The following is a 144,179-nucleotide window of genomic DNA, read 5'->3' as shown; positions in this document are numbered from 1 at the left end:
TTACACAATTCTGTGGTGATCAACATGTTGTTAAGACAGTTTCTGTTTTACACTCGTGGAGCAGAAGTGAGGGAAAATGAAGGAGCAGAACTGTGTGCCAAAAATAACTATAATACTCTTCAAACATACATGATATGAAATACGTCATCATCATCCATGTCATTAAGATCTTGAGGGAAATTGCAAATCTTCAAGCAAGTGCTAAATGCTGTTTCCTATTTTCCTCTATAAGTTAATTATAAGAATTCTCTGAGCGTGGTAAATGTTAATCCCATTTGCGTAAGGTAATTGGCTTCTGTTTCACAGAATCACAGAGCACTGGCATTGGAAGGAACCTCCAAGGCCAGCCAAAGCAGGTGGCCCAGGCGTGTGTCCACTCAGGTTTTTAATACCTCCATGGTGAACAATTCCCTAGATAGACCCAGCCATTAATTCAAGCAAACTTCAAAAGTAAGACACCTGACAGGAAGTATAGTGAATTGCCACAAGAGAGAAAGCTGCTGTGCACAGAAAAAAAATGAATACCCTATTGTCATCCATAAGAACAAGGGCAGGTGAGTACATAAGAAATTAATTTCCTTCTGTCTGTGAAGAAGTCTGCCAGAGAGATACACATAGGTTGCTCTGAAAGTAATACCTCCTGTTTAATTCCAAGGAAAAAAACAGATACAAAGAACACAAAAACACTACTAGATAGAACAAATTCTCAAATACTACCCACTATTTGTCACTGCAGACACCACCATCAGCTATGCATTTCCACCAGCATTCTGTGCTTGTAGCAGTATGCATGACCATCCAGAAAGTGACTTATCTTCCACATCACCACATTGCCACTGCTCAAAACACACTACCACCACCTCACAGTGCACATCTTCTGTTTGCTTTCCATCCATGCTCAGCAAGCCTCAATGGGTGTTGATGGGTGCCATTTTCTCCACATGAAGATATTTAATTCCACACCCTCTCCTGCCATCTGCCACACGGCAACAAAATGTAACGGGATATTGGTGGGAAGGTTCAACCTCTATTGCCATACCACCAGCATCAGAATCAGGCCCTAAGGTTTATTAGCAATATTTTCAAAACTCTACGAATAAAATCTAGAAGTCCATAGTCAGCTTGTAAAATTGATGCTCTGTAGGATCTATGATGACTGCACTGAACACTATGGACTTTTTGCAGTAATACACGCAACAAAATTTGAATTCTTTTACTCAAAACAAAAAGCCTTGAAAACTCTACAGGAATTGTTGACAATATGGGCCTCATAACACACAGCAGGGCATTCCTGGCTGCATCCTGATGCGTGGAGATGGTGCACAAATCCCTTCCTGCAAAACTGTAATCCAGTCTTTGGAAATTTCTTTTTATAGATTTTAAGTTTACTTTCCCATCTTAAAATTCTTAACAAACATATCAGATAGATTTCCACATTTGAAAATTTCTGAGAGCTGCCATTAAAATGATCTTTCTTCAGCAGAACTACTCTTTGGTTCAAAATTGGCAGCCTTCAGGGAAATCCATCCTCCTCAGCACAGAAGGATTTCAGTGAGAACTGATGTATCAATGCAAGTTCTCCAGGTGAGGAATTTCCAGCACTGCATGGAGTTTTGGTGATTTGTGGTGGATAATTTTTTTTAGAAAGTGGAAATGAAGAGATTTTAAAACATCCTTGTGGCAATAGAAGACAAGTCTGCTACCGTGCAGAAGTTCACCTGCTTTTCCAGCCAGAAGCCAACTTCTAACAGCACAATAATACTGAGGAAGAGAATAACACTATATGGCTGCAAATTAAATATAGCACTATATCATAAAAATGAAAAAGGCAGATTGGTGCCAAATGCACTTGTAATGGGTATCTAATTTTACCTGATTTGTCTACATATGATTTACTGCTAACACAATTACCATTTGTTACCTAAGGCATCCTGACTTACCTGATCATCTGGCAGGTTCCAGTACCGGAGGTACTGGAACACAACACAAGTTATTCTTGCTTTGTATTCATGTATGAAATACACACACACCAATCAATCTGGCTTTGCAAGAGCTGCTGCAAGAGGCAAAGCAGACCCAAAGCTGTCACACTGATATTCACTTACGTGAAAAATTAGCATAAATATACTAATAATATATATATTGTTTATAGTATCATGGATAATGAATAAATTGTATCATTTCCATGCTGATCCTTCACCTCTAGGATGTTTTTATTCCTTACTTCAGGCAGCCATGAGTTCATTTTCCCTGTAGTCTCTCAGCCCCAGAAGACTTGCATGAGCTGTTAGCATACAAGAACTCATTATCATCCTTTAAACAGTCTGTAACTCCTATAGTTACCCTTGCTCCTGTCTGTAATTAAGACTTTTCCAGAACACTTGCAGAGACACTGTGGGGTAAGGGCACTGCGTACTGCTTCCACTAAGGCCAGAGCTGCTCTGTTTTTTTATTGAGTCATTGTGTAGAGAATAAGTAACACAATATGCTTGGAGAAGTTATCACCGCTGCCTTCCCATACTTGTTAAAAACATAGACTTGCAAAAACATTTGGTTTCAGCATTATTTCAGAAAATCCACTATATTTTTGTATGCAGCATTTCTGAGACACATGCAATCTCCATTCCACACAGAGCAGTAAGAAATGCAATGCCTCACTGCACCTGGAAGTGATCTCTCGTTCTGTTCCAACAGTTGTACTGTGTCCAGCTAAACTGGTAATTACAATTGTTAGTACTGTCATGCTTTCTTAAGATCCTATTTTGGTAGAAGGCAATCATAAAACAGTATTAAACATGCTATCATTAATTGTGCTTATTCTTTAGCCAACTGTGCTGTCACCCAATTGATTTGTTTGAAAAAGCTTGAGGACCTTTGACAAGCAAAGTGTCATATGCTCAGACAATGTGGGCACTCAGTACCAAAAGAAATAATGCCAAATATATGCTTGCAAAATGGTATGAATCATGATTACTGAAATCTGTGTGATGGAAAACATTTAGTACTCTTTTAACCATTTTGATATTATTTTCCATTGTAACACTGAACTACTCATGGTTTTGACAGAGGGCCTTCTTTCTCATTTCCCTTCCTGAGTTCTTTCTTTTCAAGTAGAAGGCATCACATCATGGGTGCCTTCTGTCCAGCTGGAAGATATTCTTCAGACATGATGAGATTCTATCTGAGACCCGTTCGAGATGACAGATGAGAACATCTGACAGCCTGTACATTTTGAAAGTCTAATAATACTGTGGTCTTCAGCCAGCTCATAGCTTCACAGCCTATGCCACAAGCTTTTTTACTCATACAATCTAAGTACCTGTGTTTGTAACTCTGAGCATGCCCTCACAAAAGCCTTGCTCAGACACACCGCTTCCATCACATTATTTGTAACATCATATTGTATTAGCTATAGGAATATGGAATCATAATTTTGTGTTTTCTGTTAAAATAAAACACAAGTAGACTTCACTCCTAAGAAAATGCTCAAATGAAGAACTGAAGATAAGTCTGTAACATGCGCTCATAGAGCAGAAAGCCAACTGTATCCTGGGCAGCACCAAAAGAAGCATAGCCATCAAGGTGAGGGAGGTGACACTCCCCCTCCGCTCAATAAGTGAGATTCAAATTCTGATCAGGGTAGCTTATCAGTGCTGTAACTATAACGCAATAGAAAGCGTAGCAATAGTGAAATTGCAAAGTCCTAAGCTACAGCAAATGAGAACAAGCCCAGTAGCAGCAGCCACAAAGAAACAAAATCTGCTTACCTTTGAAAGGCCTCAGATAAACAAAGATCTCCAAGCAAGATATTCTTGCCTCCCCTACCAATCCTTAAATGAAGTCTGGGAAGAGGTGAATTCTGGCTCCAGCCCTTCTGGTCACTCAGGTACATTACATACAGCTGAGCTCCCCAGGACTGGCTCAGCCTACCTACCAGGTGCTTAATCACTGTTTCTGGCCATAACTCAGCATATCCACTACAAGTGCTTATTTTATTTTATGTAAGTTGCTCCAAAAGTAATGCCTTCTATTTATTTCCATGGAAGCTACAAAGATTGCAATAACACTAATTGATAGAGCATTTTCTCAGTTACAAAGCGCTATTTTCCAATGTAGTCACCACCATCAGCCATGCATTTCTTGTCAGCAATAAACAAGAGCTTGCATGCTGCGTTCATTACAATCTGTGCTAGCAGAGGTGACCCACTATTTCACAGCTGCTATGACAATGCTGTTGCTAGTAAAACTTTGCCCATGCTGTCCAACTTTCACTGTGCTGACAGCTGCTGTTTGCTATCCATAAACATTCAGCAAGTGTCAATGAATGTTGCTGGGTGCCAATTTTTTCCACATGGAGGAATTCAATTCCATACCTTTGCTGTGTATGGATATGCATGTCAGATGCCATTTTGTCAGACTGTCCCCCTGCTGCCATCTTCCCCACAGCAACATGCAATAGGATATTGGTGGGAAGATTCAACATCTACTTCCGTACCACCAGCATCCTCTTCTGAGGTCATGGGCCAGCATAATGACATAGGAAGATCACTTTCAGAATAGCTCTAACACATCTACTTCTACATCATTTCCATCTCAATCAACTACATATGTGTTTATCTCTCTACACATACACATGAGTATACTTCTACTATGTAGTTTCCAAAAACAGCTGTGGTACTACGGTGCTATGCTCAGACATTCCAAGAGGTCTAGGGAATGTGATCAAGCAGAAAAAAGTGGGTTAACTAACTTCTTAATCATTTTCATATCTGAACTGATAAGGTTTAGAAGCTCAAAAAAACAAAAAGAAAGTATTGGGATAGGAAGAAACATTATTTGGGATGATTTTACATAGACAAAATCTAAAAATACAAAGTAAAACAAAGCCAAGATATCAGGGTTACTTCTCTTATTTTTCTGATAAAGGCAGAGGGTTCATATATTCATAGTTAATGGCCAAGATCTAGTTTTCTGTGTCATCCATATAGTCTCTAGCCCTGCAGTGTGCCCTAGCACAGCTCTGGCAGTCACTCACCAGTGATTCCGGGAGGTGAATACCACTTTTGAATCATCGACAGACACGACTTCCTGCACTACCTTCCTCTGTTCTCCCAGCCATGTCCTGGCCCAGCCCTTCCCTCCTTGGCTAACCACCTGCTCTGGCTGTCGGCCACCTCATTCCCTGAAAAATGCTATTTACTTTTACATGATGCAGGCAGCTGTCAGTCTCTTCGTGAATTTAAACAGACTCCTTAATACCTAAAATCATCTGGTAATGTGCAAAACAATTTGAGGAAATCAATCATAATGAGAAAAAATACTTACCACTTAGGGGAAGGTACATGAGTAACTTCACAACTATAAACAAAGAACTAAGAAAGAGTTAATAGGATAAGCCAATCATTTATTAAATGTTACATGCAGAGTTTTACTCTACATCTTTAGCAAGAATTCCAGTTATTCAGTTGCCTGGCAGAGTCCAGATAAAGTGTATGTTATTTTGTACTATGAATATGTTAGAAATTAGCTGTTAGGTTTTAGAACTCACAAAACAATCCATTTGAAAGAAAGCCTGGCAACATGAATGCAATTTGTGGGGGAAATAAAAAAGTTGTGTTACTTTTTTAAACTATTATCGTGTTGGCTTTTCTTTGAAGTCAGATAGTCATAAATGACTTGGCTGAAAATATAAATAGTATTTGTATTGCAAGTTTGGATACAGAATGCCACCCATGGATCAAAGATTACACTCACACAGCTTTACAAGCATAAATATTAAGTTACATTATGGACAGAGAAGCCAATCTACTCACATGTATGCAATCCATATTTTGTAGATATCTAACAGTAATTATATGAGGGGCTTTTTTTGTTTTGTTTTGGGTTTGTTTGTTTGTTTTTTAATGAAACTTTAATAATATAGCTAAAAGGCTTTGACTGCAAAGAGTATAGACACTTAGTTCTGGCTATTGTTCAGAGACAGGACATCACAGGCCTTGCACATACACTGTAGTCCTGCATAGGACAAACATACCATTGTCCTGGAAGATGTCTGGCTTCTAGTAAGCTTCGTGCATATGGGCAGATTGTGCTGTCCACTGCAGGAATGCAGCTGAGCTGGAAGTAAATATGGGATGGCACTTTGACTTGCATTCCTGTAATAATTAGAGGGAGCTTAAACTTACCCTTACAAAGTATCCATGAATTAGCTGAAATGCATTTGTACTGAATATTGAATTCTAACCACATATTCTTCCAATGTGGAAACATACGCTATAAGTGGCAATGATTGATGAAACCTAGAGACACACAAATACAAAAAAGTAAAGGGAGACGGTGTCCCAAAGACCAGACTGTGATGACTGGAAAAGAAGTATTTAAAAAAAGGATACGGGATTCCCTTTCACATATAGTATGGATTCTTGAAGTTCTCCCAAGCTGTCCAACTGGCTGAACATTAAAGAAGACTGGGTGGAAGCTTAGTCTCTGCAGAGTTTGCCTCGGGTATTGTTTACTTCTATCTGTGGGAGCTAAAGCCACAGCAGACACAGACACAACAGTGTCCAGCTCACTGGCGCCCATCAAATGGAATGTAATACAAAGGTGTGTACTACTGCTTGTCAGTTTTAGATTTGAATAAACCACATGATATGTGATGGCAGCGCAGAGTCTGTGTATATTTAATATATAGAGGGAGCATTACTACCAGAACCAAAACTCCTTCTGGAATTGGCAGGAAAAGAGTGTAAAATGATTCACCTAAAACCCCAAACTCACTGATTTTTTTTTTTTTTTTTTTTTTTGGCTACAGTTCTCAAAGCTAAAGGAAACATTTTTTCCAGTCATTTATATATTCAAACATTTTCTTGAAGAAAAAGCCCTCAAAATTTCTCAATATATATAAAAACTACAACATTCCTTTGCTTTGGGTTTAACCAAGTGACATGTCTACGCTCAATGGACCTGCAAAATGAGGTGGAAGGCTTGTAAGAAATGTAAAAAAGAACTTTCAGGCAACTTTTCTTGTGATAATTCAGTAATTCTGTTCAATAGAACTGTTAAACCTAGACAGAAATGGAGACTACAGACTTAGATGCTTCAGAACAGAATGACATAGTTTCAGGAAAAAAACATTCGATCATACTCTGAATTTCTTGGAAGATAAAGGTATGATAGATCAATACAGAACAGGAGTCACTGTGACATCAATTAGTCAACATCATTTATCTGCATTTATTCACCTATATTATAACCCGTCTTCTCTCCTAAAAGTATTTATTAGTTATAGTTAGTAAAAACTAACGGAATACTTCATCTATAGCATGAATTACCACCCACATCATTACTGGTTCTTGTTTCATGTCTTGGCAACCATTTATTTATTAAGCATAAAATATAATTCTGACTCCTTTAAGTTAACTAGTATCAATTTATCCATCTTACCTTTGTGAAGGTCATAACCAAGTTACTGTCACTACCAGCCATTGTTCTAGTTGTTTGTTTTTCTTTTTATCTTTTGGCTCCCAGGCAGGAAGAGTGATTCTTCAAAAAGACATTCATACCATGGCTTTAGTTTACTTTCAGCCCATCTTACTGCTTACCCAGGTAGCTCTTAGCTTTCTTTGCTGGATCTGTAAGTAGCATTAAGTCTTGTTTCATGGTAATGTGAGCTGCAGTATTTAAGGGGTGATGGTAGTAGAAAAAATGGCTTTTTGTCACAGATACACAACAAGGTTGAAACAGAAGTACAAAATAGCAGGTCAGTGACTTTCCTATAATGGTATCTAAGTCCCATGAACATAAAAGTCTTGTTTTGGTGCATGATCTCTTCACATGCTACCTCATAGAAGGGATAAGCCAGCATAGTTATTTACAGATGATTTAACTAGACTCATGCAGCGTGTTCTCCTCTCTGAATCCTTAGTTACATAGTAGCCATGGGAAAAAAAACAAAAACAAAAACATCCAATATGCAGCGTACCATAGAATGGTCCCAACTTCCTTTGAGTCTGAACTTAACTGCCTCTTTCAAATGTGCAAGGGGTAGTAAAGCAGTATGTTTATTGAAGTGAACAAGGAATATTATAAAGGCCTTCAGGGTACACAAAGGCCTTGGTTTTCAGATACACACTTCAGTAATTTTGAATGTACAGCCTAGCTTATGCATTGCTTAGTGTGAAGCAGAAAATTAGATGTTTACCCATGTATAAAAGCAAACACTCTTGCCTGCTTGTATCCACTGCAAACACTGGGATGTGCACACAAACATGATATGGAGCTCAAAGCTTTGCTTAAACATTACCAAAAGATAGCATTTTAATCAGTAGTTAAATGTGCCATTCTATCAGTAAAAATATATTAAATAAGTAGTGAATAAGGAAGAAAATGTCTTATGAACACAGTAAATTCCTGAGTTTTTAAAGCACATTGTATGAACATCTCAAATGCTCAAACACAAACAACTTCCACATTATTTCTAGGAAAGTGACAGCCACCTAGTTACTCATAGCCAAATAAATAAAACTCTATATCTTTTGTCTTCGTTACCAACAGAACAAATTACTGCTCCTCTGAGCTCTGTCAGCCTGGTGCACTGCTCCAGATTCAGTGGTATGAGCTTTGCAAGAGTAACCACACTCTTTACTGAGGCCAATCTTGCAATAGCACTGCACATCTATGAGATTCAGTGTGCCTTCCATTACCATGATTTTAATTGGCAGTCTAAATTACACAATTCCTCACAGAACCATACCCAAACAAGTGTTTGCAATATAAAACATAGGAAAGCAATTTGCCTCCAAAGCATTAGTAAAAATTGCTAAGCAATCCATTGCAGCAAAAGTCACAGAACTTCAGCACATGTTGGAAGGATCAAGCCAACAACAATGTACCTTTTAAATCAAAGCAATGGATTCCCAGGGAATGGTGTACACGTGTAAGAAGACTCATCACTTAAACCTGTCATCTCCTCAGACATGGCTGAGTCTATGGATTAGGTGATTCAGGCTGTATCTTGTTAAATAATATTATTTTGTGTGGCTACTGGACTTACAGAACTGCTGAGTCAAAGCTGTAATATAATGGATAAAATGATTCAGGGAAAGTATGATTTTCATAAACTGCTGACATACACTGCAAATAGACCAATTTTTTTGGCTGTTTTTATTGCTTCTTCTAGCCATTGGCTGGGAATCAAGGCAGTGTTGCTCCAACAGTAGCCACACTGTCCAGCACATGCCTGATGGGCTACTGTCATTCTTCCACTTCTGATTCAACTGCTCCACTAAAGAAAGGATGCACAAATGTAAGGACTGTGAAGAGTGCTGCTTAACTTGGTAATAAAGGCTGAAGAGAGGAATTTCACCAGCTCCTCTTTCTTTTCTGCTCTGTATTTGAAAGCTGGTACTATAATCAGTGCATTGAATTTGTTCTTGTATCAAGCACCCAGGGGAAAAAAATGGGAGAAAATACCTGGGTACACAGCGAAAGAATATATGCTGTCAACTTTAAAATTTGAAAATGAAGAGTTTGTCCAAAAAAACCATGAGACCAGCATGGAAATTATATGTTTGGTTTCCTTGCATTTTATGCCATATTTTTGGGTTTCTTTTTCAGACAACCTCCCTTGTCTTGTCTCCCAAACATGCCCAGCTCAAAGATGAATAATATTCATTAAACAGAGCTTAAGACAAGAAGTCATTTGATGGACTTCTGTCTGCTTCAGCATCTGGGCAAGCAAGTGTAGAAGAGCTCCAAGAGAAGATAAGGGAAACTGAGGCTTGTTTCAGGGGTACTTATGCTCCAAGAGGTAATCCTATTTGTCTTCTAGTAAGATATTTCATGCTTATAATCCACTTCCTTATTCAATGGCATAGAGCTCTGTATGTCCTAGTGTACAGTACTGTCCTTCAGTTCTTGGAAGCAAAGGCTTTCATGCAATGTCATTATTCTATTACCTAGAAAGAAAGCCAGTATTATGAGACTGCAGGTAAAACTGAGAGTAAGAAACAGTGTGATACTGATGGGAATTAACCTGCATTGGTATTCAGCCTGGGACAGAGCAAATCCATTAGTGCTACACCCAGACAGTCATAATAGCATATGAGAACTGTGGTCCCTAGGGATGCATACAAAAGGGACATTTCTTCAAGATGCAACTGGTATGTGCAGATTTTTTCCTGCTCCATAGATGTGGTCCTTTAAAACTAGCATACATGGGTAGGTCTTGACCTTTCTAGGATCAGTGGCAATGGCCAAAGCAGTGCAGAAGCCAAGTCCGCACCCACTCCCTGACCTCTTCACACATCTGTTCTGAGGAGCAGCCCAGGTCCAAGGCCTGTTTAACATGCACAGCACTACAAGAAGATTTTCTAATTTTTCTCCTCCTGCAGTCCAAGTCACAAGCGAGTCCCGGGATTTGTCTTATTAGAAAGCTGAACTTATTGCTGACATTCCTTCTATTTTAAAATGTTATTTCAAGTACTTCTCAGCAAACAAGTTTCCTCAAAGTACAAAAGTGATATACTGCATAGCAGAAAAGAATTAAAACATTAGCAAAGGCTCCTTCATGTGACTGCCGCATAATCCGATCCATCAGCACGGCCTGATAAGCAGAGCTGTGATCACAAATTTTAGACCCATTCATTTTAAAGATTAAGCATTTTATTCCTTTGTGTTGAGCTCCATGAAGAGATAGTACATTAGTTTTCTTTGCATCTTTGCTGCTGCTGTAACCTCATTATTCCTTGAATTATCTTGGCAGTTAGTCATTTTTTAGGTTTAGTTGGTGCCATCTTGTCTGTAAGGCACTACGGTTGAAAGTACAATACAAAGAAAGGTCAGAGCACAAAAGGAAGCTAGTCTGTCTCTTCTAGCATTTGTAGGACTCCTTTCATTTCATAATTGTTCATTTTCTACTACCGGCTTTCTGTTCTTGGCAACTGAGTGATATCATCCTGCCCATGCAGCTCATGTGAATGTCTAGTGAACGCTAGAAAAGTTCCTTTCTTCCTTCACGCTGCCTGTTTTTAGCATTTCCACTGGAGCTCTGTAATTGGGGTGAGGTAACACACCCTCATGACTCAAAACAGCTAATCTCCAGCAGCACAATAACCAAGAAGCCTTGTGTATGCTGTCTTGTCACTAGAAGTTGATATTCAGCATCAAACTGTGAGAGGATTTAAGCAAAAGACTTTTCCCTCCTCCCCCACTCCGTCTCTCCTTAGAAAATAAACGTCTGATTCATGCAAAAATAATGTATGAACAATTTGCAGTGCATTAAAAAGAATGTGCTTGTTATTTTGAGACAGTTCTGCCTTCTTCTGCTTGAATTCATACTGCTCTACTTCAGATAACTTAGGGGTGAGCCAAAAATACTGGGCAGTATTTGCCAAAATATAGAAGCTAAAATTACACAAATGTTGGATAAAAATGGGAAAAATGCAGTTTCTAATAGACCTTAGAGCAACTGTGAGAACAGAAGCAACATTCCTACAGTGACTGCTTTCCAGTGGCAAGTATCATTTCTATACATGCAGTAATTGCCATTAAATGTTATGCTATCACTTGCCAGCAGTGTCTACAGAGTGGTATCAGCATGACCGCAGCATTCCTCTGCACTTAAAATAGACATTAGCTGCATAGATCCATTCTTATGGTCTAAGGGTGGGTAACAATTACCAGCCTTGCACAGTCATTCAGTGTGAGGTGGCTTCTTTGCTCCACATCCAATGCAGCAGGGAGCAGATGGCTGCACTTCCTCTGCTCCAGCACTTCGTATTCCTTCTCTTTTTGCAGCTCTGCTACTCATCGTATGGAAAATACCATTGGTCCATTAGTGAAATTCTTATTCAAATGGTTCTCAACTTATAAATGGGGGTTATAAGAAAGAAGGTGACAGTTTCTTCAGCAGGATTCTGCTCTGATAGGACAAGGGGAAAGGGTTTCAAACTAAAAGAGTGGAGATTTAGATTGGATATAATGAAGAAGGTTATTATGGTCAAGGAGGTAAGGCATTGGAGAGAAAGTGGATGCCCATCCCTGGGGGTATCCAAGGTCAGGCTTTGATAGGACTCTGAGCACCCTGATCTGCTGTAGGTGTCCCTGTTCACTGCAGGGGAGCTGGACTAGATGATCTTTAAGTGACCTTTCCAACTCAAATGATTCTGTGATTCTATGATTCTATACGCTTAAGTTTAAACAGGCTTAAAGACCATTTCTGAATTCTGATGTTTTCTAAATTAGGAGCCCCACTAACTGCTCATCTCACATAATGAGATTTAACTTATTAACTTAATGAGATTTAACTTATTCTAAATCACTTCCCAGGAATTAGTTAAATTCTGATTACATGCATTACCAACTTCCTCAAAATCCTTTTGAACAGATTGCTTTCTTCTCTTCCTGTAGGGGGTTTTAGTTCATTGAAGTACCCTTCATATATTTTTAAACATTCGAGGTCTCAGTTCACTTCTGAATTCAAATGGGTGAAATGAAGTTGACTTTCAGACAATTCTAAAAGTGACAATTTTCTCTATCACATAAATTGCCATATTTCCTGTTATTTATTTTACAGTACTGCTATTTCACTCATACAATTCTTCTTTTCCCACAAAATTTTCCATCTGGTGTATAATTTCCTAATCCTTCTGTAAGCCCATGTATTTTGTTTCACATCTTAAAGAAACTTAAGAGTGTCAATCTGCAGTATACTGTCTTAGAGACAGATGATCTGAAATTTTCTTCTCAGTAAAGAAATCACTGGCGTACAGTCTGCCTGCAGACATACCACCTGAGAATAAAGAGGGCTCTACAGTTTAAGTTACCCACACCACACCATAATCATCATCATAAGCAAGAAGTCCTTACAGCTGAAAATTGTCTTTTTTACATGTAGAACTGGAAAGCGTGGGTATCCTTGCACAGGGTTAAGAACAGAAGCAAATAATGACCTGATAGAGGGAAAAAAAAAAAAAAAAAGTCTTTTTTTTGTTTTTTTTTCTAGGTGAAAAAAAGCATAAATTTTGTGTTTTTCTGTTTTATCCCAGAGGAACATCAGAGTCTATATAGTCACGGACCATGTGAGAAAAAAAGCAGAGGTATGGTATAGATATAATTCATATGACAGCATTGTATCACTGGCAAAACAAAATGGTAGTCACCTATTTTTGTTAGGACAGCATTTCCAGCAGCCTTACGATGCAGGTCTTGTTTCAGTCTGAGACAACTTCGCAATTCAATTTGTTCTGCACGTAGTAGGAGACTATAGGAAATATCTTTTTTTCTCTCCTCTTCAAAAATATTTCCAGATCAATTTCTTTTTCTTCCATTAGAATATACCTTTTATTTTGCCACTAATCTTCAAGACCCTTATGTCACTGTGGGGAGTATTTGCTTGGAAAACTCTTTAAGGGGTAGCAAATTTATTAGCCTGATACTATAAAACTGAGAGAACTGAGCTAACAGTGATCCACACATTCTCTGTTGAGGCTGCAACTCATTGAAATAGCTGAAGAAATGAAGAGAAAAGGCCAGAGGGTCAGGATTAGAGATGAAATTTGTTCTTGAAAGGGCTTCTTGCCTCCACTGCCTCCTGGCATATTATTATGGGAGCTGTGATTGAAGTGCTGAGTGCCACAACAGTGATATATTTGCACTTCAGCAAATAATATTAGATACATATGGTGCCCTGTAGTTTGAAACTTTACCAAAAGACTTTGGAAATCTTGAGCAACTTTTCCTCAGAAGATACTCCAGACCAGTTTCAGCATACCAATTTCAATCGGTATTCCAGGAGCCTGCTACTCACACATTTTTGTTTGGTGGACCTTGGAGACACTCAAGGTAAACTTAATTGAATTATCTCAGGTATCAGGAGTGGTCTAGCCAGAAAAGCACGCTATACAGCACAGTCTAATTGACTTTTCCAGCAAGTATTAACTTCTCCTCACGGTTTGTTATCTGGCACTAAAACACATCTTACAACAGCATTTTAAAGATGTCGTAGCATTTTGCTCACTCAGAAACTTGAAAATACCTTACAGCCTTCAGCAGCTTATTTAAAGACAGTGGTATGCAAAAGAAAAAAGGAATAAAATGACAAGTTTCAGAGGACTCAAGGTCACCTTCACATTCACATTCTTGTTGTTAAGCAACTTCAGCAAAATATATTGGTGAGGGGGAATTGTGAAGAATTCCAGATTATTTTATTTAGAAAACAATTAACTGAGATTTCAGGTTGTGTTTGTTTGTTGGTTGGTAATTTTCATTTATTTATTCAATTAAATATTAAGAAGCTCAAAATTCATTAGAATACTTAATTTCAAGATACATGACCCAAAACACATACCTTTTTCCTGTATATATACATTTTTTCTGATTTATACATCACCAAAACACATCAGTAACAGTGAAATTCTATTGTGGAGTTGCACAGGTTAACCCAAAACCCTTCTCAAATCAAGCAAATTGAAGTTAGGCAAAGATGCATTAGGATCTTACTGGAGAGTGTGAGAGAAGTTCATGGGATGACTGAGCGTAGAATTCTGCAACAGGAAGGCTACTATAAGTGGAGCAATTAGGGTTTTTCACCTTAATTGGGTGAAAATGAAGAGTCTCATGCATATCTCCCTACCTTAAGGCAAGTGTTATGGGCATAATGCTTAACATAAAAATTAATGACTACAGTCACTGCTGTCTTTAACTGATCTGAAGTCAATCCAGTTGATACATGAAAAGAGCCTTCTGATCTTGCAGCAGAGAAGCTAAATTCAGGAAATCTTCCCAAATTCTGTTCTTTATGACTGGACTAGAAATATATATATTTTTATTCCTCTGAAGCTTTAAATTTTCTTCTGAAGAATACTGTTAACAGAAGGAAATCATCTGGTAAATGACTTATAACAAAGCAGCATTTGGCTTGTACTGAATTCTCAGAGATGTAGAGCTTTCACTGTAGTCAGAATGTTAATGTATGAAATTGTAATAATGATTTATTAATTAACTAAGACTGTCATCACACTTTTCTATAGCTAATTTAAGTGGCAGTCACGCTGGAGCCTGTTTTGTTTCACTTTCTCCCTTTCAGTGAAATCAAGCACAGACACTTTGTTGGCCATCCAAGATACTTTTATCTTTGCCTACAGGGACCCAGGGGGAATGGAAGCAGGAAAAGTATATGGAAACAGGATTTGTATACCTCATGACTTCAAGACTTCCCTTCAAGCCCTGCATTTTTTTTTACTCCTCCCTTTTCCTGTTCAATAAGATATCAAAGGAGAAAGACAGCAAGAAAAAAAGACAGAGAGAGGCAGGAACATCGGTTTCAACTTTTTCTAGTGTCTAAACACTCAAAACAAAAGAATGATATTTTAAGTCTTTGTGAGCCAGGATGAGAGATGGATTTTTCAAATTATAAGTGAGCCTGGTTATCATGTACTTACAGCAATCATCTCCAATCAGTAATTAAAATAAATCATGGGAAATGAGTTGCAGTACACAGGGAAGAATTGTCTCTAAAAACACCCAACAGTTTCCTTCAAAATACTTACTGTGCTTGCCAAGACAAATGGAGGAGAGAGCTTATCGTGTCACAGTTTATATTTGAAGTATATCCTTAAAATTTTCAAAAGCTCCATGGAGATTCAATAGCGACTCTAGTTCCTAGGTGGTTACTAAAGATACATGAAGGTAGTGAATCCAGAATTTCAGATAGGAGCTACTGAAACTGGTCTATCTTGAAACAAGAATGTAGCCTTTCTTTAAGCCCAAGTACTCCTTTACATTAACTCTGATAAAGTTTTGCAGAGGGCTGGAGAATAGAATATGTGGATGAGTAGGATAGACAGTGAAAGCAGAAAACCTTCAGGAGCTGTGGCGCCTGGCTATCCTGCACAAGAGGTCTTCAACTAGCCAAGGAGCAGAAGAGGCAAATCTGCACTTCAGAAGAAGGTACCCAGCTCATTTTTCTCCGCAGTCAAAATCGCATTCAAAACTCAGCCTACTTTTGATGAAAATGAGAGACTCCCTGAAGTAAATGAGATTGCCTAAGGCAATTTTAAATACATATATCATTCTTCTTTTATAACGTTTATAAATATAGTAATATTATACATTAATGAAATATCTTGAAGTATCAGAGAATGAAAGGCATTGCAATGTTTTATCCTCCTGCTGTGAGCTATCACTCTTGCTATCAGCTTCTTTCTGTTACGCAGTCTCACAGACAAAATCATAGGTGGTTAAGGCATCCCACAGATTTGTACTTTGTCCATACTCTCTTCCCACATTGTAACAATTTGTTACTTGAGTGTAAATCTGATACTTTTTACTTGAAAACAAAGCATTAAACAATCTGCAAATATGAGCTCATCAGTTTGGGCAAGGTGAAAAGGGTCGCTGATGCAGTGCACTCATTGCTGGCACTCAGATATTAGTCAAAACCTCAGGAAACCAGCTTTTAGCATGCTGTCTATTTTCCTTTTCAATAGTCTTTTTTCCATCTCTGACTCTATCACAGTTTGATATCCAGTCACTCAGTTCTTCCCTTTTCTGTGTGTATTTGTGTTATGATTCAGCCTTCTAACATGTATTGTCAAGCAGCTGTGTCTTGTAGAGAGTTTGTGGTAAACTTGAGTGAGAAGGGATTTATTTCGTCATTTCCCAAATTCTACCCTTCCCTGTCCCTAGTTCAAGTAGTTTTTTCTAAGAGCAAAGATTTGTAGATACTGTGAAAACCAAACCAAAACAAACCAAACAGCCCAAATATGAGAGAGCATTAGGCAGCAGGAATCCTCGTACTTTGGCAGGTGTAAAACCTCAGCTCTTCATTACACTTGTAGTCTGTGCAGCTCCTCCTCTCCATACTGCTCTGATCAGGCAACACAGAGCACTCAGCATGCCAGCTACTGGCAGGAGAAAGCTCATACTCTAGATCCTCACTTTTGCACTGCCCATTTTAGCCTAAAAATACTATTGCTATTCACTATCCTTTTTTTTTTTTTTTTTTCCCCAAGAGAAGGATGACATACTCACCAAAGCTAAGACTAAGAGCAGCCACAATAAACCCAAGCAGAAAAAATTTGGTAAAGCTTGTTTTAAGTTCTCTTCAAATGATCTGTTAGCACTCTTTTTTTTTTGTTTGTTTGTTTGTTTTCGTTTTCATATATCAGACAATGCAAAATGCAACAGAGTCCATTTCCAGCTATAAACTGTTCAGGCTTTTTAAAAACATCCCAAGGAGACATGCAGGTGCACAAACTTCAGGTATCTGGCCATAACTCAAAGTTCTAGTGCAAAAAAATAACTTCTTTAGTCATTGTTTCAACTGACTCTGTTTTTCCATTTAAGAAACAAAACAACAATAAACTTGAACTACAAGAAGGAAAATCCTAACTTTTTTTTTTTTTCCCCTGTCCTTCAATTTAACTTGTCTATTTCATTTCCTCCTTTTTCCAACTGAGTCTGCAGACTCATACACTTCCAGGAGATATTTTTTCTCATGGTACATCTGGGAGAAGTATAAACTCAATACTGGATTCCTATTCAACAGAACTGCTACTCTGTTCAGACTTGTTACACTCAAGTCCTTCTTCACTGGACCTCAGGCTTACCAATCAGAAGGGAGGCCACAGCTGGCTAGCCTTAGATAAACCACTTAGACAACTTTTTGACTGGCCTCCAAGTTCTTCAAGCTTAGAATAAAGAGATTGTTCTGGCAAATGGGAGAGAGAAGGATCCTCATGTCAGCAAAACTTAGCTCCTGCTAGGACTGGAAAAGTCTAAGAAGAACTGAGAGTCAGGAAAGCCTCATATGTCTTCCATGGACACCTCTCAGTAAGGAAGACTGCTAAGACAGAGCTAATGCAAGTGACCTGAGTTCTCTTACCTAACATACTGAAAGCCAATAAGCTTGGATCAGAAGCTTGCAGTGATCACCTTAATCATTCTCCAGCACCTTTAAGCACGGTGCTATAACACTAACAGTGCACCAGCCCAAAAGCATAGGTAGAAAAATTAAGAAAGAGCTGTTGTAACTGAAGGATTTAATTTTTTTACTCTTGTAGGTTGAATCCTGCAATAAAAACAAGTGATAGAAACATAGCAGTTTCCTTTGAAGTCTGTGAGATCCTGAGATGCAGCATCTCTGATTGAATATTCTATGCTTAAAGTAAATAGCTGCAAGAAGGATGGGTAAGAGGAAACTAAAGGAAGGAAGACAGAAACTTTATAGCTGACTATAAAAGTCTACAAAGAATTGATCCCAGCGCAGTCAAAACAGTATCTGAGGTAGAGTGAAGACTGCAATGAACTAGAATGGTTTTTCAAATTCAATCACAGTTTCAAGAAGAGTAAGGCGATTTTGCCTGTGTAAGTAGCAAATGGCACAAGGGATCAGGCTAGGAAAGAGATGTGGATCCCCATCTCACTCACAGTCCTGACTGGGAATGGCATGGCTTTCTGCTGAGAACTGGGAAAGCAGAAAGAGAAACAGGATTGGATGAAGCCCTAAACCTAAGAAAAACTGCAGATTATAGAAAAGACCTGTCAGAGACTGTTGTTGAGATCTTTATGGAAGCATGTTATTTCAAAGCTGCTGCATCTGCAGATGGAATAACAGGAAGGGTGGTCGCAGTGCAGCACCAGGCCACAAGATGGCAAAACCCAGAAATTGACCTCAAACCAGACCTCATCTAGAACAATGTAATAACAACATTTGAGGATTCAAACTACTAAATCTATAACTTTAATAAAACTGGCCATGCTTTTTCTACAGCTCCCTTGAATTATAACTTTAATGAAATGCCAGCCTTTTAAAACAAATCCCTGAATATGACTTCTTATGTGCCCCAACTTAATCCTGTTCTTTTTTTCTCCAAGTGAAGATCACTTCTTTGCTCTTCCAGAGATGCTAAATGCAAGCTAAGGAGAATCGCTCATTATCAGATTATGATCTAAGATATGAGAGTTCCAGGAACATTACAGAAAGTCATGGCTCCATTAATGGTTTCAGTTTAGGCCTTTGGAGACTAACGTCTACACTGCAAGCACAGCAAGCGCACATAGCATTAAGATTGTCGGTCCTGCCTCATTAAGGTGGATGCATTAGATCATCCCTTTCAGTCCTCTTCCAGTGGTTCTTTGTTAATTAGCTACTGCATTGGCAGAGTCAGCACAGAGGCTGAAAAATACCCTGACAGCTGAATTATGACTAAAATAGCAGACAGCCTAGTGTTAGACCATTTGCATAGTTACATGTATCCTGAGAACAAAGACGAGAGATTCACTAGCAGGTTTAGTCAACTCCACATTGACATGCAAAATGCTGCTCTTAATGAGTACTATCTCTTGAAGTTTCTTCCAGCCTCTTTTATTCTACGAGTCTATGAAAATTGCATTAAAAACAATGATTCCCTATTAGAACAGTGATTCCATAGAAAGCTTTCATTTGTTTAATTATGTGAGACCCTCTTAGCAGCCCCTCTGATGAGTCTCTGAAAACATTTGGGAGAGCTTCTTCAGCAAACGACAAATGCTGGTCCTTCAAGCAGGATCAAGCAGCAGCCCATTCCTGTGCCTTTGCAACCTTACCCTCATATTTGTTTCTGGGTATCATTTTGCCAAAGGCGATGTGATTCCTAAGCATCCTGCCCACATATGGGCTGGGTCTGTGTGAGAACTGTGGAGTCTAACACCCACCACATGCGAAACTGCCTTTGTCCTGTCCCAAACCTAAACCACATACAACTGGTGCACTTTAAGCATCTCACCACGTTTGTGAGCACTTAGCCTTTATTTGGTCCTCCAGTCTTTTCATACTACATGTAAATTTCAAACGTTTTCAGAGCAATGGGAGAGCTAATTAAAACATTCAGTGGTTTTACTGTCTGAGCAATGTAAATACGATGTAAAACAGAAAATTAAGGAACGTTTACACAGATGCATACTTGCTCGTTGTAACCATAAAACCTAGCTGTAGGGACCTGGCAAGAGCAGAAGTCTCTTATTCTTCAAAACAAGTTACTCAGCAAAAAAAAATTAGACACCAAGTTTCAGTGTGGAAGAGTTCTTTGTTACTCTCATCCATAATTCAATCCTTCAAAGCCACACTTACCTCCTTTTTCTCTCTCTTTTTCCTGGTTTCAATTACTGGTCACTCAGTTTACTGTTGAAATGGGTCAAAAGTTGATTTGAAACAAAATATTTGCTTCACACTCTTGAGGTCAGTCCACACACAAGCTTTTTTCCCTTTTACTCATGCAACAGTCTCTTTTGAATAGTTAGTCCCAGTCACAGTGAATAAGATCCCCTGAAATGCTGGTGACAGGCTATGCCCAGGACAGGGAAGGCATTCTGGGATATCGTATTTTCCAGTGCTGGTTGATGTTTCAGTCTGGGATTTCAAGAACACCGACTGTGTTGTTTACACTGCAAAGAAAGGAGCTTTTTCATCAGGGCTAGCTGAGTCATTCCCTGTTAGTTTTATCATTTTGCAAAGAGCGAGAGCTGATGCCTGATCTTTGTCTGACCTTTTATTCAAACTTTTTTTTTTGCTGGATTCCCAAGATGTTGTATTTAGTTTAATCATGTCTCAATGATATTCAGAAGAATCAGATGCTTTCCCGTTTGATGTTACATGATGTCATAGGCAAAAGCGGCAGAAATCCCATGAGGTTACCATCCGGTCAAAATGGTTTGGTGGAAGGATGAGACTTCATCCTAGAATTTTGTTTCTGGGTTCTGATCTATTTTCAGGCTTTGTGGTATAACTTTTTTTGGGTAGGCAGGGTGGGGGGGTTGAGGACTCTTGCTGTTTTTTCCCACAGAGATTGTAAGACAAACAGACCACAGGTCAGGTAATGTAAGCAACAGACCGCAAAAACTTTGCCAAAAATCGTAGCCACCCAATTGGCTCTGGAGGAAAAAAATTCGTTGAAGTGACACATGGTTAATAGTATTGAATTCAAAACAAGTGTTTTGACATCCAGATGTTGGAAAGTGCCATATCCTGATTAACAAAAATATTTTCTCGTCTTTCAGATCTTCCTTCCTTATTTTGATCACAATTCAAGTTCAGGAGAAATTCTTTCCCACTACTGTCTGCTGATCACATCGCTGAAGTATTTCAAAATTTTAACTTCTTTCCTATAAGGAAAAAATGGAAAGCATAACCACAAATATTTATGTTAGTGTCACTGCTTATTATTGGAAGCTTAGTTCAGTCTGCTGCAGTGCCATTACAAGAACATATCATCAGATACAGCATTCAGCTCCTCCAGGCATTTTACAACAACATCAACACACACAATCTTCATAACCTGGGAGAGAGAGTGCATCCCAAATGGAAAGGTGTGAACAACAGGCAGAAAAGTCCCTACGCAATTTCTTCTAACTGCAAGGCATTAGAAAGATACAACTGTTTTACCAATCGAAACAGGCTGTAGATGTAAAGGTTTTGGAGAACCATGCTTATGGAAAGAGAGTAAATATGGAAAAATGTCAACTCTTTCAGAATAGGTGCCACTTGTGATGCTCAGCAGCCAGGTGGATGTTCTGCTGTCTACTCTCCTCTACTATGTCAGGACCCCAAATTTTCCTGTAATATGAAAGTATGAGGAAAGGGAAGGAATTTCATGTAAAGGGAAATTTAGGTGAGCGTTCAATATTCAGCTTTCAATGCTTTCTTAGGATACAGCAGATAAATGGTGATAGTAAAATTCTCAAGTTCAGAAAAGTTTGCTGACAGTGAAGATAGTCTCCATAATTTTAAGGGAAAAGTTATCAGGGATCATGATGCCAGTCTCCTAATTAAGGGGACTATAATTGTCTAAGAGAAACAAGTTTGGGATAGAAGGCATAATAATGTTTATAGCAGCTTACTTTGATCTTTTCCTTCAGGTGTGGTAGCCTTGATCATAATATTATCTTAATAAATTTAACTGTCAACCGAGCATCCTTGTTTTCTAGAATTGGAAATAGGTTGCAAACCTTACATTTCCTCCTTTACTTTATGAGAAAGACATAAAATAATCTATATTGCAAATATTGGGTAATATCTTGCAAAGCCCTGTCCTAACCTAACATGACTGAGCAGTGTGGGAGGAGGAAGTAATGACTTCCCCCTGACCTGTGCAACTGACGTGAAGCCTGCCAAGAATCACAGCCCTTTTGCTCAAGGGAATACAGGAGCAACTCTTCAGAGAGGAGGCGGGGAGCTGGGGCCAAGGGAGGGTAGAAGTATGTCTCCACCTCCTCCTGTGCTCCATATGACAGAAGAGAGTGGCTGCACCACTTAAAAAGAAGTAGTAAATTCCTACCCACCTTCCACTCACAAGGAGTTTGTTTCTGAAGGGTGGGGTGGTGTAGCTGCTGCTTTCTGCATAGGTACAGTTTTGCTGTGCCCACCACATGGAGTAACATATCAAATGCACAGTCTAGCTCACTGAGAATAGAAAATGGTTTTCCTGCATGGGCAGAAAGGGCTGTGCTGTAAGGATGGAATTTCACAACAGAGCAAAAATAAAGCACAGTGCTGTTTCAGAATTTCTGAATTCTTATTTGAAACAGCAATAAACCCACCACCCAAAACCCAGCCTGGACAAAATATTAGCATTCTCTCCACTCTGGTTACAGCTCACATCCCTCTTAATACCTCCTGCTCTGCCATAAGCTATTTGTATAAGAAAGGCTTATGTTTGAACTGGAATTGGCACAAATAGTTACCCATTGGATATTCCTTTTCTGCAGAAATCTGATCTCTTTCAGTGCTTCACAAATCACAGAATCCACTGAGGACAGAAGCTCGTGTTTTCTTCTTCTCCAAAGAGAGTAAAAAATCGTCAGTAACCCTGACAGCTTCCTGTATTGTGGCTCTCACAGCTTATTCCAGATGAGCCAAACATTAAACTTGCCATAAAAATGTTATGATGGGAGGATGCATCTCTCACAGTACTCAGAAATTATTTAGTGAGTTTTGCCATCATCACCCTCAGGCTGTAACTATTCCCCAGCTCTTCTGAGAAGCGAAAATAATAATAAACTTAAATCCAAGCCATAATTGTGACAAATAAGAACAACAGCTACCATAAGAAACAAAAATGGCTGAAACAAGGCAAAAGAGGCCATTGAGTCTGTGTGCTTTGTGAACAGCTTGACCTCACCTAATTGGATATGGTGAAGAAGTCTGCAAGAATACACCCAAGGCTGTATGTGGCACAACAGAAGCTAGCAGAATCATAAATATTGGTAATAACCTCTAAGATCATCGAGCCCAACCATCCACCTACCACCAGTATTGCTCACAGAACCATGTTCCTCACTACCATGTCTACACATTTCTTGAACACTACCAGGGATGGCGACTCTATCACTTCCCTGGGCAACCTGTGCCAGTGCCTCACCACTCTTTCAGAGAAGTTTGTCCTAATATGCAACCTGAAACTTCTCTGGTGAAACTTGAGGCCATTACTCTCATCCCATCACTGTTACTTGGGAGAAGATGATAAACCCCAGCACATGACCTCCCTTCAGGCACTTGTAGACAGGGAAGCTTTTTCAGCAAGAGGATGTGTCTTTTCCCTGCCTCTGCTGCTTGCTCACTATGAGATGTCAGTAACTACTCAACATGATGCTTGTGCTCTGCTCCATTCTCCTCTTGATTCACCCAGTAGCACTGCATGTGAAAAGCTCTGAAGGAAAATGTGTCCTTTGTGGACCACTGTGGACAATCAGGCACTATTTTTGCCAGTGGTTGCCCACTGAGGATCTTATTCCTCTGATTTTCTTCCATCTGAGCAGCTGTTCCTCCATCGTAGTCTATTTGGTTATGTCATTGTTAGCCTGTTTGATATGGGTAAGAAACCTTGAAAATGCTTCATGTTCTTAAGAGATCTGGATTTTCTCAAAAAAAAAAAAAAAAAAGTTCTGATGTTTCTCAAGCCTCCCTCCCTTTCTCCTTCTGAAAAGGTTTTTTAAAAAGTGGAATGTTGTGGGAAATTACTCAGAATGTAATAAAAATGTACATGTAAAAAAAAAAATTTAGCTCACAGCCTCCTTGGCTGGAGTGATGTCCCAGGGCTGGATCCAGCTCAGCAATGCTCTTTGGCCTTTCTGTAGTTTTCTCTTTCCAGGATCACATCCCTCATTCAGTCTCTGCTTCCAGGACCCTCTCTCTCACCCACACACACCACATAAATACACAGACACATACAGCTCTGACATACATTTATTTCTATGGCACAGGATACCCCCAAAGCTTGTTTTCTCTTTTACAAAGTTTAGGCAGCCCCTCAGCAGAGCACCTCCCTTCTGTTCCCTGGTCTCCAGCTAGATACAAACACTCCAAAACACAGTTTATTTGTTGGATCTGCTTTAACCACTTGATCACCACACCAGCCATTTCTCCTCTACACGTATTTTATAAGAATTAACAAAACACTATAGGAAAGCACTGGTGGTTTTTTGTGGGTTTTTTTTTTTGTACTTCAATATGTTATTTTGAGTGTTCTTTTTACACAAATGCACACTTATAGCTTACCAAAATGTCACTGACAAATACAAGTTGAAAATATTTTCTAAAAACGTGGATATTAACTATGCAGAGTCTTTGAAAGTTTCTCTAAATATGCCTCTAAAGATTCAAAAAAATATATATATTTAAATGTATTGAGGGGTGTTACTCCAAAATTTTCCAAATAAAAACAGACTAAAATTTCATCGGTTTCGTAACAGTTTTAACCTTTGCATCCAGAAGTAGCTTCAGTGTTCAGAGCTATGCATTCATGAGTCATTCATTCCACCTCTTTTATACCTTCAAATGTTCCTGCCATTACTGTTTAGCAAATAGCATTCTATTTACATCTTTTATGTGAGGAAGCAGAACATTTTTGTAACTGAAAGGTCTATTGAAGGTGATAATTACTATTCAGAAAATTATTGCAGACACCAACTCGAGGCTCATGCTGAATTAAATGACTCAAGCATAGAGATGGGCTTTGTAAAGCCAAATAAAATCACAAATTGAGGAATTTATTTCATGATGGCACTCAATCCTAAGCACATAATAGTATTGCTGAAGCTGATCAGAGAATTTGCATGTTTAAATACAGACTTTAGTACCTTGCTTGGTCATGCCATAAATTAATATAGCTTAGATACATACATATTTCAGAAAACACTCAAAATACTTAAAGTATTAAATACTACAAAGTACTTAAAATAACTTCTTACCCTTTAGAAACCCTTATGCATTTCCAGTTTTCCATGCCTTAGGTCTCATTGCCACAGAAGCACACAGTACAGAGCACGTTACAGCTCTGGGGCTGCCCCAGGGTCACTTCTCCTGCAAGATGCCCTTGGAGCTGGCCAGTGTGCCCCTTCCCACCCAATGCGCTAGACCTGCTGCTCTCAGGGCACTACTGAATACCCATTCAGCTCTGCAAAAGGATTTCAGGTGGAGATTAAGTGATGCAGAGACTTCCAAAAGGACAAGTTTCACCCACTAAGTCACAGGACACATCCTGAAGTCACATGCTGCCCACAGCCCAGACCTACAGCTGAACATGGCAGCAGAAGGCAGGTCTCCCAGACTTGTAAATTTTACCATTTACATCTATTATTCAAGCTTTGAAGGCACTGTTCTGGGGAACACTTAGTCTTCTAGACACCCTTGTAATATTCTGCAAGCCTCCCATGCTGATGAGAACCAAAAAGGGGTCAACGCTTCCTCCGCACTGTGCTAGTTTTTTCCAGGTTGACAACCAACACTGACACTAGTCTGTTTTCCAGGATAGCTGTTCTTTGGATGAACAGCTCCCTAGGAACACTACAGAAGCCATCACAAAGAGAAAAATCTGTAGAATGTCTCTGCTATCCCTTCATATGATGTATTTACAGAAATATGGCGTCACACTTAGTTTCCTTCAGTCTGGTGGCATACATCTGTCTCCATGCTTCATGTGAAATGAGATAGGCAAAAATAGGGAGGAAATGGGGCTGAGGGGGGCTGGTATCACCTCCTCCTCACAACATGATGAGTGCTGTTTACAGAGACAGGCAGGTGGGGAAAATCTGCTCAGCACTAATGTGCAACTCACAGTTTAATAGAATAGCTTCTACAGTAGTAGTATCTACGCATTTCTTGAATGCTACCAGGGATAGTGACTCTATCACTTCCCTGGGCAACCTGTGCCAGTGCCTCACCGCTCTTTCAGAAAAGTTTGTCCTAAGATGCAACCTGAAACTCCTCTAGCGCAAAGTCCTAGGCTGCAGCAAGTGAGAACTTGCTCAAATGCAACAGCCAAGGACACAGAAACAAAGGAAAGAACATACTAACCTTTAGAAGAACTCAACTAGACAGGGATCTCCAGCAAGATACTCTTATCTCCACTGCCAACCCTTAAATGAGATCTGGAAAGGGTGGATCCTGGCTCCAGCCCTTCCAATCACTCAGGCACACTGCATGCACCTGAGCTCCCCTGGCTTGGCCTTGCTTTTCCACCAGGTGCTCAATCACTGGTTCAAGCTGTGACTTAGCATTTCCACTACAGCTTGTCGCTACCACAGCATAGAACTTAAAAATCAAAGTAGCAACTCTGTGCTGACAGACAAAGATCTTGGTTCTTTCAACAAATACCAACTACATCTCAGTTGCATAAAATGCTTAAAGTCTCCCGGAGAAGGGCTCAAAGTAGTGGAGAGCTGTAATTATCTTTTATAAAATTCTAAATTCAGTGTTCGGTGTTCATGTGAAGAAATGATAATAAGCAATGAAAAAAAAAAAGAGTCATTCTACAGCTGATTGTACTATGATGCCTTGAAAAAAGAAGCTTGTGGAATCACTCAAACATCTTTTTAGTTCCAGTGTGAAAATTACATCCAGATTACTTTGCTTGAACAGTAATGACACTAGAGAGACAGGCAACATTAATTGCAATTTGTGTTACAGCCTAGGAAATCAGTGAACACACCTGCCTTGCATAAATGGCAGCACTCTGCACGCTATGAAATTACCTCTAAAACAAACATCAGCAAAATTTATTGAGGTTTCTTGCGCATTTGAGAGATCTGTTCTGTGTGACGCAGAGAACTGCGCAAGGTGCATAGTACTGTAGGCTTGAACTTTATAGTGAATGGCAGACAGTCTAATGGGTAATTAAGCAAAGGGCTGTTCTAGTACTCAGCTTTAACGAGAACTGTATTCCAGGAGTGAAAGTATGGAAAAGTAGTTAGATATGATTTGCTGAGAGACTTATAAGGAACCTCAATGCACACATAAGGACGATGTTGACATGGAAGAATAGCTGACCATTTAGTCTGAGTAAACTATTACATAACAACTAAGCTATAATAAAACCCTGATTCCAAATCAAATAAGTCTCCCAGACTGCTTAAAGTGAGTCACCAACAGCTTTATAAACATACAAAATACTTGACAAGGAAGTCTCTGATAATTTTTTAGTAATTATGTCTGTGAATTGTTCTCTGTTGACATCACTATTAGAAATGGTTTCCCATAAGTTTGCACTGCCTGTTAACATCTGCTCATTAATCACTGAGGCTTTGAATATTTCTTTCATTACAAGTTTATTATGGAGTTTACACGGTCCTGAATCTGGTTGTTCAGAGAGCTGCTTAATTAGTGCAGAAACAATAGCTGGAGACAATACAGTTTTATTTTGTATGGATTTTTATGGCTTCAAAAACCTCTTTACAAGACATGATTTCACAAAGCAGTCACAGATGATGAAATATCTGTGCATCTCAGAAATTTGTGAGCAAGAGAAAAACATTTTTCACAGGCTTCAAGGACACTTTCAAGCACTGTCTGCAGTCTGAACAAAACAATAAAAGTTTTGTATGAAGTATGATTTGGAAGCAAATGCAGAACCAAAATTAGAGGTCAAGCAGTGCTTCCTTAAGACTGTCCTGCAGAGCTGATACAGTGATCAGATACAATTGGCCTAAAAGCAAACACAAAAAAGGAAGGATATAAGCAAGGTCTGATGAAAGATGTTCCTGAAGAATATGATTTTTGAGGAGAGATGAGTTACAACACTGTGTTTTAGAGGCAGGAAGGTCCTAAGTTCAATGGGAACTGAAGTATCACCACGGGCAGTTCTCTTGACCTTTGTGGTACCTCAGTCAGCTAAGCTGTAAGACTGGGTTCCATTGAAATCCAGATGTTGCCTTTGAATTAAACTACCCTGAGTAAATAAATTACCAGAAGAACTGCATATCTGAAAAATGTCCTAGCCAGAGGTTACTAAAGGATATTACTAATGACAGACAAATGAGGAACATCAGAGACTGCCATATTTGTAGATACTTCAGCCAGGGATGCTACTTTATGTAATGCTTGGAAGAAAATAAATAATGAATTTCATCATGAAGGGAAGGGAAGGGAAAAGATAGGAAGGGAAGGGGTAAGGGGAGGTAAGAGGAGGAGGGGAGAGGGAAGAGGGAAAAAAAGCCACAGTGCAAAGACAGATGCTGCTCTTAAATGAAAACTAAAATGCTTTCAGAATCAGCAAGCCAGTGATGAAAACTTTTCATTGCTTTCATAGGCTTTGAAAGTCCAAATAAAATCTTAAGCAGTCTGCCTTGCATGACATGAATCTGTGGCTGGTCAAAGGCAAATGCGAGGGAAAGAAAATATTTCAGATATCCAGTAACTTCTTGCACTACACTGCAGATGCTAGCCCACTCCCATGCAGGTGGTGAAAATGAATCAATGGAAAGAGTCCTCAAAGAATCAAATGGGAAGTAATGGTAACAGTTCCAAGACTCTGACCCCAGCCTAACTTGGCGAAGTGCAGTGAGGGTGCAAGTGGTGCCCTCTAGCAGGCAAGTTGGGTTGGTTGGGTTGTATGTTGACAGTTCTACTCAGCTCTACACTTTGTTGTCCAACTAGCACTTCAGGCTAAAAATTACAGGATGACAGCTATCTTTCTTCCAATCATGCAGAAGAGAACAAAGGATGTCTTAAGGAAGTGGGAAACAGGTGCTCTGCTTTCCCTTCATTGTCTGTAACCTGCTTGACAGAACCAAACTTAGATCATGCCACAATAGATGCACTGCTTGTCTCTTTAGCACAATTAAGTATGCAGCTGAAATAGATTCTTTAGTAAAAGAAAGAAACGCAAGCTTCTGAACAGCAACCAAGGTTTCAGAGGGAGATTTCCTGTCGGTAAGCACTTTGAACAAACAGGTTGTACCATATCGAACTACAGAGTGTGCTGATGCCCAGTAATTTGGAACTGTTGACAAAATCAGTAAAATCAGCAAAAATCTTGTTTTGCAACTCAATAGCAAAACATATGGCAGCATTATTAGAATTAGGATTTAAGCCAATTTCTTAATGTGACATCATAATTTGACTTATTGCAGCTGTACACAAAGAAGATTGAGGATCCTAATATGTACACACTCGTTTGTGGCTCTCATAATTGGATGGGGAATAGGGCTGCCTGCTGTTTACTTCCTCTAAGTTGCAGTTTTGGATGAAAGACTAGCAGCAGAGGGGAATAGATGATGATAGGTGGATGCATGACAAGAGACAGGCTATGATTAATTTCTGCCTTCACTGAGACCAAATCAGTTAGTTCTGTACCTTGCAAGAATAAGTCCTGTGGCAGCTGCTTTTATGCACTGTCTCAACTGAGGATTATATGCAATGTCATAGCATGATCATACGTAGGAACCAGATCATGGCTAAACTGCAGGAGAAAAAAATGCAATTGATGGCAATTGTATGCCTGAAGGCAATTGGCAGAACTCTGAGCCTCATGGTTACATTTTTCAAGTCATCATTCTTGCTTATATTTTTCCCTTTTTCTTTATTTCTCTCTTTTTCCTTCAACAAGAAGAGTGGCAAGAGCTCCACCTAGGAAGTGTTACTATAGTGGAGTGGGACAGACTTTGGTGTTTACACTTTCTTCTACACAAGCGGCTTTGGGTTGAAAATAGTGTCTAGAAATGAATAGGGATTTTGCCATTTTTATTAAGTGCAAAATGCTAGGAATGTTCAAAAGTAACAGTAACCAAAGTAACAGGGAATAGGAAATAAGAGAGACATTTATCCCCTTAGAAACAGCTTTATTCCCCTTCCATTTCTACAGGAGCATAGACGTTTTCTGTCTGCTTTGGCACCAAAAGCAACTTTTTCAAACATCAGGAATTTTTCTGCCTTTTAAAAGGATTGCATATATTGGATGTGAGAGCAACAAAATGGACTTCAGTTTTAAAACACTACACACTGCTACCAGCCGGACAGTGTAACAAATAAGAAACTTTCTTGAACAATAAAGGCCATATATAATACATAATTTCACTACACTCCAAAGACTTCCTTACTTTGCCGCTAGCTCTTGCTTTGTCAGATCCTCTAATCTAATGACATCAAAGCAGCTAAAATATGTAGACTAGGTTAAGATGAATGTGTGTGTCACTTACACTTTCCTGGTTAGGAAGCAAGTACATCACAGCATTAGAAGCCAGGCATTTTTATTGTGATTGTGATCAGCAAAATTGGTCACAAGGGACCAAGTTCAATGTCTGTTAACATCCATGGAGGATAAAAGTTTTTCCATTGATTTCATAGGCTTCTAATCAGACCCACTACCTCTTCTACAAAATCCATTTACTCTGATTTCAAAGAGAAGATTAGCACAAGGCAAGTGATGTACATGCTGCCATGAAGGTCATATTTATGGATCTGCTATAGCATATGCTGTGGGCAGAATGTTGTGTACCCTGATTTGACATCAGGAGAAATTTAGAGGAGAGTATTGAGTATCAGGCTTCTAAATACAGTCATTATAAGATCTTTGAAACAAATACTACTGTTGCAATTTGGGAAGCCTAAGGAATTTAATCAGCCATTTGTGATCTAATTGCCAGTATAATTTTCACTCTATCAGATGAGATTTGTAATCATTTTGGAAAAGTTTGACAGCTGATAGGCTTCTGAGTTCTCCTTACCAAAATACTTTATTTTATTAGACAACTTTCTCAATACGGTTGATAATCTGGTTTGAAATTCTTACCCTTTTTCCTAGGACACAGTGAAGTAAGTATTGAAATGACCATAGGCATGTCTCTGGAAAGCTATGACAGCTAGTAAGGGCTGAGTTATTGATAGTTACAAAAGGCCAGAAAACCCTTTCTGTTAACATCCACTATTCTAATCTTAATGGAGCAGAGTATAAATCTTTGTCTGAAATCCCATAGCACAAGGACATCATCAGGAAAATGAAAGGAAATACTTCTTCACAATGTGGAATTTGTTGCTGCAGGAAACAGCGTAGTCAAATAATGTGTCTGGATTTCTACAGGACTGCAGTAGCATTACTGGTAACAATTGTAATTTCTATTCATGGCCCCAACTCTACACAAAACAAAATTTTTGCAGGATCTGAGCTTTGATTTGCAGATTCACCATGGCAGGAACCTATGTTCGGATTTATCACTGAAAATTACACAGGGAGTGCAGAAAATGGGAAGAGATCGTGAAGCTGAGCTGGCATGAATGTTGCACTTTGCCCCAGCAAAATCTGATGTCCTCCATTAAAATATCAAGAGTTTTTACTACCTGGCTCAGATAAAAATTCTCCTCCAGGTGCAAAAATTTCAAGCGTAAAGAAGTTCAGGGGTAATGCATCTCACTGTCTTCCAGCTTTCCTACATTCAGAATAACAGAGGGACTGTGGAAAAAGCAGCGAATTGGTCCTATCATTTGGATGTGATCAGATAGCTGCACAGCCTCCAGTTACCTCCAGTGAAGGAGAAAATGGGAAAGTGCTGCCCGCGAACAGGGGAGCGCAGGAGGGGAACATCAGGAGGCTGTACAGAAATGTGATGCAACACGACCTGGGCCTGATCCAGAGCTCAGTGAAGCTGATGGAAAGACTCATAATGACTGTTGGATCCCACTCATGATGCATTGTAACCAGGCTCTGTGGGAAGCACCGAGTCCAACTTCACTATCCACAGAGCACACAGCTATCCTCCAGCTGGGCTGTCCCAAATGGTACTGAAATGATGTTTGTTATTGTTATTGTTATTGTTGAAAGAAGCATTTTCACAGCAGTGAAGGTCAGCTACAAATGATGACTCACTTGCACCACCGATCTACACAAATAGCATGTGCTAAGATTACCATCTGGTATAACAATCTACATCACAAGACTCCACATTTCCTGTTACCCAGGGTAAGTAAATTTCAAGCATGAGGGAAAATTTTAGCAAGTTTCCCCAAGTACCTTTGCAGAAAGAATAATGTGGCTTACACAGAGGGGGGAAGAGAAAGGGAAATTATGAGGTAAACGTTATTTCCCTCCCTTCTTCCCCCTCATCTCACAAGAAGAAAAACATATCAGGCTCACCATTCTCATTTCTATCGCATTTAAAAAGCTGGATCTATGTAATGAATACCTGCCTGGAAGGATGCCAGCAGCACACTGACAGCCAGCCTGTCTGGGTGCAGAGGGTGTGCATTTCCCCCTCTCCCTTTCCCTGTCTCCTTGTTATGTGTGGTGCAAGGGCAGCCTCACGTGAGGAGAGGGGCATCTCTGTGGGTTTCTCTGAGTGCCTGTGACACTGTGTGGGGTGCAGGGGTGTTGTTTATCCCCTGGAGAACTGTCCTGTCACCACCACACTTTTGTTTCCCTCTGTCCCACGTGTCTTTGGGGTGAGGCAGTGGTCCCACTGGATGCAAGGCTGAAGCTCCCTCTCAGAGCCAAGCTGTGACCCTACAGTCTCTGCAGGTGGCCAAAAGTCTCAGCTTCTCACTGAGGCCACCCCTGCAGCCCAGCCATACCCTCATATGGTGGCCACTGTCCCACACCCTCCTGGGGAACACAGGCTGGCCCTTCCTCTAAAGAGGCTTCCAAAACATGTGGCTATAGGATCTGGCAGAAGCTGAGAGAAAGACCCGAGTCTGGGAGAAAAAACGGATGAGTCTTTTCCAGACAAAATAGAGGTAAATCAAATAAATAACGCTGGGCAAGCTACCGAATGCCAGCAGCATTGTGCATGAGTGAGGTGGCTGGGAATCCCCTCCGGGATCCTGGCAAGCAGGAGCTGATGATGTCTCTCACCATGAGTCAGTGCCCTTCAACATGCACAGCTCAGAGACAGGCCTCTGCAAAGGCAGGAGAGATTTCATCTCTTGCTGGCATTTCAGCCAAAACCAAACACTCAGCAGCAGCAGGTTTCTCTCTGTTTGTCTGCCTTGTAAGGGCTGGGGTGGCCACTCCTGGAGCCTGCTCTCTGATGGGAACACTGAGAAACAGGAGGCAGCAGAGCAAGAAACGCAATAATAAAACACACAAGAGGAGGTGTCCTGCTTTATAAGTGCCAGGCACCCTTCTTGCCTGGCTTGCCCTGCCACAGCACATACTTTCCAAATTTGCCTTCCCAAAGTCTTCCTTCCTTGATTCATGTGTGTTTTAAACCACCTCAGGGGTAGCATTGCTGAAGGGCAGTTCTTCAGCCAGGATAAACTGCTGCAGTTAAACTACAGTTAAAAAGGCCACAGATGAACATCTTCTGATGAGAAAATTTCATTTTCATACTTTTAAGTGAGGAACTTTCTCTCACACAGCATTTTTTTTTTTCTCCACAGCTGTTGCTGGAATCTATTTTTGATTAGAAGTTGCAGACCTTTACATAACAACAGACAAATCTCTACAAAAACTGTTGACCAGGGCTACCAAAGAATAAGATCTCCCACTCTGCGCTGACCATCCAGTCCAAATAGCCTGCATATGCTGAGACCGCACCTCTGTGTAAGTAAGAAATCAGCCAACAGCTAAAGGAAAATTAATTGTTATATATCAAATTAGAGAAGAGCACATTCTTTTTGACACTGTGATCTAAGAAACCTTTACAGGAACTTCACTGAGTGCGATGCAAGTACGCATGAGATTGATTGAGATAAGATTCTCCTGATATAACAATATGTGCAATACATAATAGTGTTTCCTGTGATATGCAGCACCTATTGAAAATATGATGAATTACAAGATTCTTATATCCCAAAGATTGTACCATTCATAATTGAGCTGACAACTCTTTTGTTTCTTATTTTGGTTTAGCAAGGCCTGGTTAAGCCTGGTTAATTTGATGTAAATCAGATTCTCTTGAAACCACTGGACTGAACAAAAGCAGCAGAGAACCAGCTCAAAGGCTCAGTGTGAATCAGGATAGGTTGTGATATGTTACACTCATGTCTGACCTCATTGAAATGAAGTAAAAGCTTCCAAAATGCCCCATTGATTTTGCATCATTTCTTTAAAGAGTGATGCCCTGGACACACAGATTAGAAAAAAGTCAAAGCTGGCTAACTGTAGGAATATTACACACAGTTTGGAAGAGGATGGAAATTAGTACAAGTGGTGGGCATTTCTAATTGCATTTGCTTAGTTTGTAAAAACATTGCCTAAACCCACCTCTGAAACCACAGTACCAAGAATACAGATTTCATTCTCATTTCTGCAAAAATAAAACTGTGTCTTCAGCACTTTTGAGTTATTTTTAACATATGAGCCATTTTCTGGAGAATCCAAGTCTTTGATCAACTTTACAAGAAATACCTGCAACAGAAAGAAAACATTTAATGAGTCAGAGATGTCAATTACAAGCTTACAAGCGATTTTATACCCTATATAATGCATATAAACCAATATAGTTTAAAAGGCATTTTATCATGCTATAAATGTCTTACACTGTCCCTTTAAATATTTCAAGATTTTCCATTCTTTGTTTCAAAGAATGGAAGATAAACCTCTTCATATGTTGCGTGGTCTTTTGTGGCATAAAGCAAAACAAATTGTGAACAAACCAACAGAGCTGCACAGAGATTGTAAATTTCAAACAAATGAAATGCTTCTGTATTTCTTATTTCAATCAACTCTGGTTTGGATGGATAGATGCTGATTTTGGTTTTCCATTTTTTATGTTTTGCTGCTTTTTCTTATGTTCTCCCTTTCTGATCATTAAATCACTGTACTTGAGGACCCGGTCCTGCATCAGTGATATTACCATTGACTCTGGGAAAAAAAAAAAATATTCATTAGTAAAAATCTTTGAAAGATTATTTTAGAAATCTTGATTGTTAGTATCTATTTTTAGGTGCCTTATAGTGCCTTGATTTCTGGAAAATGGTGAATTCCTATTTCCTAAACTACACAACAAATGTATGGCTTGAAAGCCATGATGTCCTGTATATCTGTTTGCCTTGATAGATTTTGCACTTCAGCCTTGAAGTTCAGTGAAGCTCTCTATCAGTGTGAAAGAACCTCTGAACACTAATATAACGAGGAGTAATAAATTCATTCTATTTTAGCCTTTCAAAACTCATTTAGACTGAATTCTACTTTTTATCATTATCAGAAAAATTTAACCGGGAAACGACAGAGTATTTTCTTTATGCAACTAGACAAATATCCTGAGAAAATGTTAAAACTTCTAAATGAACTTTTGTCCTTAACCAGAGCGTGCGCTAGATCCCAACCACTTCAAAACTGCTTTCATTGTTTTGCACTCTCCAGGCCTATCTGTAACACCTTCTGCTTCCATTTTGTGAAGTTTCTTGCAAAATATATTAGCCTCAGTAAGAAATCTTCAGTTCCCACTGAGAATTACATTTCAAATTGATGCTCCGTGCTAGTAAGTAATATTTTTCCTGGGCTTCCACATATGGCAATATTTATCTTCAAAGTTTTCCTCTTTGGCTCATAGGCTGGTTTGTAAACCAGATGGTCTTGTGTGGCCTAATTGTAAGATGATTTGTTGTGTGATTCAGTAGCATTGTTTATTTGTACAGTGGTTTGATGGAATTCGTAAACTGCATAATATTGTTTTACTGTGTTTTCTTTTATGAAAGAGCCACATCTTGCTCTGGCATTTGTGGCAGCTATTATAATTAAATGTAGTTCTCAAGATACTTTGATCTCTGTTTGCTTGCTGCTTTAAACTACTAGCATAAAAACACAATATTTCTCATTTAAGCACAGAATCAGAGCTAGATTTGAAGGCTGAACGCATCAAGTTTAGTATTACAAAAGCAATAATACAATAATTAAAAACAAAAAATGTTGTTAATTGAATTGTGGAAATTTGATGGCTTTTCAGCAGTGTCAGCTGTGTGATTTATTTGGAGCAAACAATTTTAACATAAGTCTTCCATATTTTTTCTGCAGAGACGTCTTCTTTGGTTTTCAGTTCAAGAATATTTTTGCCCTACTTGTTCACTGCATATGAGTTACTTCCACTTGTGTGAGTATTCTTTAGCTGTGAACATATTTAGGCTGCCAAGTCTATAAAAAGATCTAAATGTTTTCTGGCTTTCAGTCTGTTTCCATCATGAAAGGTGCCTTCAGGGGTCTGTTTGGTTTTTGGTAGGCAGACTTCTGGAGGGGTGGATGGGACCAGTAACCAAAGAAATACTTTGTAGAACAGCATTCCAAGCTTAGGAGATAGAGAAGCTTCTTCTACTTTAAGAAACGTAGCTACAGACCAAGACACTTTCCTCAAGGTCATATGAATGCCTTCCAGTTATTGATGTTCTGTTTGGAGATATGACAGACTAAGTTCAATTCCATATTCTTTTCCAAGTGATGTCCCCATCACATACAAGAAAATCAACATCAGGCACCACAGCAACACTAGCTACTTTATTAAGCAATCTCTGACAATTTGAGTAACTATCTGAATCTCAGAAGGCAGACTGCATCAGGAAGACATGCAAAAATCAAGTTTGACACAGCTTCTGGAAGAAGATGGGGACATATTATCGACATAATATTCCCAGTGTCTCTTTTTTTTTTTTTTTCTTTCTTTCTTTTCTTTTTCTTTTTCTTTTTTTTTCTTTTTTTTTTTTTTTTTGGCAGTAGAAATCAAAGACCATTGTCTTCTGCTTCTAAAAGAGTGTGCGGATGGAAACTAACCAATAGAACAGTTGTTAGTACAAATTAGGAATTATTTTAGTGCAGATATGCTGACTGTGCAACATTTAGAAAGTAATTTATAAATTTAGAAAGTAATTTATAACCTGTTTGGAATAAAGCAAAAGAATCATAGTTTTATTTCCAACAGGAAATACAGATATAATGGTGACTCACATAGAAAGAGTCTGATTGACCTTTGATTTTTATTTGGACACTTGCTGCTTTTCATCCCTTTATACAAACACATTCTAAACAGATTTATTCTTGAAAAAGGATTGGAGAAATAGATCAAGACTCAGACAGGAGAGTACCAGTAAGTAAAGCAAGTTCATGAGGAAGCTTGAACTAGACTGCAAAGAAGTTACTCCCACGCAGTGCCTGGCCAGCCCAGAGATATGTCATCTTTTTTTTTTTTTTTTTTTTTTAAGTGTCTTAACAGAGATAGTCAGTGTTCTTACACTTTTCTGAGTAGGTCTTTTTTTGGGATTAAAACCTCTCATTCTGCCTGCTCGTCTCTGGGGATGCAGCTTGCAGTTCTTGTTCTTTGCGGTAATTTTTTGCTGAATACGATTCCTTCATGCTTAGATTTTCTCTTAGGTCAGGCAGTGATTGAACATCAAGATATATCTGAATACAGCTTTTATTCTCCTGAGATCTACCTTATCTCAATGGGCTGTCGCAGCTTCATTGTCTTGTCAGGTTGCCACTAATCAGCTGTGAATAAAAGACCACTTGCAAGTGAGAAGCAAAGCTCTGATCTGAAGAGTAGTCTGCCTTTCCTTCCTGTACGCTGGTGAAGAGAGTTGGCACTGAGGTGCTCCATCTTTCTCTCAAAGAGGGGAGGGGACTCCTCATTAGGATATACGTATAGATGGACCACTTTGTGCTGTAAAAATACACTTTTTAATTTCTGGAGAGAATATTGGCTAGATGGAAAGCAGTTTATATTAGCTACTTGAAAACCTGAAGCTTTCGTTCTTGTTTCTTCAGTACCAGAGAAAGAAGAAAACTGTTTCACTTGGGAGTTTTTTTTTTCCTACTGAATGCCAGAGGCACTGCGGAGATGTCATTTCTCTAAGCAGAGCACTTAACTGAAGATACACCAGTAACCCCACTTCACTCAGTGCTTTGTTCCAGTTATTCTGCTAATTCAAGTAGATGCTGCCGTGTTAATTCAAAACAGCTCATGGTTTCAAGCGTTTCTTTATGGTCAGGAGCACTGGAAACTTGCTTTCATCTTTGAAATGAAAACTGATATACTAATCTAACTATATGACCCCAACAACTTTGAGTGCATTTGTCTGAGTTCTGCTTTCAAGTTGAGCTACGAGTGCACAGCATTTCTGATTGGAGAGTAAAAAGCAAATATACTTGCCTGTTCTCTGAGAAGTCAAAGATTTCTCAAAAAAGCCCGATAAAACTCTGTACATAAATTTATCTCTGGGCTGAACTTCAATATCAAAAATTCAGCCTGAAAATGAAGAAAGGTACAAGCAACTGAAAATATAGTTTTGCCTACCTGTAGTGGTATAAAATGCACACTCAATAAGTATAGTGCAAGAATTGAATCCAGTATGAAATTATATTATTTTCATTACTGTCGGATGACTGCAACACCTTGCTAAATGTACCAATCTAAGTAATAATAGGATTAATTTCCTCCTTTGGAAAATTATCATATTCATATTTTTCTAGGTTTCAAATATAAAATCAAAATCATTTGATTTCATGGAGGTTGTTGTGGCAATCCATGCTCAAACATTTTTGCAAACACATATGCTGTATGCAAAGTTACGAGTGAAATGACAAACAGCCTGTCTGTTCTTTTACAAATGACATTAGATCCTGGCATGTCCCCTATTGAAACAGTTGTGCTGGAGTAAAGCTAATGCAAGAGCTGGGAATAAGACCAGGCAGTTCAATTCCATTGCCTCCAGAAGTCATTTCCTGCATTTAGCAACACAAGTTACAAAAACAACCTGCTATTGCTGGAGTAACCCAGAAGTGAAAGAGTCTGAAATTTCCTTTTTTAACTCCCTGGGGCTATACAGTAAGACTGCTAAGAATATAACTAGTGAAGTGGTCCAGAAAGTGTAAAGATACTTAGCAAATAGAACGAGAGACTTAAGAATACAGAAAAAGCTATATAAACATTGCAGGCCTGTGCAAGTTTTAAAGCAGGCTCTAATTATGTATGCACCATCTTCTGAGGACAGATTTCCCCCAGTGATGGGCAAGTCACTGATTGGTCCTGTGCCACTTACAGGAGGAAGGAATTCTGATCAGTGAGACAGTTGTCTGGGTGCAACCCTGAGAGCACTGTGGAGACCAGAACATCGTATGTTTGCATTACTTACATGGATTACCCATTGCTGGCACGATGTTTGAGGCCCTGTTTATGCCCAGCCTGAAGAGCACTTGGATATACAGCGCTTCTTGAAGGGACTTTATGCTAGAGAAACCCATGGTTATAGTGCATGAATTTTCTCATTTAGCTCCTGGAGTACTCAATGGAATTTCGACTACAAGATAGACATCATCTGTTTTCACAGTGTAATGAAGGACATTTTAATACTATAAGACCAAGGTCAGGGAAGAAGCTAGGGGTCCTTAGCTACTGGAAAAGTTTAAGGTCTTGTTAGTGGCTCATTCAAAGTATATTTTCTGTCTGATAAAAAATTATAAATATGCCAGTGACTTTGTTATTTCCAGGTAAACTCCTTCCTCCCTAAAGATGACTCTATTGCAAGGCAAAGGATAAGAAATGGGAACAGCCATTTGTGGTATGGAACCATAGCCAAGGCCAAAGCATAAAGTACAGCAAAAAAAAAAAAAAAAGTAAAAAAAAAAAAAAAAGTGTGTACTTATCCTGTGGCTTTATTTAGGTCATATACTTTATGCTGACATAATCCTTCTGTTGTATTCATCTTTCCTGCTCTGCTTTCTGTGACCTGGCTCTGCATACATCATCTGGCTGTCTTTGAGAGCCAAGATTTGTGGTGATTCACCTTCTGTGTTGCACATAACATAACTGGGTATCAGAGTAAAAGTCAGATCATATTCTTATTTACAATCCTTTGACTTTTTTGTGATTGAAAGTTTTGCAGAAGTGGAGGAAACATTGCATTTCAGTCTCTCTAAATCTAGCTTTCACTCCCAAATGTTCACAAATTGATCCAGACCACCTCTTTGAGAACAGGTTACACACTGCAGAGGAATGCATAACTTGCCCATGAACTTCAGCATGTTTTGTCTTTGGTATTTACATTTTTCCAAAGGGAAAAAAAAGCACAGTTTTCCCAATAAATATATATTTTCCTCTTTTGATGAATGGAATTAGTCTGCATACCCTTGGAGACAGCCAGCAAGTTTACACAAGGAGCTGGAATGAAGCTGTTGATTTGCTTCACATGGGTTCCATCAGATGGCAAAAGCCATCACTTTGTCCCATACTGCTGGGCCTTTAATCACTGAAGAATAAAGTGACCTGAAGTCTGATATCCCACTACCAGTCCCCTGAAAATAAACTCGATCTGGAGGGACACTTTGTCTGACTGCCATTACTACAGATGGCAGTTAGACTTATACATCTTTGTGCTTGGGAAAAATCCAGCTCTTCTGAGAGACTTGTACCTGCCTAAGAGCTACTCGAGTGTAAAAAAACTCTGGCACATGTGAAAGCCTTATACGTCCCCACAGTGAATCTGGTGATTAAAGTTTGATTATAAACCAGTTGTGGGGATTGAACCTAACTCAGTTTTGGAAAAGTGATTCAGACTACTTGAAAATCAGAACTATAAATCCTTGAATTTAGTATTTGGTAAAATGTGGACTCACATGATAACATTTGGGGTTGGTCCACCTCTAATTAGCTGGAAGAATTTTGTAAGAACTGTTCTCTGTGCCTCATGTGTATTTCATAGAACAAAGTGGGACTCAGTTCCCTTTTGCCATTTGAATCTACCTTCTTCCATTTCTTATAGAGAAGTATTCCACACAATTAGCATGGATCTTTTAACTAAGATTAGCCTACAGTATGGGAAAGAGTACTGAGACCAAAGATCAGTGACCACTGAACCTCCCTCCCTACTATCATCTTGTTTTGGCACTAAAACACATCATTCAAACGAACGATTTCTTTCTTGGACCACCATATGTTTTAAGAAAGCTTTATACCCCAGGGGTTCTGTTTTAGATTCCAGCAGGTTACTTCATTAAATGAGCATATCAAATTTGATTGGAAGTTCTCATCAGCTTTCTGTTCCATTTAATTTTATTTTTATACAGATGAAGAAATTACTGTTACACCCATACCCACTGACAAGCCAACTACATTACTTCACATCTACTTTATAACCACATATAATTACATAACTTCTTGGTTTATTTTCTTCCAGAACTCATGGCTCCTCACAGAATCTACTTCGTCTGATCTAAGGCAGATTTTGACCTAAAAACTGGTTTTCAAGACATTTACATGGTTTGAATTTTCCTATATTGAATATTCCTCATTCATTAACCACAATTTGATTCGAGAAGCAAGGACTTTAGTGATAGAGTCTGGTGAGGCTGTATTAGTGATGGTAAAAGGCAAATCCAGCACCAAAATATTCTGCATTAATCTTATTATCATGGGAGAACATCCATCTTTTCAGCCCCACACTGTAAAATCTCTCTTAGCACAATGCATTCTTTCCACTTTGTTCCTCTTCAATCATAGACACCACAGTGACTTTCCTATCTAAAAGATCCAATCAACATATTACTTCAAACTCTCCTGTTACTCGTGGATTTCAGAAATAAAGCAGCCAGAGTTGCAGAGTATTCTCACCAGTATAAACTGAGTAGTACCTTTGATAGGAATGGAGCTGGCAGATTACATATATGTAAAAAGCATGTAACTGGGTAACTAAAAATACAATGAAAATTAATATCTGTCAATTTTTGCAGGACCACAGTTTTACACTAATATAAACTCACTGACATTAGTTAAGGCTCCAGTGTAAGACTGGAGCCTAACTGTGGTGAAACGGCCCCTACGATTGTTTTCACTGCTTATCCCAAGTTGCATTCCTAAACACATATTCACAGACCACAGGGTCCATTTGTTGTAATTTATCACAATAGCACTAAACAATCTGGCATAAACATATTCTTTCTTTCATGCCAAGAAATGCTATGCACCCCTTAGATCCCAGACAAAGTATATGGAAGAGAAAGTAAGGTGTTCAGCCCCTCTTGTCATCAGTCCACCTTCTGGAAGCATGATTCTATGCTGCAGCCCTTCCTCCAGTCTGCTTTATTTATTTGACAGGTGCTGCTAAAGGGCTAGCAAAAAAAAAAAAAAAAAAAGAAAAGCTGCAATACCCTGCTCTCTACTTCTTATTTGTTTAGATATTACAATTATATATTGCAGAGTGCATGGAGACAGACTTACTATGGAATCGTATTTCTTGTTATAAAAACAAGCAAGCAAACAAAACAAACATAGAAAAAAAAAAAACAACAAAATATTTCAAGATGATTTTGTGGCTGCTGCTAACAGAGTTAGCTGAAAAGACTGAGAATCAGATAAATGATTGGGTTGGGCTGTAATCATCTGCAGCTTCATGGGGGCAAGCAGGGGTCTCCAGGATCCCAACCTCTGCTGAAGAGCAGGTGCAGCGGGAGCAGACTGCCCACAGCCTTGCCCAGCAGGTTTTGAGCATCTCCAAGGATGGAGACGCCACGCAGCCTGTTCCAGCTCCACTGTACAAATATTTTCCTTGCATGAAGCCAGAATTTTCCTTGTTCTAACTTGTGCCTGTTGCCTCTCCTCCAATATACCCATCTCATGCCGCTGAAGGCTATTTTGTTCAATGTACAAAATAAGTTTCACCATTCCTTTACTGAAGGATGCGATGGCGTGAGGCCATTCACTGTCCAGGCATCCAAAAATTTACTCAGATCACCTTCTCATCTTTTGTGGCACTACAGGCATGAGGAATGAGCTACTTTGAAACCCACTACCAAAGAGGAAAGCCACTGTAACTGGTGCCTGGAGTAACAGCCATGCAGAGGGACCTTTAGATGTTTGGGTAGGGTGCTGGTGAAAGATGGGGCATAGTGAGGTCATGTAGTAACACTGCTCCAACCCCCTATATGGGGTAGTCCTTGTCCTGTGCATACATGGGATAGTGCTGCTGCTCAGAGCAGTCAACCAGAAGCCACTTCTTGTCTGCAGACCAACATATTATGCAGTTGCTGAGGGGAAAGTAATCCTCAGAGCAAATGTGCTGGACCACATCAAGGCTCCCCACAAAAAAAGTGCTTGGCAGCAATTAAGCTGAGCCTGAGCTGAGGAATTGTCTATGCCAGAAGAACACTGTCATATGAACAACACCAGCATATAATTGAAATAATTTATTTACCACTAGAGCACCACAAAAACAGACATACAATGTGTTAAAATACAGAGTAATCGATCACCAAAGTACAACACAGCTGTCCTTTAAGTTCCTTTTTTTTTTTTTTTCTTTTAAACCACACCAACCATACAATTGTGTTGTTGCTAAACACATAAAAAATGCTGTCCTAACCCACTCAGCTAAGTGCTAAGACCCCCCTCAAGCTCACACAGCTCCTTTGGGTCTGACCTTTCAAAGTGCGAAACATTTCCTGCCAGGTGCTGGGCATCACCAATGCTCAGGGACTTTGCTGAGATGGTAGCAGCTACCTACTTATTGTGACAGTTTGAACTGTTGCAGTCCCATCTAAACATCATTTGATGGGGGGAGGGGGTGGTAATCGACATCAGACCTGAGTGGTGTTTGGCCTCACATCACACCACTCTATAGAGGGGTGTTTCACCCATGAGTTCTGCGCACTGTAGGATCAGGTCTAATAGTGTCCCTGGTAATTAAGCGAAATGCATGCCTAATAAAATGGAGAAAAAAAAGTTGTAGGAGATTTATAACAATATCTCAAATACTATCAGTGCATTTTGAGGAAAAAAACTTAAAAAAAAAAAAAAAGTATCTGATCTTGTGGTAGTGATTTACAGAAATAAGGCTTTATGTTTAAATTTAGACAACAAAAACTCCAAACCCAAACCAAAATCTTCAGCTGCGTCCAGCGCATAGTGAGTATAATTGGACAACTATGCTATCTTGTATTCCACTTTTCCAAAGCTTCAAATCCACTCTAAGTTGCATTCCCGTAGCAGAGAATTGCAAAAATGTTCTTAAGCCTTTTGAAACGTGTTCATCCATGTCTCCCTTCCTGTCCAACAAAAATACAGTTTTCTCATACTGAACCTGATAAAACTAATTTTGCTGCTGTATGCAGCAAAATCCAGAGTATTTACTACCCTGAGGAGTTTCACTGAGTTCAGTGCATCTTCTCACTGGAGTAAGTCTGGCTCAAGCAAGTGTTAGCAGGACAGATTTTTCACTTGTTCATTTCAACTCGCTAAATAAATCAGAAGTCTAACATACCTCCTCCTCTGTGCTGAGTCAATGGGTGGGATTAGATCAACTGTGGGTCTACGTGTCCATGTAGGCAGTAAGCATAGACTCTGCTGAAGTCCTGAGGAGCGGCGGGTGCAAGCCGCTGCGGTACTTCAGCTTTGCATCAGTGTTCTGCTGAAGTCAAAGAAATTGCACATCTTAGAACTGGAGCTGACAACATAAAGCTCAGGAGCATGCTCCTGACACCACTCAGGTCAATGACAGAAAATGTCCTTCTCATCCAAGTAGCATGTTTCTAGCGCAGTTTTCAAGCTCTGCCATGCAAAACCATTCATCATATGATTGTGTCTTCTTCATGACTTTTTTTTTGCCAATTTAAACTTTTTAGAAAAGAAATGTATGATGTGGATTATTTTTCAACTCCCTCTACAATATTCAAATGCGTAACAGCAACAAAGCCCTAGAGACCCCATATTTCTTTTTCCATTTTTTTCTTTTAATAAGTTTGAAAACTCAAAAAATCAAGAGTTTGACCCTGCAAATCCTGCCACGCCACTGCAGAAGTTAAAGGCAAGCCTCTGTTAGTGCGTTGGGAGCAGGATCAGCCCCACAGCTTAACGGCAGGGCAAGTCCTGCTGTGTGTGAGCCCAGGGTAGCCTGCTCCAATGCATGCCCCATGCAAAGGCATTGCTGAGGCAGATACTCTGTACCAGCTTTTTGCACAGGAGCAGATGTCACTCTCTGCCTCTGAACCGCATCACGATTCAAGTGTTACAAATGGGGATGAGAGAGGAAGGAGGGAAGGAGGGGAGGAGAGAGCGCTTTAATCCATCCTTTTTTATAAAACAAAAACAAAACAAAAATTAAAAAAAAAAAAAAAAAACACAAATGGAGTCAGGTAGCTTATGTCATAATGATGAACAATATACAAAGCACATGTATAGCAATTATTATAAAACATGTATTTGTAGTGCAAGTCAAAATATAGGGACTCTACTCATACTGGCCAGCTAGAGGGAAACACGTGATTCTGAGTGATCAAAAAGAGCCCCAAATTCAAATTCAAACTCATGAGAGCTGACAGTATTACAGAGTACAAAAATATGGTGAAAATTTACACATTACACATAAAGTACTTAATTTTTTAATAGTTTACAAATAGAGATCTACAGATATGTTTCCAATTAAGCTGGCTTTTACTACCCACCTATTGCAATACTCTAGGTATGGTTACATATACCAAAAGAACAAAAAATCCCATAGCATAGCTATACAGCAACATATTAAGGTCTGAAGATTAGACCAGTACATGTTAAATATTTCACTGGTTTACTAAACTGACATTTAAATCATTTACAGTAAAAAAAAAAAAATCTTATAGACTTGTCTTTGAGACTGAAACAGAGTGTCCTTTATTAGTAAGTTATTCAGTATTTAAAACAAGGGTTTGAGACCTTACAAGAAGCCTCTCCAGGCAGCTGGCATGAAAAATAAGGTATTTTAAAGGCAGAGTTTCTCAATAGTGTAATAACTGATTTCTATTTAAATCCAACTAAACTAACCATTACTTTCTGAAACTTTTGAGCTTGTATTCCTTTAGGCTTTCTATGTATTTCTGGCAGTTTATTTGGTCTCCATTTTGTCCACATTTGCTGGTTTTCTTTTTCCAATGGCAATACGGAAATGTTCATTTGATAGTTTTTACACACAAATAAATAATGCACTGTTAACTCTACAACTAAGAGGAATGGGTAGGATGCCTATTGCATAACAATACAGAGAGATCAAGTAAGGCACGGGACAGATACAGCAACTCCGCTTCATGGGATTTTCCTGTTTTTTTCCTTTCACATAGTAACACTAACAAATTTCTTCCAGTGTTTATTTTTTAAAAGGTTTTTTTTTTTTCCTTTAACTTTGCTTCTTGTCTATCTCACACTATGTGTAGTGAAATGTAAGATAAAGGCCTTCAATGTTTTGCTTCAGATGCCAGTTTAAAACAAAAACAAAAACAAAAACAAACTTTCAAACAGTTCAGACTAGTACCGCTTTTTTTTCTTCTTTGTTGATTTTTTTTTTCCTTTTAACACTGATGATCCTGGGTTTTCGTTTTTCTTTCTTTCCTCCTCACTCTCTCTTTCTTTTTTCCTTGGTTATTATTTTTATTTTTATTTTTTGATACACACATGTCACGTTGCTTCTGGGGTATCCTTTAGCTGCATTTGCAAGACTTTACAATCATGTTGGACAGCTGTTCAATTTTGGGTGTTTTGCCAATGTAGTAGAGGATGGTGAGGGGTTCTAAATCCTGGGACACGCAGCATGGAGAGGCAGAAGCTTCTGGATTTATGGTGTTATACAAGCTGAGTACCTAGAAGGAGAAAGGAAATAAGAGATTAAGACAGATTCCTCTGCCTGCTCCACTCTGGAAAGCAAATTCCTTTCTGCATCACTTCCTCCTCCAGTGCCTGGGAAAAAGCCCAGTGAAATCAGAAGAAAGATGCCTGGATTTGAATATTTTTGCACGCTTCTCCAGTTCAACCTGGTGTCACAAACCATCTGAGCTTCCTACTGTTTTATCCCCACAGCCTTAAATCTTAAAACATGTATGTACCTGCAGCCTGACTTGAAAGCATAGCTCTTCAAAGCAGCACACATGCTGTATTGTATGTATAGGGAAGGAAGAGACTGAATGACTTTTATCTGCAACTTCAGACTGTCATTTACTGTTACAGGATTTCGGTTTTACAAGAGCACCAAAGGGAGAGGAGAGTCCTTCAGCACATGAGTACTGCTTTGCTTCTCATCCCTGCATACTTTTCTGTAAATCCACTAATGCCACCCTTCAAGAACCATGACTACTTCCTCAGTAGTCCAACTGAGGATCAGCTGTGGCTGAGGATCAGCAGCACTGGTACTTTATGTCACATTGGATTCATATGCATGGTTCTCTGCAAGGGAAGTATGTAGGGTTACCCACTGATGATTCACAGGTATTTCCGAGGATGCCATTAATGTGTTAGCTAAACACTAAATGACCTTTTCCTAGAGCTTCAACACAACTTTTACAGCTTTTAGAGACAGAAGACCTGTTCAGGACAGCAACACTAACTACTTTATTAAGCAACCTCTGCCTATTTGGGTGACTATCCAAACCACATATTTGTGATCATGACAGTTATTCTTCCTCTTTCCTTTAAAAACAAGTGCTGCTCCCAACAGTGTACACTACTACTCCACACAAGCATGGAAACATAGGTTCTATTAAAAAATATTTACCGCTGTCAGCTGACAGCCACTGCTGATACTACAATGCCACAGCCACTCACAGTTACAAAAGATACCTACACTTAGGCCTGTACCTTATGTCTTTACAGACCGAAAGGAAAGCAATCCCTCTCTTGAAGAGGCTGACACTGATCTGATATTTTAAGGAAGATTAGTAAAAAAGGAGACATCATCCTTAGTACGGACCTGAGGGTGAAATTCTTTCTTTATGACAACTGCAATGCAAATGCCTGCCTCATACATTTACATCCATATTGACAGTGGAGAAAAATAGGCACTTCACAGCAGAGTATCACTCATTCTAAAGCACTTGGCTAGAATAACCCATCCAATCCCTACAATAAAAGATTGTATCCCAACCATCTATCAGTTCATAAGCACCCCAGACACAAGGTCATTCTTGCTCAAATAAATTCTCAATGTACAAGAATAAATGCCTCTTTCGAAGAAGTACACCTATCCCTAACTCATCATGAAATTCAGCATGGTAGCAGATCACTAACAATATAAAAAGAGCAACTCATAAAGCAGGTGAAAATTGGATGCTAAGACTCAGCCCCATAATCATTCTGAGTGCCTTGGCCGAGGGAGGGAACTCATTGCCATTTTGCACTCATGCTCTTTACTGACTGGTCCTTTTTCAGTCAGCCTTCCAAAGCTGTATCATGCTTATGGTCACAAACAGTATAGGATGCATTCCTACACTGTATTGATGACCATGCTAAAAAAACTGTATCTCTGTATCTTTGGATCAATGCATGACTTCAGCTTCAACTCTAGTCTGAGGACACATGCAAGTCCCTCTTTAGGGTCATATTTTCTTATTTACCGAGATAACATGTGGAAGCTTCAGGCTCTTGTACTGATGACAGTCCTAGAAACATATTTCACCCTGCAGTTATAAAATAGAAACTAGCCCATGTCCCTAAGCGCCACATCTACCCTTTTCTTGAACACCTCCAGGGGCAGTGACTCCATCACCTTCCTGGGCAGCATGTGCCAATACTTCACCTCTCTTTCCAATAAGAAATTTTTCCTAATATCCACCCCCTAAATCTCCTCTGGTGCAACTAAGGCTACTATCTGGACCGATTTACTTACTCTGCTGTGCTGAGTATCTGAGCTCCATAAATATGGGCAGGCTCCTGCACAGAAATTGGCATGATATCCTTTAGGTTCATGAATCCATTTCCAGCCAAGATCCCTCTTGAAGTCAATATAAAGTGGACGCAGGCAACAATTATCCTGCACATTCCTGGAAAATAAAATACAGACAAATGCATTGGCTATCACAAGGACAACACAGAGAACAAAAATAATCCAGTTGTTTGCTCCCTGAATGATGATTTAAAAACAAGTTAATCACATCTGTTGTAGTTTATACTGTAAATGAAATGACATGCTCATACACGGCAAGAATTGCTTATGGAAAGCTAATGGAGGATCACTGAAGTACTTTTCTCCAGGTCCTACTGAGTCCCTCTCAGCACAGCGGAGGTGATAATTTGGTTATAACTATGAAGATGATAGGCTTGGGAATCACCCCAGGTGGAACTCAGTTTCTGCATTCTGAGGTTCTAACCTTCCTCTTCAGACACTGTCTCCATGGGAGTGGAGCACACTGGACAGATACCGTTTGGGCATGAACACTGTGGGTCTGTGAACAAGGACCACGCTCTGTAAAATGCCTACCATAAAAAAACATTTGCTTGCATGATAAGCAACTGCATTACAATTCAGAAGCTGGCACAGTTTTGTAGAGGATACTAAATATAGATGCATAGTTACCTAAAACAATAGGCAGCATCTAGAGCACGCTTCTTCCGCCGACTGGGCTGTTGCGACTCAAGTCTGTAGGAGGGTAACAACATTAGCAGAAGATGTGGGGTCTTCCCACTGTATTTTTTCCTATTGGACTTTAAAGCTTTCACATCACCACTGGAATATGTGTAGTCATCAATACCTTCAAAAAATACATTTTGGTGATAAACATTATGTTGCTATTTTCTTCACAAATTAAATAAACCATCTCTTTAAAAAAAATGCTATCAGAACCTGGGCAACAATGGCATCAACTGAACACATTTACTGGGAAAGTTGAGCCAAATTTCAGCCCAAGATCCCAAACATATTCACAGTTCTCATGCATCTATTGTATCAGACCTCCATATTCATAGCCACTTAATGGCACGTCAGAACACTTACCAAAATCGTTGAAATGAATAACAGAAAAGATATGTGGAGTCCCTTCAGCCAATGCATTTATATTGTTTAAACCAGTTTCCAATGCCCGAAGCAACGATGCTTTTTGTACTTCACTTAGGGCAGTACTCTAACAGCTTGTAGTCTTCTAACAGTTATGCACCTTTCTAAACTTTGTAATAGCATTAAAGCTACTCTGGATAATCAACCTGCATTTCCCACTGCTTACTTTCAACTCATTAGTTTTCTCTATCACATTTACGTATTTCTAACACTTATAAATTCTCTGTCTCTCACTGTCAGTTTATTAAATTCTGCCAATTCTCTCAAAAAAATCTGTTATTCTATCTCCTTCTTCTGTATGATCATGGCAAGGACATTGATCAAAATATTTATTCTTGCAGTAGAAATCAATGATCTCATATTTTGTATTTTCCCTTGAAACTCTAACTGCCTTACTAACTTTCTTATCATAGCAATAGGATGGGCAACAGAACCCAAGTTTTAGCCTTTCCCAGGAATTAAATAGCTCATGTTATGCCTGTCACTGAGAACCTTTTGAAAATTAACCTCCTGAACCAGATAATGCTATCTAAAGGAAAAAAGTTACTTTTTGTAACATGCAAAAATACAAAGATCAAATATCATACTAACATTGCTTTAAAATGCACACAATGGCTTTATTCATATCTACAATCCATATATTTACTTAAAAGAAAAAAAATTCCAATGCAGTGAAACAATGGTTAAATAAATGTAATATTTGACAAGGAATACAGCCAAATCCTTGGAAAACCAATGAACCAAATCATGATATATTTGAATAAATGAAAACTTGATAAACAGCATCAGTTTATTCTAATATAGGCTCTACTTCAAGCACTGATTGATGATAATTCTGGCATCATCAGTTAAATAACATTTCCCTATTAGAAAGTGAAACCTGAATGGCTCAAAAACATACTGGAGCTAATGCTTACTATATATCACTTTTTCTGCTGTCCACAGAAAGCATATATATCCATAACCCTTATTACATAATTCTTTTTATTACTTATTCAATCCAATCTTTAAGTTTTTACCAAGCTATCAGCATAAAAAGCATTTGTGCAACTAATATATGAATAACAATAAATTGCAAATGCCAGTGATGGAGAGTATATGTATTGAGATAACCAGTATTATGCAATGTAGTTCTATTGACTTCACCTGACACTCAGACTTACACTGCTTGAAGTGGGAGCACACTGAACAGACATACCCCTCCTGCTACTTCAACCCACAACTCACTTGGAGTGGAGCATGGCAGCACGTTTATTCAAGTCTGGCACCTATTCTTCACTTATTTCTGAAGCAACTCATGTCATTGCTCAGATGAATTTTAATATTACTGATATAAATGAAAAAGAAAAAAAAATGCTGGAGTTGCTCACTGCTTCCAAACAGCTAGAAGCACTTTTGCAAGTATTTACAAATACTGGGGTCCTTCATAAAAAAAGGAAGTGCCTCTGTAAGAAAACCAGCTTACTATTGCCTTACCTACAGTTTAGAAATTTGCCATAACAAGTATTGCTTTTCAAACAATATTCTTAAAACATACCATGCTCATACACATCTACTGCAAGCAGCTTACGTGTGTGCCAAACACTATCTTAATTGGACTCTTCAATAATCTTCTCTACTGAAGCCTGAACACTTGCAGTGCTAGGATGGACAGCAGAGGGTTTATTCTGAAAGTATTCAGTAAATTTTCTCACGATTATCCAACAGTGGATGGTCTACAGTGCATTAGTCTTTCCTGAATCCAAAACTGTATGTGCATATATATCCAGTGTGGATGCTGCAATCTTTAACAGAGATATTTAAGGACACAGCAGCTGCAAGCATGGAATGAGACAGCTTACTCATGCCATTTGGTTTTAGAGTAGTTCAGTTGGTTTTAGAACAGTTCAGCTGACAGTTATACCCTTGTGCCTTTAACACAATTTCCCACTAGTTAAGATTCAAGATTCTCAAATAAGTAAGTTTTCCATCATAAATTCTAGTTTAGAAATGTAAGAGATCTTTCCCACCTCCCCAGTCAGTTACATAACAGTAAAAAAAAAATATATTTTTCAGTTTTTACCTGCAAATCTTGCTTCAAGCTCCTCACTTTTATTTGGGATGATATAATTATTGGAAGGCACAAAGGTGCAGCATGGACAATGTAAGCTTATCTTAAAGCCAAGGTTCCTGTCTGCAAAACATGAAAGTAAGTGGAATAAGTTTTTGAGTGGAATGAGCCTGAAATGCTGCTGAGTTAATAAATGACAATTTGGGGCAGGAGTGAAGACAAAACACTGCTTGTCACCTCTGTGATGGAGCCATTCATGCACAGCCTCAGTGACATCAAAAGACAACCATTCTCCTTCAGCTCTCGTTTTAACCACTTTGCTGTCGATGTAGCGCTGTCCTGGTGATGATAATTCTTTTGATTTCAGAACCTGCAAGAAATAACAAATATGATTGTCTGCAAGTTAATGTTTAGCAGATTTGCATTAAAGTGGACCATCAGCATTTTAAAAGAGCAGAAGAAATTATTACAGCTCAAATTTCTATGCAACAGATGTACATTCAGTCAAGTTTTCAGTACTGAAAGAAAATGCAGTATGTCTTAGTTTCTACAGAATCATTACTGTCAATTACAATGGCAACAGCAATAAGGATTCAACAGTCTGACTACTGCAACTCGGCTAATGGAGTCTTTTTCATCTCCCTTAGAATAACCATCAGTTACTCCACACTTCAAAGTCCTCGTAGGGCTACCGTGTCATGATTATGCTCTGTTGCTACTGCAGCATATCTTGCAGTTATGATGTCTGACTTTCAAAATCCAAGTAAGTACGCCTGTATTTGCTTCCTGCTTTACAAGGAATGTTTGGGTGTGTGGTGAGAGGAAGGTGATGAAAAAACACCTCAAGAAAATAAGCTTTTGTCCCCAAGCAAAACATGGCATCATATACTTTTTCCTAAGATAACTCACACAAGATGACTGCACTGAAAATTTGTCCTGCAGCACTAGTGGTCAAGGAAATCACAGCAACTGGAACATCAAAACAGAGGCTATTCCACCTTCTTTAGCAACACACTGGCTAGAGTATATCCAGCAGAGCGCCAACTATGAAGACCAATGAGGAGAAGTTGAGAGAGCTGAGATTTTTCAGCCTGAAGAAGAGAAGGCTCAGCAGGAATCTTATCAATGTATGTAAATACCTGAAGAGATGATGCAAAGAAGGCTCTTTTCATTGGTGCCCGGCGTGAGGACAAAAGGCAGTGGGCTCAAATTGGAACACAAGTGGTTCTATCTGAACATCAATACATATTTCTTTACTGCATAGGTATCAGAACATTGAAATGGGTTGCCCAGAGGTTGTGGATTCTCCCCCTTGGAGATGTACAAAAGCCACTTGGGCAACAACAAGGTGCCCTTGTTTGAGTAGGGGGTTGGACCAGATGACCCCTAGAGGACCTCAACCATTCTGTGATTCTGTGCTATCAAAAGCTGAAGTACGAAATAGTCTATGCACTGAAGATATATCAGTAGATCATCAGCACTTCCAGTACTGGTTACACACTAAACAGTAAGAAAGCACTGTCTGTGGGCATGCAAAACCAGACAGGTGTGAATAATGGCCACACAAAGATCTGTGCAACAGATGATTCTGCTTCTGTCCAAACCTGGATTCCAGCTGTGTTTGTACTTGAGTCAAAAGTTTCAGCAAAGTTTGCTGCTGAGCATGCAATAAAAATTACCTATACAAAAATCCTCAGCTCCTCCCCTTCAAGGCACAGAACTGCATGCCTGGAATTTCAAGTACTCACAGCCTTCCTTGTATCTAAACAACTTGAGTGACTGACTACCTTCTCACATACAAGCATAGGCTGCTACTATGTACCTTACCTCTAGGATGAAAACAATGGGGCTTTCAGCTGCTAAAAAGTTTCTGGTTTCCAAGTTATTGCTACATTGATAGTTTTGTGATGCAGGAATTTGGAATACCACACCAAGGTATGCTGGATCTCTCAAAATCCACCAGTGCAGCAGCAGCTCCTACAGTATCAATTGTACTACAAAAAGAGCCACAATCTGATAAGCTCCTTGCTCTTCTCCTGATCATCACATTTACAGCAGGAGAAGAGAAGAAGAAAGATATGGGAAGATGATGTCCCTGATCCAGAAAATTAACAAACATCACTAGTAGAGGATGCTCACATCTCCAGTAGAAATTGAGGGCACTCAAACATTCAACACTAGGAGTCCTTTTTACAGGGCACCCTTCAAACAAAGTGTTCGAACAACTGTTTACAGAGAATCTGGCAGCAGCAAGGGGACTACCATTGCCCAGAAGTGCCAGAGAGATGAGACAACCCAAAATCAATGCTGGGAAAGTCCCAGAGAAGTACAAATATAACTCTGCCTTCCCTTTGGTCTTTATCAGGTCAACTCAAGTGTTTCTGAGGACGTAATGCAGCTGTCGCTCTGCAGCGATGTGTTGGGGGGTGCAGGGGCAGGGGAGCAAATGGGACACAAGAACTTGGCTAATTTTTCTTCCTTTCTGCACAGTCATATCTTTCCACTGACTCCAGAAACTGCATACCTCGCAGTTTTGGCAGTGATGTCAGGATCTAAAAGTAAGCAATGTGCCAAAAGTAATCTCTTGCTGTTAACTATAATTGGTCTTAGAAGTGTTTTGAAAACTCAGTTGTGCTTTGGTATCCAATAGAGAATGTCTTTATCCCAATCTCACTCCTATGAAAGGACAAAGTCAAGGATCGGCAGTGTCCAACTGACATGAAAGGCTTTTATAGAAGTATAAGAGATTATCACTGCACATATTCAATAGCACATAAAACATCCATCCTGACCCATGAACTGAATTATAAGAGAAGTGACTGCACGTTTCAGAACTGAAGGACAGGATGGACAGCGTAGATTAAAAGAGCTGAATATAATTCATCCTTCAATGTCTATGGTATCTGAAACTTAGGCTTCTCTCCTTATGGTTTATGTAGTGTGTTCAGGAAAAAAAGTTATGAGGAATGAGCTAAAAAGTAAAAAAACTAAGTATAGCATAAGTAATTTCCACAACTGACATCATGCATTAAACAGGCACTAGTAATTCTTAAGCAAAATGTTGCTGAGTATAATATGAGTGCCACACACAGCGAAATTAGCAGGCCTGCTTCAACCTCAAGCAAAAATGATCTTTTAGCCTCACTGTTTCCATTTCCTTTTTTTTTTTTTTTTTTTTTTTGTGTGTGTGTGTGCGTGGAAATTGCAGTCCTAACACAGAGCTAATGGATGATAAAATCCTAGGCTCATCAGTCTGTTTCCTCCCACAAACCCACCAGATGAATGAGTCTCTTCACTTTTCTGCATTGCATCCTATTTCCACCCACACTGAAGCAACTACTTCCCGCACAGTGAGAATTAAAATGGCCTCTTTGTGGGAACCTATCAGAAAGTCTTAAGGTTAACAATATATTCTGCAAACACACTCCCGCTAACATTACATGAGATATACTTCCTACTAGATCAACTGGCTTAGTTTAAAAAAAAAAAAAAAAAAAAGAAAAGCCTTCTGTATGCCTTGCAGCTCCAGCACTTGAAAGCTTGTCTACTTCTTCCAACTACACTGTAGCTCTTAGAAGAGATATTACCCTTACCTATAAACATTGCTTTGTCTGTAAACATTGCCTTGCCTTTATGCTTAGCCCATTGCAACCACATCTAACACAATCAAAAATGTTGTTGCTCAACTTGTATCTGCAAGGTGCCTGAAAGGTGAATGTCTGTCCAACAGTTTTCAGTGCTCCAAGTAAATTAACATAAGAAAAAAGAACACTAGAGAGAAAGAAGACTGAACTTTTCTCATTTCCTCCTGGAACAGCATCCAAAAAACCTACCTTCAAGAGGCAGGAGGACTTTGGTATGTCTGTGGATTATGACCTAGATTGCTAGAGCTTTCAGGGCTGGGAGTATCATGTAGGGGAAGAGCATACCATCTACACACAGATATGCCATCCAATCACTTGCTAAATAAGAGACAGAATTTCCACACAAATCATCTTACCCCCCTCACTTACAGGTGTATGCACAAGTAGCTGACAGTGCACAAAAACTGCATGAATGCAGGTATGAACATGCACACCTTCATACATGCATGAGCGAAAGCTCAAGACAAACAAAATTCAAAATTCAGGTTGTGCAAAATCTTCACAGTTTCTAAACATGGGGATATTCTTCCACATATATCTCTTTATTTAGTCCCTTCTCCAACAAAGTGACAATGCAGTGCTGCCTTTTATAGAAAAGGATTATGCATAGACATATGATCACATTATTAGGAAAGGATTAGCTGAATAGGTAGAATGGTTACAAAAGGAATATCCAGCAGACTTCCAGCACAGCATGCAGAATAAATTTCCTTCAGTATCACTGCTATTACTTTTAAGAACAATTTGGCTTTGTCTGCCCTCCTTTTGTATGTAATTCTTTCCTTTCTCATGTAGGCAAATATTTAGCCAAAACTTCATTAATCTCTACTTGATGAAGTAGTTTGCATTCTCAAGCCTTGCCTTCCAGCTGTCATTACTATGGGCATGCACTTCAAACTTTGCTCATCTTTTTTTTTTTTATTCTGACCCCTCTTAAAAGCACTCGAGGAAAAGAATTATCCAGGAAAAATCTCAAGTTATCATGTACATGCAGCTACTGCCAGCAGGACAAAGAAAAACGCAACAGCGGATACCTGAATATCGCAGGTAACTGCGGGAAATAGATCATATAGCAGCCAGACAGACACAAAGCATTGCTCTTGCTTGTACAGCTATGCGTTTGAGAAGCTCACTTGGTGATCTCTATGATGAGTGCCTTCACATGCCACTCTCATCAGGCCCGAAAGAATACAAGTACCTTATAAATCCCATTGAAATCTTTTACTCTTCACTGGATCTCTAAATGTGTTCTACCCACTACTCATTCCTTGAATGGAGGACCTGCTCTGCTAGCTAGAATTGATCTGTGTTCATTTATTAGAGCTAAAGTAGGGGATAATTCAATGAGCACATTAGTGTATATATTTTAAACAATAACCACTCAGAGCAGACAGCAGAAGAGCATGTCTTCATGACTCACTGCACTCATAAAAGGAAAAAAGCTGTCAGAAAGACACTGGTTCTCTCACACAATAAGAGCTCTACAACAGCAACTTGCTTAGTTTATTTCAGGTTTGACTGCCTGGCCAGTAACTACTCCTATTCTTCAATAGTTACCACAGTAAATTTCAAAAGAATGGGATAATTGCTATTAAGCATAATTTACACTGGAACAGTTTTGGCTAATAAATTCATCGCCTCCCCAGCAAGCAAGCAAAGAAAATCAAATGTGGCCCAGTGGTCCAGTAGTGTTGATACATAGGCTGATGCATCAATGACATATATCTGCTGCAGCCAAAAAAAAAAACCCTAGGCACACATCAAAGGCCAAGCATCAGCAACAAGGGCATTTTATAGCTGGGTCGGAGAGTTAGAGTCACTGACTGTTTGGAAATATTTTGGGTGACTTATGTTTTCTTAAAACAAGTTACTGAATTTTCAAAACACAATAACAAGATTACATGGCCACCTAAAAATATCTATTGTGTCTGCTGTGTTGCCCAGATACTTATGGTGGTCACAGCTGTCAGACAGCGTGGGATCTGCCATCACCACGTAACAGTAAAGATGGTATTATCTTGTAAAAACCTTCTATGAATCTGTTTTTCCTTTCCATTTATTCTGGGCTGTCTGATCTCCTCTCTCCAGATGCTGTTGGCTCTCTGATAACTTCCTTCCTTCCTTCCCTTCTCTTCTGTGTCATCTCAGACTTCTGTGATGTTCTTGGATTACAGGATTTTGGCAGACTCACTAATCTTTCTCCTACTTATCATCATTATCCATGGTTTCCATTGGAACTTCAAGGGCCTTTTTATGGAAATGGAAATAACCTGACATGTACTTGTGAGCACAAAACAAATAAGCCCAAACAATGAGATCCAGTGCTAAATGATGTGCTAATGATGGTTAACAGCACAGAAGAGATAAATCCACTACGCAGAACATCTCTGGGTACAAACTGCCATCTAGGATAACTTCTTCTGGGCTAGTAGAACGCTGCAGGGGACTCCAGCCTAATCCGGTGCAGAGTAATAACCAGATTCCCAAGGTCTGCATATGCAGCTGCTTGCGGTTTCCAAATTCTTATGTACTATTCACCCTACTGAAAGAATCACTTCTCTGCCTCAGTCCAGATTTCAAAGGTCTCCTCAGACAGTTCTCATGGATTTCATCCAGCCCTTTCCTGAAGCTTAGAAGCTAAAAAAAAAAAAAAAAAAAAAAAAAAAAAAAAAAAAGGACCATGCTAATTCTCAGTCCTTTCTCAGTCTCTCATTCAGTTCAAGGTCTTGGACTCTATTTTTGACACGAGGATAAGTAAATCTTAAATTCTGCTGCAGACCACTACAGTCCCTGCCATCCAGTTTCTTACTCATTGTATGTGGAGACATACGTCATAAAGTGCCAAAACTTCAATATAGTACCAGATAAATGGCTACCAGCTATCAGAATCTTAACCTTCTTATCACCACTAGTGCAAGAGGGACTGTGTATTTTTTCCAAAACTCTTGGTGCTGGCTTTCACACTTCTTTTGTAACCGCTTTTGAAAAAGTAATTCAGAAACTGCCTTCAGTGTAACAGAGTTAAAAGGGCTTTACAGTCCCCTTGCTCATCAGTAGAAGCCTTTCCATTACTTGTGAAGGTCTCTGAATCAGGCTCATACTGAGGGCAGAATCTTTAGAGACTAGTATATGAAATGCAGAATTCCTGCCAAAATACAAAGGTATGGAGTACTTGCCAAAGTCTTAAAAAAAAGCCCTAGCTGTATGATCCATCTGCTCAGAACTTGCCAGACACGTTCTTCATGCAAACTCGCAAATAAAAAGAACATATTGCACACATAACCCAGCCCCATTTATATCTGGATGGACTACAGCTGTGGCAGAATTCCCTGAGCATCAGCTGCTACTCGCTTAAAGGTAAAAGAAGGTGAAGTGTGAGGGGGCAAGCAGAAGTGCAGCTAAAGCAGGTCAGAAAAAGAAGGGGAAGTATGTCAGGGAATTGCTGTGGCTGATTCACTGCTTTACCCTGTGGCGAGGGGATGAGCCTCAGGGAAGAGGATGAAGACTGAGAAGGGATTTCCTCTCCACTCCTTCCCCAAGCAGGGCCTTCCACCTGCTGTGGCAGATACATGTGCTGAGTATGGTGGGGATGCAGCCCTGCGGCTGCTCAGTTTCATTTACATTTAAGCAGGCAGGAAAACTGTGTTGTGAAAGCAATAAATACGAATAGAGGGTCTGGGGTCCTTCTCCTGGAAGATTTTGAAATATTGAGTGCAATTTCCTGCCGTATAGGAGATTTTAAGATAGCTCCAAAGACTTTATGCAAAATGAAGCAAAACAAAAAAATCCTGTAAAGTTATCTAGCATTTAGCTCTAACTTGCCAGAGGCACATTATGTTTTATTAAAATATCAACAAAGAGCAGCCAAAGTCAACAAAAACAGAGTGGGCTCTTCTGTCTCCCAGCCAAACCATGTGTCCAGCAGGGTACTTCTTTGCTCACCTCCTCTCTGAGCTCAGTTCTTCCAGCCCCCTCCTTTTCCTCAGTCCTTTGCCTGATAGCCACATTTCACACTCGCATGCATTTTCTTGCAATATTTTGGCATGAAACCTTTTTTGCTTTTTTAATATTCAGATCTACTGCCTCTTCCACAGTGATGTCTTCTGCCACAAGTCACTCCTTTTCTTTCCTTCCTCCTGTCTGCACTGTTCTCCTTCTATCACCGTTCTCCTTACGGACTTCTCTTCCCACCACCTACAGGCTCTCGCACAAACCACTCCAATCTTCTATTTTCTTCCATCATCTATTCTGCTTCATATAGGCTCTCCTCTCCCACAAAGCTTCACATCATTTTCCTATACCTCTCATCCATATCTTTTCTTCATATGTCCGCTACTGGACAGGGTAGCAGGGCAAAAAGAAGGCCAGAGTCCTTTTGTTATCTCATCACTGCTGAATAACAGAGGGATTTTCATTTTTTTTTTTTTTTTTTTTTTTTAGGTCTTTTTGCTGAGGGCCTGTCATTTGCTTTTAAGTATGGCAAGGCTCTACAGCACAGTTTTCATATTTTGGACCCAAGTGCTGCTTTTTTCCCTCTCCTCCAGACATTTCTATTCCCTAGCTAGCCCTGAGATGAACTATCTGATGACAAAGCTCCCCAGCCTTCCTCAATTCCTTGCTCACCTCTGATGGTCTTTTTTGCACCAGCTTGATATGCCCAGCATAATAACTACCAAGTTGCAGTGTTGGTTAAAACTTGGGCATGTCTGTACATTTGGTTACCTTGCCAGACTGCAACCTGAATAGCAGGAATCTGAATTCAGAGGCTTATTTCCGACCTATGTCCTACATCCCTACACTCCCCATAATGTACACACACCGCAAACTGTAATAAATCTATCATCCCAGAGCACGACATTTCAGTAGGGCACCAGCTCTTGCCAGTAGCTAATGGTGTTTTATGTACCACTTCAAATTGTCTTCAGTAACTTCGCAGTTCCTCGTAAGAGCTGGCTGCACATGAGATAAGCTGTCAGATGGCAGAGAATATGACACACTGATAAATACTTCCCCTCACCCACGCTCAGGGTGTTTGCCAAAGGTACTCTACATGTGGTCTTAAACATACTGAGTATTTTGTAGGTACAGTTTTTGGAATAACAATTAAAAAAGAATTCTTGACTGAAATACACTAAAATTTAACCTTCTCTGATCTTCAGTTGCTGGGGTTGGGTTGGGTGGGTAAAGCAGGAAGTTATGTGCACACTTTATACTGAGTTTAGCACTTCAAAAAGCACTGCGCATTTGCCACTTCACTGTAACCTCACAACCAATCTGCGTGCAAAGGCCTGGCTTCAGGACAGCAATACATAAATTGTGGGATCCAAATATACCACTTGAGATGCAATGCAATTGTGGAGCAATGGCATTCAGTTAGAACTGAATGCTACTGGGTGATATCTGTAACCCAGATATCTCTCGCCCAGCTCAGTGCCACAAAAACTTCTTCCTGCTATTTTGTTCAGTGGTGTGAGAGATGGCACTTTTGGGGCCAAAAAAAAAAAGGGCAAAGTCCCTTTGCTCTCGATTGTACTGAGATCAATCTGGAGGAGCACTACTGTGGTCTGTGTAAATTGCTTCATATTTGCACCACTGAGATCTGGCCCAAATCTATAGCAGCTCATTTTAAATGTATTCCCTAACTGAAAAACAAGACACTGTCTGAACTGAAGGCATTTGAAAGACTGACTGTGGTTTAAATTTAAATCTGACTCATAGTGGGGTAATATGTTCCACTGCATCTTCCTTCTTATACCTCCAACAGAGGAGAAAGGCCCTTAAAGAAACCAGGTCTGATATTGTCTGGAAGATGGCCACTTCTTCCTGTGCCCCATACAAGTGTTGTGGGTACCCTCAGCATAGAAAGGATCATACTTAACTCAGAATCATAGAATACCCCAAGTTGTAAGGGGCCCATAAGGATCACTGAGTCCAACTCCTAAGCAGCTGGAGAGACCTAAGGTCTGCAGCTCTTGGTGGCTTTCAATTCTACATCTCAAAGCAGTGTTCTCCTGGGCATTAGCCTGGTGCTGCACAAACCTTGGACAATTCATATGGTAAGGACCCCCATTCACCATCCAGTAGCTAACTACAACACATGGCAGCCTAGGACAATGACACCAAAAAACAGCTCTTCGGATGTATTTTCTGTGATGCTTTATGATGCAGTACCAAAACATAGTACTGCTTCTAGAGGAAGCAGTCATTACTTGTCATTGTTTGATCATCTGTACACAATAAAACTATCTCAAAAACAATACTGAACCACTGTTTTTCACCCCACAAGAGTTTTCACTTGTCCAGCTTTGCAGTGCTGCCCATTTATTTTTTGGAATGCTCATTCATAAAGGGCAAGCTTTTTCTAAAGGGAGCAGGTACTTTATTCATAAATACAGAAGCACCTTAATAAAAGAAAAATGTGATGAAGTCTTCAAAGCGGGTAAGAAAACTGATGAACAGAGACATTCTCATGGCAACCGAGCTTTATCTGATCAAATTCCAATAAAGCCTGCATTTGGCATAAATCTTTAAAAACATAGTGAGGGCCACTGGAGGATGCTCAAACTTGTTTATTTAATATTACTCCCTCCCCTAAAAGTATTTTATCCTCTCAGTATTTTCTGAAGGCTTGGTGCACGTTAAGAAGTGCATCACGTGAAGATGCTGCGGTGGAAAGTGAAGTATGGAGCTGCTGCCTCTGAGGTTCTGTTGCTTCCTTCCTTCCCTGCAGCTTCCCACTCTCCAATGTGCTGATGCTCAGCAGAACTAGGGATTAACCTTTGCTTTTAGGCAGAAGAAATAGCAGAAAAGATGGTGCCTTTAAAGAATTAAATTCTATGTGGTTTCACTTAACTAGAGCCAAGAAAAGACAGAAGCTTTTATACCAATCTTATAAAAGAAGCTTAATTCCCATTTCTATGAGGTTTGTTGTTTTTTCCCCCCCCCATCATTAAGACTACTTAATATGCATGCTTCCCATCTGCACAGGAACACACAGATGTGACTGACTAATCCTAAAATACCCAGAAAAGTATTCTGGTTGAAAACAGACATTAAAGAAACTGTTTCTGCTCCTGGGGATTACCGTTTGCTCCCCCCGGCTTCGGGAGAGGAGGAGGATGGCGAGGTGCAGCATGTCTCACTGTGCTGCTGTCAGAGCTTTGCTCAGCACTCAGCTGGAAGTGAACAGAGGACAGCCAGCACTTTGAAAGGGGGCTTAACTTCGGTCCAGGAATTCTGTGAATACACTCCCCCAAGCAGTCTGCAAACATCCCAGCTAGGGAACTGTGAATGTGGGGCCAACGAGCTGCCAGGCTACCCATGGACCCGAGAGGTGGCATATGTCTACCTCACTCTCAGAAGAATTCACCTCCAGAACCTATTGCTCAGAATCCCATTCGCACCATAGGGCACAGCCAGTTTGCCCAGTGGACAAACAAACCAAATAAATGCATTAAGGTCGGTCCTCTGCATCTAACTGTGCTGGGTGGGATGGGGTCTTGCTGGGAGCAAGGGGCCCAGGCTTGCCATGCCAGACAGCCCCAGACTGCCTTCCTGCAGTCAGTGCAAATCAGGGCTCTGCAGGAAAACACAAAGACTTCCTCTGATGTGGTTTGGAAAAAGAAGCCAAGTGCAGCCTGAGGAAAACTTGGTTGAAAGGTGCAGTGCTGCATCTCTTTCTCATTTTAAGGGGTAGATCTCTAAGGTCAGAGGACCACACAAAGAAAGAATCAGGAGAAAAAATATTTATGCCTTGCTTGCTTATTTTTTTCCTATTTATCCTGCACATCTATCTCTAGCTGTTCCTGATGCATGCTTTCAGAGAAGTATTGTCCTTTCTGCACCACTAGTATATACACTGCTACTAAACTGCCATTGGCCAAAATTAGACTGCATTGGGGTACCTACATGTGTGCAAGGGATCCCAGCCTCCCAATGAATTACAAGCTCTGGCTCTCCCAAGGACACTTCTGCCTCTCTCCTCCTGCTTAATGGGAAAAGACAAGACACAGGAACAACTACTCCCTGAAATTAAAGGTATGAGAGGAATTTCAAAAACGCTCATCAAGGAGAGTTCAGCAAAGCAAAACAAGGCAACCTGAAAGTTGGTGAGAGGAAAAAAGAAAGAAAAAGAACAAAAAAAAAAAAAAAAAAAAAAAGGAGGGGGGGACTAATAATTAAATGTTGCTTATGCAAGATGAAAAACCACATTGTTGCTTCTGGGCACAACAGCCCTGGCAAGCCCAGCACTATCTCACAAGACAGGAAACAGCACTTATGAAGGGAGGAGGAGCAGCTGTTACACTTGCCAGATCTTCCAGCAATCTCTAAGAGGCTCTGTCTCCATGCGTGGCTTCTCATGCTTCAGGCAAATATACCTGAGAAAGTTTTCAACCCTTACAAGATGTATTTCTCTCTCCCACTTCCACTGAAATGGGCATCCTCCCCATTCTTTTACCTCCCATGTTTGGTCCTCTGTTAAGTCACTCTTGTCAGTCACTCTTGTCATTACACAATACAGAACTTCTTCCAGCATCATCTTGCACAGCTTCCCTACATTCTGTTCCTCAGACTTCCCTTATTTTACCTTCTAAAACTTATATTCTTTTTTAGGATTCTTCTATAGCACTGTCCTCCAATAAAGCCTCCTCTCCCATTACTTCTTGTGTTTGCTACACCTGTTAAACACTGCATGCAGCTTCAGGCATTGTGATGGAGAGATGTAGGAAGGTTGAGGGACTCCTGGTAAGAAATCCATGCAATTCAGATAAGTCAACACAGAGCTAACATAACACCTGCATGAAGAGTACTGTACATAAGACTGCAAAGGGTACATACGACCAAGAGGCAGAGTAGTGGCACAAAAAAGCACTAAACAGACAGCTCTTACTAATTGATGAGTTCCCTGAAAAAAAAACATTCCAGGGACAGCTTGCCTCTCTACAAGTAAGGCAGCGAGTAACATGCCTAATGAAAACCCAGCACAAACACACTCACCTTGCTGCCCCTGGTTCATCTGACTAGGTATAGAAAAGCCCCATTATCTACAATAGCCTGCACTCATTACTTACCCAGTGTTTCACCAAGTACATCTCCACCCACTCTGCCTTACTCACTGGCTATATATTTATATAAAGAAGCCAAGTATCTGCTGTGGGTGCAGGTGTCAGTTATTTTCATGGGCACAGGCTTGCTGGAGTCAGCCTCTCTCAAGTGAGCTCCAGCTGTTTCTCATCACAATGCAAATTCCCAGCTGTGCAAAGGGCCTTTCTTCCCTACCTCCGCCGAACCCTTTCTGTCCCACATTCCTCAAACATGGAGGTGCAATGAGCAGAGCTCAGGGAATGTCAGCTGTATTTCTTCCAGGTGTGTGATTAACAGCTCTCAGAAAGCCCAGAGATGCCATTATCTCCATTTAGGATGTCTGAACAGTGAGGTCAAGCCAGAATATATGATTGTTTTGACAGGCTGGTGTGACACCATCACAGGGACTCATAGAGTAATTCTTTGTGATGGCTGTCAGACATTGAGCACACCAGTGGCTTTCAGCAAAGATTTCTGTTACTTCTCTTAACAAGTGAAATGCTACTTAGGCACCTTTTCTGCCTGCCAGTTCACGGAATGCACACGGCCAGGCTGCAATCTTGACAGCAAGCACCCGGTGACCACCTGCAGACCTGAACCCCATTCAGCGGGGAATCGCACTTCTGTCCTGTTTAAATCATGTTTAAAATCCCAGAGCATCATTTCCTGCCCTCAGTCTCAGTCTGGCTTATACCGTCACTTCAAGAAGCACAAGCACAGATTCTGCTCTGTCTACTCCCAGCTAGGTTTGTGCTTAAGCAAATCAGGCGGCAAAATATGAACTTTGAAAGTAAGGGTGATGACTAACTCAAATTTGCACCCACAGAATCTGACCCAGGCTCTGTGGGGCTGCACACTCACAGCAGTACTCAGATACAACAAATAAGGGTAGCAAAAACAGAGATAAAGAGGGGTTTGGTATAGTTTACAGGATAGCTTTCTGCCTAGCAGGTTTTCAGCTGAACAAGTGCCGAATTGATGGAACAACCATGAGTTTTACCCAGTAAATAACTGTTGGAAGTCGAATCCCTTTTTGCTTTTGAGCTTCTCAGCAAGATGAACTATGCTTTACACAAAATATGCTCTAGCCAGTATTTCCACAAACAAATGCACAGAATCCTTGCAGTTGAGTTTAATGGATTTAGCATGTGTGCAAGCTGACTCACTATCTAGCTAAAGGAGCCTCTGCTTGAGTTTGTTTACACACAGAGGAAGTTTTGTGGGGTTGTGATGGCTTCTATGAAAGACTGAATTTGCTTCTTTCAGTGACAACGTAATCTGATCAAGTTCATAAATCATTTAATGTTACCACTGAACAGGAAAATGCAATTGGAAAACAAACAAAAGAGAGAGAAGTCTTAATGACACTACAGAGTAAAAAAAAAAATATATCTTTAGATCGTTTTCTTCCCCTCTCCACAAATCCTGAATTTTCCACTGCCTCGCTCGAAGCCCTGGGCCACCATACAGAAGTGAAGCTGAATGCTGGAGTCCCGAGGCACACTTTTCTAGTAAGTGTGTATATTTCAGCTTTGTAAGACTTTGAATGAAGCTGCTTCCAGGAGAGACACAGAAAATAAACTACTTTTGACAGACAGCAGTAACAGCTGGAGCCCTACCTGGTACAGCTCAATTCGCTGCTCCGAGACCCGTGCCTTCGAGTTCTGCAGGCGGAAGACCCTGAACTCAGCCTTCACCAAGTTGGATGCATTTTTCTCCATCGCTGAGACGTCAAATCTAACGATTCTGAAGTAAAGGCTGTAATAGCTTGGTGGGATGGCATCTGCAAGAAGGCAATGCAATTATATATTTCTTAAATGATAAAATACATTTTCTTTCATCTATTTCAATACAAGACAGCCGGAAGGCACTAAGGGAAATATTTGTAGCATGATTCAATTTCCAATGGCCAATTTAGTATCATTAACAATTTAACCCCTAAAAAACCAACCCCACATGTGTTTGATTACAGGAAAAGTAGATTAATAGAGATTAACAATCACTTCCATCTCTACTTCAGGGCATGCATTTAACCCCACTCTTTTGACAAACTGGTGGAAAATCCTGGATGCTTACAAATTGGAAAAAAAATCCCAACAGTTTGTAGCTGGCAATTGCCTTCAGACTTGTAAGGAATTCACAAGAGATATACTAAGAAGACAAGTAACAGGAAATCGTTTGATCTGTATTTCTCTAACATCCATTTTCTCCCAGGGCATGGCATATAAATTAGTCAGCTTCAGGTTTTGTTTTCTACTTAGTTATTAAAGATTTTATTGGAATAAAATATTCATTCTCATTATAACAAGGGCAGGAATAGAAGAGAAAAAAGAAAAGGAAAAAAAAAGCAAGCAGATAGTAGACAAATAGAATTACATGCATATTGACCATTTGCAAACAGTAGAACTCATAAATTTAACCAACCATCCTTAATATGTTGCAGGGAAATTAGGAAAAAATAAAAAAGCAGAAAAACAGAATCAAGTCGTCAGTAATGATATCAAAAGTATCAGTTTAGGTTTCAAAGCAATCCTTTCCTTCTTTGCAGCTGCAAACCCTAACTGAGGTTAAGCAGCAAAGTACTTTTGCACAATTCAGATTACCCTGAAGAGTTCAGTGATCATCTGAGGCTGTTCCACCTAATTTTGGCCAAAAGCACAAACAGAAAACCATGTGCAGAAATCTCTGAACACGCTCTGTATGTGTGACATTCTCCACACCCTGTTGTTTGGCAAGATTTTCCTCAAATTGCAGAGTAGGCATGGTGAGCCAAATTCAGGGATGAGTCAAAATGACTCAAAGGCCCTGATAAAATCTCCATTCAAGCTGAGGGAAAGGTTTCATTTTGAAATGTACAAAGAAACAGAAGAAGAAAACTGTATCGTGGAGTCTGGGGAAGGGAGGAGGGAAGATTTTCAGCAGAGGAAGCAAACTTCACAGGTTTCCTTGGGGTCACGCCAGCACAAAGACTTTGGATAATGATTATAAAACATTAAGTTTTCCCACTAGTCTTACAGCTCAGGATTTGTCATGTAGTATTGTGAGACAACAGCCTGTACATTAAGAGAGGTGAACGACTAAGATTCTATGAGGGGCCCAGGCTGTGTCACAAATTCTGCTGAAGCCTTATGAGGGCCTGTCCCAGCTCTCTGGCCACCCAGGCCATCCATTCAATCAACCACTGCTGGAGTAAAATACTATCTTCTGGAAGTTACGTAATTCTTCACAGATGTATTATACATAGCACAGATTGGAGAAAGCAAGAAGAGGACTTTGAGGGGACACCTCATCTCATGGCTCTTTCCAAATCTCCAAGGAAGTTGTGTAGAAGTGGGGGTCAGTCTCTTTTCTCAGCTGAGAAGTAATAGGGCATGAAGAAACAGACTCAAGTTGTGCCCAGGAAGTTTTAGATTGGATACTGGGAGGAATTTTTTCATGAAAAAAAGTGGTCAAGAACTGGAAAGGGCTGCTCAAGGAAGTAGTAGAGTCCTCAACCACAGAGGTATTTAAGAGATGTGTGGACTAAAAAAAGTGCTTCAGTGGTGGGACTCAGTAGGTCAGGTTGATGGATGGATGGACTTGGTGATCCTGAACTTCTTTTCCAACCTAGACCATTTTATGCTTCTACCTTTACCTCTAATGATTAATGATTAAAGATGCTTGGACTAAATCATTAGTAATGCCTATTCATATTAATGAGATACATTATTAGCTTTAGGACCACCTTTCAAACATTTAATGTTAAGACAGCCTATTATCAGAACCTCTGAGCAATGTAGCAGTCCCCAACTGCACTAGGCAGCAATGCTCTTACACATTTAACATCCTGTTCATGTGAGCTCTTCAAGTGACTATTTATAGGCTCAACTACAGAATAAATACAAAGTATTGGTCAGTCACAAAATAAAGCATGACTAAGTGTATGTATCCTCTTTACAAAATTCTCCTAGATAATTGAACAAAATTAGTTTTAGAATGTTCAGAGGTGAAAAAACCTAAAAATGATCACAGAGATGAGAAAAATCTTAGAGAGAAAGGCAGGCCTCAACTATAGATGCATTATAAGTGACAGTTCTCAAAATGTTTAAAAATCCTCTGAAAGAGTATTTTCCGAAGAGGGCTTTCAAAATGGTCAAATGTGCAAGGGGTATAAATACAACCCTGAAGCCCCAGATATCCCTGTGGTTCTATTTAATTAGGAAAAAAATGATTCTCAAATTTTTCACACTTGCAGTATTCTAAAATAAACCCTAATGCATCATGATCAATATTGTTGTCCACCAGCTACAATCTTATAAAAGAAAAGGGATGGGTTAGTCTTTCAACAGCGTTGTTCTTCTTTATCTTGAAAAATACATAAGTGCCAGTCTCACTCAATGCCAGTCTTCTCCCTCAAGAAGACCTAAATGAAGGTCTTCTGAGTAAAGCTGAATTTTATGTGATGATGATCTTAATTTTGGTAGATTTTGAAAATTCTTAAGAAAGCTACTCAGTTCAGAGGTTACATTCTCATTTAAGAGGGAAATAATCTCCTAAATTTATTTTTTTCTGCTACAGAAAACTCTAAGACTACTACTTGTTTCTCTGCCAAACCCAATCCTACTAGGAATATAATTTGGCATAATAGTATGTATGTATAAGATTGATGCTTCCAGGATGAGTTGTAAGTCGTCCTTCCCCATCATTTATTTGAGGCATCAGCCTACAATTTCTTACCCTGTGGACAAACCAAACGAGCAGACAGCCACTTGCCCTGGCACAGACAAACCCAGTCCATCTTGATTTTATTTCAGATGCAAAAGTCCTATTTAACTGTCTGGTTGATTTATATTTAGCTTCTAACTTATTTTAGAACTTTGTTGGACTTTATCTATAGTCTTTCTTTTCAGTTTTTGTATTTTAGATACCATACATTATAAATGTGTGAATACGCAACCAAAAGAATTTTCCTAAACCACCTCTACATTTGTATTTTTTCTCTCTTTCATTTATAAAGGAAACAGTAACAACTAGAGGAGGAATACTCTTCCAGTGTGCATGCTTTTGCATGTCTGTACGAACAATACACAGTGAATGAGTATTTACCTTCTGCTGGACACCAGCAATGGAGAAGAATGAATTCTTATCTTAAATAAATTTCATCTCTTTCACAAGACAGTGTTATGCCTTGCAACAGACCATAAGAAATTTGATTTATTCTATCATTCACAACAGCATCCATGGGAAATCAATACAAAAAACGCATTATTTGTAGGTAACTAAAATTAAAAATAAATAAATAAATAAGTAAGGCTTTTTACTAGCTGGAGCTCTTTCCCTGTGAAAGAATGGCTGTCTGCACACTTGGGGTTCACATGAAAATTCATCAACATGAGGACTGGGAATTGAGACTAGCAATTCTGCAAGGGAGTGGGAAGAACCCTATGGAGTTTAGAAGAATTTGGATTAGCCTTTTAAGTGGTCTCAGATGCTGCAATTTATGTCTCTGTGACTTCACCTTAACCTGGCAGATATATCTATGTAGTCGCAGTTGGATATCTATGGATTTCACTCTGATTTTTGCCAAATAGCTCCAGTAGACACTATGATGAATCTGAACAACTTTGTGCATTACTGCAGACCAGATTACTTAAGTATTCTTTGAAAGATTATCATTAATGAGTGGAATTAAATCACTGTTTCCTGTAGCTTGGAAAAAAACAATTTTCTTTTGTTTTGGAGAGAGGGGAATAGTAAATACACTGGAAGATTCCATTTTTATCATCTTTCAATTACTCATTAATTCAACCCATACAAAACTGTTTCAGCTCTAATAATCATAATCACATTCATCACAGTAAGGCTGAGATGAGTTATAAAACACAGTTGGAGAAGGTGAAGGCAGCTTCCATCTTCTTTCCTTTAGTCTAACAGCTCCACATGCTTAACACTGAGCATTGCAGGTTTAACTTCTTTATTCTTTTTTTCTTTTTATTCCCTGTTTGAGCTTAAATTTCACCAGCTGCTTTATACAGGACAGTTCAAACTGCTAGCTTGGGAAGCTTTCCAGTATGTGAGTTCTTACTGACTTTGTTCAGTGTTCGTGAGTGATACCAGCCTGCAGCATTGTCCCATTTAATATTATCATAGGATCATAGAATCGTTAAGGTTGGAAAGACTACTAAGATCATCTAGTCCACCCATCAACCTGTGCCTATGACCACACTAGAACATATCCCTTAATGCCACATCTACCTTTTTCTCAAAAACCTCCAGGTATGGTAACTCCACCACCTCCCTGGATGGAGGTTGGAACACCACCAGGAGACTGCATACATCCCCTCACCAACCATCCAAAAGAGCAAGTAGATTCCAAGGCACTCCTCCTGGAGGAAGGTGAGATGGGTTTGAACTTCCTTAAGCCAAAAGTGGGAACTGCAGGAGGCTGAACCCCAAGATGTTCTCCTAGAGATACTCCCAGAGTCAGGGACCTCCTGCACAACAGGACAACACTTTTGTCTTCAACAGTTGTGTCATACCAACTAGGGCTTTTCTCACAAGTACTACATGTATTGACATTTCAAGAGAAAGAAAAACCACTCTGACACAACAGAGAGTTGTGCTCATTTTCTGGAAAGGAAAAACTCCTACATCCAATTGTATCCAAACAAGGGCTTTTTTTCTCCTCTGAATTTTCATTTCTGCTATTGAAACAAACAAACAACAAAAATAGTGAATTATTTGCATAGCCCAAGATAGACAATGTAAGTAACTTTATATTCTCTTTGGAGGAGGCCAAACAGGCCGACATCACACATACACTCAAACTGGAAAGGCTGAGAGCTTCAATCCAATCCTTCCATCAAGGGCTTGCAGTAAATGCTCCAAAGATTTATTTTTATTCCCTTTTGTGTTTATTAAACTTTGGAGGGTTTCTTTTCCTTTTTTTCTTTTCTTTCTGGTGCTCTGCCCACTCCTTATTACAGCAGTTACAAAAAAATGGAGTGCCCTTTTTTTCTCGCCTTCTTTTTTCCCTCCTCTTCTCTCTAACTGCAGAACATGAATGGCCATGTAGTAGCTTTGAAGCAGCACATGCAAATATTTACAAGATTAGCTTGATTGTTATTAAACGCAGTTGTTATGCTTTCCTCTCTCTGGCAGGCTTCCCTAAGCTCTCTGACTATTAGGACCATTTAGGCTGTTCAGATTTCAGCTCACTGATAGCAAATCCTTAATTTTTTATTTTATTTTATTTTATTTTTTTCAACAAACAGCAAAACTGTTGACAATGTAGTGAATAAGGCTTTTGCCTTGCCTCTGGAGCAGCCTTCCTGCCAGCACAGGGTAGGCACCCATCTGCAGTGCAACACAAGGCACAATGTCTGTGCACTCTTACTCCACTTGTTTTGGCTGAAGAATCCACACCAATAACTGGTGGCAAGGCATTTACCACTTGATGAACCTTAGATATGTAATTTATCTGAGGGAAAGTAGTACGGATGATTCATGATGTCACATTAGCTAATACTTTCAGTCTTAGTGCACTTGGTTAGCCAACACTTAACGAGAGAGATGGACAGGAGTCAACAAAGGCAGAGATAACTTCATCAGGAAGACAGAATGAGAACAGTTTGGGGATCCAATTGCTGTATGGCTCTTTTAAAGGTCAGATCAAGAAGGATTGAAATCTAATGGCTCCTTCCTCTTTTACCACCACTACTGACTGCTGGGCCTGTCACCCCAGTGAAATAGGGAAGCCTTAGCATGTCTTCACTAAGATAGCACATCTTACAGTCCTGAGATAATTCCTCTTGGAATAAAAACAAAGAAATCAAACCTTACTCTCAAAGGTCTTCCCGCTATAGCTATTTAAGCAGGAGATTCTTCCACCAGTTATGCTAACAGAGGCCAACTTTGAAGGCTGTTTTAGTAAATTCCTACTATATAGACCAACTATATGCATTAGTATATATTAGCTGATCTTTTCTTCTTTGTAATGAACTCCCAATGAGCTCCTGCCATTCAACAGGGAATGCATACACTTAATTATTACTCCATAAACTGGCTACGAGGGCTCAATAAATATCACTAGCAGACTCCAAGGTGCTCAGAGCTAAGATGCCTGGCAGTGCTTACATAGCACAAATGCATGGTTCATTTTTCTGCTTACACAGTCTGTCAAGCTTCACATGTCTACAAAATATACATCAGTGGAAGTCTACATGGGAACAGAATCACAGAATTGCAAGGTTGGAAATGACCTGCAAGATCATCTAGTCCAACCACCCTCCCATTCCTATTAGTACCACAAGCTACTAAACCATATCTCGTAGCTCCAACTACTTATATAACTTATATCCCCGTTGAACCACTTGATATTCCTCTTTTAAAATACACCAAGATCTATGAGAACATATGAAAAGTAATCAACTGCAAGACGTTCTCCTGATTGAAAAGTTAGGTACAATGAGGAAGAGATAGAAAATTTCTGAAAATACAATTATGATATGTATTCCTTAAAATCTGATAAGGAGCTTCTGGTTTTGCTGCTACTTTCTCATCATTCCACCAAGTCTGAAGCAAATAAAGACTAGTCAAAACTATGAGCTCAATAGCTCACTAACCTGGTTGCCTAGTTTCCAGATACTCAAATATTTAATTCTTCCAGGGTACTACTATTGCTCTGGGATTTGATAGACTTTGACACTTCTATATAATTCTTTTTTATGCTCTTTGTTTCTGTAACTGTGAAAAAGTCCTCCAGTGGTCTTCGGATCAAAATGCAGTTGGCAGGAGAATGTAGTTAGCCTCTGGAAAATGACAATTAGGGATTAGGTTGAGCTCACAAAGACAAGCTGTAAAATAAAACTCTAACCATTGGAGGTATCCTAGCAAACTTGCACTGGATTCTTGGCAAAAAGGGGCTTTGTGGGTCACTTTGAAGACAGAAAGAGAATGGCATCTTGCTACATGCTTCGTAATTTGTGTCAGTTCATCTCTAGTAATATGCTGGAGTTGGATACGAGTCCTACAGCAGGCATCAAACCCTGCCAAGAAAAGCAGCTATTGTCATTTTAAGACTGTAACAATATAAAATGTTTTAGAATTTCGTATTATTATTTTTTTTCTAATTCTTCTTCGTAGGCTGGGCTGGGCCAAATCATATTACAAGTTAATCCTTAACAGTATTTACATGCTGCAACTGAAACTGACTTTGGATGTTCCTTAGTTTGGTCTGAGACCACTGTAAAAAGGACCACAACTTTCACGTATCACTGAACTGGCCAACTTAACTGAATCTAAACAGCCAGAAATCCCTCATTTCAATCTTTTTTTTTTTTTTTTCCCCTCACCCAGTAGGAATTACTCTGTCACCCTTTTACAGTTACTCCAATAAAGCTACTAGTTTACATACTGTATCTGAAACATAATTTAGCCTGAAAAAAATCCACACTGTTTGTACCTACTAAGGGTAGATAAAATAAGTATTTTGAAAAATCAATCACGGCTTCTTTTTTTCATCTCTTCTCCATCCTACTCGTACCATATGAAGAAAAACCACTGGGCCAGCACAATACATATTTGTCCATCTCCTTTCTGGTGCAACACCAAGAACCAAGAAATCTAGGGTACAGTAGACTCCTCTAATTGGCCTTTCCTGCGAAAAGTTCACAGCTATTTATTCTTTTATTCAGAGGAATTAAAATTAATATCGAAGAGAAAAACTGCACTGTCCTTTATCTGAAAAGCTGACCTAAACCCTCACACAGAGCCCATGACAATGATAGAGATATTGCCTACATCAGATTTATGTCCTCAAATGTGTGTTAAGATGCATCAGCACAGAGATTTCAAAAACATTTGTTATTGCTCCTTTACAGCCACAGGCACTTACAAGCCGTGGTTGTTTGCAAACTCTCCTGTCCCCAAACCATGTTCTGTTGAATAAGACTACATTCCTGCTTTTTTTTGATCTGCAGCTTTTAGGAAAGTGAGAACTGCCTTGACGATTGTTTCTTCTATAAAACAAAATTCTTAAGTATTAACTTGTCGCACAGTCAGACTGAGTATTAAGCCATAACCTCTGAAGCTGGAGAAAGATCAAAAGCCAGTTCAAGCTGCAAACTCATAGCTAAAATGAAAGGGGAAACTGTCCAGCCTCTTTTAGGAAAGCAAAAAAGCAAAAAAAAAAACAAAAAACAAATGATGCTACTTCTAGCAGATGGGCATGGAGACTCTCCCAGACTATGCCCCCCTGCTCTCAGGATAAAACAGCATAAGTAGCACAGACCTGCACCCCAGCCCTATCTCCCTAGAAAAACAGCAATTTGCCTATTTTCAAAAGCTGAATTAACGATAAATGTGAGCTAGCACCTTGCATGGACTACCTTCAAAGCCCCTGGTTGCATCCTGGTCAGCATATGTTTTCTGCCATTAAGAATGCTTGAAAATGAATCTCCTGAAGAAAAATTTTGTAACATGAACTCACCCGATTCTCCTCTCTGCTTGACTTTAAGTCTTTCCAGGCTGTTGGCTTGCTTTCTCTCTCCCATGCCGAAACACAGGGGCTGGGTAATGTGAAAACACTAACGCATCACAAGAGAGCTATATTCAGGTCTTAATTTTGAGCCATTGTGCAATGTTTCACTGAGGTAACCTAATTACTTGAGAATATTCTGGAGAGTGGCAAATGCCAGTTTTTCTATTCTGGACCATCTTTCAGCATAAACAAATCTCCACACATTTTAGAAAGCCCAAAAGGTCTGACCCCAGTTCTCGCCTCCACTAAGTCCTATTTACACATGTCCTGTCACACAGAGGAGCCAAAAAGAAAAGCAAATACAAACCATACTGCTATCTATGTTGCTCAACAAAGAAATCTTGATCTTGTGGCAGATTAAAAGACATGGAGAGAAGAAACAGCCCTCTTTCTCCAACTTAACCCCCACTATAATCTCACTGTTGCTTATGCAACATTACATTGTTAAAAGGAACAGAGAAAAACAAATCCTGGAGTGTGTTCTTTACTCTGGGTCTCAGACATGGGCAGCAAGCCCATGGTCATTCATTCCCAACGGGAGCCAACAGATCCTTTTCTGCTGGGAAGATGCCCAACAACCTAGCAGAAAAGCAGCAGCACCTATCAACAGGCATTAGCACAAGTTACAATGGTACCAAAGTCTCTCTGAAATCCGAATGATGTTTTGGTCCTATTAAATTTACTGACAAAACATTCCCACTGCTTTCAAAAGAGCCAGGAATTTACCCCCACACTTGTATGGACTGAGAGGATTTTAAGCACAAGTAAACCATCTCCAGCTTCTCTGCCTCCTGTTCTCTGTGTATTTAGGTTGCCAACAAAAGGTCCTTCAGCTTTCAGCAGTTATTTTGTGAACATTCAAGGAAGAAGAACTCCTTTCAAATCCCCATCAGGATCCTTTGACTGAGATCCCAGGTTATCATGTATCACCACCGAAATCAAATATGTAAATAGATTTGTGTTGTGTTTGGAAAATTCTCAGGTATGTACTTTGCTATTCTGCTTACACTGGAATGCAAGAAAAATACTCCTAGTGTCTTTCATCTCTCTCCATAAAGGGCTGCTCCTCTTTCAGCTAGGAATCATAAGCAAGAATTGCAAGAACAATCTCCTATCTCTGACAAGAAAAAAAAAAAAAAAAAAAAAAGGGATAAAAAGTACAAAAAAACTTGTCAGAGAATAGGAACCAATCTTCCACAATGGCAAAACAAAACAAAACAAAACAATCAGACATGCTTAGCTGCTTGTGACTGCTATGACTATGGTGAACCATACCTGATCAAATTAACCTTTGGCCATTGACAAGACAGAGCAATAGCTTTCCTCATTACGAAGATTTTTTTCTCTCCCATTTCCCAACCTTTTTCTCAGTGCACACTACTGAAGTGGTACCTTTGGAAGTAATCTGTAAACAGAGATCTCTCTATCAGAATCACAGTATCACTAAGGTTGGAAAAGAAGGTTGGAAAAGACCTCTAGCATCATCTAGTCAAACCATCTACCCACTTCCATTACTGCCTACAAACCACATCCCTCAGTGCCACATCACCATGTTTCCTGAACATCTCCAGGGACTCCACCATCTTCCTGCACAGCTTGTGCCAGTGCCTCACCACACTTGTTATGAACAGAAGATTTCCTAATGTCCAAACTGAACTTCCCCTGGTGCAACTTGAGGCCATTCAGTGGGCTGATGTGCCAGATACAATCACAAGCCCAACTGCATTCCTCATGTATTATGCTCCTTTATACAGGATGCTGCCTGCAGCAGCTACAAACACCCAAGGAGGCTTCATGCTCCCTAAACCCCAGTAACCTTGACTCATTTTCATCTAAGAAAATATTTTCCATCCTCCTCTCAACAGCAGATTAGGTATAAGGTTAGATGTATGGGTGTGTGTTTGAGAAAAGGACTATATGTAAGTTTTTTTGTTGTTGTTGGTTTTGTTTTTTTTTTTTTCCCTCTAAATCCTTCCTCTCCTTGGCACCATTCTCATGAATTTCATTTGCACTGACAGCCCAGCCAGGAGGATTAAAACTGGCTTCCCAGTGTTATCTCAGTGCCAACTTACTAATGAGCTACATTTAAAAAAAAATACATTGTGCAGACATAGTTTTATTGAATCCATCAAAATCCATCAAAAAATTGAAGAGGCAAACCAGGTAAAGAAAGCAGGGCTCCTCCAGCCGCATCGCAGGCAGGGAGGGCAGGAGATGATGCTGCTCACAGGTGGGACCTGGTAGCCCACCCAGCAGGCAGCAGTGTTGCGAGGGATGGGATTAAACCTGACCTTCAGGCAGGAGCACAGGCAGTGAGAAATCAGGTTAGCATGTTTTTAAGGCTTGCCCCTCCAAGGAGAGGGACTCTATACTTATTTTAATATGAGCTGTGGTTAGCCATCATATGTCTCTGTCTGTAAAATTAGGCCATTTATCAGATTGGTGCAGCTTGCAAATCCTACAGCAGACATGCTCATTGCAGGCTCTGACTTGTGCCTTTAGTGCTGGATGACTTGAGCTGCACTTTAAGTCTGTGAGTACACATCAGCATTTTAATTTTCTTTAAGGGCTCCTAATCATAAGTATTGTTATGAAATCCAAGAGGATAGCTGGAAATCCCTTGGATATATCCTCAGGATTATACACTGTCACGGCAAAACAATACAAAAGCCTTCACAAAAAAATGTACAACTGCAGAACAAAGCTATGCTGGAAGGTAAAAAAAAAAAACAAAAAAAACAACACAACAAAACTGGGAAACATTTTGAATTATTTAAGGAACTACTAAGAAAACTTTCCCCAAATCCAATTTTCTCCAGCAGTGTCACAACAACCACAAAGCCGTCATACATGACAAACTCAGTAGTGTTGAAATCAAGGAAATGGCAGTGAAAAGACATTCTTGGGCTATTTCACAATTCAATTTAAGCTGTTTGTACTGCTGTGTTTAAGTATCTCTCTACCTTAGCACAGATTAATCCAAATTTCATTTATCTTGTTTTCTAGGCAAATGTTTTATTTTGCCTCTATTCATTTGGGGCACAGTTCAACCAACTGGAAATGAACGTCTCTGAGATGAGCCATTAAATAAGTTTGAATATTCCACAGGAGAGCAGTGTAAGAAGCCTATCACTCTGGTGCAGATAAAGAGCACAGGCACTTGCTTTACGCTGCTAAAGTCATCTTCTGAGCTCTCCTGAGCAGCCATGTGCTTAAAAACCTTCCTGTCTCAGAGTGCCTAGCAGTAAGGAAGAACAGCAGGAATCCAGGCCTCACTATGTTGCTCAGCGTGAAACCTCACATGATTTTCATTACTGCTTTCCCATCTCACTCAAGCCTTGTGTTTTTGGGAGATCTCCATGCAGGAGGGATACAGGTGCTACTTTTCATGCCCATGCTGTCAATGGCCTTCTGATTCAAACTCCCAGAGTGAGATGATGAGTGCCAACTTTCTGAGAGCATGCAGAGATTTACCTACCAAGCTGAGCCTGTCCCATCCATCTCAAAATGGCTAATGGACAGCCACCTGTTACTAGTGCTCTCCAGACCTCTCCAGCCTGGTTTAAATTTCAGCCTAAATAGAGCCATTCAGGCTCCCCCAAATCTTTCACTATAAACGGGAAAAGAGTATGGTTCTAACTGACAGAAGCTGGTAACTGAAGATCCCTTGCACAACAGAAAGTTAAATGCAGTATTCTACAGAACCCAGCAGGGCAGTGGTTTTTGCTCCAGCATGGGTGACCTTACTGAGGAAGAGATTACCATAAGCAATGTCTTACTGTCATGTAGAACCTGAAAGCAGTGATATCCTACTATCATACGTCTGGAGCACAAAGTCCTGTCTACGGCTTACTTATGGCTGCAGACCAATATATAAAGCAATGTGACTTCAAACTGCTGTCTCCCGAACTGTCCTCTTCCTCTGTCTCTCTTATGCAGCTCCCATGATCACATCTGTTAAGTGTACATCTATTATTCACTGCAGTTTGTGGTAGCTCTTTTACTTTTTTTGCTGCCTCATCTCACTTGGAGCTTTCCCATCACTTCATTCCTTCAAACCACTGTGCATTTTCCTTCTTCAATTAGTCCCTTAAAACTTTCCTTCCTCTTTAAGCTTGTGATTATTCTTTCATTAGAGCATTTTGTGGTGCCCTCTAAGGAGAACAAAATTAAATTTAAAAACAAAACAAACAAGCAAACAAACAAAAAAACACCCCAGCACAATTACGCTGTCATGTTCTGTTCAACACAGTAATGTACAGTTTGTAAGGAACTGAGCCAACATGCAGATCAATAATGAGTTCACCAAGCTCTTCCCTCTATTGTAAGGGAAAGAAAGTAAAACTGACTATAGAATCACAGAATATAAAATAAATGAAATGAAGTAGGGTTCTGCAAATGAAAGCTCCCTGTGAAAAGAGTTTCCAGGTCTATGGTTTTAATTACTACACAAATGAATGGAAAAAGAGATTAAGGAATTCACACAATTGTAACACATCATATTTGGAATTGCGGCATTTTTTTCAGTTACAATAGCATAGAGGCATAATCAAATAAAGTCCAACTGAACTGGATCCAGCTTCTCACTGATGTTTCAGTTTATTAAGACAAAAATCTGAAATCATACTTCAGAGCATTCGGATGGGAGTGAAATATGAGGTATCTGGCTGATTTTGCACATCTTCCTCATTTCTTCTCAGAAGTTTAGAATTTAAAAATGTTCATGAGTTCCAGTCGTTCAGCTCTGCTCATTACCAGCCCTGTTTGTAAACAAGATTTCTAGCACTGACTGAGCCACAGTCCATGGTCTCTTCTGAAGAAGCCTTGTGAGTATGTAAAGCCAACTGCTTGCAAATAGAAAGCATGCACAGGAGCAAAAGTGTTACAACTGCTCGTTTATTGTAAGGATTGGCTCATGTTTGCAAGCACAATATCCTCAGCAAATCCTATGGATTTTCATCCACGACTAGAGTAGGCCTGTCATTTTTTCCTTTTCTTTCCTCAGTTTTTCTCTTACTACCATGCATACTGATTTCAGCCCAAATAAACTGCCCACAAGCAACTGCTCTTTACACTGCCTTCACATAAGTCAATTACCCAGGAAGAATGTAGCATGCTGCACCAGCTCATTCAAGCTTTTTTTCCTCAAGCCTAAAATCTCCCCAGCTCCCCTCTCCTCCACAGGCCTGCTCTTCATCTCCAGCCAGACTGAAATCTGGTAAATATTACTCTTACAAGGTAACAGGTCTGGAATGTGAAGCATCCGAAGCTCAGCAGAGTCTCTTCTTGGCACCTCAATACATGCACTCTGTTGCCAGCTGCCAAACAGAATTCAACTGGCCTTATTTGATTCAAACGAAGATATTAAATCCTGGGACTGTGGAAACATTATTTACCAATCAAGACTATAGTTAAAAGAAATGCCTTTGTAAAGGAAGAGCCAAGTGCTAGTTACCTTTCTAGCACCCCTGAAAAGTGTATTGTCTTGAAAAAAAGCTTTCAACTCAGAATACATGCTTAATATTTTGTATCATCCTTCATAAATATAAGACAAGAATAGGAAGATAGGGGGTGGTTTGTTCTGCTTTTTCCTCTCATAGAGGCTTTCCCCTTGGCAGTATCGCCTGCACAACAGCAAGGACCAATGCGTGAAATCCTGACATTTCATCACAAGCTTCACAGAATGGTACTGTAAGCCAGCTGAAGGCCTTTCCTGAAGGAAAGATCTGGCATATATTTGACCACTGCCCTTCTTACGCAAAACTATTCCCAGCATTCAATTAATTAGAAAAGCCAGACCAAGCATCTGCTTAACAGTATCCTCCAAAGCAAAGACAGAGGACGCATCTACCTGGCCTCGTTCTCATGCACAAAAGATACTTCTGATGCTAAGGAATAAAAACAGACTTACAAAGCAACAAGTAAGCTCAAATCCTCCTTATAACTAATTATAACTAATTACTGAATATCATTAAACAATATGGCTTGGGAAGGAAAATTTGAATTATTTCTCGCTACTAATTTAGACCTAAATCTATATGGAGTAAGAAGCTTGATTTTGAAAAATGTTAACTTCAAAGGTCTTAATTCAAGACTACAAGGCCCTGTGATGGTGGAAGATCTCTTTGGAATTTCATATTAATTGTTATTAATTTAACTACATGGATTAGGTTCTTGACATCCAACATGAGGTAGGAAGAGTGGATTCTCAGCTCAAAACTTTACTCTCCCATGTGAACAAATGGTTGGCACAGCTACCTACCAGTATATAGACCCTGAACTGTACAGCTGGCTATATTATAAAAATTTTCATAAACTGAGATGTGTCAACTTGTTGAAGATCAGAACAGGAGAAACTATATAATACAGCATGTGCAGTTCAAAATACACATAAGAAATAAGCCCAACTTTTTACTTCTTCCAGAAAAGTTAGTGACCTCAGGATTTTCTTAGTGTCACTGTAACTAAAGGTAAATTGATCTTCCTCACACTACAAATTATGAAACTGCCTAACTAAAAAGCTTGCCCAACTGAAACTCTAACGTAGCTCAATTAGAGGTGCCTGGGAAAGAAGCAAAGACTACTGAGATATCTCCACAATAAGCTCTAAGTAAAGGTATCCAACATCTGCTCTTAGAGAAGGTGCTAATACCATAACTCATCTTACTCAATAATAAGAACTTTACCTCAATTATAACTTTACTGATCTCCAGTTAGTCTATAAAGTGCTCATATATTTCAAGTCACTCTAAGGATTCCAAAATATTATGAGTTTTCAACCTAATCTTCAGAAGCATGAAAGCCCATTCTAAGATACAGCCAGCACCGATTAGGCATTTCCACAGTGTCTGCACTCTTGTAGGCATTCAAGGATGTAAGATATGTTCTCTTCCAGATAAGCCTCAGAAAAAAGCTAACAAAATGCCACTGAGCTGGTACCAAGTACTTGAACTCAGTAATAGACATACCTAGAACACAGAGGATCTCTAACCAATGGCTCCAATTCAGCACCTCTCTATTCTGATATCAGATCCGGAACTGTGCATCTCCTGATCATGGGGCAGTGCAGTGGGAAGAAGCAAAATCTTTTTGAATCCAAAAAGACACCAATATTCAGCACAGATGGTTACGCAAGAGCATCTGATTGAAGGCATGATCTTATCATTATTTCTCAGACCATGTTGGCTAGAAATTTTCTAAAGACTAATGACTACAAGTGATTTACTCTAACAGACTAGATTTTACACAAAACTACCCTCTTCCTATCTTGTCTAAACTATGATCTAATAGTTTAATGGACTAAACACATAAAAAGTGAGTAAATAAATGCTGTGAGCAATTGAGATCCTCCTCACAATGCTTCAGAATGGTGAGAAGGTTTATTTTCTTTTTCAAGTTTTTGAAAAAATACAGTCTAGAGTTTGAACTTTTCAAATTCTAGTATCTGTTAATGCTAATACAAAACTTGCTATTTTTGTATATGTATATATATAAACATACATGCCTTTTTTTTCCTGTAACGTTTTAAGCTAACAGAGCAAGATGAGCTAGACAGCATGCTAAGTCTTAAAACCACCCTATTTCAAACACTGGTTAACGCAAATCTGGAAAGTTGCCTTGTCTAGCGTAAAATCACATACAGACTGAAAAAAGATCATTTTTTAATTCTTTTTTCAATATAACAGATTTTATACTTCAACATTCTAGTGTCTGGAGCAGAAGATGAGAGCTGGGAGAAAAGGAGGAGAATGTAGAATGTTACAAGTTACTGCAGGAACATACAAGGTAACACAGCTCATGACAGACTCTCAGCCATCACTTTATAGTACAGTCCTTCCTTGTGACAGGTTAACACTTAGGAAATAAATGACAATACCTTAGTAGGCATTCCATTCTTGTCCGTGCTAGTTATTCACAGTTGAGCGTTCACATTCAGAAGACTAGTCTCATTTTATTGCAGCTAAGTGGAAATCTAGATGGATCCAGCTGGGTTTTCCAAAGCATAGGACAAATATCTCTCACCAACACACTAAGAATATTAGTCATTAAGATTGTGGCTACCTCCTTCAGATCATCTATAGAGGACTGTTTTTTAAACACGCATCACCAAGACTGAGTTTCTTATCCCTTATGACTATCACACTGGTAGCTACTACTACACACCAAATAAATGTTCCTTACATCACAGCAATAAACCTCTGCACCAGTCTTAACTGAGTGATGGGGGGACAAACAGGAACCACAGGCCCCACAGGCAGGCTCACAGAATTGCCAAGTCAATTGAATTACACCCATACCTAACAACTGATGACTTTTTGCCTGCTATTCCTAATTGCAATTCTTGCTCAATTAATTTCAACACCTTACCTCTCCCTGAAATTTCACCTATTTTGTTTTACTTGCCCAGTCCGTTCTCTACTGAACAATAACTGTAAAGAAATTGGTTTTGTATTTACAAGCAGCCTACTTTCTGTTTTCTGGAGTATAAAGAAGTGTTGGAGACAGAATTTGCTAGAGAAAGAGGCATATATGCTAACGCTCACACACACATATATAGCACACAAAGAAACCAAAAATATAGAAGAAGTATATATTTCAGACCAACCAGATTATTTCCAACTAAATATTAGAAAAAGATGTTATGACCATTTGTGATTCAGAAAGATCCAAAACTAACGCAGACTCCAGACAGAGATCACATTCAGTGAAAGAGCCCCATAAATCACATCATGCAACACCATGACTGTGATAATGAACATGGATAGCAATTACAGACTCAAGGTCTGCACTTCTTAAAGATCAAAACAGACTCAGAATGCATCAGTAGCTTCTCAGAATAGCCTAAAGAATAATTTTCAAACACATTTGTTCAAAGAAGCATGAAAACTATGGTAGCACTTCACAGGAGGTTGTAAATTTTCTGCTCTATATGCATTATTAGTCACATTTCCTACTGGTAGGGTTCTGCAGGTATTCAGCTGACCTATGGAGGCAGGGCTTCAGAAATGCTCTTTGTTGCTTTAGTTGCATGGCACTGGCTCAAACTACACAGGATGTTTAAGCTTCTAAAGACCCATATTCAGAGGGAACATCGTGCTGGAAAGTATCCTGTGAAACAGGGAATAGTCCAGAGAGTTTGTTGTTGAGTTTGGGTGTTTTACTTTGTTTAAAGTACTGGTGGTATATCCCGGAGGTAGAGTAAATGTTGTTGCAGAAGAACATGTGACAGTGACGTATCACACATATTTACACGTAACACAGTACGCGTCTGGAGTATTCTCCCTTCACCCAACCCAAGGCACTGACTTACTATCAAAAGGAAAAGCTCCACATTGCTCAGGTGGAAATTTAGAATATATGATGAAAATGTCCACATAACACAGATGAGAATTACATCTATAATCATGAGGAGGTGATGCCTTTTCCTGGCTTCTTATGTTGTGCACGTGCATATTGTAACACTACGGGGTGACACCTTCAATTAAGAACTAAGGGACCACCAATTAAGAACCAGCCAACCACCCTGTAGTCATGTCAGATAATAGAGAGAAAATATTTACCATTTTTGAACTTACACAAAATTGACAATACATCCACAAAAACTTTGCTGGAACGTAGAAAGAGCAAAACTGTAATAAGAATGAAATGTAACTATAAAATGACTGAGAAAATAATCCAAAATCCGGGCTAAATTTCAAGGACAATGGAAGAAAACAGGGTATGGCAGATAACTGAGTTCTGACTGCATCGCTGCAGCAGAAATAAAGTGCTCTCAGACTACAAGAAAAAGTGAAAATAAGACTTTACTATAGAAATTAATTGGCATTGTATCATGAATCTTTCTTTTCTTGCCGAACATCTCTTTCCATTAGGAACGTAGTAAAACAGACAGAAGTCTGAGGTAAGCAAGGAGATCCAGAGGCTCCAGAATCTAAAAGACAACATGGACTGAATAGCTATATGAAAAGCAGAGGAAAGGGTCAAAATTCAACTATGCAGACATTTGAAGTAAGTTAGCATCAAAAACAACAGCATTTTTAGGGCAGTAACATCATATCTTTGGAATCCACCCTGTTTTTAAGAATAGCTGCAAAACTGCTACATTGCTTTTTCTTTGGCACTCTTGGCCTAACAATGATAAATACCTAGAAGGCAACCGAGTGGACCAGAAGCAGTAAATTAAGTAAAAGAACCACCCCACAGAAATAAAAAGCTTATGATATGCATAAGGTAAATATAGCATCTTGGCTTGACAAAGTTCTGTGTTTTAATTAGCTGTGGCTGGCAGTTAAGAATTTGTGCTAAAATAATAACCTAAATAATAACTCTGGCCTCTAAAAGCACTGGGGAAAGGTAACTGCTAAAAACTTGTGTACTTGGTATTCACAAGTACACTAAACGAAAAAGGACACACCAGCAGTGATGGAAAGATAGCAAATAGCCAAGCAGATCCTTTGTAACCTCAGCTTTTTGCTGGATATACTCCAGTGGATATAGCTGAACTCTCAACTACATTGTCCTGAAGGAAGGTGTATTCAATGGCCTCTCACAGCAGAACTCCTGTGCACATGTAACTCTCACAGGTTAAAATGGAAGTTACTTTCAGAACAGTTATTAAAGGTAGGAATTAGCCTGTGGTTATGTGTTAACAACTTCATCACAAATCCCTGTTCCACAGGGCTTACAACCATGTTGCAAACATTCATAATTAACTATGGCAAACCTATCCTCAAGGTTTGCCACTTATAAAAATTAAAACATTGCAACTTCCTTCAAACTAGTGAGGTCACACTTCAATTACTGTCTTCAGTTATGGCCCAAGAAAGACATTGTGGCCCTGGGGCATGCCCAAAGGAGCTGTAAAGGGTCTGCAGCACAAGTTTTATGGGTAGCAGCTGAGGGAGCTGGGATTGTTCAGTCTGAAGAAGAGGAGACAACTCAGGGGAGACCTAATCGCTCTCTAAAACTGCCAGAAAAGAGGTTGTGGCAAGGTGGGGAGTCGGCCTCTTCTGTTTATCAGCAATAGGACAAGTGGGAATGGCCTCAAGTTGCACAAGTGGAGGTTCAGGATGGATATTAGGAAAAACTTCTCAAAAAGAGTGGTGAGGCACTGGCACGTGCTGCCCGGGGATGTGGTAAAGTCACCATCCCTGAAGGTGTTCAAGAAACATGTGAATTTAGTACTGAGGAACATGGTTAGTGGGCATGATGGGGATGGTTGACATTTGAACTAAGGGATCTTGGAGGTTTTTTCCAACCTTAATGATTCAATGATTCTATGAAGAGAAATGCTGTGCAAGTGCACTGGAAGCAGAAATAAAGCAGGGTAGTTCTGCCACTCCCATGCACAACTCGGTCTATTCTATTTCTCATAAATATCAGTTGTATGATCTGGAATAGCAAATCTATCCAGTGTTGGACACTCAGTCAGATAGCTGATACTAGTTTGTTTTGATTTCTTAAAGAAAACATGAAAAAGTTACTCCCTGTTCATTTGGTTATTTAAAAATAGGGGCCATGAAGAAAAATGCTCACAAGTTTTTCCTCCATTCTTTTCACAGGTTCCATTTTTGAAAGGGCATCCAATCCTAATTCAATCTGAAAAGAGGAACAATAATGAAAATGTAAAATGACGTTAGATATGATGTCTGTTCTTACAGGCTCCTGTAGCAGGCAGCTTTAAAATTCCGCAAGTAACAGACAGCAAAGAACTTAATGTGCCTTGTATTGATTTTAAAAAGTGCACTGGTGACGCTATTCAAAATCGACAAGCGACTTTCACACACAGTAACTCAGTTTGCTGCGATCTATTTTCACAGAAGGGATTCACCAAGTGCAGAGCAAGCAGTTAACCAGTGAAGGAAACATTCAGTGAACAAAGACTGCAGCACACTAAAAACTGACATGCTCAGTTTGTGCTCAGAGGCAGAGACTCAGGCACAGACGCGTGACACACAATAAGGTAGTATGCTTTCAGACCCACCATCCATTCTCCTACCATTCTCATACAAACAGTGCAGGGCCAATGAACTCCTGTGGGTACAAAGAACTGTGGGCACCTGCACTATTTTTTTCACTTATTAAATTTTTTTTGAAAAGTTCTGCTCCAAATTAATACATTAGTCTTTATTTTAGTAAAAGTCCCGTATTGATTCTACTAGCAATTACATGTAAGAGAATATAGTCTCACATATGCAGTATCAAAAGACTGGATTAGAGCACATGCTATATATATACAGAAAAGGGAAAATAAACAGTGAGGAATTAAAGACAGAACTAGAGTGGAAGAAATTTAAATGAACTATTTGTTAGCACCTGGAAGAAAATAAGGAGTTGAGTAACAGCTCACATGGACTTGTCAAAAGCAATTAGCATTCAAACAACCTGAAATGCCTTCAGGACTGGATAACAAGCTTTGCAAATAGTGGAGAAACCACAGATGACATTTATCTTGACTTCAGTAAGTTTGGAAACTAACATGCCCATTAGCAGATGGGGGAAATATGGTCTAGAAAGAAAAAAACACACACACACAAAAATTCAAAAAAACTGGACCAAGAAGGTAATTATCAGCAGCTAATGGTCAAAGCATCCTCCATCCAACTAGGTGCTGTCTAGCAATAAACACAGACTAACAGGTAAATTTGGGTTGCTCGGCCAAAACAAGAGAAGATTGAAGTTGTTGCAATAAAACAATCTTCAGCTATGTCAAAAGCTGCTGAAAAAGCTGGGAATGACCCAATCTCCTCATCTACAATGGATTAACAAGAAGCAGTTCTGAGTTGCAGCAAGGAATGTTTCTGCTAGGTGACATGAAAAGCTTTGGAAGTCAGGGATAACAAAGCTCTAGAACTGTACGTGAAGGCAGTGGTGGCAACAGCAAGTCTCTAAGAAAAATTCTCCTAAATATCTACCTGTAATATCCTGACTAAAGTCTATACTCTCTTCCAATGCTTGACCAGCTGAGTGGCCTCTTGAAGCCACTCCAGCTCTGTGTGTCTTGTGTGACAACAGGCTGCTAGCAAAGAGCTTGCATCTCTGAACAAACTTTATGAATGCATCCACTGATACCTAGACACATCAGATATATTTATGCAAAATAATTCAGGAATATATGTCATTAGGTCAGGTCCCAGAGCATAAAGATCAGTACATCAACTCTACTAAAATCAATAGAAACTGGCCCCATGTGCAGCAAGGAAAAAACATGGAGGTGAAGCCGTCAGGCACAGAAAACTCCCATGACAGCCCATGTGGAGAGAGGCTTACCAAACTCTTTCTGTGGAAATGACTTGTACATGCTACTAAATAAAAACATAAAGACAAATTTAAACATTTAACATTCCTGCGTAATCTACTCAGAAGTCTGCTGCGACTATCCCGCAACTGGCTAGCTAATAAACTGTAACAGCTCCTTAAGATAAGGAGATAAGCCATGTGTTAAAATAATTTATACCAGGATATATGAAATGTGTAATAATGAAAATATAAAGAGTAAAATCTCTGTGGTATTAATGTTAAGTTCATGCTTAAAACAACACCATATATAATGATGACTAATACTCCATCCCCTAGTTTTCAGTTTCCCAATCTAAGATGCTACATTGCTCACTGCTTTCCTCCACTGGTGATTCATTATCTTGGGTTAGCTTGTTAAAGAAGAATTATATTAAGTGCGAAGAGTGATGGTGAAGTTTCAGTAAAATTACTATGATATGCTTTTTTCTTAGTCTTTGGCTTTATTTCATCCTAAACTTTGAACTTGCTGCTTTTGCTGATGTACATTTCAAGTTTAAAGTGAAACAGGCCAATAGCTGAAGCCAAAAGTTTGACCTCCAGTACAACTGTTGTAATCTTCTGGGAAAATATCCTCTTGACTCTAATTTCTCTTTTCAGACTCACCATGCTTCTGATGAGAAATAAGTTACTGGAGGTCATGATTAATGACTGCCCTCAAAAAAAGTAAAAGAACAAACCAATCAAACAAACAAAAAAACACCAGTAGTATTGAATGACACAAAGAAGTTTCTCCACTTCTCACGTACGATCACTTCCTAGATAAGGATGCTGGACTAGTGAAGCCATGAGAGGATAAACACTATCCCACAAAGACATATTTAAACTCATATTAAAGTCTTGGTTTCTAAGGACACATGATCTTTGTGTTATAACTGATTAAACCAAGGGACACTCTTATCCAACTTTCAGTTCAGACAGAAAGGTTTATAGGGCTGATAGAAGTTCAGTGAGACCAATAGCACCTCTCACAACAGGCTCCTGGTCTCTCACTGGAGCTTGAGCAACTGTAACACGAATATTGCAGCATTCTTCACTTTGCCTCAATTGGACAGTGTTGTTAGATGGATGCAGAATGTTTCTATCAAGAAATATTTGGCTGTGCTTCCACAGGAGTGAAATGATCCCTGTAAATACATGGACAAATTGTGGCTGGCCCTTGGCTCCACACATCAGAAAACCTTTCTGTCAGCAGCTGCAGTATGGGGTGAAAGTTGGCTGAGGCACTCATAGGACCAGAATGGGAGCAAAGAAAAGGATCTCTGTCACAGGAGCTCTGGAGAGCCCTGACTCATCAAACGTGGGTAGCTACAGCTGCCCCAGCTGGATTGCTCCTACCCATGGATGTTTTACTTAGCACCTCTCAATAAGAAGGGAAAAAATAAAAAGAATATCCAGAGTGAAGTTCTTTCTTTTTTCCACTTTTCCAGCACAGAAAAACAAGACTCCTTTCACATCATTTTTTTTTCTTTGGTGACATCAATAAAAGTCTAAATTCCTTGTCAAATGTGATGAGAAGATTACTAATGACCTAGCAGCTGCCAATTCCATTGAACTAAGAGTGCTTGTGCCTACCTGCTCAGCTGTCAATACCCAAAAACAATATCACTGCTTTGTAATACTGAAGGTAAGATAGGCATTCTTATGTTTACTTTAGGCTAGCCAAGTCTCTACAACAGGAGGATCCCAGACATTCCAACTTCCAGTCAGAAAAAAAGAATTCTTAACAGAACGACTCCGATGGAGAAAATGTTTTTTGCACAGCACAAATCTCATGTATTTGCTCTGGGTGATTTGGCCTTTTTCTGAGGAAGTCAGCCATAGGCAATTTCAGAGCCCAACCTGACTAGCATGAATTGTATCAACCCAGTTTGGAAGTGTGTAAAGCCCAGCTCACCCTATCTAGAATTTCATAATAACAGGCAAACAAAGACACTTCCATGTATCAAAGAAATTCTATCTCCCTCCCTGCTTTCTTATGATAACAAGGTTTTATGCTTTGGGAAGAATTCCCATGCTATTGATGCTAGTGAAACAATCAGTTCTTCAGAGGAGCCTCTCATCATTTGCTGACTTTACTCAGAGAATGCTGAAAGATGTAGTTATGTCAGTCAGACCTGGAGGCAAATAACAGAAAACATTATGCACAGAAGTTATTTTCACACCAGGACCTCTTCTATATCATATTTGTGATGAAACCATGAAAGAGGACAGATGCTTTCAGGCATCTTGAAGGCTTAGAAGAGAACTCTTCTCACTTGTGCACTTCTGTTAAAGATTTCAAAAGTGCAGAACAAGGAATTGAGTTTAATTGAGTTTTACCAGGAAACCTGCAAAATTTCATTTCAAAGAACATCCCATTAAATAAAGGATTTGCTGTGTTGCTGACAGCAACCTGTCTGCAAGTCACTAAATACAACTACAGTGCTGAAGCACTCCTCTGCCCAGCACTTCACCTCAGCAAAAGGGCTCAGATATTCTGCACAGCTCAGCGCTCCAAAACCAAACCCACAAATCCAAATGTCCCCAGAACTTTAAAAATGGGTAAAGCACAGACCTGGATCCCATTTGTAACACAAGAATTGAATGTGCATGATTACACAATGAGAGGATTCATTGAAGGTGATAGTGATGGTTGCCAGGTAGATGGGAGTGCCCATCCTCCCTTGTTCAAGATCACACCCATAGAAATTCACTCTGGATTGTCCAGGACAGACTAGTATTTTTTTCATCTATTATTACTTCTAAGAGAAAGTAGGGTTTTTTTTTGTTTGTTTTTGTTTTTAAATTAAAAATATTAATAAAAAAGAGTGGGCCTCAGCGCTCAGCTATTCTAACTGGAAAACAAAACTGTGGTCAGGAGATTTCAGTGCTGCCTTGCTGAGTGCAGGAGATGAAAGCGAGTCCCACGGCACAGGCAGGGCTCCTCTGGCCCCACCTCTGCCAGGAAGCGCTCCTGTTCCCTTGGCAGCCCATGCAGCTGGCTGCCTCCTGTTCAGCCAAGGGTCCAGAGAACTGAGTTTCCAAACTATTCCCTGGCTGGAGGAGGAAATGAAAGCAAGTCATTTTCAAGAAAAGCAGGTTGGATTGTCCAACTCTTGCACTCCGGGGAGCAAAAAAAAAAAAAAAAAAAAAAAAAAAGAAAAAAAATTATACAAGAAGTGTAATGGAAAGGAAAAGAAAAAGAAAGTGACTTTTTTTGTGCATTGTGGATAAGTCAAGATTCACAGACTCAAAGCATCTTTAAATGATTAAGACAAAGACAGTGGGTAACAGATGAATGTTAGAGACAGAGGGAAGTAAACATTTTTAACCACACTAAAATCATGCAAAATCTCTTGTTTTAGAATAGTAATTGCAATTAAAATTATTTGCACTCTGCTCTAGTGTAAATCAGGAATGGAAAAGCATGGAGAAGGTGATCCTCTGCTTGGGAGAGCTCTCCCTCTTGGAGAACTTACTGCCCCAAGCTGCCAGGGCACAGGAAGCACACACCTGCCTGCTTAGCTTTCATCTCCTTCCTCTGCTTTCCACCCAGCCTGGCCTAGGCAGATCCCTTAAATGCTTCATGGATTGTGCAGATGCTTGCTGAGGCCTGAAACTACTATGGAGCTCAATAGAGAGGGCTTGAGTACTATAGAACAAACAGTACCACACAGCTTGAAGGAGCATATCTGAAGAGCGTCATGAATAACTGGCTCCAAATCAAGGTACAGAATCCTGGCTGTCAAACAGAAGATTAATTTTGAAAAGCTGATTATTCTCTTTTACAGAGTAACTTGTCCAAATTAGACAACTCCCTGAAGATAAAATTGAATCCAGTTTAGCTTTAAGAGGAAAGACTTAAAGAGAGCAACAACTCTACTGTTTAAGAACAAGCATTCCTAGTTTTGATGACTTTTTTTTAATTAATTCCTAAAAACTAGGATGAATTATGATCCATCCTGCCATCTACAGCATGTTTAACACATTCTTTGTAGACTAAGGACTTGGATAACTATATAGCTCTCCAATTCTCTGCAACACAGAGTCACTACCTTGCGTTACTGAATGTGGAAAAGAAAGACCAAAACATCGTTTATTTTCCACACTGCTTCTTGCAACCTCACAACCATCCTTTGAGAGCTGCTGACTGAACACTGCATAGATTATCTCCACCTACTCCCCATTCCAGAGTTAGGAGCTACACCTCTCCCAGTAGCAAGAAGAAATCAACTTAGTTAGGTTGAGCCTTTATATCTCTTTCTCGATGAGATCCTATTCTCTGATCAGCTGCTTTCTAAGTACCTCTTATTTTAGGTATCTGGCCTTCCTTGAGCACTGCTCAGGAAGCCTGGCCCCCAAAAGGCCTAACATCGCAACATTACCATGCTTCAGCAAACTAAGCACCTTCAAGGATACTGATTAAATGCCAGTTTACTTTGAGATCATTTGCTTACCCAGATATGACTCGAAAGATTCACAGCTTGGGTAAAACTAGTCATGGTATCTTATCTTCAGTGCAAAATCACAAAGTCACTGCTTTGCATGCATTCAGGTTTAGTATTATGAAGGACACAGTCATACAAAGATTGATACAACACAATTATGAGATGCAACAATTGGACAGAAGTATTTACAGAGAAAAGTGGAAAGGATTATGAACAAATATTTAGTATCCTGTGCAGGCCCATCATTAACAAATAAGACCTCTTGAGACAGAAAACTGTCTTTGACAGACCCTGACTGCAACTGTAAGAAAATAAAATTAAAAAACAACAATATATTACAAGTAAAAGTCATAGCTGATGAGAACAGAAAATAACAACATCAAAAAATAAGAACTGCAGATAGCAAATGAGAAAATCAAGCAGGCATAAGAGTTTCATGGCCGAGAAACTTAAAGATAACATTTAATGATGTGGCACTCATCCAATACAAGACAAAAACCTCTTAAAGTTAACAGAACAGAAATAAGAAATACATTTCTGTAAATAAAAAAGCCAGGCAGCCCTGATTTTTTCTGTTCCAGCAGCAATTCAAAAAGTCCCAAAACAACAGTTAATACAATCAGACATTGTGAAACAAGCTAGACAAGGTAACTTGTACCAAGACTATGTAAAGAGCTGTCCCAGGAGCTATCTAATTCAGTGCCAAGTGTTTGGCTTTCAGCAGATCCCAAACACTGGACAGTATCTTCAGGATTATAATTAAGGAACACATTTGCTAGCTAATATATGTTGTCCAGACAGAGTAACTCATGCTACCTCACATATACAGTCAGCCTTATATCGATCACAGACTAAAGATGCAAAATGCAGGAATGAGAATCAACTCATAGGAGTTAAGGGAGTACAAACATGAAAACAGAGCCCATTGATCCAGGATCTTAGTAAGCAGGGCCAGTAGTCCTGTTGATAAAACAACTGTTTGAATATAATATACTTGTGTAGCTGTAAGACATTTAAGCTGGTGTTACATAATGATTTCATTAAGAATCAGGAACAGCAGGACATCAACATGGCCACACAGTAAAGGAACCAAAGCTTTGCTTTTTTATGAGACTCAAAATATAACGGTAGACAGGAAACCACTATTGAAAGACAGGCTTCTAACAAGGTCCCATAAGGCTCATTTTACAGTACTCTGTTATGTAATATTTTTATCAGTGACCTGGAAGGAAACAAAGCCACTATTAACCAATTGTAGATGAAATAATTATAGAGATGTGACAAATACTGAGGATGTCGCATCACAAATACGAGTGACTTAGATTGCTTGGTATGCACAGACACCAAAATACATATGTCAGCAGGACTGATATAAAAACACAACCCTGGGAAAAGAGGACTGAGATTATTTACAGAGTATGGGATTCCATCCTGAGATTCAACACCTCTGAAAAAGACCTGGGGAGGTGAACGCCCTGGTTGGTAGTTAGTCAAATATGAATTTTAGCTCTCTTAGTAGAGCTTCTAGCAAAGTTTCTGCTGAAATTAGCTGTATAAACTGTAGAATCATGAATAAGAGCAGAGAGACTGTAATATGCACGTGTTTGATAACAGCACAGTCTGTAGAACTGCTTTAAACTTTCCACAGTCCCACCAGTGCGTAAATAAAGCAGAGGGGTTTCAGATGAGAGTTGCAAAAACAGCTACAAAAGGACTACAACGTGCCTCAGGGAGCACAGTACGTTAATCTTAAAAACTGGCCCAGTCAAAGTCTATGGATCTGAAACTCACACAAAGCTGGGTAAAGCAGCTTGCACTGAGCTCCTGGCAGCCCCATTTCATGGTCCCTGAAATGGGATCATCATCCATCTGCCAAACTTCTTTCTCTTGCAGAACTGGACACAAATTTGACAACGGTCTTCCAAACAGCGAGTGAAGGTTTACACTGGGTCAAAGGTTAGAACTTGATGCTCAACAAATTTAATTCACCAAGATGCTTGTTTCAAATGTATATAATTAGTTGCTGGAACAATTTATCAAATGAATTCAGGGAAATTCTATGGCCTGGAAAATGTACATAGGGAGGTCAGAAGATCATAATGACGGCTTCCAGTCAGTGCCCATTCTACAGTGACTCAAGACATAGAGCATCACGAGCTTGAGCCTTCCAAAAGCACAGTGTAGTATTGGTCATTGGCAACAATTGACAGCCTACCTGCTGAAATGAATATCTACTTCAGCTGAGAAGTAACATCAAGGTTCACTCAGAAGCCTGCTTGCAGCTCTGGTTGTCATTACATTAAGGCACTTCACACCCTGTGACACTGTAATATTCCCTTAGATTAAATAAGAATCAAGACCTTTGGTTTCATATTGCACTTCAAATTGCTCAGGATTCAATTCTGTTCAATATGACAAAGTAAGTGCTACAACAGAGATGATTTTCTCTGATAAAATAAAATTTTTCTCTCTTGCCTCTTTTTTACTTTTTGAGACCTGTAGAGGCTGATAAGTCTCCCCAGCTTTGAAAAATACGTTGTTGTTAACAAAAACATGATATAAAATAGAACCCTGGACATTTCTAATCAGCAAAGCAGATTTACCTGACTCAGGCTTTATGTGAGTAAAAGGCTGGGATCCTGAAAGTAACAAGCAGGAGTGAAATTCCTAGCTCCTTTAGGTGCTTCTTAAAACCCCAGCCACAATGACGGTTCTGCTTGCCTAAACAATCACTGCACAGATTCCAACTTCAACAACACAAGGAAAAAATCTGGAGTGGCTCTACCAACTCAAAATTAAATTGTTCCAACCTTTCATCCACGGAAAAAAAAAAAAAAAAAAAAAAAAAAAGAAGAAAAAAAAAAAGAAAAAAAAAAAGTACCTCAGAAGTTAACTCATTATTTCGGAAGACACTTTGTGACATATCTACTCAGAGGAGCTTTACAGAAAACCACATGCACTTTCATGCTACCAGCACAGTTCTCATTCCTGCACTACCTGGCTTTCCAGCCTGTAAACTTAGCATTTATCATGCAGTAAACTGACTTTTAGGAGTTGCTTTCATGGCTCTGGCTCCATTCAGAATTGACTTTCAGGATTTTATTGATAACATTAAAACACCTCATTGGCTTAGGCCTGACCTTTCTTCACAGTCCACTGCTCAGGGATTTGCCACATTTTTATTCACAGCCTTGAGAGTCTGTGTGCCAACGTCTGATTTTATCCTTGTTTCTAAGAAGCTTGTGGATGCAGAGTGATGAACTTTAAGACAAAAACTCACTGTGGGGAAGATGATAGAGATAGATTATGGTGTGTTTATTTGCCGAGACCTATGCAGTCACATGACCATTTATTTTAGATAGGGGGAAGTGTGGAATACCTAAAAAGTACACAACATGAACTCATGCCTCCTTTTCTGCAACTCTTGCCATGTTGCTGCCATATGCTGTTCCCAGACGACATCTGCCATCAAATGCTTCTATCAATAAGCTACTACGGTGTTTGCTTTTAAAGTTTTTTGGGGGTTTTTTTTTTGTTTTTTTTTTTGTTTTTTTTTGCAAAAAAGCCTTACACAGAAGAACATCTCTGGCGGCAACTCAATAAAAGGGAAAGTACCACATTCGAGTAACACGTCCCAATATATTTTGAAGATGTGGCTGTTCTCTGAAACAAAAGAACAGTACTTAATGTTTGATCCAAAGGCTTTTGCAGTCAATGGAAAGACTTCCAGTGTTTTCAGCAGGCTTTGGACCACAGCCCTTAATCTGGGGAACATACTCTCAAAAGGCAGAAGAATGGAAAGGTTTGGCTGTATCACATGTATAGCTGGCCTTGTGGCAGGCTTGCATTAGGCAGATTTCTTTCCAAACTCTACCTCAACAAATACACTTTCAGCCAGAGAAAATTAAGTCTCCCAGTAAAGTGGGTAAATAATGGGACTCCAACTTGGAAGGAGGCAAGTTCCTTCAGACACATGATAGTGTTGTAACTCAGCCTCTGGCCACCTTTATAAAGATCTCTTTTTCTAGATGCTTTTGGGGTTCTTTTCTTCCCTGATTAGCAAGAGGGAGGTGAAGTTTCGAAATACATGGCTCCTAGCATCAAGGACAAAGATAAACCAGGATAAAGAATCCAGAGTAAGAGAGGGAGAGACCCCCAACAATCTGCTCAAGTCCATCCTAAGTGGGACAAAGATGCTTACTTAGCTCCCTTCCTTTCCAAACTGTATACCCTGGCAGGGAGCCTCTCAGTTCCTATCACTCCACCAGATCAGAGCAGCAAATTTATTTTCAAGAAAGCTGGAACTTGTTCCTTGCTTGCAAACCTAAAGATGTGTGTACTGTCTGCTGCAATAGCCTGCCATTATACATTAGGTAAACATGCAACAAGCACCACAAATGAATTGTACAGGCATCTTTCAGCATACCTCAATGTTGAAATGTGGCTACTTCACTTCCAAAGTGTGCATCAGAGAAAAAAAACTGATACAGAGCAGTGATTGGCACAAGATATATATAGCCCTTGCTCTGCCAGGGAAGCCCAGAGCCAGCTATAACAGCCAAGAAAACTGGGCTGGATCTCTCATAGATTGGGCGAGAATGAGAACATGAAGGATTTGTATAGATCCAGCACATCTCCAGGCAGACTAAAATGTTCTATCATGTTAGAGAATATAATATACTGTCTATCCTTCCCAAAGGGCAAATATCCTCAATGGAAGCACTGCCCAGATAAATAAATAAACCGCTGGTGTCAAACGTCAGTGGATCTGACCCCAGTATCCATAAATTTTACTTGCAAGGTATTCATGGAGTGATACTACCCAATCAACTGGACTGATTGCTGCATCAAACCCTAGAAGTGTGACTGCTACAAGTTCAAAGCAGAGGGAAAAGCTGCTTCTCTGTTGTTATATTCCCAGGGCAGCAGTGACACCTCCCAGCTTTCCCAACACGTCCCAGCCCTGGAAGCAAGTAACGGTGGACGAAGAAAAAGCAGCCTACCAGAGGCTATGGTAAGCATTGGACTCTGATCACATCTTCCCTGACAGCTTCTTCTGACATTATTTTAACCCACCATGCATCCAACGATCTGCTGCACCGTGTTTATATGTGACTTGGGACATGGAAAGTTCTGCTTGGGTTGTCCTTTCCTAAAACTCACTGGGGCAGTTCAAAGTGCTTCATTAGTGCTCATCCTGGAAAGTCAATTTATACATTCTATCAGACATGGCTCACCTTTATGAGCAAGGGCTGCTCTTCGATCAGGCTGAGTTACTAGAGATCATCTGCATGCACAAAGGCAGGCTCAACTTTAGTAATTATTACTGCCCAGAAGCCCTCTTGAAGTACAGGATTGTTAGGTACTCTGACACTTCCAAAGAGTCCAGGCTGCTAGTTCTTCACTCTCCTTAGTACAATGTCCACTCACGGGGTTGCTGAATATTCATTTATTTTTTTCCCCCCCAGGGAATGAAAACCAACATGTTCTGATTATTATCTTTCAATCATCACTATGATAAAGACAAGTTACCATCCGCTGAGCTCACTGCTGAATCGCAAATGCTACACATAAACAAAAACAAGAGAAGGAACTTCAGCAGGCTTAGCTCGCCTTTTAAAATTCAAGGCAGGGGTTTAAAAGAAATGAAGCCAGGGAAAACACTGGATACTAACACCAGCCAAACAGGGAAAAATAACGAAGTTGTAAGACCGAAAAACTGAAATGGAAAGAATGACAGATTTACTGCTGCATTTGATGCACATAACCACTGATAGACTCTCCCCAGGAAGTGTTGAAATTACCATCACTGAAATGAATCCAGAAGCTAAAAATTAAATTATCCTTCCCAGAACATTCCAATTCGGGCTTTGGCAACACCAGATGTTTCAAAACTCTGAAATATATGCATGCGCGTGTGTGCACGCATGCACACACACACACACACTTAAGCACAGTATCCTCTTTCACGCAAGACCTCCCTCCTGGTTTTCCCAAACTCAGACTGAATGGACAGTCATTTTGCAAAGCCTTTTCTTTAAAGTCTCCGTTTAAACACACAACTGTCAGATTAAGCAACCGCTACGGAGCCTTGCAGCAGCTCCAAGTTATGAATGAATGGCTATTTGTGAACGCGCCTGTCAAGACAGATGCGGTATTTGTCAGTGCAGTGTGGGTTAGATATGGTGGGAAGGAGCCAAATAAACAAAGCAAAGGGTCAGCATCACAACATTTCCCTTTCTGCCCCTCCATTTGCCTAAAGGATGCTACAGCTCTGGCTGAAATATAATACAGTACTCTATTTACATGCAACTTACGAGGGTTATTTGGAAAGAAACATTCACACAAGAGAAACAAAAGAAAAATGAGGGGGAGAAGGTAGAAGAACAGGAACTTTTTGGTGCAAGGAAGCTGTGAGGCAGAGGAACAAACGCAAGCTCCACATAACAAAGCACATCTTTAGAAACTCGGTGATAGTTGATTCTAGACCACCCTATGGAATTTGAAACATCATACACTGTTTTTCTTGCATTTAAAATTATTATTATGAGGATTATAGGTTAATTCAAGTTGTAAAGGACATCTAGTCCAATCTCCAGCCCAAAACAGGGTCAGCTATAAGGTCAATTTATCACTTCAAGTAACCTGTATGTTTATTTATAATAACCTGAAGTCAGGCTATTACTCATAAGCTGTTTCCATTGCAGTAGTATGTCAGAATCTCACCCACTTACCAGCATCTCATCATGCAAGGTCTTGTCTAAAAACTAAAAGAGGCTTCTGCCCTAAGATTTCAGTGGAAATAGCTCAATTGTACTGGGAAGATACTAAATACATCAATGAGCATCACATATGGAAAAAAAAAAAAAAAAACAACACAGCAAATCTCTCTCATCTTCCAAATGAAACCCTGAATATTCCCCATGCTCTCTGCCACAAATCTGCTGCAGGGATGGCTGCAAAGTCTCACACCTCCTCTAAACCAAAGGTAGGTACTGGGGAACATACACAGCAGGGTAAGAGCTACCTTGGGGGGGGTCTGTTTTGTTGATAGAGAATAAAAAACAACTGGTCACACTGGAAGGAGGTAAAACGCAACATTTCATGTGAAGTTTCTTCAACTCCTCATCCTGTCGTCCCAGACAAATCTGCAAATTTCAGCAAGGACAGCGAGGAGATGCATAGGAGAGATGCATTAAGAACCAAATTGCTCTGGATGGACCCTGCAGGCAGTCCACCAATAGCAATGCTGCAGCTAAGCACAGAGAGAATGGACTGAAAACAAACAACAGCCTGGTGTGGAAGGTGGGATGGGAAAGTCCACTGAACAAAGAATCCAAATAAAAATGTTAATCTAAACAAACAAAATGAAACATCCCCAGCATAGCACTACAATAAGCAATACCTGGGGGACATATCATTCTCAGGCTAAAAACTGCCTGATCCTGAACAAAAACATGCAGCAAGTGGTTTCACAATAGGCACAACCTTGCGCCACATTTCCTTCTGGCCAGGTTCTGATACCCAAATAACAGATTTAAAAGAAGCAAGAGGGATTTGAGCTGTCTGGCTTTCCTCATCCCTGCAAACATCCCATGAACCAGGTCCCAATTGAGAAAGCTATTTGGGCACACATATAATCTTAGTGCTAATGAGTCCATTTACACATGTTTCAGTACCTTGCTGAAGAAGCTCACTGAAGTCAACAGCCTGGAGCTCTCATTCATCTTCTTACTCAGTAATTACACAAGCAGGAACATCAAAATCTCAAAAATACTCTGAAAGTAGCAACTTCAAAATAATACAATCACATTAAAGACTACCACTGAACTGAAGCAGTGTGCTGAGGTCAAATTAAGCCAAAAGCAACAGCTGATGAAGATTAGGATGGTCTCTTATCTCTGCACAACCACCTGCTCCCTCCCAGCCCTGCAAACCAGGCAGCAGGATCAGCTCTAGACTCAGGAAGGCCCAGCAGATCTTCAGACATTGTCCTCCTTCAGTACTAGAGGACTAGGACTAGCAGAAGACTAGGACATGGTCTCTGAGATGGCAAAACTCTCATACCCCTGAAGGGCTGGGCGTAGCAGGGGCTGTAATGCTCAGCTAACCTTTCACTCAACAAATGGCAGAATGGAAACATCTCTTTAAAACAGACCCAAAGAGGGCCATGACACTGGCTTCAGAAGATAGCCCTATGTTTCTGTCTTGCAGTGGTAGGAACCCAAGTTGGGACATGGGTTTTTGCTTTTCTGTAGGCTTCTCTGGGAGAACCATGGTGAAGGAGGATTCACTACACCAGACTACAACCTCCCAGCAGTAATGGATGGTTCAGGAGGCAGCAGACCACATGCACTGCACCCCACAGCTGCTCAACATGAGCAGGAGTTAAAGAGAGCTTCTCTGATTTCACCCGGTCAGCGCTCCAAAGCACATTATTTTATTATCCCTTGTAACATGTAGATGACTACTGTCCAGAAAATAACCCAGCCTCTTTTTAAAGCCATCTGCAATTTCCTGTTTTTAACATCCCCACATAGGAGGCCTGTAATAAGTGCCGCTCATAAGCAAGGAGCTGTTCCTCCCACGTCCCTCCTGGGGAAAGCTTTCCCATTGCTTCAAGTCCTCTCTGTGGTGAACAGGAGGCAGTACCCCAAAGTGCTGCTGCAGAGCCCTGTAGTAACATCAGCACAGCTAGAAGGCTGTAATCTCAGGTGTTCCTGTCAGGGCTGCTTTCGTATCGTTAACAACATTGGAAATCCTAAAACAACATCTCTGTTGTGTGCACGCATATGAGCTGCACGACTGGGGCCGGTCACATCGTGGAGCTGATGCTGGCAGTGCCAGGAGGCCAGAGCACAGCAGCCCCGGTGCCCTGAAGAAAAGGAGCCCACATAGGTGTAATTGCTGGTAAATCGAGTCCTTGTTGACAAAGTAGAAGCATGGCATTGTGCACAGGCAGTTCATAATGTTGGCTTTCATTAAGTGAATGGCTCATCAGAATGACAGACTGCGTAAAGTGATATTTATGGCACAGAGCTCCCAGAAATCACAGAATCATAGACTATCCCAAGTTGATGATCCTTGTGGGTCCCTGCTGAGTCCAACTCCCAAGCCCACCACCAAGCTCAGGCAAGAACATGGAGAGGCACCCCAAAATCCGCATGACATCAGAATCAGGCCAAGAAGGACTGTGATTTCTTGGGCTACTTGAGCCATCTCCCAGGATGCAGAAGAACCCATAATCTGCCTTGTAAAGCCTTCAGCTATCAGTACTGATCAACTCACTGTCTGCAGTAAGAACTGCTATGAATAGAGATAACAGAATCAGGCCCATCCCTTGCATGCACATGATGCCTATTTTGTTTGAGTACCCCAGCTGTGCATTAGCATTATAGCTTGCTGTGCTGGCATTCGATCTCTGTTTATTATCAGTGCAGTGATGATTATCACTCAGCCTCAGATCAATAATAACTAGGTTGAATCAATGGCCTGGATCATTCACGAGGAACTGATAAACAACAAACCTCTGACACGACTCAATCTCTGGCTGCCAACTGCACTTGGGAGGGAGTTAAGCTCCCAGCAGCTAACCCACGCTGCCGCAAGCACAACACACGCAGGCATGCTTCACAAACAAAAGCCTTCGGGTTTTTCAAAACCTCTTTGTAGTATTTTTTCCGCCGCTGCTTTTCACATCTGTTGGTTTTGGGTCCGGCAGTCCCCCGCTCGCTGAATTTCCACATGTATTTCCACACTGGATGTGTCTTTAACCTCAAGTGGACTGTCAAGTGAGATGCCAGATGCCCCCTTACTTCCTCAGTGCAAACTATCGGTAAACCTTAGCATAACTTTACTTTGAGCCTTAAACTAACAGCATGTGAAAAGATTAATATGAATAAATTCAAAACTAATCAGATCCCTTCTTTAAATGTTGACACAGTATTATTTATATCCCATAAATACCTTCTTGACTAAAATTCATCCCAGGAGATTGGCACCTCGCCAGTTCTATTCATATTTACTGTATTTATACAGTACAGTTGGCCAAGGATAATATTTAAGACAAAATATGCCTTAGGGTATATACAATATCTCTTATAGTTTTCCTTTTAAATCTCCTCATTGCTAAAAATATTTAGTCTGAACTTTATAAAATGCCCCACAAAGACCTATCAGCGATCTGCAGTGATATACGGCCAACTACGAGTATAATTAGAGCATATTTGTAATACTTGGGTCGCAGGCGGTTGCCGAGTGCTCACGGCTCGCGGCAGGGACTGAACCGCTGATCTTTCCCATGCCTCCCTCCTGGCAGCGTGCGACCCTCCTTTTCCCTCCTGCCTCTCCCAGGCGTGGAGAAAACACAGAGTTAAAGAAATCTGCTCCGAGACACCTTGGATCTGCACTTTCAAGTTCTTCCTTTAAAATATGGTGGGGCGATTTCATCCCCGCTGTCTTTTTTGGAAAGGTTTGCTCCATTTGGTATAACTAGAGAGCAGTGGAAAAGCAGTTAACCTACTTACTGGGATGTTCGCGGCAGCGCGCACAGCAGGACGGGATCTGCTGCTGTGGGGCCCTCTGATCCCAAACTTGTGATGCACTCTGTTGGTAGGTACCTGCAATCTCCTCTATTTGTCCAAAGCCTGGATTGATCCTTCAGTGCAAACCTGGCCTCTGACAAGGCTTTATAATTAGATCCTCTTTTGCCACACCACTCAAGAGGCACAGCGCAGGTAACTGCACTTTCTGGACCATTGGTCTTTGGGAATCTCCTCACAGCAGGAGACATATGGAACATGGTAAGGACAGAGGCATTTCACCTCCAGACGCTGTCCCTCATTTGGCTCTCAGCCATTCTAGCCCTGCCCATAGGTGCCCATTGCTCCACTCAGGATACGACCCAGGAGGTGCCAAAACAGAAGTGCTGGCTTTCAACAAAAGTCACCAAAGCCCCACTGATCTGAACACTGACTTAGTTGCTATTACTGCAAATTACACTGAACCTCTTTGCTCATAGCCTCTTGGCTCCAAATGTATATTTCTTTCTTTTTTTTTTTTTTTAAAAAAAAAAAGAAAAAAAAAAGAAAAAAAGTATTTCTTTCCTCTGGGTAACAGGGGTGGAGTGTATTTATCATGGCTATTAGGGATGGTGCCGTAAGTACAATACTAAAACATCCCTGACTGCCAGGGTGTCCCGTACCTGATGCTGTCATTTAACAACAAAGGGAGGCAGCTGCGCCCAGCGCGGGGCTCGGATGCCTTGGCTGCCATCCTGGGACGATCACATGCAAGACAGAGCAAGCCTCAAAGCTACAACTCGCTCAACTAAAAATAAATAAGAGAAAACGCAATTAGAAACTCTAGGATAAAGTTACCAAGATGGCTGCATTATCTGTGTGAGCCGGAGGGATGTGCTTTGCCGACCCAGCCGGTGAGGAGATGGGGCGTCCAGTGGTGGGAGGGGAGACAGAGGGAAGGGAGAGAGGCGAAATAGTGGGGATGCGGCTCTGGGTACGCGAGCGGAGGAGTTACTTTCTGCTTCTGGTATTTCACTTTCCTCGGCACGATGATGATCGAGATTCTTTTAAGGGAGTGCGGTGTTTTTCCCTTTTTTTTTTTTTTTTTAATTCTTTTTTTCTCCCTTTTCGCTTAAACCTCACAACCCAAACAAAAAGGCGCGTCGTTGCGATTCTTAGTCGCGCTCGGTGGATCCGGTCAGCACAGTGCGTTTGTACCCTTTCACTGCACAAAACGTGGCACGGATCGCCAGAGTGCTTAATAGCAGCGAGAAGGCAGACGGGCTGAGACAGGTTCCAAGCAGCCAGGCTACCCAGAAGGGAAAACTTTTCCTCTACCTGAAATGAAAGCGCCCATGCACCGAGCGGGCAGACGGGGAGGGACAGAGGGGGAAGCCTGAGCTCGCTGAGCACCAACCCATGGGACAGAGTGCTGGAGGGGTGAAGGGAACCCAGGAGGGAATGCTGCGGGTTTTGTTGTGGGTTTGTTGTATTATTTTTTTTCTTTCTTTTCATGACCTCCTTTTCTTTTCAGTTCTGGAGAGATGGAAACTTGCCCGACTCAGACACTCCAAGGGAAACAACGGCAGCGGAAAGATGTTGGCTCCTCTCAGAGGCTGCACCCGGGGCAGCGGAGCGGCTGCGCGGGCACCCCTGGGGACCACATCCCAGCAGGGATCCGAAGCTGGGGGGCAACCGAGTCCCCCCCATTCAACATATTCATTCCCCCCATCTAAAGGAAGTCCTATAAGCAACCAGATGGGATACTGAGAGCAAAAGGAGCAAAGAGGGAGGGGTTGCGATGTACGGGGCTGGTGGGCACCGCCAAGCGAAATCACGTCCGCAGAGCACTTACTTTCGGGGTAAAAAGGCTGCATGTCTATTTTGTAAACTTCTTTGGCGTAGTACTCCTCGTCGCTCCGCTCCCTCTCGCAAGTGGCGGCTCTGTGGTTGGCTTTCTCCTGCAGCAGGTCCCTGGTGCTGTTGTAGATGGAGATGACCTCCGGGGGCACCTCCTCGGGCTCGGGGTACTCGTCCGGGGGGCTGGTGAGCTTCAGCTTGCTCAGGATCTGCCCCCGGATCGCCTCGATCCTCTTGCGCATGAACTGATCCATGTCGAGGGTGCTGCAGGTAGACAGGCTGAGAGCCACGGCGGCCAGATCCAGGGTGAGGAACACGCTCAGGAGATAGCAGTGCATCTTAAGTGCTTAAATACAGCGCCCCCCGAAAAAAGAGTGACTTTAACCACGAACGACAACGATGGGGGTGGGGGGATGGGGGGGTTTAATACTAAAAAATAACAGGGGGATGTGTGCAAACAAAGGGAGGATCTGCAGACAAAATGCAGTGAACAACCGGACTGCAAGGACGGCTTGCAATCCACAAACGCACGGGAATCGCCAGTGGAAAAAATACCAATAGTGATACAAAAAAAAAAAAAAAAAAAAAAAAAAAAAAAAAAAAAAGCAGCCTAGTAAGAGTCGGGGGTGGAGAGAGCGGCAGAAAAAAAAAGAAAAATTAAAAAAAGAAGAAAAAAAGAAAAAAAAAAAAAGAAAAAAAAAAAGATGGGGGGGAGGAAGAAAAACCAACCAAATAGATAAACTCGCAAATCAAGTAAATAGAAAAGAGCCTGCTCGCAGCGAGCTGGCGGCGCAGGGTGGAAAACCCAAAAGAAAAAAAAAAAGGGAAAAAAAAGGAGGGGGAAGAAGTGATGGGCAGAAGGGCGCTGCCGCAGCCGGCGCCGAGCCGAGCCCCGCGGTGCCGGCGCTCAGCCCCCGCGGCGGCGGCGGGAGAGGCGCGCACGTGTGCGCCCAGCGGCGCGCAGCCCCGGCCCCGCGGCGGCGCCCGGCCCCGGCGCTGAGCGGCGGAGCTGCGGCGGCGGCTGCTGCTGCTGCTCGTCCGCCCGCCGCGTCCCGCAGGCTGCTGCGTGCGCCCCGCGCCGCATGCACCGACCCACCCCCGGCCGGGCCGCTGCGCGCTGCTGCGGGGCTTTTTCCAGCTCCCTCCTCTTCCTCCTCCTTCCGCCGCGACTCAGCGAGGCCGCCGCCGCCGCCGCCGCCGCCCCGACGGCCTCCCGCGGATCGCAGGCGCGGAGCGGCCGCCCGGGGCTGGCCGCAGCTCCGCTCTGCCGGCCGGCCTCCCCCGCGGGGCTGGCCCTAGCGCTCCGCCCGGCGCCCCCCGCCTCCCCCGGCCCCGCGGCGCTCCCTGCGAGGAGGGGACGGGTGCCAGCAGATAACATCACGGCCGCGCAGGGAGAGGGAGATTTATAAGGGCTCCCCGCCCCACGTGCTCGCCTCGCCGCGAAGTGACGTGGTGGGGCTGCGGGCAGAGAGCGGAGGGCTCCGCCGCCGCCCGCCTATTTATACCCCTCCGAAGCCGGCAGGGAACAGCCGCAGCCCGGGGACAAGAGGGGCAGCCCCGGCGCATCTCTTTTTCCTCCTTCAAAAGGACGGCTGCAGCGCCCCTCAGGGCGCCCCTTACCCTCTTATTAGGGTAACTGGGTCAAACGGCAACCTCGCTACAATTAAGCGCCTGGATGTGGTTCCGTGCAAGTACGCGGGGGGCAGGACGAGGACCCCCGGTAGCAGCAGACAGGGCTTTGCACTGCCCCACTCTTTTCACTTCCACGCACGTTTGGGGCAATTCCAGCGGGAAGCAGGCTCAGCTCCGGCTCTCCTCCCTGCACTTGACAGAAGATCTCAAGCCCCGCATTCTCAGGCTGCGTCTGCAATTCAGTTTTTCCACTGCCTCTTTCGGCCGCAGCGCACATAGCAGCCTGAGCCTGGAGCTCTGTGAAGGCAAGGGCCAGGCTCTGACCTCGGGCCCCACTCTGCCCTCCAGAAATGACCTCCCACACTCCCTCAGCCTTATGCCATAAAGCAAACTCTTCCAAAGAAAAAGGCGATTAAGTGATTTCCTCCTAAAGCTGCAGCCGAAACCAGGAGAAATGCCTCACGCTGAACCTATGGCCCTATGCTGCTTGGTTGCTGTCAGGACACTGCCCATTACTCGCCTTGGGGGCTTCACAGCCCTCAAGGGTTGGACTACTAGATGATCATAGTGATCTTTTCCAACCTTAATGATTCTATAAAAGCACTCTACTCTCTCCTCCTGTAGGGAACTCTGTTACCTCTAGAGAGCTCTGCAAGAACCTTCCTGCCAGATCCCTGCAGTTCATAACAATTTGAAGAAAAAAGACTCCAAACTTCGCCATCTCTTTCACTAGAACAGCCCTGGAGCCTTGGCAATGCCCTGTTCAGGTATGAGTATAGGCTGGGCTGTCCCTGCAGCCATAAATGCTGGGGTCCAAGCTCCAGAGTGCCTTACAGAAGCCACCAGAGATGCAACCACGCTGACAGCAAACCCATCTGACCAGATTCCGCTGAGATTGCTCCTGATTTGGCAGCCTGGCTAGGAAGACATTTCATTTTGTTCTCATTTGAGAGGGCACTTTTGCTTCTGTTTCTAAGCCTTTGAGTGATGCAGGGTGTCAGGTCTACCCAGGTTCATCTCGGCTTTGCCTCTCCAGTGCAATGATCCTCAGTTCCCTACAACCTCCCAGTATCCCCATGGCTATGTTTGCCAGGCAGAACTTCCCAGAAGCAGCAGCAAGCCAGGCTTTGGCCTTTTTGCTCCCAAAGGCTGCTTGAGCTAAACTGCCAGCAGCTGCAGCAGGCTATGGCACAAGCTTGAGCTGCTCCACTTGCCCCAGGAAAGGACTCCTTCCTACTTGCTGGGCCACTGCAACGTACAGATAGCCACCAACTAGAATGCACACACTGTGATATACACATCATAATTTATCTGATCTTATTTTCTGAATCACAGAATGGCTTGGGTTGGAAGGGACCTCACCGACTGCCTACTGCCAACCACCACTCACATTCGATATTTTTATCTCAAAGAGTATTGCAAACTGGACTCCAACTGGGAGATATTTTTACCTTGCTAAAGCAATGTCCAGAAGAGACTATCATAAAATGTCCAAAATTACCTAGCCAAACTCCATACACTCCTCACAGCCAGACAAAGAGCAGTAGTGCCAGAATATACTCAAGGCATTATCTGCACAGGTAACTCAGCTTTCACATTCTACCTTTAAGATTCAGGTACATCTGTCAAAACCTATCCTAATTATGGCTTTGTGTTTTATCTCGAAAAGCCCTCTATTCTTATCCATTTCTAAACAGTTTGTGTTTAAGGAGTACCCATCAGCTTCAAAAGCTGCAGGGATTATCAGGCACTAAAGCTGAACTGAGCAAGCACTTACCTTTCCCTCTGCCTCTTCAAAGCCGATGGACTTACCCTGAGCGCCTGCTGTCAGTGGGAGCTTTGTAAACCAGAAAGCAGGAACTGGCCTTCACCATTCACACAGGGAAAGAACAGAACTTATCTGTTCTGAAGCATTTAATTTAATACAATACTGTCTTTTAAAATGTTGATATATATATATTTTAATAAACAGTAACTGTTTATTAGAAAAACAGGGACACCTGGAAAGTTACTTCACTAAACTTAAAAGTTTCATGTTTCCTATTAACTTAAAAATTATGTGGTCAGGATTTTACAATTTGCGGTTTCTTTTGAGATTGTTTTGGTTATACGCAAATGTGCTGTGTGAAACACAAAGGCAATAATCTTTCTAAAACTGCTGACGACCAGGTCATTAAGTAAGGTGGCTGGCCACATTTCATAAACTAAAGAACACTGTTGGAAGAGGAATAACTTTTATAAGTTAAGAGGTGACTTTTGTAAACTCGCACGCCGATGACGACTGCAGGATGCTTGCACAATTAATTCTTTGTGGCACACACAGAAATCTGCAGCAGTTGCTGTGGTCACGCAGAATCTCAGTTATTCTGATGCAGGGTGCGAGGCAGAAACATTCAAATTCTCCTCTTTATAAAAGGGCACGTAAGAGTGTTCAGCTTGAAGAGCTAAGGTGGCACCTAATAAAGGTACGGCAAAAAGGAGACGACAAATAATGGAAAAATTTAATATATACAGCACAATAAATAGTAAAACCTCAGGGTTTATTATCTTTACTGAAGTAGAAGCCCATACCTCTGTGCCGTACACTTCATTAGTGTGTGCAGTAATGCCTGTATGAATTCTGAGAGCAGATCCTGCTGACCTTACTAATACAAGCAGCCCCACTGCCAGTGGGATTGCATTTCACACAACCACAGCCTGCTCCTGCAACGCTCACGTTCCAGAAGATAATGGCTACTTTATATAACATACTGCTTAACACGCACGACTGCTATCCATATATACATGCACATATGTAACTACTTGCCAACTTGCAAATCAAAGGTATGTTTCTGATATAAATGTATAACTATAAATAAATAGAATACATACACAGATGAAAGTTCTCATTCTTGAGGATAGAGAAAGTTCAGTGGAAACAATCACAAGAGAGTCGTCAACAGGCCCCCACCGAGTGAGAACACGGGATTACAGCAGGCCCTGATGCCCACAACACAGTGTGCAATCTGCATTTAAAACCATACCCTGATAAAAGGCATCCAGAATGCAATCACAAAAATAACAATGACTTCAGACAGAATTCTGATCCCAACACTTTGAGCCAGAATGACCAAAATTTGAAGGAAAGGGAGGTGTTGAGATATTATGGTTCCCTGGGAATCAACACAATTATCAATGAGCTACATTTTTTGTCCTGAAAAAAGACATTTTTTTCTATGAAAGCTGCACATATCAGTGCTGCATTCAAAGGAGTTCCTTCTTCTCACAGAGAGTCCCCATCTTTAAATTAGTTAAGACTCGAGTCTTGGTAAAGATTTTGTGAATGCCAGAGAAGTTCCTTCCCCATGCTTACACCTCCCAGTTTGATCCTCCATGTACTCTTCCAAATCTGCTTGTCAGCCCCAGGGTTACCACACTAATCTTCTCTGTATCATTCCAGTTTCAGTGTGTGTACCACTGAAAAAAAAAGGGCCTTCCTTAATCCTAGCACCTGTGGTTTTAATCACCACAGGAAATCCTGTTTCCACTCAAGTCAGTAAGATTTCCCCTGTAAATATCAGCAGAGAAAACGATCACTAGGTTCACTAACTAAAAATACAAATTAAAAAAAATAAAACAAAACAAAACTGGAGAAGCACAGCGGTTTATGTACCACAGGGTCTTGACATCCACTTACAGCAAGTACAACAAAATGAAGACAATAGAGCAGAAGCCATCTCTTTAATCCCTGTGTTTGAACCCCTGACCTGCACCTCATCCTCAGCATTACAGCTGTTGTATGCTATTTTTGAACCACTTGATGATGATTTGGGTTATGCCCCACTAAATAACATACAAATGATACCTATAAATACTATATTCCTAGCAGAGAATCTACAGGAGTCTATTCAGGAAATTAAAATGATGCAACTTGAGTTAGAATACGCATCTACACTGCACTTCAGAGAGTTTAAGGAGATTACATATAGAACAAGATTAATTGGCAGCAAATTCAAAAAATGGGCCAGGCAGTAATGCAATATTTAGCCTAGTGAGAGCCAGACAGCCTTGGGACTGGAGTTCTGGCTTCTTCACAAGCTGCTGGTGAAGTCCACACAAAAGAAAAGCTTTAATAAGTCAATGCCGCTTCAGAATTTCCTTGTCTAATGTATTTTAAGCACACACGTTTAAGATAATCCTAATGAGTTTTCAGAAAGCAGTTCTTTGTTTTCAATTATGCCAGAAAGAAAGGTTTTTTTTATTAAGGTTTTCTGCTGCACTCACACAAGTTCCAGAGAAGTCTTTGTATTGCCTCTCTTGCCTCCTGTTCCAACATTGTACGTTTTTAAACCTATCTATTCTTGGCTACTGAAATTAATATTCTTGAGTGGCCCTTCAGAAAGCTTCATTTCAGCTTAGAGGGATTCCTCTCTCTCTACAGAAGAGGTCTATATGAGGCTGATACAATTCTGTTATCCTGAGGGCTGCTCTGTAGGGTACCAGCACCAGGAGAATTGGCATCCTGAGCTTGTCTCCCTAGAGCCACAACACTGCTCCATACATGGCTAGGGATACCACAAGCCTCAGTTTTACATTAGTTTATAAGTAAGCATTGATTAATTCTGTGATAGTGGCAATTTAGACCCAAATCCAGATAATTTCTGAGCCAGATCTAGACTAGGCCACCTAGAAGTCATTGCCTTCTACAAGATTTCATCAAATGCCGTTGGCCTTCAGAGGTCAAATCCAGGAGGCCAGTGGCAAGCTATCTGCACACTGACAGCAGAATGCAAAAGGAGGGAAGGAATTGCACAGTATTTGCTGCAGATTTATCCCCAGTTTGGTAGGTAATTTTGATTATATTAACCTCAAATAATAGCAGCCTTCTTATGACGTTAGCTATTTTAAAATGGCAACATGCAGAGACAGCACACACATCACCACTGGAACAAGAAACCAAAACTTAATCCTGCAATACAGTAATAATAATTTAAAAAGTCATTATGCAGGTGGTTCAGAATTATGCTTCAACATAATTGTTGAATTCTCATTAGCTAAAGTGAATTAGGAACATTCTGCCTCTGCTAAGAAAAAATATTGATGCTACAGGAAAACACAGGTAATTCAATTCCCTTCTTACTTGAATGATCTTTATATAGAATATATTTTGCTTCTACTTTATTTCTAGACAGTGACACCAAAAACTGTAATAAAAATAAAATAAAATGTACAATAAACATAATGAACACAGCAGATGGAGAGAACAGTGATAGTACTGGCAGCCTTGGCCTCACCTGGTTGCACTGGAATATCATGAGAAAGGTGTTCTATGTCTTGTAAGTCCTAGTCCCTAACACAATCTCCAAGATTAACCCTCCTCTCTAAGCAGCACAGTGAGGTGGTCAGAGTACAGATATACTGAAGTCTATACCAGAGCAGTAAGCTCTGGTACCCAGCCCTATAGAGAGAGTTTTCATGCTTTCATGTGCCCAACTTCAGGCACCCTTTCTAAAATGGATGAAGTCCAGAATTTACTCCTGGACACAATGCACAAAATAAAAGGCTGCTTTTAATTAGCTACTTCTGAGAACATTTATCTGCAAGAAATTGTATCAAATCTCAACATAAATCTGATCTGGGCTAGTGGCTCACGAGTTAACATCACACATACCAAAAACAGAACTAAGAAACAGTGAAAATGTTGAAAATAAGACTTAAAGAGTTTGCTCACTGACACAGGAAGATGGGCTATTTGAATGATTGAGACATTATGAGGAAATAATACTTTCTCCTAAAATCACCTTCCAAAGTGTTTCTCAGAAGTAATCTGTACTCGTGTGGTCACACAGGAAAGCTCGAAGAAAGCATAATTCATTATCTGACAAACACAAGGGTTTAAACAGAAATCATTTCCAAGGTTGAAGCATTACGCCAGGACAAGCATCTCTGGTGCTGAAGCTAATCTGGCCAGATTTTTATTTCAACATGTTCCTTAAGAGAGAAAAGCAATTACGAAGATACATTCAAAACCAAAAGTGCTTTGTCTAAGAAGTATCCGCTACTCTGTATCTGATTAAGAATGACCAAGGAAAAGCCCTTATCTGCCTGGTCATCTATAGAGGTGAAACCTTTTAGGTTTACATACAGCCAGAGGTTAATAGCTATTACTTTAGGATAATAGCAAAGGAGACAGACGGCCTTCCACCATCTGTTAACCAAGAATTTGTCCCGTCTCCCACATCTATCTTAGACCCAGAGTCTGAGTTTAATGTCTTATTTAGCAGTGGGATTCCATCTATTTAATCCAAGCTTAATAGAATGAGGAGTTTGTCATTTTAAGTTGTGCAGTATTGTGTGCCAGATGACTTCTTTCCTCCTTTAAGACAGCTACCAAGCCAGCTCTGAACAGGTGCAGCTTTACAAACCACCTTCTTCTGGAAACTTCATATAGACAAAACACTTTTATGGCCTCCAAACAACTGAAATAAAAAGAACCATCTTACCTCCCTACCCCCGCTAGGAAGTAGTTTCCAGTTCTTTTGCTCTTCTCAGTTTGTGAACCCCAGGAGGAGCTGCCTCAAAGCAGAAGTGGGACCTCACCCCCTGTTTCCACAGGGAAGACTAGGTGATGCAGCAGCATCAGGCACAATAATCTTCCACCACTAGTCTTTCCTTAGCAGCAGACTGGAAGAAAAGGTCTTTTTTTCCATAGGCCAAATCATGCTTTCCTTGCTGAGAAACTAGAAAGGAGAGCAGACATGGGAAGAACTGACCCAATGCCTTCCCTGATTAAACAAAACCTTGTTACTTGCATGCAACTCATAGAATATTAAACTCTACATACTCTAGAGTTGGCTTGAAGCCTAACAAAACTGGAACCACCCCATCTTTATTGACTTTATATAGATAGGTACAGAAATATACAAAGTCAAGATGATTCATGCTCTCTGGAATGAAGGGCAGCAGCACAGCTCTGCCTAAGCAGATATTCATGGGAGCAGGCAAAATAGACTGAGAGCTGCGATGGCTGGGAAAAGCTGCTAAAGGCTGTTCTTCCTTTTTGATAGCTTTAAAAGAATATTACTGTAAAGGTTATAGGAAAGCAGGTGAGACAGCTGATCCTGCTATCAAAAAGGGAGACTGGAAGATCTCCAGGCCAAACAGGGTTTAGTACTTTAGACTTGTTAGTCAAACTTGTGAAATAAATCAGCCTAAAGTTAAATTATACTGCTTTCATCTGCCACAAAACTCCTAAGCTTATCTTTTGGAATTACTTACCTGTTTAAGTCACTATAGAAGCTTCTCTGCATAGGGCACAACCAAAGGGCAAGGCACAGTATCAGAATTACAAAATTATCCAGTATGAAAGTCTGTTATGCCTCTTAAAAGGCAAGAAACATTCAACCTACAGGCAAAATACTTAAGCACTGCTGTGCACTTTAAAAAGAAATGGAAGCTCAAGATAAGCAAATTAATTATAAAATCTACAAACATCTGAGTATTCCATAAGTATTCTGAAAGTCACCTCAGGACATTACAGTTTCTAAGAAAAACTAGCATAATTTTTAACAGCTTGATCTCAAACAGGGACCGCTGATATTAACCTAGTGACTGCAGATTTAAAGGTGCTGATATAGTTTTTCTGCACAAAGTAACTAAACTCTACAGAAAGAAAACAATGTCAGATTAGACTATTATGCTGTTTTATCAACTCACAATTCAGTGTAGTACATTTTTGTATTGCTCTATGAGATGCCAGCTCTAGCTAAACAGCTGTACAGATGTCTAACCTTCAGAAGCTAGGATAACCATATGTCAAACTTCTGCGGTTTTGCCACTTGATATTTTGGGTGTATGCCTTCATTTGTGATAATAAATATCAGGCCACAAACTAATGTCTACGCAGATATCTAATATGTTTAACACTCAAAGCAGCTTGAAAATCTAAACATTTCTGCTGTTAGCTTTGAGTTCTCCTCAAAGAATTATGCTACAATGTATACCAGATGAATAGGCTAGAGATAACACAACCACTGCCAGTTGTTAGGATGGGTTTCCCTGTATCATTTTGAATGTATATTTTTAAGCTATAATTTACACATAGTTCACCCCCCCTGCCCTTCTCAATGCTTACATTAAAAAACCTAAATCCACCATCTTATCACACATTTCAGTGTGGAAGAGTGAAAATTTAAGACTCTCCTAATCATATATTGGACATAAGCAGTTACAAAGAAAGGTCTGCATGAAAGAAAATGTAGACACAGACAGAATACTACTGTTCATATAAAGCATCAATTAATAGGCCTCAAAGCATTCTCTTCACATAGCAAACAGAAATGTGTTAGAAAGAGAATCCAAAACAAAGGAGGCAGAATTCAGACCCAGCCTCTCATCTAAAACTCCTTAAGCACCATCCTATTCTTTCTGTATACATCTGCTTACATATGAAGTACTTGTATTACGCAGTTAGCCTCTGCACCTTTGCAACCCAACAATCTATCAGAAGAAACTGGTGTGGCACAATCAAAGCCAACATTTGGTATCCTTACAGTATGCACTTAAGAGAAAGGGCTTTTGTTTGACCCTCTGCAGACCTGAGGAATTAGCATTACAGTTGACTAAACCCAGAGTGTGTCTCAGAGGTCCGGTTCCCTACAGAAAAAGACCAGAGCACCAGAACTGCAAACGAAGCAACACTAAATACAATTTTATACAGTGTTGCAAGAAAAGACTTTTCTGCTCTAACAAACACAATAGCAATGACTGTCTTTTCCTCTCACTGGTCTCTTAACACATGTAACTTCAAGCTTACAGTGGAAAAACATACATACATATGTACACTTTTATACCTACTTTTTTATATGTATATACATATACACAAAGCCAATCAGTAGGGTCAAGATTCATTTTACAAATATGTTTCCATAGTTATCTTCAATCTGATTAACGCTTCAAGACCAGAACTATCACATTAATGGTTACTTCTCTTTATTATCTATGAAGCCTTTCCTAACCAAAGTAATAAAGGCTCTATAGGAGCCTGACAACTTTACAAGGTGACAGCATTTCTGTGTTTATTGTAAGCCATTTCTACCGTGAATTGCTAACAACTTTTCAAAGTGTAACACTGATTTGGAAATGCAGGCACACTAATACATCAATTGCCATGACGAATGTATAAACTTTTAATGACCTTGGCAAAATTCATCTTTTGTTGGGCAAGTGCCACTATTTTGACTGCACAAAATGTTTTGGAAATACGTTGAAAATTATACATGTTTTGAAAAATATTTCAGGATTTCAGTACAGCAAATGAAGCTATATTTAAAAAGTTGGACACTGTGGAAAAAAAAAAAACTTGAGTTGTACAAGACTCTTTAAGAAAAGACAGCCTCCAAGTATTGTACATTCACAGAATGTTGATTTTTAATCCAAATAAAGAAAAATATCTTGAAATGCTTTCAGTTTCATTCAGTCACTGTCATCTTCTTGTTTTAAACCACCTCCTTGTTCAATACTGCCCTCTCCATCACTTTCCTTATCCCAGTCTTTCATAGATGCTCCCATCATGAAGTCATCACGCAGTATATTCCATTCTGGTCCGTCTTCAGACTTTACTTCACCCTGTATGTTTGAAGGGAGGAGAAGGAAGAGGATGATGAGATGAATGTGAAAGGGGCAGTAGAAGATGGAAAGCCTTCATATAACCACAATAATGCCTCACACAAATTTGCACAGACAGATATACCAACAGTCAGCACCTCACACAAACATTACGTGAATAAACAGGGGAATCATAACTATCTGATGCAAATAAGTGAATTTGTTTTAACCAACCAATAAAAGGAACACAGAAAAGAAAACAGTTATTCCTTGTGGATGAAACAGTCAACCCTGGGCACGGCTTCCTTTATTAAAATCTTTCTTGGCAATCAGAATGGATTCATGATATCATTTATTAACCCCCAGGTGCTGCTTCATTAGAACACTTCTTGGCACATTTAGAAAACACAAATATGGATTTAATAAAGGCTTAAAAAAACCTAAATTTAATATTTAACATATTCGGCGATACGTGAACCAAATCCCCTTTATGTGGATTATTACCTCACTACCTGGACTTGTCATATGGTGCAAAGCTGCCTCTAAAAGAAACTGAAAGTTGATCTACACTCAGCATGCCAACAACACCTTATTCCAAATTTTGCGCTTCTTCAAAGTGGATAAACTGAAGCCATGCTAAACGGACCGGTGAATAATGAGGAAAAGTGACAGGAGCCTTAGTTTCAGGTTAGCACTGAAAACATTGCTAGGCTGCTCTTCTAAGTGACACTGAGCTTCTAAGAGCACACTGAGCGGTGCAACAGCCCCATCCTGTGGCAACAGCTTTAAAGAACAGGATGAAGTAATTCTGACATTCCAATCGTTACTGGAGGAAAACACTGAAAAACATTCCATGTACCAAAGAAGGACTCCAGTCATTTAAGCCACAGCAGCAAAAAACTTGTGAGGAACAATCAGTGTCCAACACCCAAGCAAAAAATTATTTTAGCAAGGAGGAATCGAAGGAATTGAAAAAAATTTACTTCTGTAATGTCCCTGAAACAAAGGTATACAGGCATTTCATACCACTATCTCCTTCCCACTGCCCTATTCAAACTGGGAACCAATTCACTTGTTTAACCACCACGTTCTGACGTTGTACCTTCAGACTGGGGTTATCTCTTACAGCATCCTCTGCAGGTGCAAATCATGTACTTTCTGGGAGCATAAAATAGCATAAAATTTAAACAAAATAATTAGAAGAAAATGCAGATCTCTCACTGCAAACCTAACACATCACACCAACATAAGCTACCTGCTTGCTACAAGAAGTCTGCCAGACAACTTACTTTTAATAGTTACTCAAAACAGAAATGATTTCAAAAATGTGACTTGTCCTGCAGCTCTCTGTGAAAGGTGACTCCCTCAAAAATAAGATTACACATCTCAACACCTTCTCTTCCAAAAGCAATCTCCCCAGATCCAACTACCACCACCAACAACCAACTAAAGCTGTTCAAGATGTAGGTTTTTTTTTTTTCTTTCTTTTTGTCTCCACAGCTGCTCTCATTGATGGTTACAGAATCATAGAATCATAGAATCACTAAGGTTGGAAAAGACCTAAAAGATCACCCAGTCCAACCGTTCACCTATTCCCAATAGCTCCTACTAAACCATGTCCCTCAGCGCAACATCCAGTCTTTCCTTGAACACCCCCAGGCTCGGTGATTCCACCACCTCCCTGGGCAGTCCATTCCAGTGCCTGACCACCCTTTCTGAAAAGTAATACTTCCTCATGTCCAGCCTGAATCTCCCCTGGCGTAGCTTGAGTTATTTGGAGGTGTAACTCTCCCATCTCCAGCAGCAGCGGAAAAACAACTCCCTTTTTCCCCAGGGGAGTGACTCCTATCTACTCTCACTGTTGCAGCAATTCACTACAAATGCTATTCCCCATAAAGCCTGAAATCATCTCAGGCAGGGTAATCAGTTAACTGGAATTAAGAGTGACAGACAGTGTAGGTCTGTACGAAGATATTCTCAGTGGAATAATACATTAAGTGAAAACTTTGGTATCCTGTTATCCTACACATTTACCTTTCCAGATTAGAATAAGGCCAGAATGATTACAAAAAAAACACTTGCTTTTTTTTTTTTTTTTTTTAGTCCCAGATATTTTAGAAATAATCACTGTTTGAACATATAATAGAGTAAAACCTGACATGGAAAAATCCTCATTTTCCTTACAAATTTACTTACTTATTTTTTTGCAATAATAACAAAACCAGAGATGTCATTTATTTTTCCCACACACACAGAACAGACATTGTCAGCAGCACCAGCGAAAGGCTGCTCAGGCTTTGACAAGCCCAATGCTCAAATTATCACAATCCACTATTCAGCAAGTGAACAAGAGAACAAAAGCAGGACCTCAACAAAGGGGGATGCTGATCCTCCGCGGTATTACAAGGAGCCACAAAGTTTTGAATAGAAGTTTATACAAGCACTAAGAAGAAAGACAGAGGCAGCATATCCATGCCTGAAAGATGAAGATTAAACACTTGAAAGCAAACATTTAATCAATTTTAAGCATGCTCCCAAGTGAAGAAAACCCCACGTTTAGTATCTTCATTCCTAAGTCATTTACCTCTCTATTTTTCCCTCACAGTAAAAACCATCCAAATCCATTCTATCACAAAAAAAATTCCTGGAGACTTAAGAAAATATGCAGCAAGAATATCTGTACAATTAACAATTAGTTCAACTCCAATATTGCTTCCCAACTTGTTTTATATAAGAATGTTAATGCCCTTGGGTTTTCAATGCTATAATCTAGTTCCATCTAAGTAGAACAGAAGTGATTCTTGGCACTTGGAAACGAAACCGGCTTTCATTCTATTCAACTGCCTTTGAACTCCCAGTCAGCTGTTCATCCACCTCTCCCACATACCACCGCAACACTGAAGTCCCCTTTGAACATCCCCAAATGCAAACAAAACAGGCTATATAAACATAAGCGCTTAACACTATGGGAAACAGTAAGGTAGGGAGTGAACAATTGCTTTTTTTGTTTCCCCTTCTTTTACACACAGATTTGAATGGGTCTGTTCTTTGCCTGAAAGCCTGGAACCTATTTCAGAGGGTCAGAGAGAGAGAGAGCAGTTACCAACTCGTTTCCAGAGTCACTAGCGCAGGGTGATGCATTTCTTATCATTTGCTGCAATGAGAGACCAAAACCCGAAGCTGTGGTTACTCCACTGCAGATGCCCATTTGCTGGGAAGGCCAGATAGCTCACCTGAAGAGAAATGGTAATACCACAACCGCCATCTCCCATGCTTGGTGAGTCACTGAAGTTACCACATGCATTAGCTCAAGTCTGATACAAGGCTTTTGCATTGGTGACATATCTCCCAAAATATTACTGTTCTGAAGACGTAATCTCTGAAATCTAAACCAGAACAAGAAGAACTGAAATTACTGAAGTCCTAATAAAAACAAATCAGCCAACAATCAACAAAGCTTAAGTCTGTCACCCAGAACAAGCAGCCATCACTTGAAGGACCCAGGCTGGAATTGTTTCCTGGATGCTTATCGAGTAACACAGAGAACTATACACAGGCTGAAGAAAGTCCTGTAACACTTACTGGTGATGGTATAAAAAAGTTATGTTCTGAAAATAGAGCAAACAGATTAAAGACAGCATTTCTGCCACTTGAACATCTGCACAACAGCAAAAATAAAGGTATTTCTGCTTTTATCACTGTAGAGATTCCCCTAAAGTCTAAATTCCTCCAGTGTTCAGAAGAAAAAAAACTGCAGGGTATTAAACATTTTTCAAATATAAGAATCAGAATCAGCACACTGGGCTCCTATGCCTTTGCTCTGTGAAGATGAAATACCAGAGCTTGCAGGGGCATCTCTCTTTACCATCATATACAATAAACGTTTATTTGTACCTGTCAGGGAAGGAATTTCTAACATAAATATCTCTAAAGCAATGACTTTATGCCCTGAGAAAACAACTCTAACATGTCTAATTAATTTGAACTGCCTCCCCAGGTTCGTCTGTTCTGCTCAATACAGACATCTAAGAACTTGAAATACAGGGAGGCTTTTGTCACAGCAAAGAAGTTAAAAAGTCTATCTGCCAAAATGCATTCTCTCATACATCCGACAATCACCCTCCCTGCCAGCCTCCATCCTTCTCCAAATGACTGCTGCTATTCTCTTCCTTATCCCCAAGAAAGCTGCCTTAAGCCTAGCTCAAAAAAACCCACACACATACACTGACATGTGTTAGATCTCCACTAAAACGTAAGAACACATATAAAAAAGAAAACAAACACAAAAAACAAAAGCACTTGAAAGTAGGAGGAAGAGATGCAAGACAAGGAACACCAGCAAAATCTTTACCTCTATTTTCAGGAATATCAAAGTTCGTACTCTAGGAAAATAAATTTTCTCAGTTTTGTCTCAGCTAGAAGCAGACAGAGCTATAGCTTAAGTATCTTAAACAGCAACATAAGTAGAGCTGAAGATGTAATCACTTTTAACAGGAAAAAAAGAAACTAAAAAAAAGCCTGTCGGGCTTAATAAGCAGTACTACTTGCAATTTTCACTTATTTGAAATACAGTGAGATCTTCAATATAAGATAGTTTCCTACATACACCTTATACCCAAAAGACAAAAGATCCCCAAAGATCTGGAGACTGAGACTATGTGAGACTACGTGCTTAACTTCTGATCTCAAGTCTCATAGAAACTTACTTTGATTTTGGAAAGCTTTTTTGAGCTTACAGACCATGCCATACACAACAGAAGTCTACTCTGCAGCAGAGTAATGCTACACAATTGTTTATTTGTTAATCATTCAACAACCATTTACACTCTCTCTTAATGAGACTGAACTCAAATGCCTTGGTATATTTGAAGTGACAACACCAAGCATGGTATGGGAGATTTATTCATACTACAAAGTCTCCTGCACACACTGAAGCCCACAATTACATTGCTATTAAGCATATACAATAATCAATTTTTGCAGTGTTTTGAATCCGGTTGTTCCCAGTCAAACTCCTCTGCAACTGAAGCACTGGAATTGCTACTAAAAGGCAAGGGAAACACAAATACTGATTTTAATTTTGAGCACAGCCAGAAGACCACCCACAACTTAACGACCTGCATGAGGAATCTCCCCATCCTCATATTCTCCTCTGGGGTTTACTACAACCAAGGATGTGTGAATGAGAAAGAATGCTATGAGTTGGCATGCAGAAGCTTAAATATGCTCCAACCTTGGAAAGGTCAGAATCACATCACAAAAACTCTAAATACAAGTGTTTATCTAGCTTTAAGGAAAAAAAAAAAAAATCATTAGCATTATTATGAAATGCTCAGTTGCAAAGAAGAATCACAGGCACTTGAGAAAACAGATTTCTTCAGCCTCAGCTCATTAGAAACCTCATAAATCAGTATTTGTCAGGAAAAGTAAAAACATTTAAAGAATTCAAGTGTAACACAGGGCCCTTCTGCATACAGGAAGGTCTGGAGCTCTTCAGCACTTGCAAGGCTCCAGTTCTGATAGCAGCAGTCTCAGAAATCCTGCTGCTGCACAAGGAATTTTTACCACTTGCTGCTGCAAGAGCATATGCCCAACCGTACAGACATTCTCCTCACATTTTTTCAAGCAGCAATAAACAGTACAGAAATACTACAACCTGAGAGCTTCTCCAGAAGGTATCACGCACCTTCCAGGGGACGCAACTCTGTATATAACTTGTGGGATTAGTTTAATCATCTTCTTTTCTCAGTCAGAACAGACTGAGAGTTCAAAGTTGTTTCATGAAACATACATGGTCCAACTCATTCCAACTGATGACTTCAGTTAATATGCACACTGCTCACTGCTACTGTGTTTAAAAAGAAAAAATTCAGCCACCTACATACACAGGAAGAGTCAAAGAAAAAAAACAAGCGGCACATTCTTCACTCGTTCTTAGCATTAATTTGAATTTTAATCAGCATTTAGAAAAGAATAGCTTTTTCTAATATTTAAGTTGTTGGGTTGTTTTAAAAAAAAAAACAAGTAGGCATGCTAAAGTACATCATGTTCTAGTTCTAATAATCTACAAACACCTCCTCTTGCACAGGAAGCAATTTAAATTACAACAGAAGAGCTAAGTAATTGTGAAGGTTGTTAGGCAACCAGCATGCTAATCACTTTTAGATCACTCCTTGACATACTAAAAGAAACCCACCACACCTGAAAATAACCCTTGCCTACAGAAAGATAGATCGCAGAGCTGATTTGCAACACAGATACGAAATATTACAGTTAGCTATAATAACAAATCCCCTTGAGGAATGCATTCTATTACATTTAACTCATGTTTTGTAAAACACAAAGCAAAATGACACTGTCCCGAAGTTCAAACAACTATTCTAAACTGTCAGATGAAAATACCTCAGCTAAGAATAAAAATGTTTTTTTTTGTGGACTTTTTAAAGTAGGACCACAAGGCTGTACCTCTGGGCGTGATGCACCTCCAACAAGAGGGATTTTTTTTTTTCTTTTTCCTCATTGCAATATGTAGAACAGCCACAAGACCCACAGCAGGAGCAACTGCAGGCTCACATCGAGGGCTGGAGTGACAGCAGTCACTCCAATAACAATGCTCAGAGCAACTGCAGGAATTGGAGTTGCTGCACGGATTATCTCGGGAGCTGGAAGGTCTGCTGCACTGTCAACAGATTCAGAAGTATTATTCTCTTCCCCTTGAGGATGCTGAACAGTGTTCAACAGAGCTTGAAAGGCCAGGCCCCAGCATGTCACAGTGATCTGTACCTCTTTAGAATTGCCAGGGTGAGAGCAAGCCTTTTCGAAATATTCTACTTGTTTTTCATGATTCTGCAGTTGTTCAGACGTGAAGATCCAAACTACTGGAGGTGCCTACTGCTCTAGACACCTGCCCATACCATCCCACACTGCCTTCCATTCAGAACTATCCTATTCCAGGGCAAACGTCTGGGTGATATTATTCTTAAACAATGGTTTAATCTCAAACATAAGCTGAAGTACATTCAAGATGCATAGCAATAGGAGCACACTGGTTTGAACATCCCACGGATATTCAAAATTCTGAAGAGCCATAGTGACTAGCTCTTCTTGAGCTCCAGGGAAAAAAGAAAAGTAAAAGGGAGGTTGAGAACTGTTGGAAAGTGTTCTCCTCCATCTTCTCCACAGCTGGTCTCCCCCAGGATACAAAGCAAAGAGCATAACTACTAATGGTATCAACCATATGGCTTCCAAAACCCAAAGATGACTGCAATGCCAAAGATACAAAAAAGATTTGTTACTCAGCTGCCAATTGTATCATGATACAAGCCAAGGCCATACAGCATAGCAAAATAAAAGCCTTAACCCAACCTCCAGAGATGACAAACAAAAATCAACGTTGAGACCAGCGATTCTCAAACTACTACAACACGCTCCAGTCAGATCAGCTGTTATCCTAACTGCTGGAGCCTCACATTCGTTCCAAACCGACTGCTGTGGTGTAATCTGGCAGATGGCTGAGCACCACACAGTCATTGGCTCACTTCTCCCCTGTGGGGAGAGGTGGGTTTGGAGAGAGAATCGGGGGGGAAAAACAAAACAAAAACAGAACTCACAGGTTGAAATAGTATTATTTACTAAGATAGAGAAAAGAAAGAGGCTAATAGTTATGACTTTATATACAGATATATGAACGTATATAACAAGTGATGCACAAGCAATTGCTCACCACATCCCAATCAATGCCAGCTCCTAGCCTCCAAGCACCAGAAGAGAGAAAGATAGCTCCCACCCCCTTCAAGACTCCTTCCACATGATGTTATATGGCATGGAACATCCCTTTGGCCAGTTTAAGTCACCTGTCCTAATTTTGTTCCCTCCCAGCTCCTTGGGTTCTTTGCTGAGAATGGCCTTAGCTCTGTACAACCCTGTTTAGCAGCAACTATGAACATCAGTGTGTTTAAGCATTGTTTTCCTTCCTAGTACCAAAATACAGCATCATACCAGACACTCTGAAGTAAACAACTTTATCCCAGCTGAAACTAAGACAAATAACATTAGCTCAAAGCATACTGCAAATTGTTACAGAGAAGACAGTTGGAAAAAGTGTCCCTTTATTAGGCTATCACAGAAAATATCTGGAAGCACAATTCCAGACAGTATACCTTTCCAGTATGTCATCACTGCTAATTTTCATGTGTTTTCTTTCCCCGTTAAAAAGCAAACTAATTCATCATCCTCTCTTATTTGCTTTTACACTCACCTCTGCAATGCCTATTTATCAGTCTTTGTACCAACAACAGTGAAATGAATGCCAACCATACTAGCCAATACTATTGCACCATTCACCTATTACTTCTATTCCTTCTTCATCTGTCAATCACCATACAGCTTTCATGTTTCATCTACCTGAACAATAGGATCCTTAAAGCAAAGATCACACAGAACTTAGATCAGTAAATGAGTAGTATGGTTGAAAACCGCACATAATCAAGGCTGCCATTAATAACATAATATGGTACTTTACTTTCATTGCTTATCAGACAAGAATTTGTATCACTAGCTATGGTATTCAAATTACTTTAATTGCAATCTCTTTGTTCAGAAGACAACTAAGGATAAGATAGTTGCACTGCTTCACTGAGAATCTTAATTCTGACTTGGATAAGACCACGTTGTCCATTAGAAAGAACAGCTCTTCATCCTAGCTAACACTGAGCCTCAGATCCACAAAATACTGTCCATCATGTTACAAAAGACCATCAGCAGTTATTGGTTAATTACCAAGAATAAACTTAAACGGACTACACCTTACCAGCTTCCAGTGATTTTCCTAAAAGGAAAATAATGAACTAAGTATTTTTCTGTTTGGATGCGATTCAAAATAAAAGAAATAAATTTTCCAGATAGCTAGCATTTCAGCCCAGAAAAAAGTGATTCAGAGATAAAAAGAAACTGGTCCTACATTTCTTAATACATACTTAGTGCAGTAATGAAGACATGGGGGAGTTTAAGGATCAGCTGTCATCTCAAACATTGCCCAGATCCACAGTATTCTTACGAGGTGCAGTTTCTGAACCCTTACAATGGACTTAGAAAACAAACAATTTAGAGCAGAGGTGCCTGGGAGCATCTGTTCAAGATGAAGTCCTTCTACACACCATCTTTCAGAAGTCCAGTACTAATGCCTTTTAATAGCTTACTTCAGAGAAAATAATTTCAATTCAAAGCAGATTTTTTCAGATGTCACCCGTTTATGAAAGACACTTAGGCAATGTCTCAGCTTGAAATCTAAGACTTTTTAGAAGTTAATTAATAGAATTTTGTCTGTCAAGAGAGTATGGATGGAAGCATGCAGGCCATTGGCCAGAGTATTTTGATCCTTTTTTAAAAAATAAATTATCAGCAGATTTCTGAATTACCTGAATCCACTGTTTTCCATTAAGACTCAACAAGAGGCATAGCAAAACAAGTCCCAAAATGTTTCAAATGAAGAAGACTGTAGAAATAACCTGGTCTCTTACTTCCAGCACTTAAGAAATCATATCAGAGTACAGCTGATTAGGAAGTGGTCTAATAGCCTCCTTTTTCTGACTCAGGATTTCCACTTACATTTGAGTCCTGAAACAAATATAGCTATGCAAAACATAAAAGGAGAAAAAGAAACACAATGAATTGCCTCTTCCATATTTTCATTACTAAACATGAAATACTGAAATTTTTATAACTACTGAGCACCTTGCCTGGATAAATGCTCCTGCTCTCATAGTCCCTTCTGTAACTTAAATGGCTTTTGACAAACAGCTTGCCCAGAGAGGCTGTGGATGCAGCCCTCCCTGGAGGCATTAAAGTCCAAGCTGGATGGGGCTGTGAGCAACCTAGTTAGTGGGAGGTTTCCCTACCTATAGCAGGAGGGTTGAAAATTGGTGATCTTAAGAGGTCCCTTCTAACTCAAACCATTCTATGAATCTAAGATTTCCCAACTGTAGAGAAAAGCAGTGTCAGGTATAAAATACCCAAAAAAGGGCCACTGTCACAATACAGTAAAAGAAAGGAAGATTTGCTTACCCATCCCAAGGATCAGGGCTCACCAAATACTCCAAAAGGAGGAATCTTCATGTACAGATATTTCCCTTGTAGCAGCCAGCCCTTAAACAAGGGTTAGAAAGAACCAGATTCCTCCCCTTTTGATCATACAGGTGAACTGCTTTCACTTGTGCTCCCAGGGCTGGCTGTGTCCCCTCACCAGGAACTCAATCATTGGTTCAGGCCATGACTTAGGAATTCCTATACAGCAACATATCCCATATACCCACAAATCCAAGTTTCTCTGAATTTTTACTGCTGTAATTTCCCACACACCTTTGCATGCAAACTCATTAAGAAACAGCCTACACTTGGATATTCCCAGGCTGCTTTTTAGAACTTTAAATATGAGAGTGAATACATCAACCGCCCGTGAATCTCTTATCTTAATCAGGCTATGTTTTTTTGCTGTTTCTGACCTTTCCTTCTACATTTCTGCATAGCCTTTCACAACTGCAGATGAAGAAGAAACAAAAGAGGCCACAAACAGAAGACCATACAGTGTTCAGCTACTAAGTCATAAAAGGTCAGATCTTTCCAAGAAGCCTGTGATAGTATTATTTGTAGTATTAGCTCTGTACAATCATTTTTATTTGCTCTTTTTATTTAGCTCTGTACTGCCATTTTTATTTGTATATATTTTATATAATAATACATATTTTATAAGCTTCCACTCAATTTCAGAAACAGTAATTAAAAACTGGTCAGATTATGCTACAGGAAAAAAAGTAAATATCGAATTCAGCAATCTTCTAACCATTGGAAACTGCAAGCAGTTTGACCCAACACTCTTGAATTTTACCAAGATAAACAGAAGAGCAGGTGTGCAGAGGTCATTTGCAATACATATCTGTTAACTCAACACTCTGGAAATGAGAACATTTTATACCTTAATAAAACTTCAGAGTAAAGGAACCGCTTTTCAAGATAATTTGCAATAGAAATTGCTTAGACCGAGGGAGCTCATTCAGATAGACAAGTTCACCCAACCTTTTTTACTTCCAGAGACCCTCTTCTATAAAAGTCTGTGAAACATGTAGCTGTATTTTCTCAAATTACATCATTCTGCTTATGAAAGAGTTATGAAAAACACCAAAAGCGGACAGCAGCTTTTACTAAGGCTTCCAGCTCAATTTACCAGGTAAAAGTGGAATTGCCTTTTATTTTCCAAATGTTGACTTTTCATTATGATAAGGCTGTATCCACAGTCCTAAACTTGTGAGATTTTCTCAGGGATGGTGTTGGTTGAAAATTTTAAGCTGATTCATTTACAAGCAGTAAGGAGAAGTCATTAACTATCAGTTTGGCGGGATGCAGTCAGTGGTCAGAAGTAATCAGAGATGCTGCTTGACAGTTGAGGCATATTCTACAGAAAAGCCTGCATGAACTGAAATTTGGAAAAAGTGAAAGGTCCCTACAGAGTAAAGACCAGAAACATTCAGAAAAAAGACCTTTCTGCCATTGTTGCAAGAAAAAAAAAAAAAGAGCATAATTAAAAGACATAACGGAAAGACTTTCCCCAGCTCTCATTTTCACACAATATGCTTCCACAACTTTAGTAAAAAAAAAAAAGTCACAGATTAAGCTGAAGACAAATTTCCTTTTAAAATAATTCTTCAGATCATTGTTTTACACTTTAGTAAAGGAATTCTAATAGGATTTGACATTTTGGATGTCTGTGCTTTGTATACTTACAGAAAGATCAAAAGATGATGTATACCACAAGTTTGTGGTTATTTTAGACATAGTTGTACTGAAAACCAGCTTGGCAACATTGTCTGAGAAAACAGAACAACACCACAGCCCCCCAGTGCATTAATAGTGAAATAGGCAAGTTACTCAAATATTTACAGACGGAGATGTTTCAATATTGCCTGACATTTCAATTGTTAGTCTCTGTTTATATTCACTTAGACTTGCCAAATTTCAGCTGCATTAGGCTGAAATTTTCCATTGCAGTCACCTGCCTCAGGCAGAAGTTTTCACAATGTTTCAACAAAAATTACTTCAACCAGTTTCAAGGCAAGATGAACTTAGAACATTTTGTCTACAGCCCTAAAGAGGAAAGAAGTATTTCCTATAGGCATTCGTTAAAGTCTCATCATGCATTCTTTCTGAACTTGAAAAATCATTAAATGATTATTTTGGAGTGCGGAATATGTCTTTTGCTATCTTCATTACCATATTCCCAGGTCTGGCCAAGTTATAAACATCTGGGAGACCAGCCTCCCCAGATCTGAGGTCATCATCTCAGTTGATAAGTCAGTAGCCAAATTCTCTTAAAGTATCTGTCCTCACTGATCACATACTAGCTGCATCTTTGAAGTCTGCATCAAACTGCACCGTGCATGAATGATGACAACAAAGAGGAAACAAATCCTTCTATGCAAACAGTTGTTAGGACTGCTGTAGCATTACAGGCCAGAGCATACGACTGCATGCTTGGACCTAAAGTGTAGAGGGAAAGCACCTGTTTGGAACACAAAATATGAAGAGGATTAAGAAAAACAAAACAAACAGGTTGGTGAAAACAGAGTGCAAAAATCACAGCCTTTTCCCCTTTCTGCCTACTAGCTGAACATAAGAGAAAACATCCTACAATAGAGAATAACATGAGAAGTCAAGAACAGTGAGATAAAGGGTGAACCTGCGATACAGCATCACAGTTTCTATCCCTCTTACCTGGAAGTAAACTCACAGCGTCAAGTTCTTGACATTTATCAATCAAGTAGACATAATTCTGGCAAAGACCTATATTCCCACACTGACAGTTATGGGTGTATGTCATTAGATAGAAAATAGAGCTTGTACATCTTCAACACTCAATACTACTGATGACCCAACAGTCTGTCCATCCTTCTGCAAACTTCAGATTGCAGATTTAAATGAAAAGTGTCATCAAACAGCTTCTATTTAAAGTACAATCACCTTTCATCTTAGAAAGACAAGGAAATTAGAGTATGGTACACTGATGGCAGGCTGCACTGCATTATGTTATTCAAAGGATATAAGCTAGAAAACAGCGTGCAGTCAGGTAATCGGGCAACTATCTGTGCTAAAACCAAACTCCAAATACACAGGAAGTGACCTTCAAGAAAGTACATACAAGTGAGAGAAATGCATGATTTAACGCTGAATTCAAATTAAAATTTCTGTGCATGGGACAGGAAAACAATTGTTAAAACTGGGAGAACAAGAACAACTTCTACTCTGGCCACAGCTGAACTAAATTAATACTTGGCTGTTCCTTCAAATCTGCTGGCACATACATGTGCATTAGTTACTCCTTCAATTAGTTCTGTAAAGCCAGCACTCAAGAGCTGTAGCAATAAACCTGTGCTACTTTGAAATGTCATTATCACTTAAGAAAAATGTTTCCTTTTAAACTTAAAAGAAGTGCAGATGCACCTTAGCAAATTCCTAGGAGAAAAGTCTTGCCTTCACCCCCACATTTCAGGAACAAATGACTTCCTACAGTTGGTTAAAGAAATTGTTCAGACTCCTCCCCCCCCAGAAGAGACATATAGATGAAAATAATGGAAGCATTTATCCCCTCCCCAATTATGTTGTATGGAAACTGTGGAAAAACGCAGAATGAGATGCCAACAGCCACTACTTATTCAGCTGCAAGAAAAAGAAGGAAGTCACTAGCACGTTTTAAATAGATTAACTCTTAAGCTGGAAAGCACATTTGTACCTTCAACTAACTTGACAGATGAAAGCTCCATGTCACTTCTTGTGTCCTGGAGTCAAAATCAGAAACACAGTAATCCTCCCACCCTTGAACAGTTCTTCAACTACTGTTTAGAATATTTATCAATTTTTAAAATCTCACAAGGAAGAAAAAGTCTGTAATGACTGGAGTCAGGTTAGCTACACTTACAAGTCACTTAGCAAACGCAGTTTTTATAGAATACAGGTCTTCATAGAAAAATCACTTTATTCCAATTCTCATATGATCAATAGGTTGATATAAAAGAACAACTGTGTTCGTCTTCATTCATCTTCCTTCCCACCAATAAGTTCTATTAATAGATATTATTTTGAGACCAGTAATTTTTTTTTTTTTTTTTTTTCCCAGAGAGCATCACAGTGCAGGAAACAAGTTGTACTCCAAGTCATACAGGCAGCATCAGATTTCATAGAAAAATTATCACTGAATTATAGTGACTGAGGTACAGCAGAAAGTTCTACTCTCAGTTCCACCCTTTAAATGCTCTGCGGCAGAGCTGCTATGAGAAAGCTTGTTCTAGCAAACATAACCATTCAGGACACCATTCAGCAAAGACATAATTCAAAATTAAAGGTTGATGAGCACAAGCTATGCTTGTCACAGAGAGTATTTGCAACTTTCACACCATTTATTCACATTCCACTAGAAAATATGTTATCACCCAATAATACTTCACAGGGAGCAGCACAAATGATAAGCAGAAAGCCAGAGGAAGGTTTCTGGTGCTTCTGCTGAAATCACAGCATGAATAACCCTTTCAACTGCCCTGCAGTGAGAGAAGAGATCTAAGCTGTTCCAGGAACATTAAATCTGAATTTCTTTGCCTTCTTACAATTAAGATTTCAGATCTCTAATTTATTGCATCAGCAAATGTACTTTTACAGGTTTAAGAGATAAGAAACTTCATTCAACTCTGAAAGCAAAAGTATTTCCCTGTGACAGAAATCTTAGCAGCACCCAAAAATTTTTAAGGACACCTAAAGGAACTCTAAAAGTCTATACTAATTCAGTGAAGTCTTATACTTCAGTTGGAGGACTGGGTTGCAAGAGAACTGAAGAATGTTACATATGTATAATCTGCAACTAATAGGAATGAACATCTCAGCAATTGCATACTGAAATATATCATTGAAATGTATCATAATTAAAAATTAATACTGGAAAAAAAATGAATTTATGCAATCTTTTTAAGGAAAGCATAAGTAAGAGTAGGAAAGGATAAGCAAAAGTAGTACAGGTTCAGTTCGGGCTGCAACCTATGATCATTCACCTGCAGATCACCTTGTGCCCTAAGTCCCAGGCCATTTCAGATAAAACAGCTGACAGTCTACAGAAAAGAAATGAATGCACTGGGAGGCTTTAAAAGAACAGAGCATCCATGACAAAAATACCCTCCACATTAGGCCCTATGACATATCTTTCAGAGGTACACATCTGAAAGGAACTTAACTCTACAGACAGCAAAAGGAATCCTTTAATTATCACTGCTACTCCTGAATTTGCTGTAAAGTCAGAGAGATGACTTCAGCCTGTAGAGTTTCACTACCATATACCATTATTAGGAAAGCAGACAAAAACACCCCTCACAAAACTCTGTATGTCGATTAATAACATTTCTTAAAGTATCTTAAAGGTGGGAAGTAGCCAAGATCTAACCAATAACATGCTCTGTAAGGATTGTGTTGAACAAGACTTGACAGCCCTTGTATCTCCTGAGAAATGCTTACAAAGAAACAAAAACCAAACCCTCACAAAACAAGAATACCACCATTCAAAAGTTTAAAAACCCACTCAAAAAAGCTAAAGAACTGAGATTTTTCTTCCCCATTATTACATTCTTATTCCTCATTACAAAGCTTTCAGATAAGATGATGGTGGAAGAAGGAAATTACATGTTCTTACCCAGAGGCAAGCATCTTGTACAGTACCTTGGAAAAAAAAAAAACCAAAAAAAAACAGAGAAAAACATGACACAAGTCAGCTGGCTCAGCAAGGATTAAGAAATACCTTGATAAACAGTTAGTGATATGAAAGGCAAACCTTTTGGCTCCAGCTCAGAAGAGTAATTACTCCCATCTGGGCACAGAAAACCTGAAAAGGGATTAGTTTCAAATGGCACAGAAAAAAACTCACAGCCTGACAGTCCGTCTTTCACAGCTGCATTAGGTGGGTACACCAAGGGGTGTTTAGGCCAATGGCTAGAAGTATGAGACTATAAACAACAGCCAGCTCTGGCAGGAGTATGGGTTACCTGCTCTTCCCATGAAGGCAGGAACTGGTGGAAAAAGAATGTACTTTTACATTTGGTTTGTGCCAGAACAAAATACCATTACAGATAAATCTTTATAGAGCTTTCAATTTATTTTTCTCATGCATACCTGTACTTGATTGAATAGTCAGCTACAGCAGAGCTTACAGCAGAGCTTTGTAAGGGGTATCTTCAATAATTCCGAACATTTGAAAGAAGCCAAACCCTCAAAAACATGGCAGCAAATCTTTCATGCCAAAACCACTGCAGAGTAAGAAAACTAAGTATTTGCCCATTCTCACAAATATAGTCAAGACTCCTTTCACAGCACAAGGAGTGGGCAAAGAAAGCATTGCTTTCACTAGGAAAACTTTATTCTGTTATTTTTCTTGCTGACTGCTTGTTTTATGTGGGTGTGGTAGTGTTTTTATTGTTCTGGACTACATTTTAATTGATGGCACAAAGCCTGGAGTTTGGGATTGGCATCTCTTCCATCATTTATGCTGAAATAAATAAAAATATTCCTTTTTTTTTTTTTTTTTTTTAAAGAATGAAATACACACTATAGTCTCAATTGCTAAAAAGAAAGCAGGCTGCTACAAAAGGACAAAAAACAAGCAAATAAAGGGCTTGAAAACCAGCCCTAACAAAGCTAAGAAAAGCTTTCAGATGTCTCAAAAATCTACCAGCATTCTAGAGAATTCACCATCTCAAAGCCTCATCTCTACTTACCATTCTCTGAAATACCCTCAAAAGACCAAGAAGCAAAGATACAACCATGGAATCCAGCAGTACTGTATAGTGGCAGAATGTCTGTATAAATCTGACGGTAAGACTGAAAATCAAAATTTGACTTCAATTTCAGGCATTAACTACTAAGAAGACGAGAGTGTACTAAATTGGTAAAATATATTCCCAAGAGATATAATGGCAGATTAATAAAACTCCTCTTCAAGTTGTCATCACAGAGTTTAGTTCAGTGCTGAATGGAGAGGCACTGAAACAAATACAACAGGACAGGGAAGGAAGAGTGAGTCTATCAAAGCAAACACTAAAAACAAACAAACAAACAAAAAAACCAACACAGCTACAACAACAAAAACCAAGCAAACCCACAATATAGCCTTAAATAAAACTCCTAAATCTGAATCTTGTGAACCAAAGAAAGCAGCACCTACCAATGCTTGAAAATGACTCTTTACCAGTCAGTATCTGAAGCTTTATTTCTCCATAGCATTTTAATGAAAATATGCTGTTACTAATACTGACAAAATAAGACATTTCTCCTATGGTAAAGAAACATCCGCAATCTGTTTCCTGACCTGATAATTAGAAAATTGCCCTTCCACAATCTGACAAAGCAAAAAAGAATCCCAGTTTTTACTCAGCTGTTGATTCACTGTCAGTCTACTATGTTTTTGCAGCTGATACATGATTCCCATGACTGCTGAGTTGATAACAATCTTGACTAGTCTTTAACATCAGCAATACTAGTAGGCAATGTTATTAGTGATGTTCTGCTTTCTGGGGAATAAAAAACAACACAAAACAAACAAAAACAAACACGAAACCACACACATGCCCCCCACCCAAACAAGCAAGCTGGAATTATTTAAGGAGAAATAAAGTGTCAGCATGAAGCTAAATTGTTCTCATTATCCAAGGAATTCAAAAAAATACTTTAATGTTACATTTGCATGAAAATTCTATGAGCTCTTCATGTCAGGCAGCATTTCAGCAAGCTCCCCAGGCACACACAAACAAAAAACATATGACAAACTGTTGTCTCCCAGCTGATTGAAGTATTTCTTTCTGGCACCAAGAGCCCACTTAGTTAACTGCTGCGAGCCTGGGCCAACAGAAGTATTCCACCCATTATTAAGCACAAAGTTCAAACCTGAACACAAATGGTGCATCAAAAACACACAGCTTCTGAAATACAAGAAACGGTTTGTCTGAGCAACTTTTTTTGAACCCTGAGCTACTTACTGAATTGAATGGACTGCTAAAAACTTAAACAAGCCCAAATAAACTGCCTATCTTGCCTACCTTCAGAAAAAGGTATGTTAAACTGTTTTGGAAATAAGTATTTTATCAGCAATAATAAACCACCAGTCTAACACACAAAAAAATTGAGAAAAAAGCCTACAAATGTTTAACACACCTGAGTTTCTCAGTTGCAGTATTCACTTGTTATGTCAAAGCCCGAAAGTTCCCTAATCAACCAGAGCAAATGAGTTTGAAATACCTAATTCTGTGGGTAAACAGAATAGTACAGTCACATACACCACGTTGGATGAACAGATACCACAATTCTAGAGAACTTGCAACTACTATTGCCCAAACTCCTCATGCCATAATTCATTATGACTTAGCAGTTTGTTCTACAATGCACAAAACTCAAGATAAAAATAATAATTAAAATAGAATTTAATACATGTATTTCAATAAGAGCACAGGTAAAATAAGTTATTTGCACACAAGGCTTGATGTTCTCTCAGGAAAGCTATATAAAAGTAAGAAAGGCTAAGTAATAAAAAAAAAAAGCAAGGCACTTGGATACATCTGTTCTGCATAGCAGGCACATCAGCAGACTATATGTAAGTACACTGAGAAGGTATTTTGCATGCAAGCCTACCTGTTTACTTTTTGCAGCCTTTCTATCAGAGTTATGGTTTCCTTTAGCACCGTCCATGCTTCTTAAAACATTGATGAAATCTTTCTTTGAAACTGATGACAGCAGTTTAGCACGTTGCCTTTCAGATTTTGCACCTTTCTTCACCTTCTCATCAACATTCTTTTGGTGTGTCCTGACAGCATTAAATAACTGCACAACACCTCTAGGGTGGTAGGCAGCAGAGAGGAGGTGAGGAAAAAACAAAAAAAGCTTTTAACTCAAGTTGCATTTATAGATATGGACCTTCTATCAAAGAAACTAACCAGTTCAGATGTTAGCTGGCTTCTAGTTCCCAAAAATGGTTACTCAGAACCTCAATTCTGTTAAGTAACACTCACTATAATACAGGAGACTTTCAATTTTCAATCTTCCTTCCCACTTCTTACTAGAAACCAGCAACAAAAATCCAAACACAACTTTTCAGATCTCAAAGCAAGCATGATACATTGCACTACCATCAATACAAAAACACATTTCAACTCCAGAAGGATGCAGGTAATTCTACAACCAGCTATTAAATTTCTCATACAAGAATTTAAGAGCAGCTGAAGCAGAAGTATAAGGGACAGGAGTGAGTCCTGTAAGGAAACAAGCAGATACAGACAGAATACCAACATGGTGCTCCACAAAGAACTAGACAAAGAGCACCACTACAATAATGCAAATCAGGCAACTGTATTTAGCAGCCATGGATCTGGTGAATTCTCTGCGGAGAAGGAAAAAAGAGAACAGCAGAAACAACTGTTCCGCATTTTCAAAGCATTAAATTAACAAAATAAGGGAGTCTAACAAAGCACTTCTGTTAGGCAAACATTACATTATTGTCTAAATTTTTATGCTTTCAGAAACCCTCTAAAATCTTTTGTTGAACTTGATACTCTAAAACATAGATCTGCATATAAATCACTTGGCTCCTGCTAGTCACTTCTTAGGAGCTCAATCTGATTGGAAACAGATTACCTGCACAGGCCTTTTCTTCCCCTTTTCCTTCCTTTAAGATATACATATATTTAAATAAAGGTTTCAAAAATACCTCTTACCTTGTTGCAATTCTCTGAAGATTTCTCTCTCTGTCTCTGTCTTTGACAACATCTGGCTTCACTCGGCACATCATTTCCCACTCCCGCTTTTTATCAAGCTGTTATAAATATTATTACATGAAGTAAGTGGCACAGGGCATTTGAGAATGCAGCATACTCTAACAACATGCACTAAGATGTCCAAAAAAAGATAAATCAACAAAAGCTCTGTTTGGTTGATGGTAAGAGCAGCTCCAGCATGGGACAACAGATCTAAGGCAAGTCCCTCATGCTGAAAACAATGGCGCCCCAATGAAATCACAGCCATTTCCCTTCTACAACAGAAAGTTTGTGCCACAGTGATGTTTCTGGTTGAGACAAGCAAAAGGGATCTAGCAAAACACAAGTGCTTTCACACTGACAGTTACAGGCAAAGAAACTATTCAAGAACAGCTTCCAACTCCTCAAGCCCATCACAGATAAATCTATAAATAATAAATTTGTGGGCACATCAAGAAAAGCATAATATATTTTGAGTCTCAGGAATTTGACTTCCCCTACTGAATTAATCACAAAGCAGGTTTATGATTGACAGTGATGCACAGCAAAGACTGCAATAAGCAGAACTCAAGCATAAGAGAGTACCAAACGCTCACAGGATAACTGCAATGGGACAAAGGGGAATTGATTTATACTGAAAGAAGGAAGCTTTAAATTAGATATTAATAAGAATTCTTTCACCCAGAGGGCAGTGAGGCTCTGGCACAGGTGCCCAGAGAAGCTGTTGATGTCCCATCCCTGGAGGCACTCAGGGTCAGGGTTGAAGGGTTCCTTCAGTCTGATCTAACTGCTGGCAATCCTGTTCACAGCAGGGGACTGTAACTAGATGATCTTTGAGGTCCCTTCAAACCCAAGCCATTCCACAACCCTTCCATGACTCTCCAACTGTCATGTACAACACCAATTTTTGTCTTCTTTGAGGTTCCCTGTTTCAAATCCAAAATTGATCAACTGATCAAGGACCATAAGTCCAATAGTAGAATACTATACTTCTCCAACACCTGCATCAGGAATGTTTTAAGAATACATTTTCCCCAACTTGTAACAATCTAACAGTGTTCTTAGATATGATTGTTTTTCACTAAGTGTGTTTTACACAAGCTTTTCACGGAATTTCAGAGCCCTTATCTTTATAATTTCAGGCAGACTACTACGAACTCACAAGTTTATGACCACGTTTTGACCTTTGATCAAAAGACCTGCCATGCTCTAGCTTACATCAGCAAGAAATTAGGAAAAGCCAGACTGACCTGAAGTTTTTCTAAGGGTGAACTAGTCAGCTTAGAGACCTGCAGCTCACCTCTGCTTCACAGTACTTCCATATTTATTGGGTGAGAACAAGTATTTAGGACAGCTAGAATTGAGGAGCTACCTTACCAGAGCTCTATTAACGGGGCAGGCTGCAGCCTAACCACTGTATGTCCCAGACTATCAGCAGGAAATTTGATTAACCTACTTAAACAGAACTAGCAAGATGAAACATTAGAAGTATTAATAAATTTTTAGCCTGAAGGTGAATCAATTACAGCGTGGAATTAAAATTTCACACGCACAAAAAAAAAAAAAGCCACAAAAAACCACTACAGCTTTGTTTTCTTTGTATCATTTTCAGAATTAGAAATAATTTAGAGCATAGACACCATCATACCATCTACCATGGAAAACCAAAAGGGGCAAACAAAATCAAAAGCACATTATGGATTACACCAGTCTCAACCTTGAGGCCCTTACTCTTCAAAATCCCTGCTTGGGTGACCTTGCCCACATCCCTATCTGACTGTGACAGTACAATGAAACGCTGAGCCTTTTTCTCACCTTCCTCCTCTTCTCCAGTCTTTCCTGTTTCTCCTTTTCTCTCTCCTTCTCCAGTTTTTTATTCTTGGCCAAGATGATGGACTTATTCTGTGGTATCTTTTTGTTGAGTACTTTTGCCATGGCATCTGCCCAGCCTGAACCTGGACCAGCTTTGGAATTTGCTGTCTCTTCAGCCACATGCCCACCAACTGTCGCTTCATCCTCATCATCTCCATCCAACGCTTCATCCCCAGAAGAGAAGCTGTCATCTGGAAGTCCTGAGCTTATCTCAGAATCTAGGGGGAAAAAGAAAAAAAAAAAAAAAAAAGTATCAAGATTTCTGTCTCCAGTAAGGACTCATCTCAAGTTGAATTTGTTCTAAATGCAAACGTCATTAGAGCTCAGGACCATACACTCCTTGCTTTTACAATTAATTCTTCAAGACATTGCTCAAGCAGGCATGAAGCCACCATTACGAATTTATTAGAAAGTTACACTTTATTAGAAAGTATACAGTGCAAGGGCTTTCTACTCTCAGCAATGTTTTACAGTATTTTAAGAGGTTGGGTAGAAGGGAGAAGATAGACCTGGAAATTATTACTATATTAATGAAAATTGTTATGACTAGGACTGTTAAATTTGAGGGGAAAAAAGGTATGTTCCAGTTAAAACACACACACACACACATATATTTATGTTCATATGGCTACATATACTTCTATACAAACTGCAACAGTGACATCTAGTGTTTAAATGCATGTACACAGATTAAATTGAAGCTAGGGGAGCATATCATACATGAAGAAAACGTATGCTTCAGGAAAAAAACAGTAGTCCAGAAAAAGAATTAGCAAAGCACGGTTTCTGCTCTGTGAAACACAGAATCAAAAGACTTGTCATGTATCTCAAAAGTAAATGAGCTTTTCTGTTCTTACCCCATCCCCTATTCAAAACAAAAGCAGGAACTGCAGTTAAAATACTCAAGTCTGGAATCAAGTAATTGTGAGAGAGGGGAAAAAAAGTCACTTTAACAGCAAACCAAACACACATAAAGTGTATTCTGCTACTTTCATTAGCTTGATCAGTCAGTCAAATAAAGACTTCAACAGAGAGAATGATTAACCAGAATGAAACTGGCTGCAAGCTTAGGGTGTACTAAAATGTCTCATTATTTCACTCTATCTATTTTTTCAGGTAACTGTGCAGCATGGGCAAGTAGTGTCCTGTGACAATTCACTCCTATTCCATTGATACTTGTGCCACCCAGAAGCTTCAGATTACATATATAACATATCGCTTACAAGGCTTTGAAGTCCACCAAGTGATTGGTAGAACAAAGCTGGTTTCTGACTCCCCTGCAGTCCCACCTGCAAAGAGACAGTCCCCAATGGTTCTGAATGACTGACTGCTGCTCATCCACTGAACATGCAGCTCACTGCCTTTCATCCATAGATCCCTCTCATGCTGTATCAGGAAAAGTATTTCAAAAATTGCAGAAGTATTGTTCTATCAGATCAAGTGTTTCAACTTTGTAAGCATTACTACATTCCTTCATTTCTTTAGCAACCAAGTTGTTATGAGAATGAAGTCAGGAGGTGCTTGACAAGATGTTTTCCATAGAATAATGGGAACAGCTATTAATGACATCTGTTTTTAATCCATTCTATCTATTCAACTAATGATACACTCCATAGCAAAACTAATTCATTACTCTGCTATTAAAAAAATAGGCTTAAAAAATAGCCAAAAATAAACAGAAAAACCTGCAACACCACGCATTCATTTTCTCCTACACATAACCTCTCCAAATAAACTAAGAGAACAAAGTTAGATAATACCAAAAATCATTATGCAAGGCAATCAGCACTTTCAACAATTACAGAAAGGTGAATGACTGAGGCTTCAGCAGTTAGCCAGCACTGCTAGTTTTGAACATGTGAAAGAATGTGTCAATGGCATCAGTTAAAGCAGAGGTATCTCACAGTAATGTGAGCTGTATTAATTCTATCAGAACCGGTACTTGGCGCTCTGTACTAAATTAGAGTGATTCAAGTCTAATAAAATTTCCATATAAAAAGACCTCTTTAAAGGGTGGGAATAAACATATTTGAGTCAGAAGAAACCCTTAAAAGCCATTTAGTCTATTTCCCCTGCAATGATCAGCAACACCTACAAGAGATAGGCTGCTCAGAGCCCTGCCCAGCCTGACTTCAGAACCTCCAGGGACAGGGCATCCACCTCCTGTCTGAGCAACCGGTGTCAGTGCCTCACCACCCTGATTGTAAACACTTTCTTCCTTATACCCAATCTGAGTATCTCCCCTCTTTTAGCCTGAAACCATTTCCCCATGTCTTATCGCAGCAGACCCTGCTAACCAGTCTGTCCCCTCCTTTCTGACAGACCCCCTTTAGATACTGAAAGGACACTCAGATCTCCACAGAGCCCTCTCTTCTCCAGCCCCAGCTCTGAACATCTCCATATTTCCTTCATCTGTGTCTGCCCAGCAATCTAGGTGTAGGCGCGTACATTTAGGAACATCCATCATCTCTCTGAGAGAAGCTCTGGAAGCTCGATCACCAAACCACCCTCCACCTCCCCTTAGATTCAGCGCTGAATGCCCCCCCCCACTCACACACACACAGCCAGACGCACTACAAACACACACACACACACACACACACACACACACACAGCAGCAGCCAAAATTATTTGCCTGGGCCCCTGTCAGAAGCGGCTTGCCGGCTTGTTCAGCGGGAGAAGCCGGGGGAACCCAACAGTAGCTAAGGAGGCAGCAGGCACCGTCGGCCATAAGAACACCTCTGAGGGGTGCTCAGGCTTGTGGAATCCCGCCGGCAGACTGCACGAGGCAGAGGGAGGGGACGGTGACAACCCAGGGAGGGGACCAAGGGAGAGGAACCCCCCCCCCGTTACCGCTGCCCCCCGGTTACCGCTGGCCGCCTCCTCGCCCGTTGCCTCCTGCCCTCGTGAGCTCTCCACGGCGGCCGCCATCTTCCCTCCACCGCGTCCGTTGAGCACCTTCCGGTCCGACTCCCTCGCCGCCAACCTGCGTTCCGCCCGACGAAGGTTCCGGGCCGGGTTGGGGCTTCCTGTGCAAGGCTTCCAGCACAGCTGGAAGTGTTGTCGTTGGTTCTTTTTGTTTGCTTGCTTGTTTTCACTCAACATGCCACAGAAATAAAAATAAAAATAAATAAAGCCGAGACTGTAATTCAGCCGTCGTGGGCAGGGCATCAGAAGGGACACTGTTAGGAGGAGGTTATTAAACTAGACAGACAAAAAGCTCTTAAAGAATGTCAATTATCGTTCTCATTCTGTAGCACATATATTTTATTGAACATATCTTACTCTTGGTAGTATCTTTGTCTTGGAAGAATGTCAAAATCTTCAGATTTGCAATGAATTTCTATAAATGATGGGTCTGCACCTTCTTTGCTCAGACTCAGTTAACATCTTTGATAGCATACATCACAGGCATTATCCAAAAGCATTTGTCAGCAAGTTTGTTGCCAAATCTAATTTCAAGTGGCTGTCATTGTCTCCTATCATACTGGACTGAATGTTTTTCTGGGTTGAAATTGTGATCTGAGGGTTGTAGGAGATACACCCAGCCTAAGAAATCTTTCCAGTCCAGAAAAAAATCCCTGGCATCACTGATATTCATGAAGTCCTGAGAAAGCTAAGAAATTTGGAAAGAATTTTTTTTTTCATAGAGAAGTGGTTTGTGGGCCACAGATGTGAGCCTTGTAAATTCTCATTTACCTCAGGAGAGTTGTGAGAGTCATGTCAAAATATGGGGGACTTTTAGAGCTTGCTGTTTCTCTGTTTTAGTGCCAGTCTAATGCTTTCCTTCAATATTGTTTCCTTTGGAGCTGCTGAGCTAGCTGGAGAGATTTGTTGAACAGTTTGTTGAAGCTCTTGGAAAGTGATGAACCAGCACCAACAGTTACAGAAAAAGACCCTTGTGGCCATAAATCCCATTCTTTTCAGTGCATGACTCATATCTAAGAACTCAGTATTTTATTTTTTGGTAATTAACAAATAATAACACAGCTCTGCAGGCAAGCCAGCATTTCTTTCCATGCACTTATACTGCTTCCAAACTCCAATTTGGGGCTCTAATAAGAGTCAGAATTTTAGAGAAGGGATGAAATTAAGATGTAAATGTATGCAAATCAAAATTCAGTGCACAATTCAGTAATGAATTAACTGACTTTCTCAGACTCCTCAGAAAACTGTATTCCAAAGAGAATGAATAAATGAAGAAAGACGTGTGGATACATGGACTTCCTCTCTAAACACACAACATATGTAGTATCCATGACCTCACAGTAGTGTTGGGAGCTTTCAACAAGAGCAGTGCTTTTCACTTTATATCAATCCAAAGTTGCGGAACTAAATGCAGAGACTTGCTGCTTCCATTGGCCTTTGGATCAAAATCTTCATGCTCAATTTTTAAAAGAATAGACCAAAAACAAAAATAGCATTATGATCATTTTTAAATAATCTTATTACCCCTTCTTTCTGTGCTAGGCATTGTTACTGGCATCTAGGAGAACTGAGCATTTTCACATTTTTCGTAGGTTTGTGGCATTATCCTGAACTTCCCATGAATTGTGGCCTTATTTAGATTGAATGTTTCAGTGTTTCTGACTTGTTTTCCTTTGTAACTTTCCCCAGTGACTGCTACTCCTCTCTTCCTCTTTGCTTTATGAATAAATTGCCTTGAATCACACATATCCCCAGAACAGTTGTCCTTTCAGTTCCAATGAAGGCTGAACTCCAAATCAACGTAATAAAGTTTAAAATCTTTGCCACTTTCATAGGTCATATTCACAGCCTGGTTGCTGCGCTAAAAGAGATCAATAACTCCAAGTAGAAGATGAGCATGATAAAGCACTCCAGTGCACCAGGATTAAAACATGTTTATTCTCATTTCCATTTCTTTGGTTAGCTGGTGCCATGTTTTCCCCCCAATTCTTCAGGGTATTTACAGATGAAGAAAGAAGAGCAGTCCATGAGTAAATAACAGAAACTGTTCTGTCACATGATAATCACTGTTCTAATCTCATTTTCAGTAAATCCACAAATTGATATTTAATAAGTCGTAATTAAATACTACATGATCTTTGCAAATATTTTGTCTCATGAAACTATAATCCAGCAAATTCAAGCCACTGGGTATTTATTTGGACCCCAAGCCTTATAGCCACACAGCAAAGTAAATTTTAATGTGTTAGAAAGGAGAAAAAGACACAAACACAGCATTTAAAAACATTTATACCTACATTTGGAAACATAAATATGTATTTTACAACTATTTGAACAACTGTTATCCTCATAAGTGATGAAGACCATACAGTACACAGAAAAGGGTTTTGGGACTGAGAAACATGGCCTGAAAAATGATGCCAAACAGAAAGAGTGAATACTTGCCTGTTGAATGTGGAAGGTTATCACAGTGCACAGAATGCCTGCAAAAATGCTTGGTAATCTAAAATTTGTGTTTTCCCAACTTTTAAGTGCTTAAATTTGCAGCTATTTTTGATATTCAACATTTTATATGTAGATATTTTTTTATATTAGGTTTCAACCAAAACCATGATGCCATTTGAAATACAACTCTCTAGTTTAAAAGATGTGTGTGTTCATAATGTTGATGAGCAATTATTTTCGTCTACATTTGTATGAGGAAATGGGAGAGAGATAAAAGAATTCAATGTACCTGGCAGCTAAGTCTTAAATTCTTCTTTGTTTTATCTTTGTTAGTTCCATTTACTTCTTCAGGCTGCACAACCATTCTTGTTTCTGTATTCTATAGGAATGAATTATGCTAGTGACTTTTTAGAGACATGGATTGGTAACTGGACTTTTAGAAATTCATGCCAGATTTTATCCATTTGAATCACAGGAGTTAGCTGGAGTTCCAAGAAACATGTAAGTAAAAGAACTCATCTCTCAAAATGGGCTTTCATGTCCTCAGTAGAT

General features: G+C 40.0%; 2 protein-coding genes and 1 long non-coding RNA gene across 3 annotated transcripts in view; all 3 read right to left on the bottom strand.

Annotated features, from left to right (window-relative positions):
• The window catches only part of LOC125689255 (uncharacterized), a 19,365-nt gene extending 15,519 nt beyond the window's left edge, over positions 1 to 3,846 (bottom strand). Inside the window, exon 1 of the long non-coding RNA XR_007375141.1 lies at positions 3,768 to 3,846. This is a non-coding gene — a long non-coding RNA (uncharacterized LOC125689255). The remainder of the gene's footprint in view (positions 1 to 3,767) is intronic.
• A 39,485-nt stretch (positions 3,847 to 43,331) lies between these two features.
• TGFB2 (transforming growth factor beta 2) lies at positions 43,332 to 105,895 on the bottom strand. Its single transcript, XM_048937018.1, has 7 exons — positions 105,344 to 105,895; positions 66,343 to 66,506; positions 52,233 to 52,365; positions 52,008 to 52,118; positions 49,469 to 49,643; positions 48,782 to 48,935; positions 43,332 to 46,763 (listed from the first exon to the last, which is right to left on the bottom strand). Exons 1-7 carry the CDS (start codon positions 105,684 to 105,686, stop codon positions 46,605 to 46,607), a joined length of 1,239 nt encoding a protein of 412 aa, XP_048792975.1. The 5' UTR covers positions 105,687 to 105,895; the 3' UTR covers positions 43,332 to 46,604.
• A 10,038-nt stretch (positions 105,896 to 115,933) lies between these two features.
• Positions 115,934 to 141,254, bottom strand: RRP15 (ribosomal RNA processing 15 homolog). The gene is made up of 5 exons (XM_048936267.1): positions 141,125 to 141,254; positions 138,198 to 138,472; positions 136,344 to 136,441; positions 135,265 to 135,466; positions 115,934 to 116,586 (listed from the first exon to the last, which is right to left on the bottom strand). The coding sequence occupies exons 1-5, from the start codon at positions 141,183 to 141,185 to the stop codon at positions 116,434 to 116,436; spliced, it is 789 nt and encodes a 262-aa protein (XP_048792224.1). The 5' UTR covers positions 141,186 to 141,254; the 3' UTR covers positions 115,934 to 116,433.
• Between the last annotated feature and the right edge of the window lie 2,925 nt (positions 141,255 to 144,179).

This window comes from Lagopus muta, chromosome 2 (genome assembly GCF_023343835.1).
Source record: "Lagopus muta isolate bLagMut1 chromosome 2, bLagMut1 primary, whole genome shotgun sequence".
NCBI lineage: Eukaryota > Metazoa > Chordata > Aves > Galliformes > Phasianidae > Lagopus > Lagopus muta.
The sequence above is the reverse complement of the archived record's forward strand: the minus strand, read 5'-3'. Positions and strand labels throughout refer to the sequence as shown.

What these genes read in the sequence shown, in the direction of transcription:
- TGFB2 (XM_048937018.1), bottom strand. Translation starts at nt 105,686, where the DNA reads ATGCACTGCTATCTCCTGAGCGTGTTCCTCACCCTGGATCTGGCCGCC. An exon ending in GCAGCCTTTTTACCCCGAAA is followed by an intron (nt 66,507 to 105,343) that starts GTAAGTGCTCTG and finishes GCCTTCTTGCAG; the next exon opens with ATGCCATCCCACCAAGCTAT. An exon ending in CAGATACTCAGCACAGCAGA is followed by an intron (nt 46,764 to 48,781) that starts GTAAGTAAATCG and finishes TTCTCCTTCTAG; the next exon opens with GTACTCAGCTTGTATAACAC.
- RRP15 (XM_048936267.1), bottom strand. Translation starts at nt 141,185, where the DNA reads ATGGCGGCCGCCGTGGAGAGCTCACGAGGGCAGGAGGCAACGGGCGAG. An exon ending in GGGCGAGGAGGCGGCCAGCG is followed by an intron (nt 138,473 to 141,124) that starts GTAACCGGGGGG and finishes TTTTCCCCCTAG; the next exon opens with ATTCTGAGATAAGCTCAGGA. An exon ending in AGGCTGCAAAAAGTAAACAG is followed by an intron (nt 116,587 to 135,264) that starts GTAGGCTTGCAT and finishes TCAAACATACAG; the next exon opens with GGTGAAGTAAAGTCTGAAGA.